This window comes from Scyliorhinus canicula, chromosome 19 (genome assembly GCF_902713615.1).
Source record: "Scyliorhinus canicula chromosome 19, sScyCan1.1, whole genome shotgun sequence".
NCBI lineage: Eukaryota > Metazoa > Chordata > Chondrichthyes > Carcharhiniformes > Scyliorhinidae > Scyliorhinus > Scyliorhinus canicula.
This window is the reverse complement of record NC_052164.1, coordinates 55,237,481-55,381,659: the sequence shown is the minus strand read 5'-3', so window position 1 is coordinate 55,381,659 and position 144,179 is coordinate 55,237,481. Positions and strand designations below refer to the sequence as shown.

General features: G+C 47.4%; 1 protein-coding gene across 1 annotated transcript; it reads left to right on the top strand.

The window, feature by feature from the left end:
- The first annotated feature begins 74,680 nt into the window (after positions 1-74,680).
- On the top strand, positions 74,681-141,688 carry LOC119954365 (aquaporin-5-like). Its single transcript, XM_038779551.1, has 4 exons — positions 74,681-75,167; positions 89,483-89,644; positions 119,328-119,408; positions 141,317-141,688. The coding sequence occupies exons 1-4, from the start codon at positions 74,796-74,798 to the stop codon at positions 141,377-141,379; spliced, it is 678 nt and encodes a 225-aa protein (XP_038635479.1). The 5' UTR covers positions 74,681-74,795; the 3' UTR covers positions 141,380-141,688.
- The last annotated feature ends 2,491 nt before the right edge of the window (positions 141,689-144,179 follow it).

Here is a 144,179-nt window from a genome sequence, read left to right as displayed (position 1 = left end):
CTATGCCATAAAAGAGTGTTTGGCAAGAAATAGTGAATTTTGATGCAAGCAGATTTTCAAAATGCTTAATTCGCAGAGAAAATCACTTTGATGCAATGAAAGACTGTTTAGCAAAAGATAGTGAATTTCGAGGCAAGCAGTTTGTCAAAATGCTTTGTTCGCCATGAAAATAACTTTTATCCCATAAAAGAATGTTCGGTAAAAAATATTGAATTTTGATGCAAGCAGTTTGTCAAAATGCTTTATTCGCCGAGATAATCACTTCTATTCCATAAAAGACTGTTTGGCAAGAAATGGTGAATTTTGAGGCAAGCGGTTTGTCCAAATGATTTATTCGCCGAGAAAATCACTTAGATAGATAGAACATTACAGCACAGAACAGGCCCTTCGGCCCTCGATGTTGTGCCGAGCAATGATCACCCTACTTAAACCCACGTAACCCGTATGCCCGGAACCCAACAATCCCCCCCATTAACCTTACACTACGGGCAATTTCCTTTGGACTGTGGGAGGAAACCGGAGCACCCGGAGGAAATCCACGCACACACGGGGAGGACGTGCAGACTCCACACAGACAGTGACCCAACCGGGAATCGATGTCATAAAAGACTGTTTGGCAAGAAATGGTGAATTTTGAGGCTAGCAGTTTGTCCAAATGCTTTATTCGCCGAGAAAATCACTTCTATGTCATAAAAGACTGTTTGGCAAGAAATGGTGAATTTTGAGGCTAGCAGTTTGACCAAATGCTTTATTCGCCGAGAAAATCACTTCTATTCCATAAAAGACTGTTTGGCAAGAAATGGTGAATTTTGAGGCAAGCAGTTTGTCGAAATGCTTAATTCGCCGAGAAAATCACTTCTATGCGATAAAAGAGTGTTTGGCAAGAAATAGTGAATTTTGAGGCAATCAGTTTGTCGAAATGCTTTATTCGCCGAGAAAATCACTTCTGTGCCAAAAAAGAGTGTTTGGCAAGGAAGAGTGAATTTTGATGCAAGCAGTTTTTCAAAATGCTTAATTCGTCGAGAAAATCACTTCTATGTCATAAAAGAGTGTTTGGCAAGAAATTGTGAATTTTGAGGCAAGCAGTTTGTCAAAATGCTTAATTCGCAGAGAAAATCACTTTGATGCAATAAAAGACTGTTTTGCAAAACATAGTGAATTTTGATGCAAGCAGTTTTTCAAAATGCTGAATTCGCAGAGAAAATCACTTTGACGCAATGAAAGACTGTTTAGCAAAAGATAGTGAATTTTGAGGCAAGCAGTTTTTCAAAATGCTTAATTCGCAGAGAAAATCACTTTGACGCAATGAAAGACTGTTTAGCAAAAGATAGTGAATTTTGAGGCAAGCAGTTTTTCAAAATTCTGAATTCGACGAGAATATCACTTCTCTGCCATAAAAGACTGTTTGGCAAGAAATGGTGAATTTTGAGTCAAGCAGTTTGTCAAAATGCTTAATTCGCAGTTAAAATCACTTTGATGCAATGAAAGACTGTTTAGCAAAAGATAGTGAATTTTGATGCAAGCAGTTTGTCAAAATGCTTTATTCGCTGAGAAAATTATTTTTATACCAAAAAAGAACGTTCGGCAAAAAATAGTGAATTTTGATGCAAGCAGTTTGTCAAAATGATTAATTCGCGAGAAAATCACTTTTATGCAATAAAAGACTGTTTGGCAAGAAATAGTGAATTTTGAGGCAAGCAGTTTTTCAAAATGCTTAATTCGTCGAGAAAATCACTTCTATGCCATAAAAGAGTGTTTGGCAAGAAATAGTGAATTTTGAGGCAAGCAGTTTGTCAAAATGCTTAATTCGCAGAGAAAATCACTTTGATGCAATGAGAGACTGTTTAGCAAAAGATAATGAATTTCGAGGCAAGCAGTTTGTCAAAATGCTTTATTCGCCATGAAAATCACTTTTATCCCATAAAAGAATATTCGGGAAAAAATAATGAATTTTGATGCAATCAGTTTGTCAAAATGCTTTATTCGCCGAGAAAATCACTTCTATGTCATAAAAGACTGTTTGGCAAGAAATGGTGAATTTTGATGCAAGCAGTTTGTCAAAATGCAGTTTGATGCAAGCACATTTTCAAAATCGCCGAGATAATCACTTCTATTCCATAAAAGACTGTTTGGCAAGAAATGGTGAATGTTGAGGCAAGCGGTTTCTCCAAATGCTTTATTCGCCGAGAAAATCACTTCTATGTCATAAAAGACTGTTTGGCAAGAAATGGTGAATTTTGAGGCAAGCAGTTTGTGCAAATGCTTTATTCGCCGATAAAATCACTTCTATGTCATAAAAGACTGTTTGGCAAGAAATGGTGAATTTTGAGGCAAGCAGTTTGTCGAAATGCTTAATTCGCCGAGAAAGTCACTTCTGTGCCATAAAAGAGTGTTTGGCAAGAAATGGTGAATTTTGAGGCAAGCAGTTTGTCCAAATGCTTAATTCACAGTGAAAATCTCTTTGATGCAATAAAAGACTGTTTAGCAAAACATAGTGAATTTTGATGCAAGCAGTTTTTCAAAATGCTTAATTCGACGAGAAAATCACTTCTATGCCATAAAACACTGTTTGGCAAGAAATGGTGAATTTTGAGGCAAGCAGTTTGTCAAAATGCTTAGTTCGACGAGAAAATCACTTCTATGCCATAAAAGACTGTTTGGCAAGAAATAGTGAATTTTGAGGCAAGCAGTTTGTCAAAATGCTTAGTTCGACGAGAAAATCACTTCTATGCCATAAAAGACTGTTTGGCAAGAAATAGTGAATTTTGAGGCAAGCAGTTTGTCCAAATGCTTAATTCACAGAGAAAATCACTTTGATGTAATAAAAGACTGTTTAGCAAAACATAGTGAATTTTGATGCAAGCAGTTTTTCAAAATGCTTAATTCGACGATAAAATCACTTCTATGCCATAAAAGAGTGTTTGGCAAGAAATAGTGAATTTTGAGGCAAGCAGTTTGTCAAAATGCTTAGTTCGACGAGAAAATCACTTCTATGCCATAAAAGACTGTTAGGCAAGAAATGGTGAATTTTGAGGCAAGCAGTTTGTGCACATGCTTTATTCACAGAGAAAATCACTTTGATGCAATAAAAGACTGTTTAGCAAAACATAGTGAATTTTGATGCAAGCAGTTTTTCAAAATGCTTAATTCGACGAGAAAATCACTTCTATGCCATAAAACATTGTTTGGCAAGAAATGGTGAATTTTGAGGCAAGCAGTTTGTCAAAATGCTTTGTTCGACGAGAAAATCACTTCTATGCCATAAAAGACTGTTTGGCAAGAAATAGTGAATTTTGAGGCAAGCAGTTTGTCAAAATGCTTAGTTCGACGAGAAAATCACTTCTATGCCATAAAAGACTGTTTGGCAAGAAATAGTGAATTTTGAGGCAAGCAGTTTGTCCAAATGCTTAATTCACAGAGAAAATCACTTTGATGCAATAAAAGACTGTTTAGCAAAACATAGTGAATTTTGATGCAAGCAGTTTTTCAAAATGCTTAATTCGACGAGAAAATCAGTTCTCTGCCCAAAACACTGTTTGGCAAGAAATTGTGAATATTGATGTAAGCGGTTTGTCAAAATGCTTAATTCGCAGAGAAAATCACTTCTATCCCATAAAAGAGTGTTTGGCAAGAAATAGTGAATTTTGAGGCAAGCAGTTTGTGAAAATGCTTAATTCGACGATAAAATCACTTCTATGCCATAAAAGAGTGTTTGGCAAGAAAGAGTGAATTTTGAGGCAAGCAGTTTTTCAAAATGCTTAATTCACAGAAAAAATCACTTTGATGTAATAAAAGACTGTTTAGCAAAACATAGTGAATTTTGATGCAAGCAGTTCGACGAGAAAATCATTTCTATGCCATAAAAGACTGTTTGGCAAGAAATGGTGAATTTTGAGGCAAGCAGTTTGTCAAAATGCTTAGTTCGACGAGAAAATCACTTCTATGCAATAAAAGACTGTTTGCTAAGAAATGGTGAATATTGAGGCATTAGACGGTGCCTTCCTAGATGACAAGGCCTTCAGCGAAAGTATAGCGCGGGCCATAGCGGAGTACACGGAGAACAACCAAAACGGGGAGGTATCATCCTCCACGTTCTGGGAAGCGCTTAAGGCCGTACTAAGAGGGGAAATCATTGCCTTCAAAGCGCAAAGAGATGGGGAGGAAAGGGTGGCTGGGCAGAAGCTGGTCGACTCCATACTGGAGGTAGACCGTAAATACTCCAAAGCCCCGACCGTAGAGCTCCAGTCGGAGAGAAAAGAACTACAAAGGAACTTTGACCTGCTCTCCACCAGGAAAGCAGTGCACCAACTCCGCCAGGTGCGCGGGACCCTGTACGAACACGGAGACAAAGCCAGCCGCCTGTTGGCACACCAGCTGAGAAAGCAGGCAGCCACCAGAGAAATTGGGCAAATCAGGGGTACCAGAGGCATGTTGGAAACAGTACCAGAGAGGATTAACAAAACCTTCAAGGCCTTCTACCAAGAGCTGTACACCTCAGAGCCCCCAACGGGGAAGGCTGGGATGAACCGGTTCCTTGATGGACTGGTCATACCAGTCGTGGGAGAGGGCAGGAAACGGGACCTGGAAGCACCACTAGCACTGGGAGAGATCATGGACAGTATCAGCTCCATGCAGACGGGGAAGGCGCCGGGACCGGACGGATTCCCGGCGGACTTCTGCAAAACATTTGCGACAGCGCTGGCCCCGCACCTGCGGGAGATGTTCGCAGACTCGCTAGCTAGGGGCACACTGCCACCCACGTTAGCACAGGCCTCAATCTCGCTGATACCTAAGAAAGACAAAGACCCAACGGAATGTGGGTCATACAGACCCATATCTCTGCTGAACGCAGACGCCAAAATACTGGCCAAAATCCTAGCCAAAAGGCTGGACGACTGTGTACCTGAGGTGGTCACAGAGGACCAGACGGGCTTCATCAAAGGTAGACAGCTCACCTCGAACATCAGGCGCCTGCTGAACGTGATAATGACCCCCTCCTGGGAGAGAACACAAGAGGTGATCGTCTCCCTGGACGCAGAAAAGGTCTTCGACAGAGTCGAATGGAAATACCTCATAGAGGTACTGGAGCGGTTCGGGCTTGGAACAGGGTTCACCGCGTGGGTAAAACTCCTATACATGGCGAGTGTACGGACCAACAATACCAACTCCCAATACTTCCAGCTGCACAGGGGCACCAGACAAGGATGCCCACGGTCCCCACTGCTGTTCGCACTAGCAATCGAACCGCTAGCAATTGCGCTCAGGGCAGCAAAAAATTGGAGGGGGATCCGAAGGGGAGGCAGAGAGCACAGAGTCTCACTCTATGCAGACGATCTGCTCCTCTACATCTCGGACCCACAAAGCAGCATGGACGGAATCATCGCGCTCCTGAAAGAGTTTGGAGCCTTCTCGGGCTACAAACTCAACATGAGCAAAAGCGAGATCTTCCCAGTACACCAGCAAGGGGGGGCAGCACTAAAGGGGCTGCCGTTCAAACAAGCCCGACATAAATTCCGCTACCTGGGTATCCAAATAGCCCATGACTGGAAAGGGATCCACAAATGGAACCTCACCAGCCTGGCGGAGGAAGTAAAAAGGACCTGCAAAGATGGAACACACTCCCACTCTCCCTCGCAAGGAAGAGTCCAGATGATCAAAATGAACGTATTGCCCAGGTTCCTCTTCCTGTTTAGATCCATTCCGATCTACATCCCCAAGGCCTTCTTCATAGCGATGGACAAACTTATCATGGCGTTCGTATGGGGGGGGGGGGGGGGGGGGGGGTAAAAATGCTAGGATCCCAAAGAAGGTCCTATAGAAAACAAAATCCAGGGGGGGGGGCTAGCCCTCCCGAATATACAATTCTACCACTGGGCGGCAACAGCCGAGCGAGTAAGGGGATGGATCCAGGAGCCAGAAGCCGAGTGGGTGCGTGCGGAGGAGGCCTCCTGCATGGGGACCTCCCTCCGGGCCCTCGCCACGGCAGCACTCCCATCCCCACCCAAAAAACACTCCAGCAGCCCAGTGGTGACAGCCACCCTCCAATCCTGGAACCAACTGCGGCAGCAATTTGGCCTGAACAAAATGTCGGTCAAGGCTCCCATCTGCAACAACCATAGGTTCAAACCAGCACTGACTGACGCCACCTTCAAAAGGTGGAGACAGGACGGGGGGACACTGACAGTCAGGGACCTATACACGGATGACAGGATCGCAACACTGGACAAACTGACAGAGAAATTTCAGCTAGCTGGGGGGAACGAGCTACGGTATCTGCAGCTCAAAAACTTCCTACGAAAGGAGACAAGGACGTACCCACAACCGCCACGACAGACACTACTGGAAGACCTACTGGACGCAAGTATCCTAGAGAAAGGGAACTGTAGTGACATGTATGGCCGACTGGTAGATAGGGACGACACCATACTGGACACAACAAGAAGGAAATGGGAGGACGACCTGGGGATGGAGATAGGGTGGGGACTCTGGAGCGAAGAACTGCATCGGGTCAACTCCACCTCCACGTGCGCAAGGCTCAGCCTGACGCAACTAAAAGTGGTACATAGAGCCCACTTAACGAGAAACCGTATGAGTAGGTTCTTCCCGGAGGTGGAGGACAGATGTGAGCGGTGCCAAAGAGGCCCGGCCAACCACGCCCACATGTTCTGGTCTTGCCCCAGACTTGTGGAGCACTGGACAGCCTTCTTCGAGGCTCTGTCCAAAGTGGTGGGGGTGAGGGTGGAGCCATGCCCGATAGTGCCGGTCTTCGGGGTTTCAGACCAGCCAGATCTATTCCTGGGGAGGAGGGCGGACGCCCTTGCCTTTGCCTCCCTGATCGCCCGCCGTAGAATCCTGTTTGGCTGGCGCCCAGAGCTGCAGACTGGCTGTCCGAAATCTCAGATTCTCTCCAAATGGAGAAAATCAAATTCGCCATCCGAGGTTCGGACGACGGCTTCCACAGAACGTGGGAGCCATTCATGCAATTGTTCCGGGACCTGTTTGTGGCCAACGTACAAGAGGAAGAATAGTCGGAGGAAGGTAGCCGGTGGGGAGGGGGCGGGTCTACGGGTTCGTTACGGGGGTTTGATGGCTAGCTAAGGCCCAAAACCAAACTAAATAAATGCCAATAAACATGTTGGGGAATGTAAAATATGTATGCCGACGAAAAGGGGGAGGCCACAGTAATTACTACGAAGATGCTCACCTGTAAATATATATGTTAATTTTTGCGTGTTCTTTTTTTTTCTCTCACTCTAACAATTTGTAATTTGTTCAATATAAAACATGAAAACTGAATAAAAAAACATTTATAAAAAAAATTTTGATGCAAGCAGTTTGTCAAAATGCTTAATTCACAGAGAAAATCATTTTGATGCAATGAAAGACTGTTTAGCAAAACATAGTGAATTTTGATGCAAGCAGTTTGTCGAAATGCTTCCAAAAAAGAGTGTTTGGCAAGAATTAGTGAATTTTGAGGCAAGCAGTTTTTCAAAATGCTTAATACGCAGAGAAAATCACTTTGATGCAATAAAAGACTGTTTAGCAAAAGATAGTGAATTTCGAGGCAAGCTGTTTTTCAAAATGCTTAATTCGACGAGAAAATCACTTCTATGCTTTAAAAGACTGTTTGGCAACAAATGGTGAATTTTGAGACAAGCAGTTTGTCAAAATGCTTAATTCACAGAGAAAACCACTTTGATGCAATAAAAGACTGTTTAGCAAAACATAGAGAATTTTGATGCACACAGTTTGTCAAAATGCTTTATTCGACGAGAAAATCACTTTTCTGCCATAAAAGACTGTTTAGCAAAAGATAGTGAATTTCGGGGCAAGCAGTTTGTCAAAATGCTTTATTCGCCATGAAAATCACTTTTATCGCATAAAAGAATGTTCGGCAAAAAATATTTAATTTTGATGCAAGCTTTTTGTCAAAATGCTTTATTCGCGAGAAAATCACTTCTATGTCATAAAAGACTGTTTGGCAAGAAATGGTGAATTTTGAGGCAAGCAGTTTGTCAAAATGCAGTTTGATGCAAGCAGATTTTCAAAATGCTTAATTCACAGAGAAAATCACTTTGATGCAATAAACGAGTGTTTAGCAAAACATAGTGAATTTTGATGCAAGCAGTTTGTCGAAATGCTTAATTCGTCGAGAAAATCACTTCTATGTCATAAAAGAGTGTTTGGCAAAGAAATAGTGAATTTTGAGGCAAGCAGTTTTTCAAAATGCTTAATTCGCAGAGAAAATCACTTTGATGCAATAAAAGACTGTTTAGCAAAAGATAATGAATTTCGAGGCAAGCAGTTTGTCAAAATGCTTTATTCGCCATGAAAATCACTTTTTTCCCATAAAAGAATGTTCGGGGAAAAATATTGAATTTTGATGCAAGCTTTTTGTCAAAATGCTTTATTCGCCGAGAAAATCACTTCTATGTCATAAAAGACTGTTTGGTAAGAAATGGTGAATTTTGAGGCAAGCAGTTTGTCAAAATGCAGTTTGATGCAAGCAGATTTTCAAAATGCTTAATTCACAGAGAAAATCACTTTGATGCAATAAAAGACTGTTTAGCAAAACATAGTGAATGTTGATGCAAGCAGTTTGTCGAAATGCTTAATTCGTCGAGAAAATCACTTCTGTGCCATAAAAGAGTGTTTGGCAAGAAATAGTGAATTTTGAGGCAAGCAGTTTTCAAAATGCTTAATTCGCAGAGAAAATCACTTTGATGCAATGAAAGACTGTTTAGCAAAACATAGTGAATTTTGATGCAAGCAGTTTTTCAAAATGCTTAATTCGCAGAGAAAATCACTTTGATGCAATGGAAGACTGTTTAGCAAAAGATCGTGAATTTCGAGGCAAGCTGTTTGTCAAATGCTTTATTCGCCATGAAAATCACTTTTATCCCATAAAAGAATGTCGGGCAAAAAATATTGAATTTTGATGCAAGCAGTTTGTCAAAATGGTTAATTCACAGAGAAAATCACTTGGATGCAATAAAAGACTGTTTTGCAAAACATAGTGAATTTTGATGCAAGCAGTTTTTCAAAATGCTTAATTCACAGAGAAAATCACTTTGATGCAATGAAAGACTGTTTAGCAAAAGATAGTGAATTTCGAGGCAAGCAGTTTGTCAAAATGCTTTGTTCGCCATGAAAATCACTTTTATCCCATAAAAAAATGTTCGGCAAAAAATATTGCATTTTGATGCAAGCAGTTTGTCGAAATGCTTAATTCGCCGAGAAAATCACTTCTATGGCGTAAAAGAGTGGTTGGAAAGAAATAGTGAATTTTGAGGCAATCAGTTTGTCGAAATGCATAATTCGCCGAGAAAATCACTTCTATGCCAAAAAAGAGTGTTTGGCAAGAAATAGTGAATTTTGAGGCAAGCAGTTTGTCGAAATGCTTAATTCGCCGAGAAAATCACTTCTATGCCATAAAAGAGTGTTTGGCAAAGAAATAGTGAATTTTGAAGCAAGCAGTTTTTCAAAATGCTTAATTCGACGAGAAAATCACTTCTATGCCATAGAAAACTGTTTGGCAAGAAATAGTGAATTTTGAGGCAAGCAGTTTGTCAAAATGCTTTATTCGACGAGAAAATCACTTCTATGCCATAAAAGACTGTTTGGCAAGAAATGGTGAATATTGAGGCAAGCAGTTTGTCAAAATGCTTAATTCGCAGAGAAAATCACTTTGATGCAATGAAAGATAGTGAATGCAAAATTTCGGGACATGCAGTTTGTCAAAATGCTTTATTCGCCATGAAAATCAGTTTTATCCAATAAAAGAAAGATCGGCAAAAAATATTGAATTTTGATGCAAGCAGTTTGTCAAAATGCTTAATTCGCCGAGAAAATCACTTCTATGCCATAAAAGTGTGGTTGGCAAGAAATAGTGAAATTGTGAGGCAATCAGTTTGTCGAAATACTCAATTCGCCGAGACAATCACCTCTATGCCATAAAAGAGTGTTGGCAAGTAATAGTGAATTTTGAGGCAAGCAGTTTGTCGAAATGCTTAATTCGCAGGGAAAATCACTTTGATGCAATGAAACACTGTTTAGCAAAAGATAGTGAATTTCGTGGCAAGCAGGTTGTCAAAATGCTTAATTCGCAGAGAAAATCACTTTGATGCAATGAAACACTGTTTAGCAAAAGATAGTGAATTTTGAGGCAAGCAGTTTGTCAAAATGCTTTATTCGACGAGAAAATCACTTCTATGCCATAAAAGACTGTTTGGCAAGAAATGGTGAATACTGAGGCAAGCAGTTTGTCAAAATGCTTAATTCGCAGAGAAAATCACTTTGATGCAATGAAAGACTGATTAGCAAAAGATAGTGAATTTCGGGGCAAGCAGTTTGTCAAAATGCTTTGTTCGCCATGAAAATCACTTTTATCCCATAAAAGAATGTTCGGTAAAAAATATTGAATTTTGATGCAAGCAGTTTGTCAAAATACTTTATTCGCCGAGAAAATCACTTCTATGTCATAAAAGACTATTTGGCAAGAAATGGTGAATTTTGAGGCAAGCAGTTTGTCAAAATGCAGTTTGATGCAAGCAGATTTTCAAAATGCTTAATTCGCCGAAATAATCACTTCTATTCCATAAAAGACTGTTTGGCTAGAAATGGTGAATTTTGAGGCAAGCAGTTTGTCGAAATGCTTAATTCGCCGAGAAAATCACTTCTTTGCGATAAAAGAGTGTTTGGCAAGAAATAGTGAATTTTGAGGCAAGCAATTTGTCCAAATGCTTAATTCACAGAAAAGAATCACTTTGATGCAATAAAAGACTGTTTAGCAAAAGATAGTGAATTTCAATGCAAGCAGTTTGTCAAAATGCTTAATTCGCCGAGAAAATCACTTCTATTCCATAAAAGACTGTTTGGCAAGAAATGGTGAATTTTGAGGGAAGCAGTTTGTCCAAATGCTTTATTCGCCGAGAAAATCACTTCTATGTCATAAAACACTGTTTGACAAGAAATGGTGAATTTTGAGGCAAGCAGTTTGTCCAAATGCTTTATTCGCCGAGAAAATCACTTCTATGTCATAAAAGACTGTTTGGCAAGAAATGGTGAATTTTGAGGCAAGCAGTTTGTCGAAATGCTTAATTCGTCGAGAAAATCACTTCTATGCCATAAAAGAGTGTTTGGCAAGAAATAGTGAATTTTGAGGCAAGCAGTTTGTCCAAATGCTTAATTCACAGAGAAATTCACTTTGGTGCAATAAAAGACTGTTTAGTAAAACATAGTGAATTTTGATGCAAGCAGTTTTTCAAAATGCTTAATTCGCCGAGAAAATCACTTCTATGCCATAAAAGTGTGGTTGGCAAGAAATAGTGAAATGTTGGGGCAATCAGTTTGTCGAAATACTCAATTCGCCGAGAAAATCACCTCCATGCCATAAAAGAGTGTTTGCAAGTAACAGTGAATTTTGAGGCAAGGAGTTTGTCGAAATGCTTAATTCGCAGGGAAAATCACTTTGATGCAATGCAAGACTGTTTAGCAAAAGATAGTGAATTTCGAGGCAAGCAGGTTGTCAAAATGCTTTATTCGCCATGAAAATCACTTTTATCCCATAAAAAAATGTTCGGCAACAAATATTGCATTTTGATGCAAGCAGTTTGTCGAAATGCTTAATTCGCCGAGAAAATCACTTCTATGGCATAAAAGAGTGGTTGGTAAGAAATAGTGAATTTTGAGGCAATCAGTTTGTCGAAATGCTTAATTCGCCGAGAAAATAACTTCTATGCCAAAAAAGAGTGTTTGGCAAGAAATAGTGAATTTTGAGGCAAGCAGTTTGTCGAAATGCTTAATTCGCCGAGAAAATCACTTCTATGCCATAAAAGAGTGTTTGGCAAAGAAATAGTGAATTTTGAAGCAAGCAGTTTTTCAAAATGCTTAATTCGACGAGAAAATCACTTCTGTGCCATAAAAAACTGGCAAGAAATAGTGAATTTTGAGGCAAGCAGTTTGTCAAAATGCTTTATTCGACGAGAAAATCACTTCTATGCCATAAAAGACTGTTTGGCAAGAAATGGTGAATATTGAGGCAAGCAGTTTGTCAAAATGCTTAATTCGCAGAGAAAATCACTTTGATGCAATGAAAGACTGTTTAGCAAAAGATAGTGAATTTCGGGGCAAGCAGTTTGTCAAAATGCTTTATTCGCCATGAAAATCAGTTTTATCCAATAAAAGAATGATCGGCAAAAAATATTGAATTTTGATGCAAGCAGTTTGTCAAAATGCTTTATTCGCCGAGAAAATCACTTCTATGCCATAAAAGACTGTTTGGCAAGAAATGGTGAATTTTGAGGCAAGCAGTTTGTCAAAATGCTTAGTTCGACGAGAAAATCACTTCTATGCCATAAAAGACTGTTTGCCAAGAAATGGTGAATATTGAGGCATAGGACGGTGCCTTACTAGCTGACAAGGCCTTCAGCAAAAGGATAGCGCGGGCCATAGCGGAGTACACGGAGAACAACCAAAACGGGGAGGTATCATCCTCCACATTCTGGGAAGCGCTTAAGGCCGTACTAAGAGGGGAAATCATTGCCTTCAAAGCGCAAAGAGATAGGGAGGAAAGGGTGGCTGGGCAGAAGCTGGTCGACTCCATACTCCGAGGCCCCGACCGTAGAGCTCCTGGCGGAGAGAAAAGAACTACAAAGGAACTTTGATCTGCTCTCCACCAGGAAAGCAGTGCACCAACTCCGCCAGGCGCGCAGGACCCTGTACGAACACGGAGACAAAGCCAGCCGCCTGTTGGCACACCAGCTGAGAAAGCAGGCAGCCACCAGAGAAATTGGGCAAATCAGGGGTACCAGAGGCATGTTGGAAACAGAACCAGAGAGGATTAACAAAACCTTCAAGGCCTTCTACCAAGAGCTGTACACCTCAGAGCCCCCAACGGGGAAGGCTGGGATGAACCGGTTCCTTGATGGACTGGTCATACCAGTCGTGGGAGAGGGCAGGAAACGGGACCTGGAAGCACCACTAGCACTGGGAGAGATCATGGACAGTATCAGCTCCATGCAGACGGGGAAGGCGCCGGGACCGGACGGATTCCCGGCGGACTTCTACAAAAAATTTGCGACAGCGCTGGCCCCGCACCTGCGGGAGATGTTCGCAGACTCGCTAGCTAGGGGCACACTGCCACCCACGTTAGCACAGGCCTCAATCTCGCTGATACCTAAGAAAGACAAAGACCCAACGGAATGTGGGTCATACAGACCCATATCTCTGCTGAACGCAGACGCCAAAATACTGGCCAAAATCCTAGCCAAAAGGCTGGACGACTGTGTACCTGAGGTGGTCACAGAGGACCAGACGGGCTTCGTCAAAGGTAGACAGCTCACCTCGAACATCAGGCGTCTGCTGAACGTGATAATGACCCCCTCCGGGGAGAGAACACAAGAGGTGATCGTCTCCCTGGATGCAGAAAAGGCCTTCGACAGAGTCGAATGGAAATACCTCATAGAGGAACTGGAGCGGTTCGGGCTTGGAACAGGGTTCACCGCGTGGGTAAAACTCCTATACAACGCCCCCATGGCGAGTGTACGGACCAACAATACCAACTCCCAATACTTCCAGCTGCACAGGGGCACCAGACAAGGATGCCCACTGTCCCCACTGCTGTTCGCACTAGCAATCGAACCGCTAGCAATTGCGCTCAGGGCAGCAAGAAATTGGAGCGGGATCCGAAGGGGAGGCAGAGAGCACAGAGTCTCACTCTATGCAGACGATCTGCTCCTCTACATCTCGGAACCACAAAGCAGCATGGATGGAATCATCGCGCTCCTGAAAGAGTTTGGAGCCTTCTCGGGCTACAAAGTCAACATGAGCAAAAGCGAGATCTTCCCAGTACACCAGCAAGGGGGGGACAGCACTAAAGGGGCTGCCGTTCAAACAAGCCCGACATAAATTCCGCTACCTGGGGATCCAAATAGCCCATGACTGGAAAGGGATCCACAAATGGAACTTCACCAGCCTGGCGGAGGAAGTAAAAAAGGACCTGCAAAGATGGAACACACTCCCACTCTCCCTCGCAGGAAGAGTCCAGACGATCAAAATGAACGTATTGCCCAGGTTCCTCTTCCTGTTTACATCCATTCCGATCTACATCCCCAAGGCCTTCTTCATAGCGCTGGACAAACTTATCATGACGTTCGTATGGGGGGGGGGGTAAAAATGCTAGGATCCCAAAGAAGGTCCTACAGAAAACAAAATCCAGGGTGGGGGGGGGGGGCTAGCCCTCCCGAATCTACAATTCTACCACTGGGCGGCAACAGCCGAGCGAGTAAGGGGATGGATCCAGGAGCCAGAAGCCGAGTGGGTGCGTGCGGAGGAGGCCTCCTGCATGGGGACCTCCCTCCGGGCCCTCGCCACGGCAGCAATCCCATCCCCACCCAAAAAACACTCCAGCAGCCCAGTGGTGACAGCCACCCTCCAATCCTGGAACCAACTGCGGCAGCAATTTGGCCTGAACAAAATGTCGGTCAAGGCTCCCATCTGCAACAACCATAGGTTCAAACCAGCACTGACTGACGCCACCTTCAAAAGGTGGAGACAGGACGGGGGGACACTGACAGTCAGGGACCTATACACGGACGACAGGATCGCAACACTGGACAAACTGACAGAGAAATTTCAGCTAGCTGGGGGGAACGAGCTACGGTATCTGCAGCTCAAAAACTTCCTACGAAAGGAGACCAGGACGTACCCACAACCGCCACGACAGACACTACTGGAAGACCTACTGGACGCAAGTATCCTAGAGAAAGGGAACTGTAGTGACATGTATGGCCGACTGGTAGATAGGGACGACACCGTACTGGACGCAACAAGAAGGAAATGGGAGGACGACCTGGGGATGGAGATAGGGTGGGGACTCTGGAGCGAAGCACTGCATAGGGTCAACTCCACCTCCACGTGCGCAAGGCTCAGCCTGACGCAACTAAAAGTGGTACATAGAGCCCACTTAACGAGAAACCGTATGAGTAGGTTCTTCCCGGAGGTGGAGGACAGATGTGAGCGGTGCCAAAGAGGCCCGGCCAACCACGCCCACATGTTCTGGTCTTGCCCCAGACTTGTGGAGTACTGGACAGCCTTCTTCGAGGCTATGTCCAAAGTGGTGGGGGTGAGGGTGGAGCCATGCCCGATAGTGGCGGTCTTCGGGGTTTCAGACCAGCCAGATCTATTCCTGGGGAGGAGGGCGGACGCCCTTGCCTTTGCCTCCCTGATCGCCCGCCGTAGAATCCTGTTTGGCTGGCAGTCAGCAGCACCGCCCAGAGCTGCAGACTGGCTGTCCGACCTCTCGGATTCTCTCCAAATGGAGAAAATCAAATTCGCCATCCGAGGGTCGGACGACGGCTTCCACAGAACGTGGGAGCCATTCATGCAATTGTTTTGGGACCTGTTTGTGGCCAACGTACAAGAGGAAGAATAGTCGGGGGAAGGTAGCCGGCGGGGAGGGGGGCGGGGGGGGGGGCTACGGGCTCGTTACGGGTGTTTGATGGCTAGCTAAGGCCCAAAACCAAACTAAATAAATGCCAATAAACATGTTGGGGAATGTAAAATATGTATGCCGACGAAAAGGGGGAGGCCGCAGTAATTACTACGAAGATGCTCACCTGTAAATATATATGTTAATTTTTGCGTGTTCTTTTTTTTCTCTCTCTCTCTAACAATTTGTAATTTGTTCAATATAAAACATGAAAACTGAATAAAAATCATTTATAAAAATTTTTTTGATGCAAGCAGTTTGTCAAAATGCTTATTTCACAGAGAAAATCACTTTGATGCAATAAAAGACTGTTTCGCAAAACATAGTGAATTTTGATGCAAGCAGTTTGTCGAAATGCTTAATTCGTAGAGAAAATCACTTTGATGCATTGAAAGACTGTTTAGCAAAAGATAGTGAATTTCGAGGCAAGCTGTTTGTCAAATGCTTTATTCGCCATGAAAATCACTTTTATCCCATAAAAGAATGTCCGGCATAAAATATTGAATTTTGATGCAAGCAGTTTGTCAAAATGCTTAATTCACAGAGAAAATCACTTTGATGCAATAAAAGACTGTTTAGCAAAACATAGTGAATTTTGATGCAAGCAGTTTTTCAAAATGCTTAATTCGCAGAGAAAATCACTTTGATGCAATGAAAGACTGTTTAGCAAAAGATAGTGAATTTGGAGGCAAGCAGTTTGTCAAAATGCTTTGTTCGCCATGAAAATTACTTTTATCCCATAAAAGAATGTTCGGTAAAAAATATTGAATTTTGATGCAAGCAGTTTGTCAAAATGCTTTATTCGCCGAGAAAATCACTTCTATGTCATAAAGACTGTTTGGCAAGAAATGGTGAATTTTGAGGCAAGCAGTTTGTCAAAATGCAGTTTGATGCAAGCAGATTTTCAAAATGCTTAATTCGCCGAGATAATCACTTCTATTCCATAAAAGACTGTTTGGCAAGAAATGGTGAATTTTGAGGCAAGCGGTTTGTCCAAATGATTTATTCGCCGAGAAAATCACTTAGATAGATAGAACATTACAGCACAGAACAGGCCCTTCGGCCCTCGATGTTGTGCCGAGCAATGATCACCCTACTTAAACCCACGTAACCCGTATACCCGGAACCCAACAATCCCCCCCATTAACCTTACACTACGGGCAATTTAGCATAGCCAATCCACCGAACCCGCACACCTTTGGACTGTGGGAGGAAACCGGAGCACCCGGAGGAAACCCACGCACACACGGGGAGGACGTGCAGACTCCACACAGACAGTGACCCAACCGGGAATCGATGTCATAAAAGACTGTTTGGCAAGAAATGGTGAATTTTGAGGCTAGCAGTTTGTCCAAATGCTTTATTCGCCGAGAAAATCACTTCTATGTCATAAAAGAGTGTTTGGCAAGAAATGGTGAATTTTGAGGCAAGCAGTTTGTCAAAATGCTTAATTCGCAGAGAAAATCACTTTGATGCAAGAAAAGACTGTTTTGCAAAACATAGTGAATTTTGATGCAAGCAGTTTTTCAAAATGCTTAATTCGCAGAGAAAATCACTTTGATGCAATGAAAGACTGTTTAGCAAAAGATAGTGAATTTCGGGGCAAGCAGTTTGTCAAAATGCTTTCTTCGCCGAAAAAATCACTTTTCTGTCATAAAAGACTGTTTAGCAAAAGATAGTGTATTTTAATGCAAGCAGTTTGTCAAAATGCTTAATTCGCCGAGAAAATCACTTCTATTCAATAAAAGACTGTTTGGCAAGAAATAGTGAATTTTGAGGCAAGCAGTTTGTCGAAATGCTTAATTCGCCGAGAAAATCACTTCTATGCCATAAAAGAGTGGTTGGCAAGAAAGCCCGACATAAATTCCGCTACCTGGGGATCCAAATAGCCCATGACTGGAAAGGGATGCACAAATGGAACCTCACCAGCCTGGCGGAGGAAGTAAAAAAGGACCTGCAAAGATGGAACACACTCCCACTCTCCCTCGCAGGAAGAGTCCAGACGATCAAAATGAACGTATTGCCCAGGTTCCTCTTCCTGTTTAGATCCATTCCGATCTACATCCCAAGGCCTTCTTCATAGCGCTGGACAAACTTATCATGGCGTTCGTATGGGGGGGGGGGGGGGGTAAAAATGCTAGGATCCCAAAGAAGGTCCTACAGAAAACAAAATCCGGGGGGGGGGGCTTGCCCTCCCGAATCTACAATTCTACCACTGGGCGGCAGCAGCCGAGCGAGTAAGGGGATGGATCCAGGAGCCAGAAGCGAGTGGGTGCGTGCGGAGGAGGCCTCCTGCATGGGGACCTCCCTCCGGGCCCTCGCCACGGCAGCACTCCCATCCCCACCCAAAAAACACTCCAGCAGCCCAGTGGTGACAGCCACCCTCCAATCCTGGAACCAACTGCGGCAGCAATTTGGCCTGAACAAAATGTCGGTCAAGGCTCCCATCTGCAACAACCATAGGTTCAAACCAGCACTGACTGACGCCACCTTCAAAAGGTGGAGACAGGACGGGGGGACACTGACAGTCAGGGACCTATACACGGACGACAGGATCGCAACACTGGACGAACTGACAGGGAAATTTCAGCTAGCTGGGGGGAACGAGCTACGGTACCTGCAGCTCAAAAACTTCCTACGAAAGGAGACAAGGACGTACCCACAACCGCCACGACAGACACTACTGGAAGACCTACTGGACGCAAGTATCCTAGAGAAAGGGAACTGTAGTGACATGTATGGCCGACTGGTAAATAGGGACGACACCGTACTGGACGCAACAAGAAGGAAATGGGAGGACGACCTGGGGATGGAGATAGGGTGGGGACTCTGGAGCGAAGCACTGCATAGGGTCAGCTCCACCTCCACGTGCGCAAGGCTCAGCCTGACGCAACTAAAAGTGGTACATAGAGCCCACTTAACGAGAAACCGTATGAGTAGGTTCTTCCCGGAGGTGGAGGACAGATGTGAGCAGGTGCCAAAGAGGCCCGGCCAACCACGCCCACATGTTCTGGTCTTCCCCAGACTTGTGGAGCACTGGACAGCCTTCTTCGAGGCTATGTCCAAAGTGGTGGGGGTGAGGGTGGAGCCATGCCCGATAGTGGCGGTCTTCGGGGTTTCAGACCAGCCAGATCTATTCCTGGGGAGGAGGGCGGACGCCCTTGCCTTTGCCTCCCTGATCACCCGCCGTAGAATCCTGTTTGGCTGGCGGTCAGCAGCACCGCCCAGAGCTGCAGACTGGCTGTCCGACCTCTCGGATTCTCTCCAAATGGAGAAAATCAAATTCGCCATCCGAGGGCCGGACGACGGCTTCCACAGAACGTGGGAGCCATTCATGCAATTGTTTTGGGACCTGTTTGTGGCCAACGTACAAGAGGAAGAATAGTCGGGGGAAGGTAGCCGGCGGGGAGGGGGGCGGGGGGGGGGGGGGGCTACGGGCTCGTTACGGGGGTTTGATGGCTAGCTAAGGCCCAAAACCAAACTAAATAAATGCCAATAAACATGTTGGGGAATGTAAAATATGTATGCCAACGAAAAGGGGGAGGCCACAGTAATTACTACGAAGATGCTCACCTGTAAAAATATATGTTAATTTTTGCGTGTTCTTTTTTTTCTCTCTCTCTCTAACAATTTGTAATTTGTTCAATATAAAACATGAAAACTGAATAAAAATCATTTATAAAAATTTTTTTGATGCAAGCAGTTTGTCAAAATGCTTATTTCACAGAGAAAATCACTTTGATGCAATAAAAGACTGTTTGGCAAAACATAGTGAATTTTGATGCAAGCAGTTTGTCGAAATGCTTAATTCGTAGAGAAAATCACTTTGATGCATTGAAAGACTGTTTAGCAAAAGATAGTGAATTTCGAGGCAAGCTGTTTGTCAAATGCTTTATTCGCCATGAAAATCACTTTTATCCCATAAAAGAATGTCCGGCATAAAATATTGAATTTTGATGCAAGCAGTTTGTCAAAATGCTTAATTCACAGAGAAAATCACTTTGATGCAATAAAAGACTGTTTTGCAAAACATAGTGAATTTTGATGCAAGCAGTTTTTCAAAATGCTTAATTCGCAGAGAAAATCACTTTGATGCAATGAAAGACTGTTTAGCAAAAGATAGTGAATTTCGAGGCAAGCAGTTTGTCAAAATGCTTTGTTCGCCATGAAAATTACTTTTATCCCATAAAAGAATGTTCGGTAAAAAATATTGAATTTTGATGCAAGCAGTTTGTCAAAATGCTTTATTCGCCGAGAAAATCACTTCTATGTCATAAAGACTGTTTGGCAAGAAATGGTGAATTTTGAGGCAAGCAGTTTGTCAAAATGCAGTTTGATGCAAGCAGATTTTCAAAATGCTTAATTCGCCGAGATAATCACTTCTATTCCATAAAAGACTGTTTGGCAAGAAATGGTGAATTTTGAGGCAAGCGGTTTGTCCAAATGATTTATTCGCCGAGAAAATCACTTAGATAGATAGAACATTACAGCACAGAACAGGCCCTTCGGCCCTCGATGTTGTGCCGAGCAATGATCACCCTACTTAAACCCACGTAACCCGTATACCCGGAACCCAACAATCCCCCCCATTAACCTTACACTACGGGCAATTTAGCATAGCCAATCCACCGAACCCGCACACCTTTGGACTGTGGGAGGAAACCGGAGCACCCGGAGGAAACCCACGCACACACGGGGAGGACGTGCAGACTCCACACAGACAGTGACCCAACCGGGAATCGATGTCATAAAAGACTGTTTGGCAAGAAATGGTGAATTTTGAGGCTAGCAGTTTGTCCAAATGCTTTATTCGCCGAGAAAATCACTTCTGTGTCATAAAAGAGTGTTTGGCAAGAAATGGTGAATTTTGAGGCAAGCAGTTTGTCAAAATGCTTAATTCGCAGAGAAAATCACTTTGATGCAATAAAAGACTGTTTTGCAAAACATAGTGAATTTTGATGCAAGCAGTTTTTCAAAATGCTTAATTCGCAAAGAAAATCACTTTGACGCAATGAAAGACTGTTTAGCAAAAGATAGTGAATTTCGAGGCAAGCAGTTTGTCAAAATGCTTTATTCGCCATGAAAATCACTTTTATCCCATAAAAGAATGTTCGGTAAAAAATTTTGAATTTTGATGCAAGCAGTTTGTCAAACGCCTTATTCGCCGAGAAAATCACTTCTATGTCATAAAAGACTGTTTGGCAGGAAATTGTGAATTTTGAGGCAATCAGTTTGTCGAAATGCTTAATTCGCCGAGAAAATCACTTCTATGCCATAAAAGAGTGTTTGGCAAGAAATAGTGAATTTTGAGGCAAGCAGTTTGTCCAAATGCTTAATTCACAGAGAAAATCACTTTGATGCAATAAAAGACTGTTTAGCAAAACATACTGAATTTTGATGCAAGCAGTTTTTCAAAATGCTTAATTCGACGAGAAAATCACTTCTATGCCATAAAAGACTGTTTGGCAAGAAATGGTAAATTTTGAGGCAAGCAGTTTGTCAAAATGCTTAGTTCGACGAGAAAATCACTTCTATGCCATACAAGACTGTTTGGCAAGAAATGGTGAATATTGAGGTAAGCGGTTTGTCAAAATGCTTAATTCGCACGGAAAATCACTTCTATCCCATAAAAGAGTGTTTGGCAAGAAATAGTGAATTTTGATGCAAGCAGTTTTTCAAAATGCTTAATTCGCAGAGAAAATCACTTTGATGCAATGAAAGACTGTTTAGCAAAAGATAGTGAATTTCGAGGCAAGCAGTTTGTCAAAATGCTTTGTTCGCCATGAAAATAACTTTTATCCCATAAAAGAATGTTCGGTAAAAAATATTGAATTTTGATGCAAGCAGTTTGTCAAAATGCTTTATTCGCCGAGATAATCACTTCTATTCCATAAAAGACTGTTTGGCAAGAAATGGTGAATTTTGAGGCAAGCGGCTTGTCCAAATGATTTATTCGCCGAGAAAATCACTTAGATAGATAGAACATTACAGCACAGAACAGGCCCTTCGGCCCTCGATGTTGTGCCGAGCAATGATCACCCTACTTAAACCCACGTAACCCGTATACCCGGAAACCAACAATCCCCCCCATTAACCTTACACTACGGGCAATTTAGCATAGCCAATCCACCGAACCCGCACACCTTTGGACTGTGGGAGGAAACCGGAGCACCCGGAGGAAACCCACGCACACACGGGGAGGACGTGCAGACTCCACACAGACAGTGACCCAACCGGGAATCGATGTCATAAAAGACTGTTTGGCAAGAAATGGTGAATTTTGAGGCTAGCAGTTTGTCCAAATGCTTTATTCGCCGAGAAAATCACTTCTATGTCATAAAAGAGTGTTTGGCAAGAAATGGTGAATTTTGAGGCAAGCAGTTTGTCAAAATGCTTAATTCGCAGAGAAAATCACTTTGATGCAATAAAAGACTGTTTTGCAAAACATAGTGAATTTTGATGCAAGCAGTTTTTCAAAATGCTTAATTCGCAGAGAAAATCACTTTGATGCAATGAAAGACTGTTTAGCAAAAGATAGTGAATTTCGGGGCAAGCAGTTTTTCATAATGCTTTATTCGCCGAGAAAATCACTGTTATGCCATAAAAGACTGTTCAGCAAAAGATAGTGAATTTTAATGCAAGCAGTTTGTCAAAATGCTTAATTCGCCGAGAAAATCACTTCTATGTCATAAAAGACTGTTTGGCAAGAAATAGTGAATTTTGAGGCAAGCAGTTTGTCGAAATGCTTAATTCGCCGAGAAAATCACTTCTATGCCATAAAAGAGTGGTTGGCAAGAAAGCCCGACATAAATTCCGCTACCTGGGGATCCAAATAGCCCATGACTGGAAAGGGATGCACAAATGGAACCTCACCAGCCTGGCGGAGGAAGTAAAAAAGGACCTGCAAAGATGGAACACACTCCCACTCTCCCTCGCAGGAAGAGTCCAGACGATCAAAATGAACGTATTGCCCAGGTTCCTCTTCCTGTTTAGATCCATTCCGATCTACATCCCAAGGCCTTCTTCATAGCGCTGGACAAACTTATCATGGCGTTCGTATGGGGGGGGGGGGGGTAAAAATGCTAGGATCCCAAAGAAGGTCCTACAGAAAACAAAATCCGGGGGGGGGGGCTTGCCCTCCCGAATCTACAATTCTACCACTGGGCGGCAGCAGCCGAGCGAGTAAGGGGATGGATCCAGGAGCCAGAAGCGAGTGGGTGCGTGCGGAGGAGGCCTCCTGCATGGGGACCTCCCTCCGGGCCCTCGCCACGGCAGCACTCCCATCCCCACCCAAAAAACACTCCAGCAGCCCAGTGGTGACAGCCACCCTCCAATCCTGGAACCAACTGCGGCAGCAATTTGGCCTGAACAAAATGTCGGTCAAGGCTCCCATCTGCAACAACCATAGGTTCAAACCAGCACTGACTGACGCCACCTTCAAAAGGTGGAGACAGGACGGGGGGACACTGACAGTCAGGGACCTATACACGGACGACAGGATCGCAACACTAGACGAACTGACAGGGAAATTTCAGCTAGCTGGGGGGAACGAGCTACGGTACCTGCAGCTCAAAAACTTCCTACGAAAGGAGACAAGGACGTACCCACAACCGCCACGACAGACACTACTGGAAGACCTACTGGACGCAAGTATCCTAGAGAAAGGGAACTGTAGTGACATGTATGGCCGACTGGTAAATAGGGACGACACCGTACTGGACGCAACAAGAAGGAAATGGGAGGACGACCTGGGGATGGAGATAGGGTGGGGACTCTGGAGCGAAGCACTGCATAGGGTCAGCTCCACCTCCACGTGCGCAAGGCTCAGCCTGACGCAACTAAAAGTGGTACATAGAGCCCACTTAACGAGAAACCGTATGAGTAGGTTCTTCCCGGAGGTGGAGGACAGATGTGAGCGGTGCCAAAGAGGCCCGGCCAACCACGCCCACATGTTCTGGTCTTCCCCAGACTTGTGGAGCACTGGACAGCCTTCTTCGAGGCTATGTCCAAAGTGGTGGGGGTGAGGGTGGAGCCATGCCCGATAGTGGCGGTCTTCGGGGTTTCAGACCAGCCAGATCTATTCCTGGGGAGGAGGGCGGACGCCCTTGCCTTTGCCTCCCTGATCACCCGCCGTAGAATCCTGTTTGGCTGGCGGTCAGCAGCACCGCCCAGAGCTGCAGACTGGCTGTCCGACCTCTCGGATTCTCTCCAAATGGAGAAAATCAAATTCGCCATCCGAGGGTCGGACGACGGCTTCCACAGAACGTGGGAGCCATTCATGCAATTGTTTTGGGACCTGTTTGTGGCCAACGTACAAGAGGAAGAATAGTCGGGGGAAGGTAGCCGGCGGGGTGGGGGGCGGGGGGGGGGGGGGGGGCGGCTACGGGCTCGTTACGGGGGTTTGATGGCTAGCTAAGGCCCAAAACCAAACTAAATAAATGCCAATAAACATGTTGGGGAATGTAAAATATGTATGCCGACGAAAAGGGGGAGGCCACAGTAATTACTACGAAGATGCTCACCTGTAAATATATATGTTAATTTTTGCGTGTTCTTTTTTTTCTCTCTCTAACAATTTGTAATTTGTTCAATATAAAACATGAAAACTGAATAAAAATCATTTATAAAAATTTTTTTGATGCAAGCAGTTTGTCAAAATGCTTATTTCACAGAGAAAATCACTTTGATGCAATAAAAGACTGTTTCGCAAAACATAGTGAATTTTGATGCAAGCAGTTTGTCGAAATGCTTAATTCGTCGAGAAAATCACTTTGATGCATTGAAAGACTGTTTAGCAAAAGATAGTGAATTTCGAGGCAAGCTGTTTGTCCAAATGCTTTATTCGCCGAGAAAATCACTTTTATCCCATAAAAGAATGTTCGGCAAAAAGTATTGAATTTTGATGCAAGCAGTTTGTCAAAATGCTTAATTCACAGAGAAAATCACTTTGATGCAATAAAAGACTGTTTAGCAAAACATAGTGAATTTTGATGCAAGCAGTTTTTCAAAATGCTTAATTCGCAGAGAAAATCACTTTGATGCAATGAAAGACTGTTTAGCAAAAGATAGTGAATTTCGAGGCAAGCAGTTTGTCAAAATGCTTTTTTCGCCATGAAAATCACTTTTATCCCATAAAAGAATGTTCGGTAAAAAATATTGAATTTTGATGCAAGCAGTTTGTCAAAATGCTTTATTCGCCGAGAAAATCACTTCTATGTCATAAAGACTGTTTGGCAAGAAATGGTGAATTTTGAGGCAAGCAGTTTGTCCAAATGCTTTATTCGCCGAGAAAATCACTTCGATGTCATAAAAGACTGTTTGGCAAGAAATGGTGAATTTTGAGGCAAGCAGTTTGTCCAAATGCTTAATTCGCCGAGAAAATCACTTCTATGCGAAAAAAGAGTGTTTGGCAAGAAATAGTGAATTTTGAGGCAATCAGTTTGTCGAAATGCTTAATTCGCCGAGAAAATCACTTCTATGCCATAAAAGAGTGTTTGGCAAGAAATAGTGAATTTTGAGGCAAGCAGTTTGTCCAAATGCTTAATTCACAGAGAAAATCACTTTGATGCAATAAAAGACTGTTTAGCAAAACATAGTGAATTTTGATGCAAGCAGTTTTTCAAAATGCTTAATTCGACGAGAAAATCACTTCTATGCCATAAAAGACTGTTTGGCAAGAAATGGTAAATTTTGAGGCAAGCAGTTTGTCAAAATGCTTAGTTCGACGAGAAAATCACTTCTATGCCATACAAGACTGTTTGGCAAGAAATGGTGAATATTGAGGTAAGCGGTTTGTCAAAATGCTTAATTCGCAGAGAAAATCACTTCTATCCCATAAAAGAGTGTTTGGCAAGAAATAGTAAATTTTGATGCAAGCAGTTTTTCAAAATGCTTAATTCGCAGAGAAAATCACTTTGATGCAATGAAAGACTGTTTAGCAAAAGATAGTGAATTTCGAGGCAAGCAGTTTGTCAAAATGCTTTGTTCGCCATGAAAATAACTTTTATCCCATAAAAGAATGTTCGGTAAAAAATATTGAATTTTGATGCAAGCAGTTTGTCAAAATGCTTTATTCGCCGAGATAATCACTTCTATTCCATAAAAGACTGTTTGGCAAGAAATGGTGAATTTTGAGGCAAGCGGTTTTTCCAAATGATTTATTCGCCGAGAAAATCACTTAGATAGATAGAACATTACAGCACAGAACAGGCCCTTCGGCCCTCGATGTTGTGCCGAGCAATGATCACCCTACTTAAACCCACGTAACCCGTATGCCCGGAACCCAACAATCCCCCCCATTAACCTTACACTACGGGCAATTTAGCATAGCCAATCCACCTAACCCGCACACCTTTGGACTGTGGGAGGAAACCGGAGCACCCGGAGGAAATCCACGCACACACGGGGAGGACGTGCAGACTCCACACAGACAGTGACCCAACCGGAAATCGATGTCATAAAAGACTGTTTGGCAAGAAATGGTGAATTTTGAGGCTAGCAGTTTGTCCAAATGCTTTATTCGCCGAGAAAATCACTTCTATGTCATAAAAGACTGTTTGGCAAGAAATGGTGAATTTTGAGGCTAGCAGTTTGACCAAATGCTTTATTCGCCGAGAAAATCACTTCTATGTCATAAAAGACTGTTTGGCAAGAAATGGTGAATTTTGAGGCAAGCAGTTTGTCGAAATGTTTAATTCGCCGAGAAAATCACTTCTATGCGATAAAAGAGTGTTTGGCAAGAAATAGTGAATGAATTTTGAGGCAATCAGTTTGTCGAAATGCTTTATTCGCCGAGAAAATCACTTCTGTGCCAAAAAAGAGTGTTTGGCAAGGAAGAGTGAATTTTGATGCAAGCAGTTTTTCAAAATGCTTAATTCGTCGAGAAAATCACTTCTATGTCATAAAAGAGTGTTTGGCAAGAAATTGTGAATTTTGAGGCAAGCAGTTTGTCAAAATGCTTAATTCGCAGAGAAAATCACTTTGATGCAATAAAAGACTGTTTTGCAAAACATAGTGAATTTTGATGCAAGCAGTTTTTCAAAATGCTTAATTCGCAGAGAAAATCACTTTGACGCAATGAAAGACTGTTTAGCAAAAGATAGTGAATTTTGAGGCAAGCAGTTTTTCAAAATTCTGAATTCGACGAGAATATCACTTCTCTGCCATAAAAGACTGTTTGGCAAGAAATGGTGAATTTTGAGTCAAGCAGTTTGTCAAAATGCTTAATTCGCAGTTAAAATCACTTTGATGCAATGAAAGACTGTTTAGCAAAAGATAGTGAATTTCGGGGCAAGCAGTTTGTCAAAATGCTTTATTCGCTGAGAAAATCACTTTTATACCAAAAAAGAACGTTCGGCAAAAAATAGTGAATTTTGATGCAAGCAGTTTGTCAAAATGCTTTATTCGCCGAGAAAATCACTTCTATGCCATAAAAGAGTGTTTGGCAAGAAATAGTGAATTTTGAGGCAAGCAGTTTTTCAAAATGCTTAATTCGTCGAGAAAATCACTTCTATGTCATAAAAGAGTGTTTGGCAAGAAATAGTGAATTTTGAGGCAAGCAGTTTTTCAAAATGCTTAATTCGCAGAGAAAATCACTTTGATGCAATGAGAGACTGTTTAGCAAAAGATAATGAATTTCGAGGCAAGCAGTTTGTCAAAATGCTTTATTCGCCATGAAAATCACTTTTATCCCATAAAAGAATGTTCGGGAAAAAATATTGTATTTTGATGCAAGCAGATTTTCAAAATGCTTAATTCGCCGAGATAATCACTTCTATTCCATAAAAGACTGTTTGGCAAGAAATGGTGAATTTTGAGGCAAGCAGTTTGTCAAAATGCAGTTTGATGCAAGCACATTTTCAAAATCGCCGAGATAATCACTTCTATTCCATAAAAGACTGTTTGGCAAGAAATGGTGAATGTTGAGGCAAGCGGTTTGTCCAAATGCTTTATTCGCCGAGAAAATCCCTTCTATGTCATAAAAGACTGTTTGGCAAGAAATGGTGAATTTTGAGGCAAGCAGTTTGTGCAAATGCTTTATTCGCAGATAAAATCACTTCTATGTCATAAAAGACTGTTTGGCAAGAAATGGTGAATTTTGAGGCAAGCAGTTTGTCGAAATGCTTAATTCGCCGAGAAAATCACTTCTGTGCCATAAAAGAGTGTTTGGCAAGAAATGGTGAATTTTGAGGCAAGCAGTTTGTCCAAATGCTTAATTCACAGTGAAAATCTCTTTGATGCAATAAAAGACTGTTTAGCAAAACATAGTGAATTTTGATGCAAGCAGTTTTTCAAAATGCTTAATTCGACGAGAAAATCACTTCTATGCCATAAAACACTGTTTGGCAAGAAATGGTGAATTTTGAGGCAAGCAGTTTGTCAAAATGCTTAGTTCGACGAGAAAATCACTTCTATGCCATAAAAGACTGTTTGGCAAGAAATAGTGAATTTTGAGGCAAGCAGTTTGTCAAAATGCTTAGTTCGACGAGAAAATCACTTCTATGCCATAAAAGACTGTTTGGCAAGAAATAGTGAATTTTGAGGCAAGCAGTTTGTCCAAATGCTTAATTCACAGAGAAAATCACTTTGATGCAATAAAAGACTGTTTAGCAAAACATAGTGAATTTTGATGCAAGCAGTTTTTCAAAATGCTTAATTCGACGAGAAAATCAGTTCCCTGCCCAAAACACTGTTTGGCAAGAAATTGTGAATATTGATGTAAGCGGTTTGTCAAAATGCTTAATTCGCAGAGAAAATCACTTCTATCCCATAAAAGAGTGTTTGGCAAGAAATAGTGAATTTTGAGGCAAGCAGTTTGTGAAAATGCTTAATTCGACGATAAAATCACTTCTATGCCATAAAAGAGTGTTTGGCAAGAAAGAGTGAATTTTGAGGCAAGCAGTTTTTCAAAATGCTTAATTCACAGAAAAAATCACTTTGATGTAATAAAAGACTGTTTAGCAAAACATAGTGAATTTTGATGCAAGCAGTTCGACGAGAAAATCATTTCTATGCCATAAAAGACTGTTTGGCAAGAAATGGTGAATTTTGAGGCAAGCAGTTTGTCAAAATGCTTAGTTCGACGAGAAAATCACTTCTATGCCATAAAAGACTGTTTGCTAAGAAATGGTGAATATTGAGGCATAGGACGGTGCCTTCCTAGATGACAAGGCCTTCAGCGAAAGTATAGCGCGGGCAATAGCGGAGTACACGGAGAACAACCAAAACGGGGAGGTATCATCCTCCACGTTCTGGGAAGCGCTTAAGGCCGTACTAAGAGGGGAAATCATTGCCTTCAAAGCGCAAAGAGATGGGGAGGAAAGGGTGGCTGGGCAGAAGCTGGTCGACTCCATACTGGAGGTAGACCGTAAATACTCCAAAGCCCCGACCGTAGAGCTCCAGTCGGAGAGAAAAGAACTACAAAGGAACTTTGACCTGCTCTCCACCAGGAAAGCAGTGCACCAACTCCGCCAGGCGCGCGGGACCCTGTACGAACACGGAGACAAAGCCAGCCGCCTGTTGGCACACCAGCTGAGAAAGCAGGCAGCCACCAGAGAAATTGGGCAAATCAGGGGTACCAGAGGCATGTTGGAAACAGTACCAGAGAGGATTAACAAAACCTTCAAGGCCTTCTACCAAGAGCTGTACACCTCAGAGCCCCCAACGGGGAAGGCTGGGATGAACCAGTTCCTTGATGGACTGGTCATACCAGTCGTGGGAGAGGGCAGGAAACGGGACCTGGAAGCACCACTAGCACTGGGAGAGATCATGGACAGTATCAGCTCCATGCAGACGGGGAAGGCGCCGGGACCGGACGGATTCCCGGCGGACTTCTGCAAAACATTTGCGACAGCGCTGGCCCCGCACCTGCGGGAGATGTTCGCAGACTCGCTAGCTAGGGGCACACTGCCACCCACGTTAGCACAGGCCTCAATCTCGCTGATACCTAAGAAAGACAAAGACCCAACGGAATGTGGGTCATACAGACCCATATCTCTGCTGAACGCAGACGCCAAAATACTGGCCAAAATCCTAGCCAAAAGGCTGGACGACTGTGTACCTGAGGTGGTCACAGAGGACCAGACGGGCTTCGTCAAAGGTAGACAGCTCACCTCGAACATCAGGCGCCTGCTGAACGTGATAATGACCCCCTCCTGGGAGAGAACACAAGAGGTGATCGTCTCCCTGGACGCAGAAAAGGTCTTCGACAGAGTCGAATGGAAATACCTCATAGAGGTACTGGAGCGGTTCGGGCTTGGAACAGGGTTCACCGCGTGGGTAAAACTCCTATACATGGCGAGTGTACGGACCAACAATACCAACTCCCAATACTTCCAGCTGCACAGGGGCACCAGACAAGGATGCCCACGGTCCCCACTGCTGTTCGCACTAGCAATCGAACCGCTAGCAATTGCGCTCAGGGCAGCAAAAAATTGGAGGGGGATCCGAAGGGGAGGCAGAGAGCACAGAGTCTCACTCTATGCAGACGATCTGCTCCTCTACATCTCGGACCCACAAAGCAGCATGGACGGAATCATCGCGCTCCTGAAAGAGTTTGGAGCCTTCTCGGGCTACAAACTCAACATGAGCAAAAGCGAGATCTTCCCAGTACACCAGCAAGGGGGGGCAGCACTAAAGGGGCTGCCGTTCAAACAAGCCCGACATAAATTCCGCTACCTGGGTATCCAAATAGCCCATGACTGGAAAGGGATCCACAAATGGAACCTCACCAGCCTGGCGGAGGAAGTAAAAAAGGACCTGCAAAGATGGAACACACTCCCACTCTCCCTCACAGGAAGAGTCCAGATGATCAAAATGAACGTATTGCCCAGGTTCCTCTTCCTGTTTAGATCCATTCCGATCTACATCCCCAAGGCCTTCTTCATAGCGATGGACAAACTTATCATGGCGTTCGTATGGGGGGGGGGGGGGGGGGGGGGGGCGGGTAAAAATGCTAGGATCCCAAAGAAGGTCCTATAGAAAACAAAATCCAGGGGGGGGGGCTAGCCCTCCCGAATATACAATTCTACCACTGGGCGGCAACAGCCGAGCGAGTAAGGGGATGGATCCAGGAGCCAGAAGCCGAGTGGGTGCATGCGGAGGAGGCCTCCTGCATGGGGACCTCCCTCCGGGCCCTCGCCACGGCAGCACTCCCATCCCCACCCAAAAAACACTCCAGCAGCCCAGTGGTGACAGCCACCCTCCAATCCTGGAACCAACTGCGGCAGCAATTTGGCCTGAACAAAATGTCGGTCAAGGCTCCCATCTGCAACAACCATAGGTTCAAACCAGCACTGACTGACGCCACCTTCAAAAGGTGGAGACAGGACGGGGGGACACTGACAGTCAGGGACCTATACACGGATGACAGGATCGCAACACTGGACAAACTGACAGAGAAATTTCAGGTAGCTGGGGAGAACGAGCTACGGTATCTGCAGCTCAAAAACTTCCTACGAAAGGAGACAAGGACGTACCCACAACCGCCACGACAGACACTACTGGAAGACCTACTGGACGCAAGTATCCTAGAGAAAGGGAACTGTAGTGACATGTATGGCCGACTGGTAGATAGGGACGACACCATACTGGACGCAACAAGAAGGAAATGGGAGGACGACCTGGGGATGGAGATAGGGTGGGGACTCTGGAGCGAAGAACTGCATCGGGTCAACGCCACCTCCACGTGCGCAAGGCTCAGCCTGACGCAACTAAAAGTGGTACATAGAGCCCACTTAACGAGAAACCGTATGAGTAGGTTCTTCCCGGAGGTGGAGGACAGATGTGAGCGGTGCCAAAGAGGCCCGGCCAACCACGCCCACATGTTCTGGTCTTGCCCCAGACTTGTGGAGCACTGGACAGCCTTCTTCGAGGCTCTGTCCAAAGTGGTGGGGGTGAGGGTGGAGCCATGCCCGATAGTGCCGGTCTTCGGGGTTTCAGACCAGCCAGATCTATTCCTGGGGAGGAGGGCGGACACCCTTGCCTTTGCCTCCCTGATCGCCCGCCGTAGAATCCTGTTTGGCTGGCGCCCAGAGCTGCAGACTGGCTGTCCGAAATCTCAGATTCTCTCCAAATGGAGAAAATCAAATTCGCCATCCGAGGTTCGGACGACGGCTTCCACAGAACGTGGGAGCCATTCATGCAATTGTTCCGGGACCTGTTTGTGGCCAACGTACAAGAGGAAGAATAGTCGGAGGAAGGTAGCCGGCGGGGAGGGGGCGGGTCTACGGGTTCGTTACGGGGGTTTGATGGCTAGCTAAGGCCCAAAACCAAACTAAATAAATGCCAATAAACATGTTGGGGAATGTAAAATATGTATGCCGACGAAAAGGGGGAGGCCACAGTAATTACTACGAAGATGCTCACCTGTAAATATATATGTTAATTTTTGCGTGTTCTTTTTTTTTCTGTCACTCTAACAATTTGTAATTTGTTCAATATAAAACATGAAAACTGAATAAAAAAACATTTATAAAAAAAATTTTGATGCAAGCAGTTTGTCAAAATGCTTAATTCACAGAGAAAATCATTTTGATGCAATGAAAGACTGTTTAGCAAAACATAGTGAATTTTGATGCAAGCAGTTTGTCGAAATGCTTATTTCGTCGAGAAAATCACTTCTATACCAAAAAAGAGTGTTCGGCAAGAATTAGTGAATTTTGAGGCAAGCAGTTTTTCAAAATGCTTAATACGCAGAGAAAATCACTTTGATGCAATAAAAGACTGTTTAGCAAAAGATAGTGAATTTCGAGGCAAGCTGTTTTTCAAAATGCTTAATTCGACGAGAAAATCACTTCTATGCTTTAAAAGACTGTTTGGCAACAAATGGTGAATTTTGAGACAAGCAGTTTGTCAAAATGCTTAATTCACAGAGAAAACCACTTTGATGCAATAAAAGACTTTAGCAAAACATAGAGAATTTTGATGCACACAGTTTGTCAAAATGCTTTATTCGACGAGAAAATCACTTTTCTGCCATAAAAGACTGTTTAGCAAAAGATAGTGAATTTCGGGGCAAGCAGTTTGTCAAAATGCTTTATTCGCCATGAAAATTACTTTTATCGCATAAAAGAATGTTCGGCAGAAAATATTAAATTTTGATGCAAGCTTTTTGTCAAAATGCTTTATTCGCGAGAAAATCACTTCTATGTCATAAAAGACTGTTTGGCAAGAAATGGTGAATTTTGAGGCAAGCAGTTTGTCAAAATGCAGTTTGATGCAAGCAGATTTTCAAAATGCTTAATTCGTCGAGAAAATCACTTCTATGTCATAAAAGAGTGTTTGGCAAAGAAATAGTGAATTTTGAGGCAAGCAGTTTTTCAAAATGCTTAATTCGCAGAGAAAATCACTTTGATGCAATAAAAGACTGTTTAGCAAAAGATAATGAATTTCGAGGCAACCAGTTTGTCAAAATGCTTTATTCGCCATGAAAATCACTTTTTTCCCATAAAAGAATGTTCGGGGAAAAATATTGAATTTTGATGCAAGCTTTTTGTCAAAATGCTTTATTCGCCGAGAAAACCACTTCTATGTCATAAAAGACTGTTTGGCAAGAAATGGTGAATTTTGAGGCAAGCAGTATGTCAAAATGCAGTTTGATGCAAGCAGATTTTCAAAATGCTTAATTCACAGAGAAAATCACTTTGATGCAATAAAAGACTGTTTAGCAAAACATAGTGAATGTTGATGCAAGCAGTTTGTCGAAATGCTTAATTCGTCGAGAAAATCACTTCTGTGCCATAAAAGAGTGTTTGGCAAGAAATAGTGAATTTTGAGGCAAGCAGTTTTCAAAATGCTTAATTCGCAGAGAAAATCACTTTGATGCAATGAAAGACTGTTTAGCAAAACATAGTGAATTTTGATGCAAGCAGTTTTTCAAAATGCTTAATTCGCAGAGAAAATCACTTTGATGCAATGGAAGACTGTTTAGCAAAAGATAGTGAATTTCGAGGCAAGCTGTTTGTCAAATGCTTTATTCGCCATGAAAATCACTTTTATCCCATAAAAGAATGTCGGGCAAAAAATATTGAATTTTGATGCAAGCAGTTTGTCAAAATGCTTAATTCACAGAGAAAATCACTTTGATGCAATAAAAGACTGTTTTGCAAAACATAGTGAATTTTGATGCAAGCAGTTTTTCAAAATGCTTAATTCACAGAGAAAATCACTTTGATGCAATGAAAGACTGTTTAGCAAAAGATAGTGAATTTGGAGGCAAGCAGTTTGTCAAAATGCTTTGTTCGCCATGAAAATCACTTTTATCCCATAAAAAAATGTTCGGCAAAAAATATTGCATTTTGATGCAAGCAGTTTGTCGAAATGCTTAATTCGCCGAGAAAATCACTTCTATGGCGTAAAAGAGTGGTTGGTAAGAAATAGTGAATTTTGAGGCAATCAGTTTGTCGAAATGCATAATTCGCCGAGAAAATCACTTCTATGCCAAAAAAGAGTGTTTGGCAAGAAATAGTGAATTTTGAGGCAAGCAGTTTGTCGAAATGCTTAATTCGCCGAGAAAATCACTTCTATGCCATAAAAGAGTGTTTGGCAAAGAAATAGTGAATTTTGAAGCAAGCAGTTTTTCAAAATGCTTAATTCGACGAGAAAATCACTTCTATGCCATAGAAAACTGTTTGGCAAGAAATAGTGAATTTTGAGGCAAGCAGTTTGTCAAAATGCTTTATTCGACGAGAAAATCACTTCTATGCCATAAAAGACTGTTTGGCAAGAAATGGTGAATATTGAGGCAAGCAGTTTGTCAAAATGCTTAATTCGCAGAGAAAATCACTTTGATGCAATGAAAGATAGTGAATGCAAAATTTCGGGACATGCAGTTTGTCAAAATGCTTTATTCGCCATGAAAATCAGTTTTATCCAATAAAAGAATGATCGGCAAAAAATATTGAATTTTGATGCAAGCAGTTTGTCAAAATGCTTAATTCGCCGAGAAAATCACTTCTATGCCATAAAAGTGTGGTTGGCAAGAAATAGTGAAATTGTGAGGCAATCAGTTTGTCGAAATACTCAATTCGCCGAGACAATCACCTCTATGCCATAAAAGAGTGTTGGCAAGTAATAGTGAATTTTGAGGCAAGCAGTTTGTCGAAATGCTTAATGCGCAGGGAAAATCACTTTGATGCAATGAAACACTGTTTAGCAAAAGATAGTGAATTTCGTGGCAAGCAGGTTGTCAAAATGCTTAATTCGCAGAGAAAATCACTTTGATGCAATGAAACACTGTTTAGCAAAAGATAGTGAATTTCGAGGCAAGCAGGTTGTCAAAATGCTTTATTCGCCATGAAAATCACTTTTATCCCATAAAAGAATGTTCGGCAAAAAATATTGCATTTTGATGCAAGCATTTTTTCGAAATGCTTAATTCGCCGAGAAAACCACTTCTATGGCATAAAAGAGTGGTTGGTAAGAAATAGCGAATTTTGCGGCAATCAGTTTGTCGAAATGCTTAATTCGCCGAGAAAATCACATCTATGCCATAAAAGAGTGTTTGGCAAAGAAATAGTGAATTTTGAAGCAAGCAGTTTTTCAAAATGCTTAATTCGACGAGAAAATCACTTCTATGCCATAAAAAACTGTTTGGCAAGAAATAGTGAATTTTGAGGCAAGCAGTTTGTCAAAATGCTTTATTCGACGAGAAAATCACTTCTATGCCATAAAAGACTGTTTGGCAAGAAATGGTGAATACTGAGGCAAGCAGTTTGTCAAAATGCTTAATTCGCAGAGAAAATCACTTTGATGCAATGAAAGACTGATTAGCAAAAGATAGTGAATTTCGGGGCAAGCAGTTTGTCAAAATGCTTTGTTCGCCATGAAAATCACTTTTATCCCATAAAAGAATGTTCGGTAAAAAATATTGAATTTTGATGCAAGCAGTTTGTCAAAATACTTTATTCGCCGAGAAAATCACTTCTATGTCATAAAAGACTATTTGGCAAGAAATGGTGAATTTTGAGGCAAGCAGTTTGTCAAAATGCAGTTTGATGCAAGCAGCTTTTCAAAATGCTTAATTCGCCGAAATAATCACTTCTATTCCATAAAAGACTGTTTGGCTAGAAATGGTGAATTTTGAGGCAAGCAGTTTGTCGAAATGCTTAATTCGCCGAGAAAATCACTTCTTTGCGATAAAAGAGTGTTTGGCAAGAAATAGTGAATTTTGAGGCAAGCAATTTGTCCAAATGCTTAATTCACAGAAAAAAATCACTTTGATGCAATAAAAGACTGTTTAGCAAAAGATAGTGAATTTCAATGCAAGCAGTTTGTCAAAATGCTTAATTCGCCGAGAAAATCACTTCTATTCCATAAAAGACTGTTTGGCAAGAAATGGTGAATTTTGAGGGAAGCAGTTTGTCCAAATGCTTTATTCGCCCAGAAAATCACTTCCATGTCATAAAACACTGTTTGACAAGAAATGGTGAATTTTGAGGCAAGCAGTTTGTCGAAATGCTTAATTCGCCGAGAAAATCACTTCTATGTCATAAAACACTGTTTGGCAAGAAATGGTGAATTTTGAGGCAAGCAGTTTGTCGAAATGCTTAATTCGTCGAGAAAATCACTTCTATGCCATAAAAGAGTGTTTGGCAAGAAATAGTGAATTTTGAGGCAAGCAGTTTGTCCAAATGCTTAATTCACAGAGAAATTCACTTTGATGCAATAAAAGACTGTTTAGTAAAACATAGTGAATTTTGATGCAAGCAGTTTTTCAAAATGCTTAATTCGCCGAGAAAATCACTTCTATGCCATAAAAGTGTGGTTGGCAAGAAATAGTGAAATGTTGGGGCAATCAGTTTGTCGAAATACTCAATTCGCCGAGAAAATCACCTCTATGCCATAAAAGAGTGTTTGCAAGTAACAGTGAATTTTGAGGCAAGGAGTTTGTCGAAATGCTTAATTCGCAGGGAAAATCACTTTGATGCAATGCAAGACTGTTTAGCAAAAGATAGTGAATTTCGAGGCAAGCAGGTTGTCAAAATGCTTTATTCGCCATGAAAATCACTTTTATCCCATAAAAAAATGTTCGGCAACAAATATTGCATTTTGATGCAAGCAGTTTGTCGAAATGCTTAATTCGCCGAGAAAATCACTTCTATGGCATAAAAGAGTGGTTGGAAAGAAATAGTGAATTTTGAGGCAATCAGTTTGTCGAAATGCTTAATTCGCCGAGAAAATAACTTCTATGCCAAAAAAGAGTGTTTGGCAAGAAATTGTGAATTTTGAGGCAAGCAGTTTGTCGAAATGCTTAATTCGCCGAGAAAATCACTTCTATGCCATAAAAGAGTGTTTGGCAAAGAAATAGTGAATTTTGAAGCAAGCAGTTTTTCAAAATGCTTAATTCGACGAGAAAATCACTTCTGTGCCATAAAAAACTGGCAAGAAATAGTGAATTTTGAGGCAAGCAGTTTGTCAAAATGCTTTATTCGACGAGAAAATCACTTCTATGCCATAAAAGAGTGGTTGGCAAGAAATGGTGAATATTGAGGCAAGCAGTTTGTCAAAATGCTTAATTCGCAGAGAAAATCACTTTGATGCAATGAAAGACTGTTTGGCAAAAGATAGTGAATTTCGGGGCAAGCAGTTTGTCAAAATGCTTTGTTCGCCATGAAAATCACTTTTATCCAATAAAAGAATGATCGGCAAAAAATATTGAATTTTGATGCAAGCAGTTTGTCAAAATGCTTTATTCGCCGAGAAAATCACTTCTGTGTCATAAAAGACTGTTTGGCATGAAATGGTGAATTTTGAGGCAAGCAGTTTGTCGAAATGCTTAATTCGTCGAGAAAATCACTTCTATGCCATAATTGGGTGTTTGGCAAGAAATAATGAATTTTGAGGCAAGCAGTTTGTCCAAATGCTTAATTCACAGAGAAATTCACTTTGGTGCAATAAAAGACTGTTTAGTAAAACATAGTGAATTTTGATGCTAGCAGTTTTTCAAAATGCTTAATTCGACGATAAAATCACTTCTATGCCATAAAAGAGTGTTTGGCAAGAAATAGTGAATTTTGAGGCAAGCAGTTTGTCGAAATGCTTAATTCGCCGAGAAAATCACTTCTATGCCATAAAAGTGTGGTTGGCAAGAAATAGTGAAATTTTGAGGCAATCAGTTTGTCGAAATACTCAATTCGCCGAGACAATCACATCTATGCCATAAAAGAGTGTTGGCAAGTAATAGTGAATTTTGAGGCAAGCAGTTTGTCGAAATGCTTAATTCGCAGGGAAAATCACTTTGATGCAATGAAAGACTGATTAGCAAAAGATAGTGAATTTCGGGGCAAGCAGTTTGTCAAAATGCTTTGTTCGCCATGAAAATCACTTTTATCCCATAAAAGAATGTTCGGTAAAAAATATTGAATTTTGATGCAAGCAGTTTGTCAAAATACTTTATTCGCCGAGAAAATCACTTCTATGTCATAAAAGACTATTTGGCAAGAAATGGTGAATTTTGAGGCAAGCAGTTTGTCAAAATGCAGTTTGATGCAAGCAGCTTTTCAAAATGCTTAATTCGCCGAAATAATCACTTCTATTCCATAAAAGACTGTTTGGCTAGAAATGGTGAATTTTGAGGCAAGCAGTTTGTCGAAATGCTTAATTCGCCGAGAAAATCACTTCTTTGCGATAAAAGAGTGTTTGGCAAGAAATAGTGAATTTTGAGGCAAGCAATTTGTCCAAATGCTTAATTCACAGAAAAAAATCACTTTGATGCAATAAAAGACTGTTTAGCAAAAGATAGTGAATTTCAATGCAAGCAGTTTGTCAAAATGCTTAATTCGCCGAGAAAATCACTTCTATTCCATAAAAGACTGTTTGGCAAGAAATGGTGAATTTTGAGGGAAGCAGTTTGTCCAAATGCTTTATTCGCCCAGAAAATCACTTCTATGTCATAAAACACTGTTTGACAAGAAATGGTGAATTTTGAGGCAAGCAGTTTGTCGAAATGCTTAATTCGCCGAGAAAATCACTTCTATGTCATAAAACACTGTTTGGCAAGAAATGGTGAATTTTGAGGCAAGCAGTTTGTCGAAATGCTTAATTCGTCGAGAAAATCACTTCTATGCCATAAAAGAGTGTTTGGCAAGAAATAGTGAATTTTGAGGCAAGCAGTTTGTCCAAATGCTTAATTCACAGAGAAATTCACTTTGATGCAATAAAAGACTGTTTAGTAAAACATAGTGAATTTTGATGCAAGCAGTTTTTCAAAATGCTTAATTCGCCGAGAAAATCACTTCTATGCCATAAAAGAGTGGTTGGCAAGAAATAGTGAAATGTTGGGGCAATCAGTTTGTCGAAATACTCAATTCGCCGAGAAAATCACCTCTATGCCATAAAAGAGTGTTTGCAAGTAACAGTGAATTTTGAGGCAAGCAGTTTGTCCAAATGCTTAATTCGCAGAGAAAATCACTTTGATTCAATGCAAGACTGTTTAGGAAAAGATAGTGAATTTCGAGGCAAGCAGGTTGTCAAAATGCTTTATTCGCCATGAAAATCACTTTTATCCCATAAAAGAATGTTCGGCAAAAAATATTGCATTTTGATGCAAGCAGTTTGTCGAAATGCTTAATTCGCCGAGAAAATCACTTCTATGCCATAAAAGAGTGGTTGGCAAGAAATAGTGAATTTTGAGGCAATCAGTTTGTCGAAATGCTTAATTCGCCGAGAAAATAACTTCTATGCCAAAAAAGAGTGTTTGGCAAGAAATAGTGAATTTTGAGGCAAGCAGTTTGTCGAAATGCTTAATTCGCCGAGAAAATCACTTCTATGCCATAAAAGAGTGTTTGGCAAAGAAATAGTGAATTTTGAAGCAAGCAGTTTTTCAAAATGCTTAATTCGACGAGAAAATCACTTCTGTGCCATAAAAAACTGGCAAGAAATAGTGAATTTTGAGGCAAGCAGTTTGTCGAAATGCTTAATTCGCCGAGAAAATCACTTCTATGCCATAAAAGAGTGGTTGGCAAGAAATGGTGAATATTGAGGCAAGCAGTTTGTCAAAATGCTTAATTCGCAGAGAAAATCACTTTGATGCAATGAAAGACTGTTTAGCAAAAGATAGTGAATTTCGGGGCAAGCAGTTTGTCAAAATGCTTTATTCGCCATGAAAATCACTTTTATCCAATAAAAGAATGTTCGGCAAAAAATATTGAATTTTGATGCAAGCAGTTTGTCAAAATGCTTTATTCGCCGAGAAAATCACTTCTGTGTCATAAAAGACTGTTTGGCATGAAATGGTGAATTTTGAGGCAAGCAGTTTGTCGAAATGCTTAATTCGCCGAGAAAATCACTTCTATGCCATAATTGGGTGTTTGGCAAGAAATAATGAATTTTGAGGCAAGCAGTTTGTCCAAATGCTTAATTCACAGAGAAATTCACTTTGGTGCAATAAAAGACTGTTTAGTAAAACATAGTGAATTTTGATGCTAGCAGTTTTTCAAAATGCTTAATTCGACGATAAAATCACTTCTATGCCATAAAAGAGTGTTTGGCAAGAAATAGTGAATTTTGAGGCAAGCAGTTTGTCGAAATGCTTAATTCGCCGAGAAAATCACTTCTATGCCATAAAAGTGTGGTTGGCAAGAAATAGTGAAATTTTGAGGCAATCAGTTTGTCGAAATACTCAATTCGCCGAGACAATCACATCTATGCCATAAAAGAGTGTTGGCAAGTAATAGTGAATTTTGAGGCAAGCAGTTTGTCGAAATGCTTAATTCGCAGGGAAAATCACTTTGATGCAATGCAAGACTGTTTAGCAAAAGATAGTGAATTTCGAGGCAAGCAGTTTTTCGAAATGCTTAATTCGCCGAGAAAATCACTTCTATGGCATAAAAGAGTGGTTGGTAAGAAATAGCGAATTTTGAGGCAATCAGTTTGTCGAAATGCTTAATTCGCCGAGAAAATCACTTCTATGCCATAAAAGAGTGTTTGGCAAAGAAATAGTGAATTTTGAAGCAAGCAGTTTTTCAAAATGCTTAATTCGACGAGAAAATCACTTCTATGCCATAAAAAACTGTTTGGCAAGAAATAGTGAATTTTGAGGCAAGCAGTTTGTCAAAATGCTTTATTCGACGAGAAAATCACTTCTATGCCATAAAAGACTGTTTGGCAAGAAATGGTGAATACTGAGGCAAGCAGTTTGTCAAAATGCTTAATTCGCAGAGAAAATAACTTTGATGCCATAAAAGACTATAGCAAAAGATAATGAATTTGATGCAAGCAGTTTGTCAAAATGCGACGATAAAATCACTTCTGCGCCATAAAAGAATGTTCGGCAAAAAATAGTTAATTTTGATGCAAGCAGTTTTTCGATGAGAAAATCACTTTTATGTCATAAAAGACTTTTTGGCAAGAAATGGTGAATTGTGAGGTAAGCAGTTTGTCAAAATGCTTAATTCGCATAGAAAATCACTTTGATGCAATAAAAGACTGTGTTGCAAAATATAGTGAATTTTGAGGCAGGAAATTTGTCAAAATGCTGAATTCGCCTTGAAAATCACTTTAATGCCAAAAAAGAACGCTTGGCAAAACATTGTCAATTTTGATGCAAGCAGTTTGTCAAAATGCTTAATTCGACGATAAAATCGCTTATATGCCATAAAAGAGTGTTTGGCAAGATATAGTGAATTTTGAGGCAAGCAGTTTTTCAAAATGCTGAATTAGCCTTGAAAATCAATTTTATGCCAAAAAAGAATGCTTGGCAAAAAATAGTCAATATTGATGCAACCAGTTTGTCAAAATGCTTAATTCGCCGATAAAATCCCTTTTATGCCATAAAAGACTGTTTGGGGAAAAATAGTGAATTTTGGGACAAACAGTTCGTCAAAATACTTAATTCGCAGGGAAAATAACTTTGATGCCATAAAAGACTGTATAGCAAAAGATAATGAATTTGATGCAAGCAGTTTGTCAAAATGCTTTATTCGACGATAAAATCACTTCTATGCCATAAAAGAGTGTTTGGAAAGAAATAGTGAATTTTGATGTAAGCAGTTTGTCAAAATACTTTATTCGCCGAGAAAATCTCTTTTCTCCCAAAAAAGAATGTTTGACAAAGAATAGTGAATTTTGGGGCAAGCAGTTTGTCAAAATGCTTAATTCGCCGAGAAAATCCCTTTGATGCCTTAAAAGACTGTTTGGGGGAAAATAGTGAATTTTGGGGCAAGCAGTTTGTCAAAATGCTTAATTCGACGATAAAATCACTTCTGTGCCATAAAAGAGTGTTTGGAAAGAAATAGTGAATTTTGATGCAGCAGTTTGTCAAAATACTTTAATCGCCGAGAAAATCACTTTTCTCCAAAAAAAAATGTTCGGCAAAAAATAGTTAATTTTGATGCAAGCAGTTTTTCGATGAGAAAATCACTTTTATGTCATAAAAGACTTTTTGGCAAGAAATGGTGAATTGTGAGGTAAGCAGTTTGTCAAAACGCTTAATTCGCCGAGAAAATCACTTTTATGCCATAAAAGAGTGTTTGGCAAGATATAGTGAATTTTGAGGCAAGCAGTTTGTCAAAATACTTAATTCGCCGAGAAAATCGCGTTTATGCCATAAAAGAGTGTTTGGCAAGATATAGTGAATTTTGAGGCAAGCAGTTTGTCAAAATACTTAATTCGCCGTTAAAATCACTTTCATGCCAAAAAAAAATGTTCGGCAAAACATTGTTAATTTTGAGGCAAGCAGTTTGTCAAAATGCTTTATTCGCCGAGAAAATCACTTTTACGCCATAAAAGACTGTTTATCAAAAGATAGTGAATTTTGATGCAAGCAGTTTGTCAAAATGCTTAATTCGACGATAAAATCACTTCTGTGCCATAAAAGAGTGTTTGGCAAGAAAAAGTGAATTTTGAGGCAAGCAGTTTGTCAAAATGCTGAATTCGCTGAGAAAATCCTTTTTATGCCATAAAAGACTGTTTAGTAAAACATAGTGAGTTTTGATGCCAGCAGTTTTTCAAAATGCTGAATTAGCCTTGAAAATCACTTTTATGCCATAAAAGAATGTTTGACAAAGAGTAGTGAATTTTGAGGCAGGCAATTTGTCAAAATGCTGAATTCGCCTTGAACATCACTTTTATGCCAAAAAAAAATGCTTGGCAAAAAATAGTCAATTTTGATCCAAGCAGTTTGTCAAAAGGCTTTCAACGAAAAATCACTTCTATGTCATAAAAGACTGTTTGGCAAGAAATGGTGAATTTTGAGGAAAGCAGTTTGTCAAAATGCTTATTTCGCAGAGAAAATCACTTTGATGCAATAAAAGACTGTTTAGCAAAACATAGTGAATTTTGATGCAAGCAGTTTGTCAAAATGCTTAATTCGACGATAAAATCACTTATATGCCATAAAAGGGTGTTTGGCAAGAAATAGTAAATTTTGAGGCAAGCAGTTTGTCAAAATGCTGAATTCGCCTTGAAAATCAATTTTATGCCAAAAAAGAATGCTTGGCAAAAAATAGTCAATATTGATGCAACCAGTTTGTCGAAATGCTTAATTCGCCGAGAAAATCACTTTTACGCCATAAAAGACTGTTTATCAAAGGATAGTGAATTTTGATGCAAGCAGTTTGTCAAAATGCTTAATTCGACGATAAAATCACTTCTGTGCCATAAAAGAGTGTTTGGCAAGAAAAAGTGAATTTTGAGGCAAGTAGTTTGTCAAAATGCTTAATTCGCCCCGACTGTAGAACTCCTGGCGGAGAGAAAAGAATTACAAAGGAACTTTGACCTGCTCTCCTCCAGGAAAGCAGTACACCAACTCCGCCAGGCACGCGGGGCCCTATACGAACACGGAGACAAAGCCTGTTGGCCCACCAGCTGAGAAAGCAGGCAGCCGGCAGAGAAATTGCGCAAATCAGAGATACCAGAGGCACGTTGGAAACAGAACCAGAGAGGATTAACAAAACCTTCAAGGCCTTCTACCAAGAGCTGTACACCTCAGAGCCCCCAACGGGGAAGGCTGGGATGAACCGGTTTCTTGATGGACTGGACATACCAGTTGTGGGAGAGGGCAGAAAACGGGATCTGGAAGCACCACTAGCACTGGGAGAGATCATGGAGAGCATTAGCTCCATGCAGGCGGGGAAGGCGCCGGGACCGGACGGATTCCCGGCGGACTTCTACAAAAAATTTGCGACAGCGCTGGCCCCGCACCTGCGGGAGATGTTCACAGACTCGCTAGCTAGGGGCACGTTGCCACCCACGTTAGCACAGGCCTCAATCTCGCTGATACCGAAGAAAGACAAAGACCCAACGGAATGTGGGTCATATAGACCCATATCTCTGCTGAATGCAGACGCCAAAATACTGGCCAAAATCCTAGCCAAAAGGCTAGAAGATTGTGTACCTGAGGTGGTCACAGAGGACCAGACGGGCTTTGTCAAAGGTAGACAGCTTACCGCGAACATCAGGCGCCTGCTGAACGTGATAATGACCCCCTCCGGGGAGAGAACACAAGAGGTGATCGTCTCCCTGGACGCAGAAAAGGCCTTCGACAGAGTCGAGTGGAAATACCTCATAGAGGTACTGGAGCGGTTCGGGCTTGGAACAGGGTTCACCGCTTGGGTAATGCTCCTGTACAACGCTCCCATGGCGAGTGTACAGACCAACAATACCAACTCCCAATACTTCCAGCTGCACAGGGGCACCAGACAAGGATGCCCACTGTCCCCGCTGCTGTTCGCACTAGCAATTGAACCTCTAGCAATCGCGCTCATGGCAGCAAAAAATTGGAGGGGGATCCGAAGGGGAGGTAGAGAGGACAGAGTCTCACTCTATGCGGATGATCTGCTCCTCTATATCTCGGACCCACAAAGCAGCATGGACGGAATCATCGCGCTCCTGAAAGAGTTTGGAGCCTTCTCGGGCTACAAACTCAACATGAGCAAAAGTGAATTAAGCATTTTGACAAACTGCTGCATCAAAATTCAGTATTTCTTGCCAAACACTCTTTTATGGCATTGAAGTGATTTTCTCGGCGAATTAAGCATTTCGACAAACTGCTTGCCTCAAAATTCACCATTTTTTGCCAAGCAGTCTTTTATGACATAGAAGTGATTTTCTCGGCGAATAAAGCATGTTGACAAACTGCTTGCATCAAAATTCAATATTTTTTGCCGAACATTCTTTTATGGGATAAAAGTGATTTTAATGGCGAATAAAGCATTTTGACAAACTGCTTGCCTCGAAATCCTGGAATCAACTGCGGCAGCAACTTGGCCTGACCAAAATGTCGAACAGGGCTCCCATCTGCAACAACCATAGGTTCACACCAGCACTGACTGACGCCACCTTCAAAAGGTGGAGGCAGGACGGGGGGACACTGACAGTCAGGGACCTATACACGGACGACAGGATCGCAACACTGGACGAACTGACAGAGAAATTTCAGCTAGCTGGGGGGAACGAGCTTCGGTACCTGCAGCTCAAAAACTTCCTACGAAAGGAGACAAGGACGTACCCACAACCGCCACGACAGACACTACTGGAAGACCTACTGGACGCAAGTATCCTAGAGAAAGGGAACTGTAGTGACATGTATGACCGACTGGTAGATAGGGACGACACCGTACTGGACGCAACAAGGAGGAAATGGGAGGACGACCTGGGGATGGAGATAGGGTGGGGACTCTGGAGCGAAGCACTGCATAGGGTCAACTCCACCTCCACGTGCGCTAGGCTCAGCCTGAAGCAACTAAAAGTGGTACATAGAGCCCACTTAACAAGAACCCGTATGAGTAGGTTCTTCCCGGAGGTGGAAGACAGATGTGAACGGTGCCAAAGAGGCCCGGCCAACCACGCCCACATGTTCTGGTCTTGCCCCAGACTCGTGGAGTACTGGACAGCCTTCTTCGAGGTTATGTCCAAAGTGGTGGGAGTGAGGGTGGAGCCATGCCCGATAGTGGCGGTCTTCGGGGTTTCAGAACAGCCAGATCTATTCCTGGGGAGGAGGCCTTTGCCTCCCTGATCGCCCGCCGTAGAATCCTGTTTGGCTGGCGGTCAGCAGCACCGCCCAGAGCTGCGGACTGGCTGTCCGACCTCTCGGAATCTCTCCAAATGGAGAAAATCAAATTTGCCATCCGAGGGTCGGACGACGGCTTCCACAGAACGTGGGAGCCATTCATGCAACTGTTCCGGGACCTATTTGTGGCCAATGTACAAGAGGAAGAATAGTCGGGGGAAGGTAGCGGGAGGGGGGGGCTACAGGTTCGTTACGGGGGTTCGATGGCTAGCTAAGGCCCAAAACCAAACTAAATAAACATGTTGAGGGGGGGGGGGGGGGCGCAGTTACTACTGCGAAGATGCTTACCTGTAAATATGTATGTTAATTTTTGCGTGTTTGTTTTTTTTTCTCTCCTAACAATTTGTAATTTGTTCAATATAAAATATGAAAACTGAATAAAAACATTTATAAAAAAAAATGCTGAATTCGCCGAGAAAATCCCTTTTATGCCATAAAAGACTGTTTGGGACAAAATAGTGAATTTTGGGGCAAGCAGTTTTTCAAAATGCTTAATTCGCAGAGAAAATAATTTTGATGCCATAAAAGACTGTTTATCAAAAGATAGTGAATTTTGATGCAAGCAGTTTGTCAAAATGCTTAATTCGACGAGAAAATCACTTCTATGCCATAAATGACTGTTTGGCCATGAAATGGTGAATTTTGAGGCTAGCAGTTTGTCAAAACGCTTAATTCGCAGAGAAAATCACTTTGATGCTATAAAAGACTGTTTAGCAAAATATAGTGATTTGTGATGCAAGCAGTTTTTCAAAATGCTTAATTCGACGAGAAAATCACTTCTATGCCATAAAAGACTGTTTGGCATGAAATGGTGAATTTTGAGGCAAGCAGTTTGTCAAAACGCTTAATTCGCAGAGAAAATCACTTAGATGCACTAAAAGACTGTTTAGCAAAATATAGTGAATTTTGAGGCAGGCAGTTTGTCAAAATGCTGAATTTGCCTTGAAAATCACTTTTTGCCAAAAAAGAATGTTTGACAAAGAATAGTGAATTTTGGGGCAAGCACTTTGTCAGAATGCTTAATTCGCAGAGAAAATAACTTTGATGCCATAAAAAAGGGGCAGCACGGAAGCATGGTGGTTAGCATCAATGCTTCACAGCTCCAGGGTCCCAGGTTCGATTCCCGGCTGGGTCACTGTCTGTGCGGAGTCTGCACGTTCTCCCCGTGTGTGCGTGGGTTTCCTCCGGGTGCTCCGGTTTCCTCCCACAGTCCAAAGATGTGCGGGTTAGGTGGATTGGTCAGGCCCTCAGTGTCCTAAAAAAAATATAAGGTTAATGGGGGTTGTTGGGTTACTGGTATAGTAGTGGACACGTGGGCTAGAGTACGTTGATCATTGCTCGGCACAACATCGAGGGCCGAAGGGCCTGTTCTGTGCTGTACTGTTCTAATTCTAAAAAAAAAGACTGTTTGGCAAAGAATAGTGAATTTTGAGGCAAGCAGTTGTTCAAGATTCGGCGAGAAAATCACTCTTCTCCCAAAAAAGAATGTTTGACAAAGAATAGTGAATTTTGGGGCAAGCAGTTTGTCAAAATGCTTAATTCGACGATAAAATCACTTCTGCGCATAAAAGAATGTTCGGCAAAAAATAGTTAATTTTGATGCAAGCAGTTTTTCGATGAGAAAATTACTTTTATGTCATAAAAGACTTTTTGGTAAGAAATGGTGAATTGTGAGATAAGCAGTTTGTCAAAATGCTTAATTCGCCGAGAAAATCACTTTCATGCGAAAAAAGAATGTTCGGCAAAAAATAGTTAAATTTGAGGCAAGAAGTTTGTCAAAATGCTTAATTCGACGAGAATATCACTTCTATGCCACAAAAGATTGTTTGACATGAAATCGTGAATTTTGAGGCAAGCAGTTTGTCAAAGCTTTTTCGCCGAAAAAATCACTTTTATGACATAAAAGTCTGTTTATCAAAACATGATACAAGCAGTTTTTCAAAATGCTTAATTCGACGATAAAATCACTTCTATGCCATAAAAGAGTGTTTGGCAAGAAATGGTAAATTTTGAGGCAAGCAGTTTGTCAAAATGCTTAATTCGCCGAGAAAATCACTTTTATGCCATAAAAGAATGTTTGACAAAGAATAGTGAATATTGATGCAAGCAGGTTGTCAAAATGCCGAGCAAATGACTTTTCTCCCAAAAAAGAATGTTTGACAAAGAATAGAGAATTCTGGGGCAAACAGTTTGTCAAAATGTTTAATTCGACGAGAAAATCCCTTTTATGCCAAAAAAGACTGTTTGGGAAATAATAGTGAATTTTGGGGCAAGCAGTTTGTCAAAATGCTTAATTCGCAGAGAAAATAACTTTGATGCCATAAAAGACTGTTTAGCAAAACATAGTGAATTTTGAGGCAAGCAGTTTGTCAAAATTCTGAAATCGACGAGAAAATCACTTCTATGCCATAAAAGAGTGTTTGGGATTAAATAGTGAATTCTGAGGCAAGCAGTTTGTCAAAATGCTTAATTCGCCGAGAAAATCACTTTTATGACATAAAAGAATGTTTGACAAAGAATTGTGAATTTTGAGGCAAGCAGTTTGTCAAAACGCTTAATTCGACGGGAAAATCCACTTCTATGCCAGAAAAGACTGTTTGGCATGAAATGGTGAATTTTGAGGCAAGCAGTTTGTCAAAACGCTTAATTCGCAGAGAAAATCTCTTTGATGCAATAAAAGACTGTGTTGCAAAATATAGTGAATTTTGAGGCAGGGAATTTGTCAAAATGCTGAATTCGCCTTGAAAATCACTTTAATGTCAAAAAAAAAATGTTCGGCAAAACATTGTTAATTTTGAGGCAAGCAGTTTGTCAAAATACTGAATTCGCCGAGAAAATCACTTTTATGCCATAAAAGTCTGTTTAGTAAAACATAGTGAGTTTTGATGCCAGCTTAATTCGACGAGAAAATCACTTCTGTGCCATAAAAGATTGTTTGGCATGAAATGGTGAATTTTGAGGCAAGCAGTTTGTCAAAACGCTTAATTCGCAGAGAAAATCACTTAGATGCACTAAAAGACTGTTCAGCAAAATATAGTGAATTTTGAGGCAGGCAGTTTGTCAAAATGCTGAATTTCCCTTGAAAATCACTTTTATGCCAAAAAAAGAATGTTTGACAAAGAATAGTGAATTTTGGGGCAAGCACTTTGTCAGAATGCTTAATTCGCAGAGAAAATAACTTTGATGCCATAAAAGACTGTCTGGCAAAGAATAGTGGATTTTGATGCAAGCAGGTTGTCAAAATGCTTAATTCGCCATGAAAATCACTTTTATGCCATAAAAGTCTGTTTATCAAAACATAGTGAATTTTGATGCAAGCAGTTTTTCAAAATGCTTAATTCGACGATAAAATCACTTCTATGCCATAAAAGAGTGTTTGGCAAGAAATGGTAAATTTTGAGGTAAGCAGTTTGTCAAAATGCTTAATTCGCAGGAAAATAACTGATGCAATAAAAGACTGTTTGGCAAAACATAGTGAATTTTGAGGCAAGCAGTTTGTCAAAGTGCTTAATTCGCAGGAAAATAACTGATGCAATAAAAGACTGTTTAGCAAAACATAGTGAATTTTGATGCAAGCAGTTTGTCAAAATGATTAATTCGACGATAAAATCACTTATATGCATAAAAGAGTGTTTGGCAAGAAATAGTAAATTTTGAGGCAAGCAGTTTGTCAAAATGCTGAATTCGCCTTGAAAATCAATTTTATGCCAAAAAAGAATGCTTGGCAAAAAATAGTCAATATTGATGCAACCAGTTTGTCAAAATGCTTAATTCGCCGAGAAAATCACTTTTACGCCGTAAAAGACTGTTTATCAAAAGATAGTGAATTTTGATGCAAGCAGTTTGTCAAAATGCTTAATTCGACGATAAAATCACTTCTGTGCCATAAAAGAGTGTTTGGCAAGAAATAGTGAATTTTGAGGCAAGCAGTTTGACAAAATGCTGAATTCCCCGAGAAAATCCCTTTTATGCCATAAAAGACTGTTTGGGAAAAAATAGTGAATTTTGGGGCAAGCAGTTAGTCAAAATGCTTAATTCGCAGAGAAAATAACTTTGATGCCATAAAAGACTGTTTAGCAAAACATAGTGAATTTTGATGCCAGCTTAATTCGAAGAGAAAATCACTTCTGTGCCATAAAAGATTGTTTGGCATGAAATGGTGAATTTTGAGGCAAGTAGTTTGTCAAAACGCTTAATTCGCAGAGAAAATCACTTAGATGCACTAAAAGACTGTTCAGCAAAATATAGTGAATTTTGAGGCAGGCAGTTTGTCAAAATGCTGAATTTCCCTTGAAAATCACTTTTATGCCAAAAAAAGAATGTTTGACAAAGAATAGTGAATTTTGGGGCAAGCACTTTGTCAGAATGCTTAATTCGCAGAGAAAATAACTTTGATGCCATAAAAGACTGTCTGGCAAAGAATAGTGGATTTTGATGCAAGCAGGTTGTCAAAATGCTTAATTCGCCATGAAAATCACTTTTATGCCATAAAAGTCTGTTTATCAAAACATAGTGAATTTTGATGCAAGCAGTTTTTCAAAATGCTTAATTCGACGATAAAATCACTTCTATGCCATAAAAGAGTGTTTGGCAAGAAATGGTAAATTTTGAGGCAAGCAGTTTGTCAAAATGCTTAATTCGCAGGAAAATAACTGATGCAATAAAAGACTGTTTAGCAAAACATAGTGAATTTTGAGGCAAGCAGTTTGTCAAAATGCTTAATTCGCCGAGAAAATCACTTTTATGCCATAAAAGAATGTTTGACAAAGAATAGTGAATTTTGATGCAAGCAGGTTGTCAAAATGCCGAGCAAATCACTTTTCTCCCAAAAAAGAATGTTTGACAAAGAATAGAGAATTCTGGGGCAAACAGTTTGTGAAAATGTTTAATTCGACGAGAAAATCACATCTATGCCATAAAAGAGTGTTTGGGATGAAATAGTGTGCCGTTGTTTTTCCAGAGCGTCTAGCATTACAAATAACTTTTTTTTGCGAAACATTGATTTTGGAAAAAAAGTGATTATCTCAGTGAATTAAGCATTTTGAGTAATTTGCCATTTGGCTTCAGAGAGAGTTGCATGAAAATTGACTATTTTTTGCGAACCATTGATTTTGGGTGAAAAAGGTGATTTTCTCGGTAAGTTAAGCATTTAAAGTAATTTGCCTTTGGTTTCAAAGCGGATTGCATCTAAATTTACTAATTTTTGCCAAACATTCTTTTTGTGGAAAAAATGATTTTCTTGGCGAGTTAAGCATTTTGAGAACCTTGGCATGTTGTTTCAGAGTGGCTTGCCTCAAACTTAACTATTTTTTGCCAAACATTCTTTATGGAGATAAAGTGATTTTCTCGGCGAGGTAAGCACGTTGAGAGTTTGCAGTTGCTTTTCAGAGCGTCTAGGATCACAAATAAATATTTATTGCCAACCATTCATTTTAGAAAAAAAGTGATTTTCACGGCTAGTTAAGCATTTTCAGTAATTTGCCGTTTGGTGTCAAGCGGATTGCTTCAAAATTTACTATTTTTTGCCAAACATTCTTTTTGGGGAAAAAGTTATTTTCTCGGCGAGCTAACCATTTTGAGAGTTTGCAGTTGCTTTTCAGAGCGTCTAGCATCACAGTGAACTATTTTTTGCCAAACATTCTTTATGGAAAAAATGGATTATCTCAGCGAGTTAAGCATGTTGAGTTGTTTGCCGTTGCTTTTCAGAGCATCTAGCATTACTAATAAATATTTCTTGCAAAACATTATTTCCTCGGCGAGTTAAGCATTTTGAGTACCTTGGCATTTTGTTTCAGAGCGGCCTGCATCAAAATTTACCATTTTTTTCTAAACAATCATTTTGTTCAAAAAAAAAGTGATTAAATCTGCGAATTAAGCATTTTCAGTAATTTGCCGTTTGGTTTCAGAATGGCTTGCGTGAGAATTTACTATTTTTTGCCAACCGTTAATTTTCGAAAAAAGTGATTTTCTCGGCGAGTTAAGCATTTTCAGTAATTTGCCGTTTGGTTTCCAAGCGGATTGCTTCAAAATTTACTATTTTTTGCCAAACATTCTTTTTGGGGAAAAAGTTATTTTCTCGGCGAGTTAAGCATTTTGAGAGTTTGCAGTTGCTTTTCAGAGCGTCTAGCATCACAGTGAACGATTTGTTGTCAGACATTCATTGCGTAAAAAAAGTGGTTATCTCAGCAAGTAAAGCATTTTCAGTAACTTGCCGTTCCGTTTCCAAGCGGATTGTATCAAATTTTACTATTTTTTGGCAAATACTCTTTTTGTGGAAAAAGTGATTATCTCAGCGAGTTAAGCATTTTGAGTAGTTTGCCGTTGTTTTTCAGAGCGTCTAGCTTTACAAATAACTATTTTTTGCGAAACATTGATTTTGGAAAAAAGTGATTATCTCGGTGAATTTTGAATAATTTGCCGTTTGGTTTCTGAGAGAGTTGCATCTAAATTTACAAATTTTTCCAAACATTCTTTTTGGGGGTAAAAGTGATTTTCTCGGCGAGTTCAGCATTTTTGTGTACCGTGGCATTTTGTTTCAGAGTGGCTTGCATAAATATCAACTGTTTTTTGCCAAAAATTCCTTTTGGAAAAAAAGTGATTTTCTCGGCGAGTTGAGCATTTTGACTACCTTGTTGTTACAAATAAACAGCTTTTTGGGCTTCACTTTCAGATCTGGGCCAGGATTCTCGACCCTCCACACCGCAATCACGCTCGGCGCAGGGGACAATGAAAGAGGCCCCCGCAGCGGTTCTCCGCCGGCAACTGGTCGAGTTACCGCCGGCGTGGTTCACTCATGGTTCCACTCAGTGGGAGCTCGGAGTGGCAGTTTCGGACAGAGTCCATGGCTGCCCTGTTGTGGGGGAGAATTTGTCATGGTGGGGCCTCCAGGATGGCCAGGCTCAAGATAGGGGGCCACCGATTGGCGGGTGCGTGTGATCTTTGGGGGGGGTTGGCGTGTTGCGCGGGGCCATGGCCACAGGCAAAGCGCGGACCTCCGGGCGGAAGTGCAAGACCCCATATCGGCAGCCGGAGCTGCGAGGAGCACTCCAGGGTCCAGCTAGCCCCTTGAAAAACAGACAATCACCGTGGACTTACTTAAGGAAAGTCCAGAGTGATTCGCGGCCGTTTTCTCGCGGGATAGACTCATTGTCAAGTAATTCCACCCCTGGTACCTGCAAATCATTGAAGCGGTCAAGGGTCGAAGATCTCAGAAACTATGTACAATTTATTAGTTATTTCACTAATATTGGGACTCGGGGAGCCTGTGGGACTGGACGTGACTGCACATTCGGCCAGGCTGTTATAACACTTAGGGAGACTTCGGGAGTCTCCAGTGAAACTATCCCTCAGATGGTCTCCAGAGAGAGTCTCCAGTGAAATGGTCCCTTCAACAATCTCCAGTGGAACTGTCCCTCAGAAGTCTACAGTGAAACTGTCACTCGAACAATCTCCAGTGGAACTGTCCTCAGAGATCTACAGTGAAACTGTCCCTCAGAGTCTCCAGTGAAACTGTCCCTTGGAGAGCCTCCAGCATAGCCCCTTTGGAGAAGGGCTTGCACGACAGAAGGAATGTTTCCTTTAGACTGACATAGTGCTGCTGGGCTTAGACCCTTGGGTCAGTGCACATTGGAACATAGCAACACTGGGGTCCCAGCAGGTTCCAGAGATCTCCCATCCATCAGCCTACCACTGGTTCTTCACTCACCAACTGCAACAATTGGAGCCTAAAAATTGATTTTGCTTCTATTTGTTTACCAAATAGTCATGGAGCAAATCTTTGAGCAATGATTAATTCAAACACAGATTGATTTACGTCATTTCTCAGGTGAAAAGTTAATAGTTAATCTATGAATATTTAAAGTTGGCTCATGAATATTAATTTGGTTTGTTCATTTACCAGTAAACTTATTATTGAAGTCATTTGGCTACTTATTAAACTTCAATTTATTTCTAGATGATTTCCCAGATAAAATGTGATCAGGACTTCTTTACTAATGCAGGGTAGCATGGTGGTTAGCATAAATGCTTCACAGCTCCAGGGTCCCAGGTTCGATTCCCGGCTGGGCCACTGTCTGTGTGGAGTCTGCATGTCCTCCCCCTGTGTGCGTGGGTTTCCTCCGGGTGCTCCGGTTTCCTCCCACAGTCCAAAGATGTGCGGGTTAGGTGGATTGGCCATGCTAAATTGCCCGTAGTGTCCTACAAAAAGTAAGGTTAAGGGGGGGTTGTTGGGTTACGGGTATAGAGTGGATACGTGGGTTTGAGTAGGGTGATCATGGCTCGGCACAACATTGAGGGCCGAAGGGCTTGTTCTGTGCTGTACTGTTCTATGTTCTATGTTCTATGTTCAACATATGCGCAATTCTGATCACTTCCCTCATTTTGAAACTAAATTATGAACGCTTTGTCCTTTTACTGGTTATAAGAGCCATAACCAAAGATCTGCTGTTAAGTCAGCTTTTTGCATGATAGGAATATATTTATTTTGTAATTTATCCACTGCTGGTCTGCTGACCTATCACTAACTTTTCTGCCCAACTGATTTCTACAAGTTTCATTATCTTACTGTCCACAAGGGCAGCACGGTGGCCTAGTGGTTAGCACAACCGCCTCACGGCGCTGAGGTCCCAGGTTTGATCCCGGCTCTGGGTCACTGTCCGTGTGGAGTTTGCACGTTCTCCCCGTGTCTGCGTGGGTTTCGCCCCCACAACCCAAAAATGTGCAGAGTAGGTGGATTGCCCCTTAATTGGAAAAAATAATTGGCTAATCTAAATTTAAAAAAAAAAAATCTTACTGTCCACATCTTTGATGTTGTATTATCCATTTTTAATCTGACATTGAATTTTGCTCAGTTGTTATTTCTCCAACTTTGGCCCAGTTATTTTCCCCTGTTCCCAGGTCTAAATCAAGCAAAGCCGTTCCCATTCTTGACACGAACCATCAGTTCCAGGTTTAACAAATGGACATTTATTCCCTGCTCCACATCCAAGGAAGGGCAAATAGACAGAGGTCGTTGTACATATTGCTACTAACGACATAGGCAGGAAGGGGAGGGGGGGGGGGCGAGGTCCTGCAGCAGGAGTTCAGGGAGCTAGGCAGAAAGTTAAAAGACAAGACCTCTAGGGTTTGTCATAGAACATAGAACATAGAACTGGACCTTCGGCCAGCGCCGGCCCTAGGGTTGCTGGCGCCCCGGGCAAGCTGAACTTCGGCGCCCTTCGGGGGGGGGGCGGGGCCCGGGGGGGCGGGGCCCGGGGGGGGGGCGAGGCCCGGGGGGGGGCGGGGGGGGGGTGGGGCCGGGGCGGGCGGAGGCGGGGGGGGACAAGCCCGAGGCGGAGGCGGGGGGGGGGCGAGGTGGAGGCGGGGGGGCGAGCCCGAGGCGGAGGCGGGGGGGGGGGGCGGGCCCGAGGTGCAGGGGCGGGCCCGAGGCGCGGGGGCGGGCCCGAGAGCGGCGGACGGAGAGGGGCGGGAGGGGGGGGGGCGGAGGGGGCCGCCCAAGGGGAGGGCGGCCACCGTGCATGCGCTGGTTGGCACCGGCCCAACTGCGCATGCGCGGGACCCGAGTCTCTGGCGCCCCCTAGCACATGGCGCCCCGGGCGACTGCCCAAGTTGCCGGTGCCTTGGGCCGGCCCTGCCTTCGGCCCTCGATGTTGTGCCGAGCCATGATCACCCTACTCAAACCCACGTATCCACCCTATACCCGTAACCCAACAACCCCCCACCCCTTAACCTTACTTTTTTTTAGGACACTACGGGCAATTTAGCATGGCCAATCCACCTAACCCGCACATCTTTGGACTGTGGGAGGAAACCGGAGCACCCGGAGGAAACCCACGCACACACGGGGAGGATGTGCAGACTCCCCACAGACAGTGACCCAGCCGGGAACCGAACCTGGGACCCTGGAGCTGTGAAGCATTTATGCTAACCACCATGCTACCGTGCTGCCCTCGGGATCTCTGTAATCTCGGGATTAGTCCCTATGACTAGCCAGTGAGGCTAGAAATAGGAAGACAGAGCAGCTAAACACGTGGCTAAACGGCTGGTGTAGGAGGGAGAGTTTCAGTTATCTGGACCACTCGACCTTCCGGGGCCGGTATAAGGAGGACGGGTTGCATCTAAACTGGAGAGGCATTCATATCCTGGCCGCGATGTTTGCTAGTGTCACATGGGAAAGTTTAAACTAGTATGGCAGGAGGGTGGGTATCGGAGCAATAGGTCAGAAGGTGAAAAAATTGAGGGAGAACTAGGGAATAGGGCCAGTATGGCTCTGAGGAAGAGCAGACAAGGAGATGTTGCTGAAAACAGCGGGACTGGTGGCCTGAAGTGCATATGTTTTAATGTAAGAAGTATAACAGGTAAGGCAGATGAACTTAGAGCTTGGATTAGTACTTGGAACTATGATGTTGTTGGCATTATGGAGACCTGGTTGAGGGAAGGACAGGATTAGCAGTTCCAGGATACAGATGTTTCAGGCGGGATAGAGGGGGATGTAAAAGGGGTGGCGGAGTTGCCCTACTGGTTAGGGAGAATATCTTAGCTGTACTGCGGGAGGACACCTCAGAGGGTGGCAAGGCTATATGGGTAGAGATCAGGAATAAGAAGGGTGCAGTCATAATGTTGGGGGTTTACTACAGGCCTCCCAACAGCCAGTGGGAGATAGAGGAGCAGATAGGTAGACAGATTTTGGCAAGGAGTAGAAACAACAGGTTTGTTGTAATGGGTGACTTTAACTTCCCAAATATTAAGACCAGAAGACCATAAGACATAGGAGCATAATCAGGCCACTTGGCCCATCCCTTTCAATCATGGCTGATATTTTCTCATCCCCATTCTCCTGCCTTCTCCCCATAAACCCTGATCCCCTTATTAATCAAGAACCTATCTATCTCTGTCTTAAAGACACTCAGTGAATTGGCCTCCACAGCCTTCTGCAGCAAAGAGTTCCAGATTCACCACCCTCTGGCTGAAGATATTCCTCCTCATCTCTGTTTTAAAGGATTGTTCCTTTAATCTGAGATGGTGTCCTCTGGTTCTAGTTTTTCCTACAATGGAAACATTCTCTCCACATCCACTCTATCCAGGCCTCGCAGTATCTTGTATGTTTCAATAAGATCCCCTCTCATCCTTCTAAATTCCAATAAGTACAGTCCCAGTGTCCTCAAGCGCTCCTCATTCAACAAGTTCTTCATTCCAGGGATCATTCTTGTGAACCTCCTCTGGACCGTTTCCAAGGCCAGCACTTCCTTCTTAGATTGGGGCCCAAAACTGCTAACAATACTCCAAATGGGTCTGACCAGAATATTATACAGCCTCACAAGTACATCCCTGGTCTTGTATTCCAGCCCTCTTGACATGAATGCTAACATTGCATTTGCCTTCTTAACTGCCCACTGAACCTGAACGTTAACCTTAAGAGAATCGTGAACAAGGACTCCCAAGTCCCTTTGAGCTTCTGCTTTCCGAAGCATTTCTCCATTTAGAAAATAGTCTATACCTAGATTCCTCCTTCCAAAGTGTATAACCTCATATGTTTCCACATTGTATTTCATTTGCCACTTCAGTGCCCACACTCTTAGCTTATCTAAGTCCTTCTGCAGCCCCTTTGCTTCCTTAATATTACCTGTCTCTCTACAGATCTTTGTATCATCTGCAAACTTAGCAACAGTGCCTTCAGTACCTTTTTCCAGATCATTAATGTATATTGTAAAAAGTTGTGGTCCCAGCACAGACCCCTGAGGCACACCACTGCCATCCTGAAAAATACCCCTTTATCCCCACTCTCTGCCTTCTGCCAGTCAGCCAATCCGCTATCCATGCCAGGATCTTACCCTTAACACCATGGGCTTTTAACTTATTTAACAGTCTCCTATGCGGCACCTTGTCAAAGGCCTTTTGGAAATCTAAATAAATCACGTCCACTGGTTCTCCTTTGTCTATCTTGCTTGTTACCTCCTCAAAGAACTCAAACAGATTTGTCAGACACGACCTCCCTTTGACAAAGCCGTGCTGACTCAGTCCTATTTTACCATGCACTTCCAAGTGCTTCGCGATCTCATCTTTAATAACAGACTCTAAAATCTTACCAATGACCAAAGTCAGGCTAACCGGCTTATAATTTCCCGTCTTCTGCTTCCCTCCCTTCTTAAACAGTGGTGTTACATTCGCTGCCTTCCTCTGGGACCCTCCCTGCCTCCAGTGATTCCTGAAATATCATCACTAATGCCTCCACAATTTCCTCAGCTATCTCTTTTATGACCCTAGGGTGTAGTCCATCCAGGTGATTTATCCACCTTCTGACTTTTCAGTTTCCCCAGAACCTTCTTAGTAATGGTCACTGCACTCACCTCTGCCCCCTGGTTCTCCTAGAGCCCTGGCAACCCACTGGTGTCTTCCACCGTGAAAACTGATGCAAAGTAACTATTTAGTTCCTTTGCCATTTCTTTGTTTCCTATTATTACTTCTCCAGCCACATTTTCCATTGGTCCAATGTCTATTTTTGCCTCTCTCTCACCTTTTAGATGTTGAAAATATCTCTTCCTACTTTCCTTTATATTACTAGCTAGTTTGCACTCATACTTCATCTTCTCCCCCCTTATTGCTTTTTTAGTTGTCCTCTGCTCACTTTTAAAGACTTTCCAATCCTCTGGTTTCCCACTAATTCTCGCCATTTTGTATGCTTTTTGTTTTAGCCTTTATGCTGTCTTTGACATCTCTCATCAGCCATGGATGCCTTGTCCTCCCCTTAGCATGTTTCCTCCTCCTTGGGATGAATTTCTAATGTGCCTCACTAATAACTCCTAAAACCTCCTGCCATTGCTGTTCCACTGTCTTCCCTACCAGACTTCCCTTCCAATCAACTCTGGCCATCTCCTCCCTCATGTATTTGTAGTTACCCTTATTTAATTGTAATACCGTTACAGGGGCAGCGCGGTAGCATGGTGGTTAGCATAAATGCTTCACAGCTCCAGGGTCCCAGGTTCGATTCCCGGCTGGGTCACTGTCTGTGTGGAGTCTGCACGTCCTCCCCATGTGTGCGTGGGTTTCCTCCGGGTGCTCCGGTTTCCTCCCACAGTCCAAAGATGTGCGGGTTAGGTGGATTGGTCATGCTAAATTGCCCGTAGTGTCCCAATAGTAAGGTTAAGGGGGGGGAGTTGTTGGGTTACGGGTATAGGGTGGATACGTGGGTTTGAGTAGGGTGATCATTGCTCGGCACAACATCGAGGGCCGAAGGGCCTGTTCTGTGCTGTACTATCTGACTCCAGCTTCTCCCTCTCTAATTGCAGGGTAAATTTTATCATATTGTGGTCACTGCTCCCTCAGGGTTCCTTCACATGAAATGAAATGAAAATCGCTTATTGTCACGAGTAGGCTTCAATGAAGTTACTGTGAAAAGCCCCTAGTCGCCACATTCCGGCACCTATCCGGGGAGGCTGGTACGGGAATCGAACCGTGCTGCTGGCCTGCTTGGTCTGCTTTAAAAGCCAGCGATTTAGCCTTGTGAGCTAAACCAGCCCCTCAGGGAACATTAAGTTCCCTAATCAAGTCTGCCTCATTACACATCACCAAATCCAGAATTGCCTATTCCCTAGTAGGTTCTGTCACAAGCTGCTCCAAAAATCTATCTCTTAGACATTCCACAAATTCCATTTCTTGGGATCCACTGCCAACTTGATTTTCCCAGTACACCTGCATATTGAAGTCCCCCATGATTATTGTAATATTGTCTTTTTTACATGCCTTTTCTATCTCCTGATTTCTTTTCTGCCCCACATCCTGACTACTGCTAGGAGGCCTGTACATAACTCCCTTTTTACCTTTGCGATTCCTCAACTCTACCTATATCACTCCTTGCTATCAATTTAACTTCATTCCTTACTAACAATGTAACCCCGCCTCCTTTGCCCATCTGCCTGTTCTTTCGATAGGACATATATCCTTGGATATTTAGCCCTGATCCCCTTGCAGCCACGTCTCTGTGATACCCACAACATCGTACCGGCCAATTTCAATGTGCGCAACAAGCTCATTTACCTTGTTCTGTATACTGCGCGCATTTAGGTACAACACCCTCAATCCTGCATTGGCCACCTCCCTTTTCACACTCTCCTCAGTCACTGTCCCCTGTACTGTGGCCCTTTTTGATTTTTGACTGTGGGTTCTCTGACTTACACTTTTCCTCTTACTGTTTTTTGTTTTACTTCCCCCCCCCGACTTCCTACATCGGATCCCATCCCCCTGCCACATTAGTTTAAACCCTCCCCAACAGCTCTAGAAAACACCCCCCAGGACATCGGCTCCAGTCCTGCTCAGGTGCAGACCGTCCGGTTTGTACTGGTCCCACCTCCCCCAGAACTGGTTCCAATTCCCCAGGAATTTGAATCCCTCCCTCTTGCACCATCTCTTGAGCCACGCATTCATCCTATCTATCCTGCTTTCCCACTCTGACTAGCTCATGGCACTGGTAGTAATCCTGAGATTACTCCTTGCGATAGTGACTTTTAAGGGGCATCTTGACAAATACATGAATAGGATGGGAATAGAGGGATACGGACCCCAGAAGTGTTGAAGATTTTAGTTTAGATGGGCAGTATGGTCGGCACAGGCTTGGAGGGCCCAAGGGCCAGTTCCTGTGCTGTACTTTTCTTTATTCTTTGTTTTGTTCTCCTACCTGTGAGGTCCTACTTTTTAGTTTAACTCCTAACTCTCTGAATTCAGCTTGTAGGACCTCATCCTGTTTTTTTAGCTATATCGTTAGTGCCTATGTGCTGGCTGTTCACCCTTCCCCCCCCCCCCCCCCCCCCCCCCCCCCACCCCCAGAATGTCCTGCAGCCGCTCCAAGACATCCTTGACCCTTGCACCAGAGAGGCAACATACCATTCTGGAGTCTCGATTGCGTCCCCTATCACTATAGCCCTGCCATTCTTCTTCCTGCCCTCCTGAGCCAGCCATGGTGCCATGAACCTGGCTGCTGCTGCTTTCCTCTGGTGAGCCTATTACCCTTAACAGTATCCAAAGCGGTATATCTATTTTGCAGTGAGATGACCGCAGGGGACACGTGCACTGCCTTCCTACTTTTGCGCTGTCTTTTGGTCACCCACTTTTTATCTCCCTCAGTAACTTTCACCTGCATGACCAACTCACGAAACGTGCTATCCACGACATCCTCAGCATCGCGGATGCTCCACAGTGAGTCCATCCACAGCTCCAGAGCCGTCAAGCGGTCTAACAGGAGCTGCAACTGGACAAACTCTTTCCACGTGAAGGAGCCAGGGACAGTGGACGTGTTGCTGAGCACCCACATTGCACCCAAGGAGCATGACACGGGTCTGGGATCTCCTGCCATGTCTTAAACCTTCGGTTAACTTAAACAACTAGAATTGCATTACTGGTCAGAGAGGATATCACAGCTGTGCTGAAGGAGGGCACTATGGAGAACTCAAACAGTGAGGCGATATGGGCAGAAATAGGAAGGGTGCGGTAACAATGTTGGGGCTGTACTACAGACCTCCCAACAGCGAGTGTGAGATAGAGGTACAAATATGTAAACAGATTATGGAAAGATGGAAGTGGTGATAGGAGATTTTTAATTTTCCCAACATTCCCAACATTTCCCAACATTGACTAGGATAGACTTAGTGTCAGAGGTCCAGAGGGAGCAGAATTTGTAAGGAGCATCCAGGAGGGTTTTCTAGAGCAGTATGTAACTAGTCCAACTCGGGAAGGGGCCATACTGGACCTGGTGTTGGGGAACGAGCTCGGCCAGGTAGTTGAAGTTTCAGTCGGGGGTTACTTTGGGAATAGTGATCACAATTCCGTAAGTTTTAGAATACTCCTGGACAAAGACGATAGTGGTTCTAAAGGAAGAGTGCGAAATTGGGGGAAGGCCAACAATACCAAAATTCGGCAGGAGCTGGGGAATGTGGAGTGGGAGTAGCTGTTTGAAGGTAAATCCACATTTGACATGTGGGAGGCTTTTAAAGAGAGGTTGATTAGAGTGCAGGACAGACATGTCCCTGTGAAAATGAGGGATAGAAATGGCAAGATTAGGGAACCATGAATGACAGGTGAAATTGTGAGACTAGCTAAGAGGAAAAAGGAAGAATACATAAGGTCTAGGCGACTGAAGACAGACAAAGCTTTGGAAGAATATCGGGAATGTAGGACCAATCTGAAACGACTAGAAAATAATAGCAAAGTTTCCAAAACAAGTATCCCGAATGGGGTGGTGCGTATGCAGGGCAAGAATGGGTGGGATCCCCGGGTAGGGCAGTGATCAGTGCCTTTTCTCCACTACCCGAGATTGGCTAACCAAATGTATAGGGGGTCCCCAGGCAGGGCGGGGATCAGTGCCGTTGCTCCACTACCTGAGTGACCTTCCAAGAGCAGTAAGAATTTGTAACTATATGGGCTCCAGACGAACTTGTTTCACTCACTGCCATGTGGCGTTGAAGAGTAATTATGAGTGCATCAAGAAATTTGGTATGAGACTGAAAGAATAAACTATCAAAACTTTTAGTGAGATTGACACAAATGGTCGCACAAATATCAAAGATTCAACATTTAAAAATACCAAATTAAAGAAAGAAAAGTGGGCAGGTTCCATCAGAGAATCAGACACCATTAATCTCAATCGGTTCCTGACTCTCATCATCTGGACACCTCAAGGTTCCATTCCAAAAAGATTTCCAAAGGGGTTACCATGGTGGGAGTCAGACTCGGATTTGTCACCATCTCCCGGGTGCCAAACTCGTTCACGGAGTTTGCGTGTGAACGCGGCGTGTGCTGATGTGGAGTCCATTTCATCATTCCTCGTCGGGCAACAGGAATTGTCACGGTGCCAGTGTTTCTTGGTCCATAGGGAGGTTGCAAGGGGGCTGCCGCTATCGTCGGGTGGTGGGTCAGGTTCCGGTGTGGGCAAATAAATTGTTTCAAAGAGGCTGAGCATATCGTGGTCGGGGTCTCTGGGCCTGTAGTGACTGGAGCCTGGTTCGTGGGATCTTTGTTTAGGTCTCTCAGGGGCTTCAGTAGTGTTGTTGCTAGCAGCCGAATCAAGCGTCAGGGTGAAATGTGATTCTGGGGGCGGGATCAAAGTCATGTCTGTGGACGTGCTGCCACTGCTGGGGGAGGGTGAATTTGGATTGTCAGGGTCCTCATTGTCTGCCATTGCCAATGAGAGGTGGTGTGAGTGGTTGCACTGCGTTCCATAAACCTTTAGCTGATTTACATGGAACCATCCTGATTTTCCATTTGGATACGTGATTTTATAAACTGAGGGACTTACTTTGTCAGAGATTGATTAAGGTCCTGCAAATTTAGGGGAAAGGAATGAGCTGGGGTTGTATAAGGTGATCATTACTTGCTGTCCGACTGTATACTCTGTCGGGTGTACTGTTTTATCAAAGCAGGCCTTACTCTGCTTTTGTTTAGTGCCCAGTCGAACAGCTGCAGCGAGCTGTGCTACTTTAATATTCTCTACCATGTGCTGGACTGCTTTCTCATGGGTCAGGGTGGTGACTGCGGAGCTGGCCAAATCAAGTCCGAATAAGTATTCGGTAAGCTTCATGGGTCATCCGGTCATGAGGGTATGGGGGTATATCCTGTAGAGCTCGACACTGTGTTCCTAATAAACATCAGTGCGAATGGGAGCACTCTGTCCCAAGTTGTGTTGTGCTGCTGCACCATTTTTCTAAGTGTGGCCTTTACTGTCCGATTCATGCGCTCGACAATGCTGCTGGACTGTGCGTGATAGGCAATGTGGAACTTTTGTTTAATCCCAAATACTGTCATCACATTTTTCATGACCCGTCCCGTAAAGTGGTAACCTTGGTCCGATCCAAGACTATGGGGGAGTCCCCATCTCGTAAAAATTTGCTCTGTTAAGATCTTCGCCGTGGACTTGGCTGTGTTTGTTCTCGAGGGAAACGCCTCAACACATTTCGTAAATGTGTCTATATCCACGAACACATGCTTGTATCCATTCCTGCAGGGCGGGGGGGGGGGGGGGCAACATAATCCAATTGAAGGTTTGTCCACGGGCCAATAACAGGGCGGGTGTGTCGTAGCTGGGTTTTTTTCGCATATCTATCTGGGCGGTTTTGAGCACAAATTAAACAGTTTTCGATGTAATGGGATAAGTCGGTTTTCAAATCAGGCCACCAGCAGAGGGGTCTGAGGTGGGCAAGGGTGGATTCAATCCCTTGGTGTCCATCTCTGTCATGGAACTTACAAATTATCTAATTCCTGTCCTGGGTGGGGACTACATAAATTCCATCTTTTAAAATGATTCCCTCATGGACCATCAAAGAATTCCTAAACTTTTCATGGGGAGCTGGGAAGTTCCCTTTGAAAATTTCCTTTAAAGCTTCGGCTTCCTTTTGTGCCTGGGCTAGGTCTTAGACGTTGGTCTGTGAGACCTGAACTGCGTGTACTGGGGCTCTCTGGGGGTTGCCACAAGTGGCCAAGTCGTTAACCTGTCTTCGCCAGGGCGTCAGCTTTCACATTACCGGGTGGGGAGGAACGATGGTGAGTTCTTACTTTAACTATGCCATATTTCCTGCCTTTAGCTGTCTGAAGGATATGTTTAAGCAGTGGGGCTGAGGGTAGAGGTTTTCCGTCGGTGGAAATAAATCCGTTCGATTCCCACAGGGGTAGGAATTCCGTTAGGCTTTTGCAGACGTATAAACTGTCTGAATATTTGTCTGCAGGGGTCGGGAATGAATCGGGGGGCTGGACAATGTAAGCAATGGCTGCTAGCTCGGCTGCCTGCGAACCTAAGTGTCCAGGCAACTTTAAAGCTATCTCTTCTAAAGCACGTCCCTGCGAGTCTCTACATAAATACCACAGCCTGCTATCCTTTTTCCCTCAAGGACTGTGGAGGAGCCACCTACATAAATTCTCAGTGCTTTGTCTGTGGACTGGGGTCCGATACCTATCTTTCTTGGTACCGACTTGGGAACAAAGGGGCCTGTGTTGTGCATGAGGGCTATGATGTGGAGTTCCTGCATAATTTAAATTATCAGCCAGAGACATGTGTGTTTTTGTCCATTTTACAGTGATGTCACGTCCCTGTACGAGTAGGGTCCATCGCGCTGCTCGAATTTGGCTTATGTGCCGTCCTTTAGTCTGCCGTCTAATAAAAGCTGTGTTGGGATGTGCTCAGTCAAAATGGTTACTGGGTTGAGTCCAGTTATGTACGAGAAGTATTGTACCACCCAGAAAACGGCTATCAGGTGCCTCTTGCAGGCTGAAAATCCTTGTTCGACCGGATCAAAAACTCGTGAGGCATAGGGTACGGGTCCTAGACGATTGTGTGTGGTCGCTACCTCTATCACGTAAGCGGAATATGGATCTGGGGCTTGCAAAGTGGGGGCTGTGCTCAGGGCGCGTTTCAATGCATCCACGGCATCCGTGTGGGGCCTGTTTCTTTCGGAGCTCAGAAAGTGGGGCTGCTTTTGTGGCGAATCCGTCGATATGGTTCCGACAATATTCAACCAGTCCTAAAAATGACTGGAGTGCTGTTTTGGGGCAAGGGCAAATTTACAATGGAGTCAATGCGTTTGAGTTCTATTTCACGTTTCCCATGCGTGATGACCGTACCTAAATATGTGACTTTTTCCTGAAGGATTTGGACTTTCTTGGGGTTAATTTTACATCCAATTGTTGTAAGGAGTTGTAATAATTCAGAAAGGAGTGAGATGTGCTCTTCCTTGGTGTCCGTCTGTAGGAGCAAGTCATCCACATACTGAACAAGGCATTCAGGGTGGGAAAATTTAGATAATCCGTTTGCCAATTGTCTGTGAAAAATGGAGGGGGAGTTGTGGAAGCCTTGTGGAAGGCACGTCCACGTACTGCTGTCCCTGGAAGGTAAACACAAATTTATACTGGCACGCTTTGTCCAGTGGTATGGACTGATATCTAATACCGAAACAACTTTTGACTGGAGTCCCTGTCTCAACATGGTCTCGGGACTTGAGGCAATGGTGGAGGCTGCTAGTGGAGTCTCATGCTAATGAGGGACGCCTCTGATTCTGAACACTATGGAAGTCAATGAGGTGTTCGCACTCCTTGACACGAGACCTCTGGCTGACTCCAGTTGGTCAAGTTTGTATTCCGAACTCTTTATTGCCGTTACTTGTTAATTATTTGCATTCTTGTACCCATCTTGGCAAGGAGGGAGTGGTACAGCTACTCCTAAAAGCTTGGTGGTACCCAGATTTGAATACAGCAGCGCAAACGCGGCTGGATCGATGCGTCATTTGCATGAAACATAATAAGGGTAAAGGTATTAAATGCCCTCCGGGAACCACCCCCTTTCCAGATGATCCTTTTGCTTGTATACAGCTTGATTTTATTGAATTGCCAAAAGCACAGTGTTATAAATATTGTTTAGTAATAATCGATGTGTTTAGTAAATGGATTGAAGCATTCCCCACCACTGTCCCTGTCATATGGCACATACAGTAGTGAAGTTGTTGTTAACGGAAGTCATTCCTCGTTTTGGGGTACCCAAAATGGTGAGCTCAGACAATGGACCACATTTTGTAGCTCGGATCAATACTGAATTGTGCAAAGCACTTGTAATTAAACAGCAACTGCACTGCGCGTATCACCCGCAGGCAGCAGGAATTCTGGAAAGAGCCAACGGGACTTTAAAAGAAAAATTATCTAAATTAACTGAAGAAACTGGGTTAAATTGGCTAAAAGTATAACCCTTGGCACTGTTTCAAGTGACTCCCCATTCGCGGACCGGACTGTCAGCTGCAGAGATAGTCTATGGTCGGCCAATGAGGACTCCCTGGGATGCCCATGAAAAAAACCCCTAGAGGGAGTAGACCTCCATGTGATGGGGGAACAAATGCAGAACTATTTGAATCAATTAACACTTTCTTTGAAGTTTCTCCACTCACAGGTAAAACAGGCACATCTACCAGTAACGACAGGGACAGCCGTCCCTCGATATCCAGTGGTCAAACCCGGAGACCACGTGTTGGTAGAAAAACTGGGACAGAAAGAAACTAGGACAACGCTGGAGCGGACCCTTCCTCGTATTACTGACGACGCCAACTTCGGTCAAACTTGAAGGACGTTCAAGTTGGATACATCTATCCGATTGCAAGAAGATAGTCTCCAACCCAGACGAGAACACAGGATGAAGATCTTCAGTATAATTTTTGGACTTTCTGGACTACTTAGCCTTGATGGCCACCCAGTAGTAAAAAAACGAACTAAACGAGACCTGCCTTCCAATACCTATTTACATATGTCATATCTTTACGCCAAAAAATTGAATATTAGCAAGTGTTGGGTTTGTACCCATATCCCCGTCCATTCAAGGGAAGGAATACCTCTCCAATCCCTCCCCTTTCATACCACAGAAACAGTTGAATGGATTTTACGACAAAATCAAACAGGCATCAGGGGAGATAGGGAGAATATGAAAATATGGAGATCTGCTGGCTATGACATGACTACATTTTCAGCTTCTTATCAACCTACCTATAATCATGCCTTAACTCCACCCTCCCTCACTGTCCACTCATATAATGTTGAAGGTTCCGTATGTTTTAATAAATCAGGGAAAGGAAAGTTAATGGGGCAAAGTAGATGCAACCTACCAATACAATCCCCTGGATGACATCAGCTGATGATTTTACAGCCTACAATGGAACCTATTTCATATGCGGCACTAAAGCATATCCGTGGCTCCCCATTGATTGGACAGGGTCCTGCTTTTTGGGATATGTCATACCCCAAATGCATCACCGACCCATCCTTAAGCACTCCCCCTCACGAGCAAAAAGAACAATTTCTAAAACGGAACGGGCAAGGCATGAACGAACTGATCTACATGGCCTCAGCATTGGAATATCTCGCAAACATAACTGGAACAGAAGCCAGGGACACTGGACAGGCACCGGCCGAGGTCTCAGCTGAGCTAGTGACTGTCCGGACCGTGGCATTGCAAAATCGACTGGCTTTGGATTATCTGTTAGCCTTGCAGGGAGGAACGTGCGCTATCATAGGCCAAGAGTGCTATAGTTAGATTCCAGATGGCTCTGAAAATATCACTAACCTGGCCGACCATATTAAGAAACAGGCTGCTCAAATTCAAGAAATTGGCAGTGAATTTCACGACTATAACCCGCCGGGTTGGCTAGGATGGTTGGGTCATGGATTATTTGACTGGATCTTTAAGGCCTTTATTCTACTTCTACTAATGCTATTAGGGATAGGATTGCTTTCCTGCTTGTGTAAATGCATTTTCAAACGAATCATGGATATACCTATTTAGCTAGTTGTCATGATATGACAAAAGGGGGGAGTGTGGTATTGTGTGAAGCAAATAATGGCATGATGGGAAAACTAGTCAAGTCTTCTTGGTACAAGTGAATTTAAACTGATTTTCATATAACCTAAGGCCCAGAATACAGAGACAGCCGAGGTCAGCATGTCTTGGGAACTGGGTGACTCTGAGAGTCTAGATAAGGCTTGGAGCTAGAAGTAGTCTTTATACATAACAAGCTGAACAACTGTCTCTTTCTGTATGTAAACAACTTCTTCCCTTTCTTAAAACAAAGACAAGATAATGATATGAAACTCAAGTCCCCTAAAGGTCAGAAGGTGACGCCATTGTAACGATTATTACTTATGTTTTACTTTCAATCAAATTCCTGACCAAGCTGTATTCATGTTATCTTGATCCTATAATGTATAAGAATCGCCTTCTTTTCTGTACTATCGCAGACTTGGGACGGACTCCGCAGTTTGTAATTGACTGCCTTCCGATCCAAGTATCAGCCAATTTCTGCTAGCAGTTCTAATTAGTGAATAAAGTTCAGTTTTGCTTATCTAATGAATGCTGTTTGAATTTCTCTATCACAGTCAAGACGCGGGGAAAATATAAAATACAACAACCCACGTGGCATACACTAGAGCATTGTGGCCTGACCTCATGGTGAGAGCGCCGACCCTGGCCACTCTGGATGGACCCCTAGCAAAGGGAAACCCCGAAGCGCAGGGGCGCATCCACCACGTAAGTATGGGTGATCCGCAGGACCGGGGGGTCATAAACCCCCCCCCCACCAGGATTGTTAGCTGGAATGTAAGGGGACTCAACGGCCCAGTGAAAAGATCCAGAGTCTTCGCCCACCTAAGAAGCCTAAAAACAGACTTAATCTACCAACAGGAGATGCACCTGAGAGAAGGACCGACTGCTGGTAAGGAAGGGCTAGGTGGAACAGACGTATCATTCACGCTATGGGATGAGAGCTGGGTGGGGGGGGGGGGGGGGGGGGGGGGAGCAATATTAATCAGCAAAAGAACGAGGTTTACGGAGACCAAGACCGTTACGGACCCAGGGGGACAGTACATTATGGTCAGCGTTGTCATGGAAGGGGCGCCGGTCGTACTGGTAAATGATGTGTACACTCCCAACTGGGATTACACAGAATTCATGAAGAAGACCATTGCAGAAATCCCCGACCTTGACACACACTGACTGATTATGGGGGGGGGGGGGGGGGGGGGGGGACTTTAACTGCGTGCTGGACACAATGACCAGCCACTCAAACCCCAGAACGGAGAAAAGTCTGGCATGGCTCAGGAGCTAGGAGCCTTCATGGAACAGATGGGGGCGATGGACCCATGGAGGTTCCTGCACCCGGGAGAAAAGGAATTCTCGTTCTTCTCGCTGGTGCACCAGGTATACACCCGTGTCGACTGCTTTGCAGTGGGTGTCATAATATCCATCATGTATATAATGAGATGCAGACAGGCAGTGATTAACACATAGGATGGCCAGTAAGCATACAACACAGTGCAGCCAATCACCAGACAGGACACTACCACTATCACGCCAGAGGGCACTAGGTTTCCCGCTCTCTCGGGACCCAGCTACTGAGACAGTCCGAGTCCACGAGCTAGCAAGTGCAAACACCATGCGGTAGCTGGTAACCTTGTAGTAGCCTGACCAGACTTACTAAAGTCTGGTCAGGCTACTACAAGGTCACCAGTCGGATTAGTATAGTGTCGACCCACAGCTGAATATGTATAGCAGTTCTATAGTTGAATAAAACAGTGTTGGATCTTCTCCAGTGTTAGACGTCTGTTTCTAACTTCCCTGCATCGAGTGCAGTCCACATCGAACCAACCTGGCTAACACATCATGGTATCAGAGTGTTACTGATCTTGACAGACATACCTCGAGTGAATCAGCATTGACCAGCAAGCAGCCATCCAACGAAATGGAAAACATCCAGCATCCAGCCTCCTCCGCAACTCCGCATCTCCGGCAACCTCGGCGCCAACTGGAAAATCTTCAAGCAAAAGTTCCTCGAGGCAGCATCGGATGCCAGGAAGATTGCGCTATTTTTCTCCACTGCGGGGAATCACGCCATCCATATCTACAACTCCCTTACGTTCGCCGACGGCGAAGACAAAATGAAATTCAAAACAGCCCTGCTGAAGTTCGACAGCCACTGCGACATTGAGGTCAATGAGAGCTTTGAACGGGACATCTTCCAGCAGAGGCTTCAGAGTAAGGATGAACCTTTTCACTCCTTCATGACCCATCTCCGCATCCTAGCACAGTCATGTAACTATGACTCAACGGCTGATTCCATGATCCGGGATCAGATCATTTTCGGGGTCCACTCCGACCCTCTCTGTCGCTATTGAGATGTGCGTTGTCCATGAGCATGCCAAGAATCGTTACTCCCACATCAGGGCAGCAGAAACTGCAAAGCTGGCCTCCCACGAGGTGGAAAGGGTGCAGGCCATTGCACAGATGCAGGGCCTGAGCATCGAGGAGAGTGGCTGTTTCAGGCGCTTTTCCTGATCACTGCGCATGTGCGCCACGACCGAGTGGACGACGAGACCGACAACCAGACTGTGCAGGTGCGTACGTCAACCAACCGCACTGCGCATGCGCGATGGCGCATGGAACGCGCTGACGTCAGCGTCATGGCGTTTCCGAATTGTGGCTCTGCCCACTTAAAGCGGCAATGTCCGGCAAAAGGACGCTGATGTCTCCAGTGTGGCAAGCTTGGCCACTACCCAGCCCTTTGCAGATCTGCCCCACCGCTCAGCAGCCAGTGATCCCAGCTGCGGCGCAGAAGTGTCCGTTCAATACAGCAAGGCATGCCAGATTCCGATCCCGACAGCCCAACAGACCCTGATGCTGACTGCCTCAAGTCTCCATATCGGGTGTGCATCATAACCACACATGAGCTGGCCTCCACCACACCTGAGCAACGCCTCTCGATCCTCAGTATGGATCCAGACGACGAGTGGGTGCTGTCCTCACAGTTAACAAGGCTCGCATACGATTTAAACTGGACAGGGTCCTGCTTTTTGGGATATGTGATTTGTGAGGGGTAGGTCTTGCCTTACAAGTCTTATTGAATTCTTTGAGGAGGTGACCAAGCACATGGATGAAGGTAAAGCAGTGGATGTAGTGTACATGGATTTTAGTAAGGCATTTGATAAGGTTACCCATGGTAGGCTTATGCAGAAAGTAAGGAGGCATGGGATAGTGGGAAATTTGGCCAGTTGGATAACGAACTGGCTAACCGATAGAAGTCAGAGAGTGGTGGTGGATGGCAAATATTCAGCCTGGAGCCCAGTTACCAGTGGTGTACCGCAGGGATCAGTTCTGCTGTTTGTGATTTTCATTAATGACTTGGACTCCCTCGTTGAAGGGTGGGCCAGTAAATCTGCAGATGATACGAAGATTGGTGGAGTTGTGGATAGTGAGGAGAGCTGTTGTCGGCTGCAAAGTGACAGAGATAGGATGCAGAGCTGGGCTGAGAAGTGGCAGATGGAGTTTAACCCTGAAAAGTGTGAGGTTGTCCATCTTGGAAGGACAAATATGAATGCAGAATACAGGGTTAACGGTAGGGTTCTTGGCAATGTGGAGGAGCAGAGAGATCTTGGGGTCTATGTTCATAGATCTTTGAAAGTTGCCACTCAAGTGGATAGAGCTGTGAAGAAGGCCTAGCGTTCATTAGCAGAGGAATTTAAGAGCCGTGATGTGATGATGCAGCTGTACAAAACCTTGGTCAGGCCACATTTGGAGTAGTGTTTGCAGTTGTGGGCACCTCATTTCAGGAAGGATGTGGAAGCTTTGGAAAAGGTGCAAAGGAGATTTACCAGGATGTTGGCTGGAATGGAGGGTAGGTCTTACGAGGAAATGTTGAGGGTGCTAGGCCTTTTCTCATTAGAACGGAGAAGGATGATGGGCAACTTGATAGAGGTTTATAAGATGATCAGGGGAATAGATAGAGTGGACAGTCAGAGTCTTTTTCCCCGGGTGGCACAAACCATTACAAGGGGACATAAATTTAAGGTAAATGGTGGAAGGTATAGGGGGGATGTCAGAGGGTAGTGGGGGCATGGAATGCACTGCCTGTGGAAGTAGTTGAGTCGGAAACATTAGGGACCTTCAAGCGGCTATTGGATAGGTACATGGATAGGTATGGATTATGGTAGAATAATGGAGTCGCGATTAATTTGTTAAGGACAGCACAGTAGCATTGTGGATAGCACAATTGCTTCACAGCTCCAGGGTCCCAGGTTCGATTTCGGCTTGGGTCACTGTCTTTGTGGAGTCTGCATATCCTCCCCGTGTGTGCGTGGGTTTCCTCCGGGTGCTCCGGTTTCCTCCCACAGTCCAAAGATGTGCAGGTTGGGTGGATTGGCCATGATAAATTGCCCTTAGTGTCCAAAATTCTATGATCTATGGTTAACTTAGGACAAAAGTTCGGCACAACATCGTGGGCCGAAGGGCCTGTTCTGTGCTGTATTTCTCTATGTTAGATGTTATTCCTGATGCTTCTTGCATAGAAATATACACACTTCAACCCATCTCCATGCCTGCAAGTACTCTCCTTTGTCAGTGTTACCTTCCCCACTGCCTCACTACATGCTTTGACGTCCTGAACATCGGCTACCTTAGTTGCTGGACTACAAATCCGGTTCCCATTCCCCTGCCAAATTAGTTTAAGCCCTCCCAAAGACTACTAGAAAGCCTCCCTCCCAGGATATTGGTGCCCCTCTGGTTCAGATGCAACCCGTCCTGCTTGTACAGGTCCCACCTTCCCCAGAATGCGCTTCAATTATCCAAATACCTGAAGCCCTCCCTCCTACACCATTCCTGCAGCCACGTGTTCAACTGCACTCTCTCCCTATTCCTAGCCTCGCTATCACGTGGCACCAGCAACAAACCAGAGATGACAACTCTGTCTGTCCTGGCTTTTAACTTCCAGCCTAACTCCCTAAAGTCGTTTATTACATCCACACCCCTTTTCCTACCTACGTTGTTGGTACCAATGTGAACCACGACTTCTGGCTGCTCACCCTCCTGCACCCTGGCACCTGGGAGGCAATAAACCATCCGAGAGTCTCGCCTGTGCCCACAGAACCACCTGTCTGTATCTCTAACTATTGAGTCCCCTATAACTAGTGCTCTGCTAATCTCCCCCCTTCCCTTCTGAGCCCCAGAGCCAGACCTTGCCCAAAGACCCATTCATTGCAGCCTACCCCTGCTAGGTAATCCCCCCCAACAGTATCCTAAGCGGTATACTTATTGTTGAGAGGAACAACCACAGGGGATCCCTGTACTGACTGCTTCCTCCTCTTCCCACCTCTAACTGTTACCCAGCTACTTTTGTTCTTGGGTGTAATTATGTCCCTGTCGCTTCTATCTATCACCCCCTCAGCTTCCCGAATGATCCTCAGTTCATCCAGCTCCAGCTCCAGTTCTCTAACATGGTCTGTGAGGGTCATAGAATCTACAGCATGGAGACAGACCCTTCGGCCCAAACTGGTCCATGCTAACTAAAAAGCTCATCTAAGCTAACCCCATTTGCCTGCCTTTGGCCTATATCGCTCTAAACCTTTCCGATCCATGTATCTGTCCAAATGCCTTTTAAATGTTATCAATGTCCCTGGGGGCGGCGCCTGTTTTTGGATGCTCCACCCCCTCCAAAACACGTCATCTTGGGGTATGCTGAAAGCCGTTGGGACGGCCTCAGGATGTCACCTGATGGCCCTCCCCCAATACTTCACCCCTGATCGGCTGACTTCCTGACGCTGTGTATCACTTGTGCTCTCAGTTTTCGTGAAACTCGCCAGCGCCACCACAGTCGGAGGGGGGGGGGGGCGGGGGAGTCATGCCGCTGGCCGGGTGGGCTTTAATGAGGACTGGGGGGGGGGGGGGGGGGTGGCGAGGGAGGGGTTCCAGGAGTGCCCTATCAGGCAGGTCGGATCCACGTGTTGTCAGCGCCATGTTGTACGGCGCGCCCACTGCAGGTCATCAATGCGTGGCTATGGACCCGCAATTCTCCATGGACCCAGCTGTTTTTGACGCGGGAGCTTGGTGTTGTACCCAACGCTGCTGCTAGCCCCTCACCGGTTCCAGAATCGGAGAATCCAGTCCCATATATTTAGTTTCTATGCTCCCCATTTTAAATTCCCCGGTTTCTGACCTGTCTTTTTTTCTGCATATACCAATAGAAGCTTTTCTATTACCTCAAGCTTAATTTCATACTCTATTTTCTCCTTCTTAATCAATCCCTTTCTCCTCAGTAACTTTCTCGTTCTATTTATTTGCTCACTTGGTTAACCTGACCATTTATTTTACCCAAATCCGACTGCAATCTCTCATTATTCCGTAGGTGTTTCTCTCGATGGGTTTATATCTGAATATCCCAAGATCACTCATTTTCAGGGAGTAACAATTTGTGCAAGAGCAGCTGACCAGAGTTTGCACTGTGGTTTCAGTCTGTACTCTCCACCATTTAAATCCTTGGCCTGGCCGTTTCTCACTGTTCCTCAAATAATCCAGTTACAATTCCACTTGGGGTGACTGATTTCCACCAGGCTCCTGGCAGCCGGGGCAATAGCATTAACCCCAGTTTTACTGGGGATGTGACAAATTCAGTCAAAGTTCCTGTCTTGGCCAAATATTTACTTTCTGGGAATATCTGAATGCTGTGCTTGTGACCAATCAGTGTTGTGATGCCTCTTTGGTGACGATCTGGAGCCCAGTTAGTGTAGTACAGTGTAGTACAGAATAGCACACAGAATGAATGAAATCAGCAGACAGGCTCATTGCAAAGCTGCATAATTTAGAACAATCCTGTAGAACTGGGAGTCAGAAACTACAAATGGAAAAATACCAGACGATCCTGCTGAAGTCCTTCAAGTATTGACCTCTGGGAGGTGGGTCCTACGTGGGCTGCGAGCTACAAGTACTGGAGCCGAAACTGTTCTCTTTGCAGATGACCCCACAACTCCGAGATGAAGATGCTGAAGGAGGAAATCCAGAGTGAGTCATTCTGGAGAGCTCTGACTGCTGAATTCCTGGGGACAGCAGTCTTTGTGTTCTCCAGTTTGGCCTGTACTTTGTGCTGGGGCGGACACAGCCCCAGCACTCTGCAGGTAGCTCTGGGCTTTGGTCTGGGAGTAACCGCTGTCTCTGTTTTCACCCAAGGAGTGAGCGGGGGGCAGCTGAACCCCGCTGTCAGCCTCGCCCTGCTCTTCAGTAAGCACATCAGTCCGCTCCGAGCTCTGCTCTACATGATCATGCAGACACTGGGGGCCACTGCAGCCTCTGCCCTGCTCTATGTGCTCTCACCTGAGGATGTCCGCGGAGAACTGGGACTCAACAAGGTAAGTGAGCGGGAGAAGACGGACATGTGGGCGGCCAAATTCTGACAGACCTCATCCCGAACGAGTGACAGCACTTAAGCTCGAAATCGTGACAGGTCCCGCTAAACACCAGGCTGCTACTGGCGCAAATAGTGATCACAACCTTAAACCTGGCAGATTATGTTAAAATTGGACCAGGTGTTGGAGGGAGGGAGAGGAGGGGGAGGAGGGTGATAGAGGAGGCAGAGGGAGGAGGAGAATGGGGTGATGTGTGCGAAATAATTAAGTTTCATTAATAATTTGCATGTTTGGAACGTGTGATGTGTTTCTGCCAAAAAACATTAAGGACTAGTATGAAATTAGGCCATTCAGCCCTGTGTGGGCTCTCTGTGTCGTGCAGCTAATCCAATTAGTCCCAATGCCTACCTCTCCATATCCCTGGAATCGTTTTTGCTCTTAAGTATTTAGAACATAGAACATACAGTGCAGAAGGAGGCCATTCGGCCCATCAAGTCTACACCGACCCACTTAAGCCCTCACTTCCACCCTATCCCCGTAACCCAATAAACCCTCTTAAACGTTTTGGACACTAAGGGCAATTTACCTTGGTCAATCCACCCAACCTGCATGTCTTTGGACTGTGGGAGGAAACCGGAGCACCCGGAAAAAACCCACGCGGACATGGGGAGAACAGTTAGTGCCCCAGCAGGGAATCGAACCTGGGACCCTGGTGCTGTGAAGCCACAGTGCTATTCACTTGTGCTACCGTGCTGCATTTATTTATTCATTTGTCTTTTAAATTTCTGAATCTGTTTTAACCCTCATTTTCGGTAGTCTGTTCTTTATAACTCTGAGAAAAAGGATTCCTCAAGTCACTTTTGGCATTTTCACCAATCAATTTAAATCTGTTTCTTCTGGTGACTCATTCTGCTGTCAAGGGGGGCGGGTGGTGGCGGGTGGGGAGGTGGGGAGGAGGTAAATTCTGCATAGTTAGTCAATCAAACCTTGCTTTAACCTAAGGAGAATATCCCATCAAAATAACAGGAGTCAGCCAAAACTTCAACGCCTCGAGTCTGCTCCATCATTCAATAAGACCTTGGCTGATCTGTTTGTGTTTCAAATTCCCATTTTGATTCCCTCAACAAAAATCTATACCTCCACCTTCAAAATATTCACCACCTTCTGAAGTCGAGAGTTCCAAAGTCACACAAGCCTCTTAGAGAAAACATTCTCCTCATCTCTGTCCTAACAAAGCAACCACTGATTTTAAAACAGTGTCCCCAGGTTCTGGACTCACCCACAAGAGTGGATGAGTCCACATCCATCTTGCCAAGACAGTTCAGGGTCTGTTATACTTCAATCAATCACCCCTCACTCTTCTAAACTCCAGTGGGTGCAAACCCACTCTGTCCAACCTTCCTTCAAAAGACAACCCACTCATTCCAGGTATCAATCTAGTAAACCTTTGCACAGTATTTGAGTTGTGGTCTCACCAATGTCTTACATAACTGAAGCCATAATATCCTTACTGTAATTTTCAATTCCTCTCATTACATTCCATTAGCCTTCTTGATTACTTGCTGTACCTGCATACTAACATTTTGTGACTCATGCACTAGAACACCTAGATCCCTCTGCACCTTGGAATTCTGAAACCTTTCACTGCTTAAATAATGCTCTCATTTTTTATTCTTCTAGCCAAAGTGAACAACTTCACATTTTCCCGTATTATGCTCCAAATGAGGGCAACTGGGACTAGCTTAGTGGTAAAAACTGGGCGGCATGGACAGGTTGGCCCATGCTGTACATCGCTGACTCTGTGACTCTATCTGCCAGATATTTGCCCATTCACTTAGACTATCTCTGCCCTAGCTACCAATCAAGTAAATATTCCCTGGTTACCATTCGAATAAATCTCCCCTAGTTGCCAGTCGAGCAAATCTGCCCTGGTTACCAGTCTAGTAAACTGGTTATAGTCTAGTGAATTCCCCTTGGTTACCAGTTCAATGAATCTCCACTGGACACCAGTAGAATAAATCTCCCCCGGTTACTAGTCAAGTTAACCAGTCAAGGAAATCTCCCCTGTTTATCAGTTGAGTAAGACCTGTTTGCCAGTCCAGTTAATCTTCACTGGTTACCAGTCAAGCAAAGCTCCCTCGTTACTAGTCTTGTAAACTGGTTACCTGACTAGTGAATGTCCCCTAGTTATAAGTCTAGAAAACAACCCTTGGTTACCTGTCAAGTAAATCTCCATTAGTTATGTGTCGAATAAATCTCTCTTCTGAGTCCAGGGAATCTCCCTCAATCAGCAGTCTAATAAATTACCCCTAGTTACCAGTCGAGTGAACCTCCCCCGGTTACCAGTCCAGAAAATTTCCTCCGGTTACCAGTTGAATAAAACTCCCCTGGTTGTCAGTGAAGTAAATCTGCCCTGGTTACCAATATAGAAAACCCTCCTGGTTACCAGTCTAGCAAACTGTTGGCCAGTCTAGTAAACCTCCTCTGGTTACCAGTCTGGTAAATTCCCCATGGTTACCAGTCGAATGAATCTCCCCAGGTTACCAATCGAGTGAATCACCCCAGGTTACCAGTCTAGTAAAAGTCCCCTGGTTACCCATCTAGTGATTCTTCCCTGGTTGCCAGTGCAATAAATCTCCCCTGATTACCAGTCTAGTGAATCTTTCAGAAGGTGGTGGGTGGTGGAAAGTGCCATAGACAATAATTTTTGAGACATGTTTACACCCAAGGTGCAGGCAGATCGATGAGTGACATCTAGAAGGGGTAGGCAGTCAGTGCAGGAATCCCCTGTGGCTGTCCCCCTCTCTAACAGGCATACCATCTCGGATACTTTTGGGAGAGTGGGGGGGGGGGGGGGGGGGAGTGGCCTTTCCAGGGAAAACAACAACAGCAGCCAGAGCAGTGTCACCATGACTGGCTCTGTTATTTAGCAGGGAGGATCAAAGTACAGAAGAACAATACTTATCGGGGACTCTTAGATGGTATGGAGTTCTTAAAATGCATACAGGGGAACTTTCCAGCTCAATATGTAGAGGGCCCAAAAAGGGATGGTGTAGAGATAGACCTAATTCTGGAGAAAGAAGCCAAACAGGTGGTTGATGTATTGGTGAGGAGCATTTTGGTGATAGCGACCACAACATGGTGCAATTTAAGTTTGTTACGGACAAGGAAATAGACTGATTGCAAAAACGAGGTTGTGGAATGAGAGGGGGGGGGGGGGGGGGGGAGTGGACTTTGGCCAGGATCCGGCCAAGGAATACGGCAGAGTTATTTGTGGGAGAATCTACAGAAGAGCAATGGGGAGCATTCAAAAAAGAAATAGGGAGGGTACAGGCCCAACATGTTCCCTCTAGATAATAGGAAGGAGTGACGAGCCCAGACAACATTCAGAGATATGTTGAGAAGGAAAATAGGCTATTGGCAAGTACAAGGGAAGCAAATCAACAGAGGCAATAGATGAGTATAGAAAGTGTAGATGGAGTTTAAGAAAGCAATTAGGTGAGCAAAGAAGGGATATGAGAAAGCTCTGGCTATTAAAAGTAGGGAAAATACCAAAATATTCTATAAGTATATTAATGGGAAGAGGATAACCAGGGAAAGAGTTGGGCCCATTAAGGACCAACAAAGAAATATGTGGGTGGTGCCAGAGGACATGTAGGGTATTGAACAAATACTTTGTATCTGTCTTCATCCAAGCAAATGAGGATGTAGATATAGAACTCAGGGAGAGAGACTGTGATGTTCTTGAGTAAATTTTCATCGGGAGTGACAAGGTATTGGTGGTGTCAGCAGGCTTAAAAGTGGACAAAGGTCTTGATGAATTGTGTCCCAGGATCATGAGGGAAGTGAGGGAGGAGATTGCAGGGGCTCTGACCCAAATTTTTAGTTCCCCTTTGGTGGTGCCAGAGGGCTAGTGGTCCCACTATTTAAGAAAAGTTGTGGTGATAAACCAGGGAACTACTGCCCAGTGAGTCTCACGTCAGTGGTCAGGAAACTATTGGGGGAAATTCTGAAGAAGGAGAAAATCTATTTCCACTTGGAGGCAAGGTTTGAATCAGAAATAATCAGCATGGCATTGGCAGAGTGAGATCATGCCTAACAACTTTGATTGAATTTTTTGAGCCTGTGACCAAGTCTGTAGATGAGGGTAGTGCAGTTGATATAATTTATATGGATTTCAGCAAAGCTTTTGACAAGGTCCCATATGAGAGACTTATAAAGAAGGCAATGCACATGAGATACAGGGTAACTTGAGAAGGTGGATTTAAAATTTGTTTAGCTGTAGGAGATAGAGGGTGATGTCAGACAGCTGCTTTAGTGACTGGAAGCCAGTGTCCAGTGGCATACAACAGGGATCTGTGCTGGGTCCCCTATTATTCATCATTTATACAAATTAAATAGATGACTCTATGGGGAGTAGGATCAAAAAGTTTGCGGATGGCACAAACATTGGCCACGGATTTGTGGTTAACAGTGAGGTTGAGTGTCTTGGGTTACAGGAAGATATAGTCAGGATGGTCAAATGGGCAGAGAAGTGGCTAATGGAATTTAACCCTGAAAAGTGTGAGGTGATACACTTTGGAAGGAGTAATGTGACAAGCAAGTATTCAATGAATAGCCTGATACTGAGAAATTCTGAGAAACAAAGGGGCCTTGGAAGGTTTGTCCATTGCTGTCTGAAGGCAGAAGGGCAGATTAATATAGTGGTGAAAAAGGCCTTTATCAATCAAGTAAGAAGTCTTACAACACCAGGTTAAAGTCCAACAGGTTTGTTTCAAACACGAGCTTTCGGAGCACGGCTCCTTCTTCAGGTGAATGGAAAGGCTTGTTCCAGAAATGTTTATATAGACACAGTCAGAGATGCCCCGGAATGCGAGCACCTGCAGGCAATCAAATCATCAAAGATGCAGAGAGAGAGGTAACTCCAGGTTAAAGAGGTGTGAATTGTCCCAAGCCAGTTCAGTCGGTAGGCCTCTGCAAGTCCAGGCTTGTTGGTGGGGGCCGAATGTAATGCGACATGAATCCCAGATCCCGGTTGAGTCCGCATTCATGCGTGCGGAACTTAGCTATAAGTTTTTGCTCAGCAATTTTGCGTTGTCGCGTCTCCTGAAGGCCTCCTTGTAGAATGCTGACCCGGAGATCAGAGGCTGAATGTCCTTGACTGCTGAAGTGTTCCCCAACTGGAAGGGAACAGTCCTGCCTGTTGATAGTCGCACGATGCCCGTTTATTCGTTGTCGCAGTGTCTGCATGGTCTCGCCAATGTACCACGCTTCGGGACATCCTTTCCTGCAGCGTATGAGGTAGACTACATTGGTCGAGTCGCACGAGTATGCGCCGCGTACCTGGTGGGTGGTGTTTCCACGTGTAATGGTGGTGTCCATGTCGATGATCTGGCATGTCTTGCAGAGATTACCCTGGCAGGGTTTTGTGGTGTTGTGGTTGCTGTTCTGAAGGCTGGGTAATTTGCTGCAAACAATGGTTTGTTTGAGGTTGCGCGGTTGTTTGAAGGCCAGTAGTGGGGGTGTGGGGATGACCTTGGCAAGATGTCCATCCTCGCTGATGATGTGTTGGAGGCTGCGAAGAAGATGTCGTAGTTTCTCCGCCCCAGGAAAGTACTGGACGACGAAGGGTACTCTGTCAGTGGTGTCCCGTGTTTGTCTTCTGAGGAGGTCGGTGCGGTTTTTTTGCTGTGGCGCGGTGGAACTGTCGATCAATGAGTCGAGCGCCATATCCCGTTCGTACGAGGGCATCTTTCAGCATCTGTAGGTGTCTGTTGCGCTCCTCCTTGTCTGAGCAGATCCTGTGTATACGGAGGGCTTGTCCATAGGGGATGGCTTCTTTAATGTGTTTCGGGTGAAAGCTGGAGAAGTGGAGCATCGTGAGATTATCTGTGGGCTTGCGGTAAAGCGAGGTGCTGAGGTGACCGTCCTTGATGGAGACGAGTGTGTCCAAGAATGGAACTGAATTTGGAGAATAGTCCATGGTGAGTTTGATGGTGGGATGGAACTTATTGATGTCATCGTGTAGTCGTTTCAGTGATGTCTCGCCGTGGGTCCAAAGGAAAAAAATGTCATCGATGTATCTGGTGTATAGCATCGGTTGAAAGTCCTGTGTGGTGAGGAAGTCCTGTTCAAACTTGTGCATGAAGATGTTGGCATATTGAGGTGCAAATTTGGTCCCCATGGCTGTTCCGTGCGTCTGGATGAAGAATTTGTTGTCGAAGGTGAAGACGTTGTGGTCTAGAATGAAACGGATGAGTTGCAGAATTGCGTCTGGAGATTGGCAGTTGTCGGTGTTGAGGACTGAGGCTGTTGCAGCAATGCCGTCGTCATGGGGGATGCTGGTGTAGAGTGCCGAGACATCCATTGTGACGAGGAATGTTCCTGGTTCAACTGGTCCATGGGTGCTGAGTTTCTGTAGGAAGTCCGTCGTGTCGCGACAGAAGCTGGGTGTACCTTGTACGATGGGTTTCAAGATGCCCTCGATGTGGCCAGAGAGGTTCTCACACAGGGTCCCATTGCCTGAAACGATAGGACGGCCTGGTGTGTTGGCCTTGTGTATTTTCGGGAGGCAGTAGAGATCTCCAATGCGGGGATTACGTGGGATGAGAGCACGTAGGGTGTTCTGAAGGTCTGGATCTAAGGTCTTGATCAGTCTGCTGAGTCGGCGGATGTGTTCCTTGGTTGGATCTGCGGGTAACTGCCTGTAGTGTTCCTGGTTGTTGAGTTGTCGGTATACTTCTTTGCAGTAGTCTGTTCTGTTCAGTATGACGGTGGCCCCTCCTTTGTCTGCTGGTTTGATGACGATGTTGCGGTTGGTCTTGAGAGTGCGGATGGCGTTGCGTTGTGCTTGGGTGACGTTTGAGGCTGCCTTGTGATTGCGAGTGATGAATCTGGCATTGACACGACTTCTGACGGCTTGAGCATACATGTCGAGTCTAGGGCAGCGGCCTTCCGGAGGGGTCCAATTTGACTCTTTCCTTTTCGGTTGCTGCACTGCAGATCTCGCGGTCTGCTGTTCCGGTTCATTGGTCGTGTCCCTGGGTTCGCTGTCGGCCTCTTGGGGTCTGTGGAAGAATTCCCGGAGCCTCATTCGCCTGATGAATTCCTCCGTATCTGCCGCGAGACTGATGGGGTCCATTTTGGTGGTGGTGCAGAAATTGAGCCCTCTGCTGAGGACTTCGATTTCGTCTGGTTGAAGGGTGTAGTCTGACAAGTTGACAATGGATTTCCCTGTATTGTTTTCGACTGTTGTACCGGGAGAAGCTTGATTGCTGCTGGTGGTGATGCCAAGTTTCTCAAGCTTCCTGTTCTTGGTGTGCATGTAGGTGGCATAGTATTGCTGTCTCATCTGTTTGGCGGTGTTCCGCAGCTGGTCTGCTGTGTCCTGAGCGCAAGTTGAGAATATGGCCTCTCTCTTGGTTTCCAGGTTGCGTCGACTGCTGTAGAGTTGGTGTACGAGGTGTTTGAGGAGTGTGACAGAGGTGCGGTGGCAGAGTCTTTCAGCGTAGTCTGTGTTGTAAGTCGACTTGATTGGGTTTTTGATCTGTAGTCCTTTCGGGATCTTGTCTGCTTTTTTGCATCTTTGTAGAAACTGAATGTCAGTGTCTATATGCGCGATCTTCCTGGAGATCCTCTCCACTTTGAGCCGGCAGTTTGCGGTGTCAATGGTAGCCATGATGTGGAGATGCCGGCGTTGGACTGGGGTGAGCACAGTAAGAAGTCTTACAACACCAGGTTAAAGTCCAACAGGTTTGTTTCAAACACGAGCTTTCGGAGCACGGCTCCTTCTTCAGGTGAATGGAAAGGCTTGTTCCAGAAATGTTTATATAGACACAGTCAGAGATGCCCCGGAATGCGAGCACCTGCAGGCAATCAAATCATCAAAGATGCAGAGAGAGAGGTAACTCCAGGTTAAAGAGGTGTGAATTGTCCCAAGCCAGTTCAGTCGGTAGGCCTCTGCAAGCCCAGGCTTGTTGGTGGGGGCCGAATGTAATGCGACATGAATCCCAGATCCCGGTTGAGTCCGCATTCATGCGTGCGGAACTTAGCTATAAGTTTTTGCTCAGCAATTTTGCGTTGTCGCGTCTCCTGAAGGCCTCCTTGTAGAATGCTGACCCGGAGATCAGAGGCTGAATGCCCTTGACTGCTGAAGTGTTCCCCAACTGGAAGGGAACAGTCCTGCCTGTTGATAGTCGCACGATGCCCGTTTATTCGTTGTCGCAGTGTCTGCATGGTCTCGCCAATGTACCACGCTTCGGGACATCCTTTCCTGCAGCGTATGAGGTAGACTACATTGGTCGAGTCGCACGAGTATGCGCCGCGTACCTGGTGGGTGGTGTTTCCACGTGTAATGGTGGTGTCCATGTCGATGATCTGGCATGTCTTGCAGAGATTACCCTGGCAGGGTTTTGTGGTGTTGTGGTTGCTGTTCTGAAGGCTGGGTAATTTGCTGCAAACAATGGTTTGTTTGAGGTTGCGCGGTTGTTTGAAGGCCAGTAGTGGGGGTGTGGGGATGACCTTGGCAAGATGTCCATCCTCGCTGATGATGTGTTGGAGGCTGCGAAGAAGATGTCGTAGTTTCTCCGCCCCAGGAAAGTACTGGACGACGAAGGGTACTCTGTCAGTGGTGTCCCGTGTTTGTCTTCTGAGGAGGTCGGTGCAGTTTTTTGCTGTGGCGCGGTGGAACTGTCGATCAATGAGTCGAGCGCCATATCCCGTTCGTACGAGGGCATCTTTCAGCATCTGTAGGTGTCTGTTGCGCTCCTCCTTGTCTGAGCAGATCCTGTGTATACGGAGGGCTTGTCCATAGGGGATGGCTTCTTTAATGTGTTTCGGGTGAAAGCTGGAGAAGTGGAGCATCGTGAGATTATCTGTGGGCTTGCGGTAAAGCGAGGTGCTGAGGTGACCGTCCTTGATGGAGACGAGTGTGTCCAAGAATGGAACTGAATTTGGAGAATAGTCCATGGTGAGTTTGATGGTGGGATGGAACTTATTGATGTCATCGTGTAGTCGTTTCAGTGATGTCTCGCCGTGGGTCCAAAGGAAAAAAATGTCATCGATGTATCTGGTGTACAGCATCGGTTGAAAGTCCTGTGTGGTGAGGAAGTCCTGTTCAAACTTGTGCATGAAGATGTTGGCATATTGAGGTGCAAATTTGGTCCCCATGACCACAGACCATGCAGACACTGCGACAACGAATAAACGGGCATCGTGCGACTATCAACAGGCAGGACTGTTCCCTTCCAGTTGGGGAACACTTCAGCAGTCAAGGACATTCAGCCTCTGATCTCCGGGTCAGCATTCTACAAGGAGGCCTTCAGGAGACGCGACAACGCAAAATTGCTGAGCAAAAACTTATAGCTAAGTTCCGCACGCATGAATGCGGACTCAACCGGGATCTGGGATTCATGTCGCATTACATTCGGCCCCCACCAACAAGCCTGGACTTGCAGAGGCCTACCGACTGAACTGGCTTGGGACAATTCACACCTCTTTAACCTGGAGTTACCTCTCTCTCTGCATCTTTGATGATTTGATTGCCTGCAGGTGCTCGCATTCCGGGGCATCTCTGACTGTGTCTATATAAACATTTCTGGAACAAGCCTTTCCATTCACCTGAAGAAGGAGCCGTGCTCCGAAAGCTCGTGTTTGAAACAAACCTGTTGGACTTTAACCTGGTGTTGTAAGACTTCTTACTGTGCTCACCCCAGTCCAACGCCGGCATCTCCACATCATGTTTATCAATCAAGGCATGGATTACAAAAACAGGGAGATCATGTTGGAGTTGTACAGAACCTTGGTGGGTTCACAGTTGGAGTACTGTGTGCAATTCCGGTCACCACATTATAGGAAGGATGTGACTACAATGGAGGGGGTGTAGAGGCGATTCACCTGATATGGTGCATTTAAGTTATGAAGAGAGGCTGGATAAGCTTGGGCTGTTTTCCCTGCAACAGAGAAGGCTGAGGGGTGACCTGATCGAGGTGTTACAAGATTCTGAGGGGCATGGACAGGGTGGATAGAGAGCTGCTGTTCCCTTTAGTTGAAGGGTCAGCTACGAGGGGACACAAGTTCAAGCTCAGGGGCAGGAGGTTTAGGGGAAATTTGAGGAAAAACCTTTATACCCAGAGGGTGGTGATGGTCTGGAGTGAACGGCCGGGAGGGTGGAAGAAGCAGGTTGCCTCACATCCTTTAAAAGGTAGCTGGATGAGCACTTGGCGCTTCATAACATTCAAGGCTATGGGCTATGTTCTGGCAAATGGGATGAGGTAGGCAGGTCAGGTGTCTTTCATGCGTCGGTTTGTAGCCATCTGGGATGGCCACTTACAACAAGAAACATGATGTGGAGATGCCGGCGTTGGACTGGGGTGAGCACAGTAAGAAGTCTTACAACACCAGGTTACAACACCATTCACCTGAGGAAGGAGCAGTGCTCCGAAAGCTAGTGTTTGAAACAAACATGTTGGACTTTAATCCTGAACAAGAAACATGGACGTTCACAAAGCCTAAAGGGAAATGTGGTCAATGTAAGATTCAGGCAGGCACAGAGACTGCATATATATTCATGAGCAGAGAATCCAGACAGCATCCGAAACCCCCAACCAATTAGCATTTTAATGGCCCATCTCCATTAGACAAAGGATTGATACTCAGGTAACTGATACAAGTCCAGACATTTTGGCGCCACTCCCTTTATTCAGAAAGCATAAACAGCAGGGTCAATGACCGCTTAGGACACGCCCAGCCATCAAGGCATCCACCCCTTTACTGGCTCCAATTGAAGGCAGTGATCGAGAACTCCCCAATTAATTGGGTCCAAACCTAAGGACCGCCCAAAAGAGCGCAAACCACCCCCCCCCCCCCCCCCCCCCAAGGATAAAGAGAGACACTGCCATGTGCTCGATCTCTGTTGGAAAGTCCATCCAACGTCCATCTCCAATCGCAGCACCATGGCCAGAAGCAAGTTCAAGTTCAACGCTCGTTACCAGACGGATGAGCCCAGCTGAACAGCAGTTACCTTTCCAGACCCAGTAGATCCAGATTCAAACAAAGGCCGTTGTTCCTCTGACCTAAGCCGGGTGCCTGAAGTTATAGTTGTCATAGTTGTTAGGTGTAGCAACTACTAGTTTTATGTTGCATGTGTAAATTAATCTTGTGTGTAAATAAAGTACCACTGATCTTGAACTAACTAACTGGTTGTTGGGTCTTTGATCGATATCCAGTTGAACCTTGTGGTGGTATCATTTGATACCTGGGGACTCTGAAAGCAATATAATATCAATATCTATAAAAGAAGGGCAACCTTATTGACTGCCATATTTATAGCAGGTAAAAAAGGCAACAGGTGCAGACTTGATCGGCCGAAGAGCTTCTTCTGTGCTTTATTATTCTGAGTCTGTGATTGTGTCAGTGCATACTCAATGGTCCAAATGGCCTCCTTCTGCACTGTAGGAATTCTATGGTTCTCTGGATGCTAGTGTTTTGAGATTGTTCATCTGGAGCATGGACAGCATATTTGAATGTTTCTGATACCAAACTATTCGGAAGGACAGAGTGGATGGTAAGGGAGGTGGTGTAGCTCTGTTATTTAAGGATGACATCCGGGCAATAGTAAGGGATGACATCGGTGCTATGGAGGATAAGGTTGAATCCATTTGGGTGGAAATCAGGAATAGTAAGGCGAAAAAGTCACTGATAGGAGTAGTCTATCGGCCACCAAATAGTAACATTATGGTGGGGCAGGCAATAAACAAAGAAATAGCTGATGCATGTAGAAATAGTACAGCATGGGGGATTTTAATTTACATGTCGATTGGTTTAACCAGGTCGGTTAAGGCAACCTTGAGGAGGAGTTTATAAAATGTGTCCGCGATAGTTTCCTAGAACAGTGTGTAATGGAACCTACGAGGGAACAAGCGGTCCTAGATCTTGTCCTGTGTAATGAGACAGGATTGATTCATGATCTCATAGTTAGGGATGCTCTCAGAAGGAGCGATCACAATGTGGTGGAATTTAAAATACAGATGGAGGGTGAAAAAGTAAAATCAAATACTCGTGTTTTGTGTTTAAACAAAGGAGATTACAATAGGATGAGAGAAGAACTAGCTAAGGTAGACTGGGAGCAAAGACTTTATGGTGGAACAGTTGAGGAACAGTGGAGAACCTTCCAAGCGATTTTTCACGGTGCTCAGCAAAGGTTTATACCAACAAAAAGGAAGGACGGTAGAAAGAGGGAAAATCGACCGTGGATATCTAAGGAAATAAGGGAGAGTATCAAATTGAAGGAAAAAGCATATAAAGTGGCAAAGATTGGTGGGAGACTAGAGGACTGGGAAATCTTTAGGGGGCAACAGAAAGCTATAAAGAAGAGTAAGATAGAGTATGAGAGTAAACTTGCTCAGAATATTAAAACAGACAGCAAAAGTTTTTACAAATAAAACATAAAAGAGTGGCTAAGGTAAATATTGGTCCTTTAGAGGATGAGAAGGGAGTTTTAATAATGGGAGATGAGGAAATGGCTGAGGAACTGAACAGGATTTTTGGGTCGGTCTTCACAGTGGAAGACACAAATAAAATGCCAGCGACTGATAGAAATGAGGCTATGGCAGGTGAGGAGCTTGAGAGGATTGTTATCACTAAGGAGGTAGTGATGGGCAAGCTAATGGGGCTAAAGATAGACAAGTCTCCTGGCCCTGATGGAATGCATCCCAGAGTGCTAAAAGAAATGGCTAGGGAAATTGCAGATGCACTAATGATGATTTACCAAAATTCACTAGACTCTGGGGTGGTCCCGGTGGATTGGAAATTAGCAAACGTGACACCACTGTTTAAAAAAGGAGGTAGGCAGAGAGCAGGAAATTATAGGCCAGTGAGCTTAACTTCGGTATAGGGAAGATGCTGGAATCTATCATCAAGGAAGAAATAGCGAGGCATCTGGATAGAAATTGTCCCATTGGGCAGACGCAGCATGGGTTCATAAAGGGCAGGTCGTGCCTAACTAATTTAGTGGAATTTTTTGAGGACATTACCAGTGCAGTAGATAAAGGGGAGCCAATGGATGTGGTATATCTGGATTTCCAGAAAACCTTTGACAAGGTGCCACTCAAAAGGTTGCTGCATAAGATAAAGATGCATGGCATTAAGGGTAAAGTAGTAGCATGGATAGAGGATTGGTTAATTAATAGAAAGCAAAGAGTGGGGATTAATGGGGGTTTCTCTGGTTGGCAATCAGTAGCTAGTGGTGTCCCTCAGGGATCCGTGTTGGGCCCACAGTTGTTCATAATTTACACAGATGATTTGGAGTTGGGGACCAAGGGTAATATGTCCAAGTTTGCAGATGACACTAAGATGAGTGGTAAAGCGAAAAGTGCAGAGGATACTGGAAGTCTGCAGAGGGATTTGGATAGGTTAAGTGAATGGGCTAGGGTCTGGCAGATGGAATACAATGTTGACAAATGTGAGGTTATCCATTTTGGTAGGAATAACAGCAAACGGGATTATTATTTAAACGATAAAATATTAAAGCATGCCGCTGTGCAGAGAGACTTGGGTGTGCTAGTGCATGAGTCACAGAAAGTTGGTTTACAGGTGCAACAGGTGATTAAGAAGGCAAATTGAATTTTGTCCTTCATGGCTAGAGGGATGGAGTTTAAGACTAGGGAGGTTATGTTGCAATTGTATAAGGTGTTAGTGAGGCCACACCTGGAGTATTGTGTTCAGTTTTGGTCTCCTTACTTGAGAAAGGACATACTGGCACTGGAGGGTGTGCAGAGGAGATTCACTAGGTTAATCCCAGAGCTGAAGGGGTTGTATTATGAGGAGAGGTTGAGTAGACTGGGACTGTACTCGTTGGAATTTAGAAGGATGAGGGGGATCTTATAGAAACATTTAAAATTATGAAGGGAATAGATAGGATAGATGCGGGCAGGTTGTTTCCACTGACGGATGAAAGCAGAACTAGGGGACATAGCCTCAAAATAAGGGGAAGTAGATTTAGGACTGAGTTTAGGAGGAACTTCTTCACCCAAAGGGTTGTGAATCTATGGAATTCCTTACCCAGTGAAGCAGTTGAGGCTCCTTCATTACATGTTTTTAAGGTAACGATAGATAGTTTTTTGAAGAATAAAGGGATTAAGGGTTATGGTGTTCAGGCCGGAAAGTGGAGCTGAGTCCACAAAAGATCAGCCATGATCTCATTGAATGGCGGAGCAGGCTTGAGGGGCCAGATGGCCTACTCCTGCTCCTAGTTCTTATGTTGTTATATTCTTATGTTCTTATGAGGAACTCTTGTCTAATCTGTTTAATTTACTCCACAGCCTTCTCCAGGAGTTACGCAGACTCAAGCTCTGGCAGTGGAAATCATTGTCACATTTCAGCTTGTCATGTGTGTATTCGCCATCTCACACAAGGAAAGCAACTTCAAAGGGTCTGCAACCTTGGCTGTTGGAGCATCTGTCACCCTTGGACATTTAGTGGCAGTAAGAATTATACATTTTTTCCTTCTATTTTTGAAATCAATTATTCACTGTCACAGTTGATTATTGTAAACTGTAGTTTTTCAATTCCACAATCATGGTGCAGCAAACCCTGAGCCTAGTATGGCACTGGGTGAAGTATGTCATTGGGCAGAGTACGCTCTGGATAGACGATGGCACGACGTAAAGTTTGGCACCGGGTGAAGTACAGCACAGGGCAGAGTAGGCACTGGGTGAAATATGGCACTGGGCAGAGTAGGCACTGGGTGAAATATGGCACTGGGCAGAGTAGGCACTGGGTGAAATATGGCACTGGGCAGAGTACGGCACTGGGCAGAGTACAGTACTGGGTGAATTGGGGCCCAGTGTCAGCACTGGACAGAGAACGGCACTGGGCTGAGTGATGTAGCCATCTCAGATGGCCACCTGCCAGGGACCATGGGAATTATGGCCAACCCAGGACTCAGACACACTCAGAGCTTGTGTGTGTATTTGCAACCCAGATAGCTAGACGCGATCGAAACCCCCGCTCGTTTGCATTCTAATGGCCCATTTCTCCAGAACAAAAGAACTGTACTCAGGTAACCGATATAGATACAGACTAATCGGTGCCACTCCCTTTACTCAGGGAGCCCAAACAGCCAAGGTCAATGACCACGAAGGACATGCCCAGCCATCAAGGCACCCGCACCTTTATTGGTCAAAATCGAAGGCAGTGATCGAAGCCTGTCGAATTATTGGGTCCAGGTTAAGGATCGCCTCAAAGAGCGTGAAATCCCAGGGGGATAAGAAGAGACACAGCCATGTGCTCGGTCTCTCGTGGATCCGGCCTATGCCAACCCAAGTGCAGCATAACGACCAGACAGACAAGTTCAAGACCAATGATCGCTACCAGACGGATGAGCCCAGCAGAAACAGAGCCACGTCTTCCACCCAGCCATGCAAGATCCGGACAAAGGCCTTGCCTATCTGCATAGAGCTGGTTGGCCTGAAGTTAAGTATAGGTTATTGTAGTTGTTAGGTGTAGTTTAACTGTAGTGTTTTGTGTTGCATGTCGAAGTAATCCTTGTGTGTAAATAAACCATCTTTGAACTTGAAGTGACTAACTGGTTGTGTGGTCCTTTGATCGATATCCGGTAAAGCCTTGTGGTGGTATCATTTGATACCTGGCGACTCTAAAGAGCATCATTATTAATTGGCAACATTATTAATGCCGATTGGCAACTGTAGGCACTGGGTGAAATATAGCACTGAGCAAAGTACAGCACTGGGTGCAGTACGGTACTGGTTGAGGTATGGCACTGAGCAAAGTACGGCACTGGGTGAGGTATGGCACTGGTGGAGTACGGTACTGGGTGAGGTATGGCACTGAGCAAAGTATGGCACTGGGTGGAGTACGGTACTTGGTGAGGTATGGCACTGAGCAAAGTACGGCACTGGGTGAGGTATGGCACTCGGTGGAGTACGGTACTGGGTGAGAAGCGGCCCTGGGTGAAATACAGCACTGGGTGAATCAGGGCTCTGGACAAAATACAGCACTGGGTGAAGTACGGTCCTGGGTGAAGTATGATCCTGGGTGAAGTATGATCCTGATAAAGTATGATCCTGGGTGAAGTATGATCCTGGGTGAAGTATGATCCTGGATAAAGTATGATCCTGGATAAAGTATGATCCTGGGTGAAGTATGATCCTGGGTGAAATATGATCCTGGGTGAAGTATGGCCCTGGGTGAAGTAAGGCCCTGGGTGAAGTAAGGCCCTGGATGAAGTATGGCCCTGGGTGAAGTATGATCCTGGGTGAAGTATGGTCCTGGGTGAAGTATGATCCTGGATAAAGTATGATCCTGGATAAAGTATGATCCTGGGTTAAGTATGATCCTGGGTGAAGTATGATCCTGGGTGAAGTATGATCCTGGGTGAAGTAAGGCCCTGGGTGAAGTAAGGCCCTGGGTGAAGTATGGCCCTGGGTGAAGTATGATCCTGGGTGAAGTATGATCCTGGCGGAAGTATGATCCTGATAAAGTATGATCCTGGGTGAAGTATGATCCTGGGTGAAGTATGATCCTGGGTGAAGTATGATCCTGGATAAAGTATGATCCTGGGTGAAGTATGATCCTGGGTGAAGTATGATCCTGGGTGAAGTATGATCCTGGGTGAAGTATGGTCCTGGGTGAAGTATGATCCTGGGTGAAGTATGATCCTGGGTGAAGTATGATCCTGGGTGAAGTAAGGCCCTGGGTGAAGTATGATCCTGGGTGAAGTAAGGCCCTGGGTGAAGGAAGGCCCTGGGTGGAGTCCAGCCCTGGATAAAGTATGGCCCTGGGTGAAGTATGACCCTGGTTGGAGTGCGGCCCTGGGTTAAGTACGACCCTGGGTGAAGAAAGGCCATGGGTGGAGCATGACCCTGTGTGAAGTACGACATTGGGCAGAGTACAGCAATGGGCAGAGTACGGCAATGGGCAGAGGAGGCACAGGGTGAAGTACAGCACTGGGCGAAATACAGCGTTGGGCAGAATATGGCACTGGGTAGACTACAGCACTACTTGAAGTTTGGCACTGGGTAAAATATGGCACAGGGCAGTGTAGGCACTGGGTAAAATATGGTGTTATGGGCCAGGGTTTAGAGAACCCCAAAGTGTTTCATGGAGTTCACCTGACCCATAACTTTTTTAAAAACATTTTTATTCAGGTTTTTGAAAATGTTTATAATAATAACATTGACAATGATGTCGACGTGGTATAATAAACATCCTCCCCCCCCCAATCCCAATATTCACACACCCCAACCATAAAACAACAATCCGACCCTCTTCTCCCCCCCCCCCCCCCCCCCTCCCCTTGGAATACTACATCTGCTGACATTTTAATTTTTCCCGAGAAAGTCGATGAACGGCTGCCATCTCTGGGTGAACCCTAACATTGACCCTCTTAAGGCGACCCTCTTCTTGAGACTGAGAAACCCAGCCATGCCACTAACCCAGGTCTCTACACTCGGGGGCTTCGAGTCCCTCCACATTAACAAGATCCGTCTCCGGGCTACCAGGGAGGCAAAGGCCAAGATGTCAGCCTCTTTCATCCCCTGAACTCCTGGCGCTTCCGACACTCCAAAGATCGCTACCTCCGGACTCGCCACCGCCCGTGTTTTTAGTACCGTGGACATTGTCATAATATGCATCTATATATATTTATATATATAATGGAGTGCAGACAGGCAGTGATTGACACACAGGATGACCAGTGAGGACACAGAACACAGCAGCCAATCACCAGACAGGACACGACCACTATAAAGCCAGAGGGCACTAGGTTTCCCGTTCTCTCTGGACCCAGCCACTGAGACAGTCAGAGCTCGTGAGCTAGCCAATGCAAACACCATGCGGTAGCTAGTAAGTCTGGTCAGGCTAGTACTAGGTCTCAAGTCAATTCAGTTTAGTGTCAACCCACAGTTGAACATGTATATTAGTTAAGACGTTAAATAAAATTGTGTTGCATCTTATCCAGTGTTAGAGGTCTGTCTCTCGCTACACTGCATCAAGTGCAGTCCATGTCGACCCAGCCAGCCCAACACATCATGGTACCACGGAGTGATACTGAAATTTGACGGACCTACCTCGAGTGAATCAGCGTCGACCAGCAAACAGCCATCCGGTGACATGTAAAACGTCCACCCTCCTCCGCAGCTCCGTATCGCCGGCAACCTCGATGTAAATTGGAAGACCTTCAAACAAAGTTCCTCCTATACATCGAAGCCACCGACCTTGAGGCCGCATTGGATGCCAGGAAGATCGCACTATTCCTCCCCACAGTGGGGGACCACGCCATCCACATCTACAACTCCCTTACATTCGCTGAAGGCGAAGAAAAGACAAAATTTAAAACAGTCCTGCTGAAGTTCGACAGCCACTGCGACATTGAGGTGATGAGACCATCAATTCACTAGACACGGGCTTTGAGATATGAACAGTGGTTTTAATCTACTTACTACAGAGCCAGCTTGTTACACGTTGAACTCTCAATGAACTGGTCGGCTGGCTCTGGGCTTCGATATTTATACAGCAGTCCAGGGGGAGGAGCCATGGGCGGAGCCAAGGGTGGAGCCCTGTACAAACGCCTAAGCATTCCCAGAGCTACTCCCCCTAGTGGTCGGGCAACACAACTGCGCTTATAATCGTACGATCTCATATATATATATCACAGTGTGAATTACAGAGTTACATTCACCACATTCACCCCCTACAAAAAAAATCAAGTCCGGCGGGGGTGGTGGTTCATAAATTGAGTCTGCCCGGTGGTCGAGTCGTCCGCTGCGATATGCGGAGCACCGGGGTTGCAGCCTCTTGCGGCGGCTGTTGTGGGTTGGGGTACGATGGCGGACTCCGGGGGTGGTTCCGTCCGAGCTCCATACCCGTCTGGTTCGACTGGGGACTGGGGGCGCTGGGGGTTAGCTGGTGTGGGTGCGCAAAACAAATGTAGAGAGCTAGTGGGCTCAGGAGCGCGAGGGGGCGGCTTGGTGGGGTGTAGAGTGAGGAGTGCCTCTGCAGTGATAGTGGGGATGCTGGATCCAGTGGGTGCAGGTCCCGGAGGGATACGGTGTCCTGACGGCCGTCAGGGAACTCTACGAAGGCGTACTGGGGGTTTGAGTGAAGCAGGCTACAAGGGGGTCAGTTTTGTGTGTCCTGACGTGCTTCTTCAGGAGTACAGGGCCCGGTGTCTTCAGCCATGCTGGGAGTGAGACCCCCATGGTAGCGTCCCTGGAAAAGATAAAGAGCCTCTCATGAGGGGTCTGGTTGGTCGCTGTGCATAAGAGTGACCTAATAGCGTGGAGCGCGTCTGGGAGGACATCCTGCCAATGGGAGACTGGGAGATTCCTGGACCGGAGGGTCAGTAGGACGGTCTTCCAGACCGTCGCATTCTCCCTCTCCACCTGCCCGTTCCCCCTGGGGTTGTAGCTGGTAGTCCTGCTCGAAGCGATGCCCTTGTCGAGCAGGTACTGACGCAGCTCGTCGCTCATGAAGGACGAACCCCGGTCACTGTGTACATAGCTGGGGAAACCAAACAGGTTGAAGATACTATGCAGGGCCCTAATGACTGTGTGGGAGGTCATATTGGAGCACGGGATAGCAAAGGGGAAGCGGGAGAACTCATCTATGACGTTTAGGAAGTAAACGTTCCTGTTAGTTGAGGGGAGCGGCCCTTTGAAATCGACCGTGAGGTGTTCAAAGGGCCTAGAAGCCTTGACCAGGTGGGCCCTGTCTGGTCTATAGAAGTGCGGTTTGCACGCCGCGCGGATCGGGCAATCCCTGGTGACGGCTTTTATCTCCTCAGTGGAGAAAGGCAGATTTCGGGCCCTGATGTAGTGGGTGCGCCGGGTGACCCCCGAGTGACAGAGGTCGTTGTGGATGACTTTCAGGCGGTCGTTCTGCGCGCTGGCGCACGTCCCGCGGGATAGGGCATCTGGGGGCTCGTTAAGCTTCCCCGGTCGATACTTAATATCGTAGCTATAGGTGGAGAGTTCGATCTTCCACCGCAGAATTTTGTCGTTTTTAATTTTGCCCCTTTGCGAGTTGTCAAACATGAAGGCAACCAATCTTTGGTCGGTGATGAGGGTGAACCTCCTACCTGCGAGGTAGTGCCTCCAGTGATGAATAGCCTCCACAATGGCTTGTGCTTCTTTTTCGACTGCCGAGTGTCGGAGTTCCGAAGCGGAGAGGGTACGGGAGAAGAATGCGACTGGTCTCCCTGCCTGATTTAAAGTGGCTGCAAGAGCGACCTCTGAGGCGTCGCTCTCAACCTGAAAGGGGGTGGATTCATCCACCGCCCGCATGGCCGCTTTGGCGATGTCCTCCTTGATGCAGTTGAAGGCCTAGCGCACCTCAGCTGACAGGGGAAATAGTGAGGCCTTAAAGAGTGGGCGGGCTTTGTCCGCATATTGAGGGACCCACTGGGCGTAATACGAAAAGAATCCCAAGCACCGTTTGAGGCCCTTGGGACAATGAGGGAGAGGGAGTTCTAAGAGTTCTAAGCATACGGCCCGGGTCGGGACCCAGGACTCCGTTTTCCACGACATAGCCGAGGATGGCTAGTCTGGTCGTGCGGAAAACGCATTCCTCCTTGTTTTTGGTGAGGTTTAGTTTCTGAGCCGTCTGGAGAAAACGGTAGAGGTTGGCGTCGTGGTCCTGCTGGTAACGTTATCCAAATACGGGAACGTGGCCCGCAGCCCGTACTGGTCCACCATTCAGTCCATTGCTCGTTGGAACACCGAAACCCCATTAGTGACGCCGAAGGGAACCTGGAGGAAATGGAAGAGGCGGCCATCGGCCTCGAATGCCGTGTAGTGGCGGTCCTCCGGGCTGATTGGGAGCTGGTGGTATGCAGACTTCAGATCCACCGTGGAAAAGAGCCGATACTGGGCGATCTGATTTACCATGTCTGCAATCCTGGGGAGGGGGTACGCGTCGAGGAGCGTAAACCTATCAATGGTCTGCCTATAGTCTATGACCATGCGGAATTTTACCGCGGTCTTGATGACCACCACCTGAGCTCTCCAGGGGCTGTTGCTGGCCTCTATGATCCCCTCACTGAGAAGCCTTCGGACCTCTGATCTGATGAACACCCTATCCTGCAGGCTGTACTGCCTGCTGCAAGTGGCTACAGGTTTACAGTCCTGGGTGAGATTGGCAAAGAGAGGAGGGGGGGAGATTCGCAGCGTGGCTAGGCTGCAGGTAGTGAGTGGGGGTAGGGGCCCGCCGAAAATGAGGGTGAAACTCTTGAGGTTACACTGAAAATCTAAGCCCAATAAGAGTGGGGCGCAGAGTTCGGGCAGGACGTAGAGATGGAATTTGGCATAGCTAGCGCCTTGGATTGTGAGCGTCGCGGCGGTGGGCCCTTGGATCTGGACAGAGTGGGAGCCCGAAGCGAGGGCGATAGTTTGCCGCGCGGGGAAAACGGGGAGCGAACAGCGTCTTACCAGATCTGGGTGTACGAAGCTCACAGTGCTCCTGGAGTCGAAAAGGCACGGCGTGCTGTACCCGTTAATTTGGACCGTCGCCATCGAGTTTCGCAGATGCTTCGGGCGCGATTGGTCCAGAGTGACTGCGCTGAGTTGCGGGTAGTCGGTGGCTCGATCAGCTGTGCTGGAGTGGCCCCGTGATGACTGCCCTCTGAGTTCGTAGTCGTTGAGGTGAGTTTCAGAGTTTGAAGGGGATGGATCCCAAGATGGCCGCCCCACGAGTCGCACATGGCCGGCCGCATGGAGGAGGATTCCCAAGATGGCCGCCCCCATGTGTCGCACATGCCGTGTGGCGGCAGAGTCGGCATACAGGCTGCAGCATTTCGGGGCCTCCGGGCCTGTGAATTCAGGGAACGAGTGCTTTGAGCCGTGGGAGGGTTAGAGGCTGGGGCTTTCTTTGCCAGACACACTCTGGCATAGTGTCCTTTTCGCCCGCAGCTGCTGCAGTCGCGTTGCGGGCCGGGCAGTGCTGCCGCGAGTGCTGATTCTGGCCGCAAAAGTGGCAGGCTGGGGCAGCGTTGTGGCTGGGCGGCCGCGCGGCACAGGCCTGGGGGAGTCGCTGGTCGGGGGCCCATGACGGGGTCGCGGTGTCCGCGGGGAACGAGGTGAGGCTGCGGAAGGAGACCTCCATAGTGGTTCAACAGTCGCTTCAAGATTTAGGGCCCCCTTTTCCAGCAGTCGCTGGCGCACGTAATTTGACCTAAGGCCCGCAACAAAGGCATTGCGTACAGCAAGTTCTCTATGTTCTGCCGCGGTAACCGCCTGGAAATTACAGTCACTAGATAAAGTTTTAAGCTCTCTCAGGAATTCTGCGAGCGATTCCGTAAGCCACTGGCGGCGAGTAGTGAAAGCGTGTCGTGCATAGACTTCATTAACAGGCCTCACATACATTTTGTCGAGTAGCGCTAGGGCTTCAGTATACAAACCGGCACAGTTTAGTTGAGTAGAGATTCTGTGGCTCACCCTCGCGTGCAGTAGGATCCGTTTCTGCTCCTCCGTTGTTTCGGCTGTGCTTGCTTCCGCCAGGTAGGCTTTAAAACACCGGAGCCAATGAGAAATAAATTATTTTGCCTCTGCATCCTGTGGGTCGAGTTCCAGTCGCTCAGGCTTGAGGGCTGATTCCATGATTGATTCTGACTGTTTCTTAAGTAGATTAAATTGATGAGACCATCAATTCACTAGACACGTGCTTTGAGATATGAACAGTGGTTTTAATCTACTTACTACAGAGCCAGCCTGTTACACGTTGAACTCTCGATGAACTGGTCGGCTGGCTATGGACATCGATATTTATACAGCAGTCCAGGGGGATGAGCCATGGGCGGAGCCAAGGGTGGAGCCCTGTACAAACTCCTAAGCAGTCCCAGAGCTACTCCCCCTAGTGGCCAGGCAACGCAACTGTGCTTACAATCGTACGGTCTCATATATATATCAGTGTGAATTACAGAGTTACATTCACCACATGAGGTGAATGAGAGCTTTGAACGGTACGTTTTCCAGCAGAGGCTTCAGGGTAAGGATGAACCTTTTCAGTCCTTTTTGACCCATCTCTGCATCCTCGCGCAGTCATGTAACTATGACTCGACAGCTGATTCCATGATCTGGGATCAGATCGTTTTCGGGGTCCACTCCGAATCCCTTCGCCAGCAGCTCCTGAAAGTCAAGCAGCTCACCCTCGTCATCGCCATCGAACCGTGCGTTGTCCACGAACATGCTAACAATCGGTACTCCCACATTCAGGAGGCAGAGAATGCAAAGCTAGCCTCCCACGAGGCAGAACAGGTGCAAGCTATCGCACAAATGCAGGGCCTAAGCATCGACGAGAGTGGCCATTTTGCGCGCTTTTCCTGGGCCCCTGCGAATGCACGCCATGACCGAGGGGACGGTAAAACCGATGATCAGACTGCGCAGGTGCGTACTTCATTCAACTGCACTATGGTGCACGGAACGCGCTGACGTTGGCGTCATGACGTGTCCGAATTGTGGCTCCGCCCATTTAAAGAAGCAATGTCCGGCAAAAGGACGCCGGTGTTTACAGTGTGGCAAGCTTGGTCACTACGCAGCCCTTTGCAGATCTGCTCCACCGCCCAGCAGCCAGCGATCCCAGGCACGGCGCAGAAGTGTCTGCTCAATACAACAAGGCATGCCAGATTCCGATCCCGACAGGCCAACGGACCCTGATGCTAAGTGCCTCAAATCCCCATACCGGGTGGGCATCATTACGAAGCATGCGCTGCCTTCCTCCAGTAGTGAAGCACCTCCTGATCCTCAGTGTGGATCCCGACGACGAGTGGTGTGCTGTCCTCACAGTTAACAAGGCTCGCATCCGGTTCAAACTGGACACCGGCACATCGGCGAACCTCATCTCGAAATCCGATCTCGACACCATCCGCGTCAGACCAAGTATTCTTCCACCGGCCTGCCAGATCCTTGACTACAATGGCAATACCGTAGCTGCCAGTGGCTCATGCCAACTCAGAGTGTCCAATAAGTCGATTAAAGCGACGCTGCGGTTTGAGATCGTCGGACCTGACAGAGCATCCCTGCTCGGTGCTCGGGCCTGCAAGCTCCTGAACCTGGCTCAGCGAGTCCACACCATGTCATCGTCACAGGCGACGGCCTCACCTGATGAAAACTTCCAGGCTGATATTGATGACATCATCACGCAGTACCACAGCGTGTTTGACGGAATGGGCACGCTCCCATACCGATACAAAATCCTGCTCAAACCAAACGCCACCCCTGTAATTCACACACCACGTCGGGTGCCGGCACCCCTCAAGGACCGCCTCAGGCAGCAATTACAGGACCTCCAGGACCAGGGCATCATATCAAAGGTCACAGAACCCACCGACTGGATCAGCTCCATGGTCTGCGTCAAGAAGCTGTCAGGGGAGCTTCGAATCTGCATCGACCCCAAAGATCTAAACCGCAACATCATGCGGGAGTATTACCCGATACCAAAACGTGAAGAGTTGACCAGTGAGATGGCTCATACCAAATTCTTTACGAAGCTGGACGCCTCCAAGGGGTTCTGGCAAATACAGCTGGACGCATCCAGTCGCAAGCTGTGCACGTTCACTACCCCATTCGGTCGCTACTGCTACAACCGGATGCCCTTTGGCATGATCTCTGCCTCAGAGGTATTTCATCGCATCATGGAACAGATGATGGAGGGTATCGAAGGGGTGCGGGTGTACGTTGATGATGTCATCATCTGGTCCACAACTCCCCAAGAACACATCGCTCACCTCAAGCAGGTATTCCAGATAATCCATGAGCATAGTCTCCAGCTCAACAGGGCCAAGTGCCCGTTCGGTCAATCAGACATCAAATTCCTTGGTGACCTCATCTTGCAGCAAGGCGTGCGGCCAGATGCTGACAAGGTTTCAGCGATCAATGCCATGAAGACCCCGGAGGACAAGAAGGCGGTCCTCCGCTTTCTTGGGATTGTCAACTTCCTTGGGAAATTCATTCCCAACATGGCGTCCCACACCACAGCCCTCCGCCATCTCGTCAAAAAGTCGACGGAATTCCAGTGGCTGCCCATTCATGAGAAAGAATGGCGTGAGCTGAGGGTGAAGCTCACCACAGCCCCAGTTCTAGTGTTCTTCAACCCAACCAAGGAAACCAAGATATCCACTGACGCGAGCCAGGATGGCATTGGGGCAGTGCTCCTCCAACGGGATGACTCCTCGTCCTGGGCTCCAGTGGCATATGCCTCCAGAGCCATGATGCCCACTGAGCAACGGTACGCTCAGATTGAGAAGGAATGCCTGGGTCTCCTAATGGGAATCGACAAGTTTCACGACTATGTCTATGGCCTGCCAAAATTCACGGCAGAGACGGAATTACCACACCTTGTGAACAAACTGACTTCATCTGCTACATTGACGCGCAGGTGCAATTGTGTGCCACCAATCTTCCGGCCTCTGATGAGAGGGTGGTCCAAATTTGTGAGGAAACGGCCAAGGATCCTCTGCTACAGCGAGTGATGCAGCACCTTACAAATGGCTGGCAGAGGGACAAAGTCCCCAGTTCTACAATGTCAAGGATTACCTGATGGTGGTGGATGGCATCCTCATGAAGCTTGACAGGATCGTGATTCCTCAGAGCGTGTGAGCTATGGTGCTCGGCCAACTCCATGAGGGTCACCTTGGGGTCGAGAAATGCCGATGCAGAGCTTGGGAGGCAGTCTATTGGCCGGGCATCAGGGTCCTCAATTGCCAACAGGGTCATCAACTGCCCTACATGTCAGAGATTTCTGCCAGCTCAACCCAAAGAAACTTTGCAGCAACATGAGATAGTGACCTCCCCATGGCCCAAAGTCGGTGTCGACCTTTTCCACACCAAGGGGCGTGACTATGTCCTCCTGATCGGCTACTTCTCCAGTTACCCAGAGGTGGTGAAACTGTCCAACCTCACGTCGAAGGCGGTAATCAAAGCCTGCAAAGAAACGTTCGCCAGGCATGGGATACCGTCACGGTGATGAGTGACAATGGTCCCTGTTTTTACAGCCAGGAATGGTCTGATTTTGCATGGCTATGCAACTTCCGTCATGTAACCTCCAGTCCCCACTACCCGCAGTCAAACGGGAAGGTGGAAAAAGGGGTCCATATTGTTAAGAGGTTGCTATGCAAAGCGGCAGACTCAGGCTCCAGACTCAACCTGGCACGGCTGGCATTCAGGGCAACCCCGCTGTCCACTGGGTTGTCTCCAGCGCAGATGCTCATGAATCACACTCTGACCACCTTACGGTCGTACAAAAAATGCAGCTGTCTCGGGCCCAACAGAAATCTGCATATGATGCTCATGCCAGGATTTACCTGAGCTGGTCCCAACTGATCGTGTTCGTGTACAGTTGCCTGACGACGGCTGGTCAGCCACAGTCAGTATAGTGTCAACCCACAGTTGAACATGTTAAGTTGAGACGTTAAATAAAATCGTGTTGCATCTTATCCAGTGTTAGAGGTCTGTCTCTCGCTACACTGCATCAAGTGCAGTCCACGTCGACCCAGCCTGCCTAACACATCAGACATTGCCTTAGCAAAGCCCTGCCAGAACTCTCTAAGCTTCGGGCATGCCCAAAACATATGGACATGATTTGCTGGGCTTCCCGCCAGAGGACAGGCACACCTATCCTCTACCCCGAAAACCTTACTCATCCCAGCCACTGTCATGTGTGCCCGGTGGACTATCTTAAATTGTATCAGGCTAAGCCTGGCACATGATGAAGAGTTATTAACCCTGCTTATGGCAAATGCCCATACACCCGCCTCTATCTCTCCTCCTAGCTCGTCCTCCCACTTGCCGTTAAGCTCCTCCACCGGAGTTCCCTCCACCTCCAAAAGCTCCTGGTAAATATCTGATACCTTCCCCTCTCCCACTCAGGTACTGGAGACTAGTCTGTACTGTATCCCCCGTGGCGGCAGCAGCGGGAAGGCCGGAACCTGCCTTCTCAAGAAGTCTCACACCTGCAAATACCTAAACCCATTCACTGCTGGCAATTCAAATTTATCCTCCAAGGCTTTCAAGCTGGGGAAGCTCCCATCTATAAATAGATCCCCCATCCTCCTAATTCCTGCCCCTTGCCATCTCCGGAACCCACCATCCAGCCTACCCGGTACAAACCGATGATTATAAATCGGGGTCCAAACCAAATGCTCTCTCCAATCTTTTATATCTCCTCCATTGCCCCCAGATTCTCAGAACCGCCACCACCACTGGACTTGTGGAGTATCGGGCCGGTGAGAACAGAAGAGGTGCCGTTATCAGTGCTCCCAAACTGGTGTCTTTGCATTGCGCTGCTTCCATCTGCTCCCACACACAATTTTTATTTTTAAGAAACAATCCACGCAGCGCTCACCCGCAGGTACGAGCAGGAAGAAAAAAGCCGCAAGGGTCCGGACGGTAAGCTGAGGCCTGTGGGAGAAATAAGTGTGCAAGAGGAGCGGGAGTATTTAAAAAAAAGGTGCGGGAGGAACCGGAGCTGGAGGCTCAGAAGCGGCCGAGGAGAGTCGCGTCCCCGAACAGAACTAACTAGTGCCTGCGAGCCTGCCCGACCGAGCCCCCCCCCCCCCCTCCCCTGCCCCCACCCACACAGCAGAGTGGCAGAAGAGAAGTGGCAGCCCAGACCGCGAAGCCAGAGACACAAGCGCTCGGGAGCGGAGTCAGCGGGGCCAAATACCAGGAGACAGAGAGAGAGAGAGAGAGGCCCCCCACCCTCACCAATGGGACCGGCGCCGACTACGTGGTGAGCGGCGAGACAAAGAGGGACTCCCGTCTGCACCAGGAAACTCCTCCCTGGAACCCTCCTGACCCAGTGAGAAGGAAGGGGAAAAAAAAGAGGAAGAATAAAAGTTAATAAATAAATAATTAAATAAATAAAGAAACAAGGAAGGGAAAGAGGGAGGGAGGGAACCAACCCCCCCCCCCCCAACAAAAAAAAGGAAACTCGAAGCCCGAGGCAGACCCAGTGTGAGAAGAGGAGCGGGGGAATTGAGAGCAACCCCAGGGTGAGGAACAGCAGCGGGGAAAGAAAGAGAGACAGACAGATGGCTGGAGGAAAGAAAAACACCAAAGCGAAGGGACAGCGAGACACAAGCAGCAGCAGCAGCAGCGAGGGGAAGGCGCATGAGCAGCGGCCGCGCAGGCAGGCGGCCCCACAAGACGAGACGGAGGTACAGGCGAGCCTGAAAGGGAAAACAATGGCGGACCAAACAGCGGAACGTGAGCAGGACGCAGCGACCAGCATAAAGGAGGCGCTCTGGTCAGAGCTGCGAGCAATGATGATGGAGATGACGCACTAAATGCAGCAGACCATCGAAGGCCTGGAAAGGGAAGTGAAGGCGCAGAAAAAAACTACTCTGGAGTTGGAGAGGGCCACCTCGGACCAGAGTGAGAGGGTGATAACCCTAGAAACCGAGGTGAAGTGGTTAGTCACGGCCCAGGGGAGCCTAAGAGGGAAAGTGGAGGATCAGGAATATAGGTCCAGATGGCAGAACATTAAAATAGTGGATCTGCCAGAGGGGATAGAGGGCAGAGACCCAACAGACTACATCACCCAAATGATGGGCAAGCTAGTGGGAAAGGAGGTATTCCCAAACCCACTGGAAATAGACAGGGTGCACAGGTTGCTCCGACCCAGGCCCAAAGCCGGGGACCAGCCCAGAGCAATTATTGCGAAGCTGCACCGGTTCCAAGACCGGGAGAGAATCCAAAAGTGGGCCCGGCAAACAAAACAAAGCACCTGGGAAGGGAAAACCATGAGGGTGTATCGGGACATTGGGGCGGACCTCGTCAAAAAAAGGGAAATGAGGGTGAGGAAAGCAGACAGGAGGGCGAGACAAGGGCCAGTAGGAGAAAGGTTAAACAGGGCCAGAACTGGGCGAATAATGGGAGGGGGGCCACCGTACTAGCGAGGAAGGCCAGCACGGGAGGGCAGGAAGGAAGGAGGGCCGTAGAGCACCTCTCAGGGAAGGGAGAGCGCCTGGCACAAGGAGGGGGGGGGGGCAGAAGTGGGGGGAGAACACGGGGGGGGGGAACAAAGGTACAGGGGCTGGGGGGGAGAGGAGTCTAGGGGAGAACGCAGAACAAAAGAGAAGCAAAGAGAAGGGTGAGATAGTGAAGCAGTACAGACATCGGCCTTGGCGGGCATGGAGCAGGGCGAGGAACCAAGAGGGCGCCGCAAACAGCCACTCGAGCGGGCATCAGGACAGAGGGAGACCTCGGAGCTCAGGAGCGCACCCGTGTGGCATACACACAGCTGGTGGCCACGTTGGATGCCCCCTGGGCAAAGAAAAACTCCGGCGTGCAGGGGGACGTCCACCAGGTAAGTATGGGTGATCCCACAGGACCGGGGGGGAGGGGTGGGTCAGAATCCCCCCACCAGGATTGTTACCTGGAATGTAAGAGGACTCAACGGCCCTGTGAAAAGATCACCTAGGGTTCGCCTAAAAGCCGACATAACCTACCGACAAGACACGCACCTAAGGGAGAAGGACCGACTGCTGGTAAGGAAGGGCTGGGTGGGACAGACATATCACTCATGCTACAGGACAAGGGCTAGGGGGGTAGCAATATTAATTAGCAAAAGGACGAGGTTTACGGGAACCAAGACTGATACGGACCCAGGGGGAAGGTACGTCATGGTCAGCGGTGTCCTGGAAGGGGTGCCGGTGGTACTGGTAAATGATGTGTACGCTCCCAACTGGGACGACTCAGAATTCATAAAGAAGACCATGGCGGAAATCCCCGACCTTGACAAATTAGGGTTAGGGTTAGGGTTGGGCACTTTAACTGCGTACTGGACCCACTGACCGACCGATCAAACCCCAGAACGGGGGAAACATGTGGCATGGCTAGGGGCCTTCATGGAACAGATGGGGGCGGTGGACCATGGAGGTTCCTGCACCCGGGAGAAAAGGAATTCTCGTTCTTTTCGCAAGTGCACAAGGTATAGTCGACATGTATCGACTTTGCAGTGGAGAAATCGGTGCTTCCAGGGATCACGGGAACGGACTACTCCACGATCATTATCTCCAACCACGCTCCACAGTATTTGGATGTGAGGTTGGAGACAGGCCGGGCCCAGTGCCCCACATGGAGGCTGGACACGGACCTCCTGGCCGACAAGGCTTTCTGTCAAAAAATATCGCAGGCGATTACGTTCGTCACAACCAAAACGGGGAGGTCTCACCCTCCACGTTTTGGGAGGCACTAAAAGCCATGAACTTTAACCTGCTATCCATCAGGAAAGCAGTGTACCAACTCCGGCAGGCACGGGGGGGACCTTCTACCAACACGGAGACAAGGCTGGCCGCCTTTTGGCTCATCAGCTGAGAAAGCAGCAGCCACGAGAGAAATAGCGCAGGTTAAGGATAGCAAAGGCAGACTGGTAACAGAGCCAAAGGAGGTTAATCGGGCATTAGAGACCTTCTACCGGGGACTGTGCACCTCCGAGCCTCCCGACGGGGATGCGGGAATGAAACAGTTCCTAGACAAACTTGAACTGCCAGTGGTGGGGGAAGACAGACGAGGGGAGCTGGAAGCACCAATAGACCTGGGAGAAATCATGGAGACCATCAGCTCCATGCAGGCGGGGAAGGCACCGGGACCCGACGGGTTCCCGGCGGACTTCCACAAAAAGTTCGCACCAATCCTGGTCCCACACCTAATGGACATGTTCGCGGACTCACTAGCAGGGGGCACCCTGACCCCATGCTAGCGCAGGCCACAATCTCACTAATACCCAAAAAAGATAAAGACCTGACGGAATGTGGATCATACAGACCTATTTCACTACTGAACGTGGATGTGAAAATACTCGCAAAGGTCCTGGCCAAAAGGCTGGAGGGCTGCATACCAGAGGTGGTCGCAGAGGACCAAACGGGCCTTTGTTAAGGGTAGGCAGCTCACAGTGAACATCAGGCAGCTGCTGAATGTGATTAAGGCCCCCACCCCCCGGGGAGAGAACACCAGGGGTGATCATCTTCCTGGACGCAGAAAAGGCCTTTGACAGAGTCGAATGGAGCTACCTCCTCGAGGTACTGGAATGGTTTGGGCTCGGAGCGGGATTCACCGCCTGGGTAAGGCTCCTGTACAACGCTCCCAAAGCGAGTGTCTGAACTAACACAACCAACTCTGAATACTTCCAGCTACAGAGAGGAACAAGACAGGGCTGCCCCCTGTCCCCACTCTTGTTCGCGCTAGCGATCGAACCCCTGGCGATAGCCCTGCGGGACGCGAAAAGCTGGAAGGGAATCTGGAGAGGAGACAGGGAGCACAGAGTCTCACTCCATGCAGATCACCTGCTCCTCTATGTCTCAAAACCACAGGAAGGACTGAAGGCAATACTGCAAATACTGAAAGAGTTTGGAACCTTCTTGGGCTACAAACCTAACCTGGGCAAAGGTGAGGCATTCCCAGTGAACCCAAACCGGGTAGGGACAGAGCTGGAGGGGCTGCTGTTTAAAACGGCCCAGAAAGGTCTGGTTTAGCTCACTGGGCTAAATCACTGGCTTTTAAAGCAGACCAAGCAGGCCAGCAGCACGGTTCAATTCCCGTACCAGCCTCCCCGGACAGGCGCCGGAATATGGCGACTAGGGGCTCTTCACAGTAACTTCATTGAAGCCTACACGTGACAATAAGCGATTTTCATTTCATTTTCAACAGATTCCGTTACCTGGGGATCCAGATCGCCAGAGACTGGACACAGATCCACAAGTGGAACCTGACCAGTCTGGTGGAGGAAGTAAGAAAAGACCTTCAATGGTGGGGCTCACTCCCACTCTCCCTGGCGGGAAGAGTGCAGGCGATCAAGATGAACGTACTGCCAAGGATCCTCTTCCTGTTTAGATCCATCCCGATCTTCATCCCCAAGGCCTTTTTCCAAAACATAGACAGGCTAATCATGGCATTTGTGTGTGCGTGTGTGTGTGTGTGGTGTGGGGGGGGGGGGGGGACAGGAACCCGAGAATTCCCAAGCCGACACTGCTCTACCGAACCTACAATACTACCACTGGGCAGCAACGGCAGAAAAAGTGAGGGGACGGGTACAATAGCCCGACACAGTTTGGGTACAGATGGAGGAAGCATCCTGTAAAGGAACAACCCTCCGGACCCTGGCCATAGCAGCACTCCCATCCTCCTCAACAACGTGCCCAGTGGTAGCGGCCACACTGAGAACGTGGACCCAGTTGAGACAGCACTTCGTGACAACCAAAATATCCCTTATGGCCCCCATCTGCGGCAATCACAGATTCCCCCCCCAGCCTTGCTGGATACAACCTTCAAAAGATGGAGGCGGGGCGGGGGCACACTGACGGTCGGGGCCTTCTACGTAGGGCACAGACTGGTGACACTGGATGAACTGACGAGGAAGTGGAAACTAGCAAGAGGACAGGAATTGAGACACCTCCAAATAAAACACTTCCTCTGCAAAGAGACAGTGGGGTACCCCGGGGCCCCAGAAAACACACTATTAGAGGACCTGATAGGCACAAGCAATGAGAAGGGGGGGCTATGTGGGAAAATATACGGACAGCTGCTAGACTGAGCTCGAACACCACTGGATGGGACCAGACAAAAATGGGAGGAAATGGGGACAGAGGTGGGATGGGGACGCTGGAGCAAAGCACTGAGCAGGGCGAACTCCACCTCCTTCTGCGCTAGGCTCAGCCGAATGCAGCTGAAAGTGGTGCACAGAGCACACCTGACCAGAACCCAAATGATCAGGTTCTTCCCGTAGGTGGAGGACAAATCTGAGAGGTGCCAGAGGGGCCCAGCCAACCACACCCACATGTTTTTGGCTTGTCCCAAACTTGCTGGGTTCTGGGAAGCCTTTTCTGAGGCAATGTCCAAGGTTGTGGGGGTGAGGGTGAAGCCATGCCCAATAGTGGAAATCTTCAGGGTATCGGAGCAGCCAGAGTTACACATGGGGAAGGGGGCCAACGCCCTTGCTTTCGCTTCCCTAATTGCACGCCGGAAAATCCTGCTTTTTTTTTGTTGGGGGGGGGAGGGGGGGGTTGTGGTGGTTCCCTCCCTCCCTTCCTCTCTCCCTCCCTCAATTCCTCCCCTTCTCATTGCTTGTGCCTATCAGGTCCTCTAGTAGTGTGTTTTCTGGGGCCCTGGGGTACCCTATTGTCTGTTTGTGGAGGAAGTGTTTTATTTGGAGGTGTCTCAATTCCTGTCCTCTTGCTAGTTTCCACTTCCTCGTCAGTTCATCCAGTGTCGCCAGTCTGTGCCCTACGTAGAAGGCACCACCCACAGCTGAAGACTGGCTCGCTGACCTCTCGGACTTTCTCCACCTGGAGAAGATTAAGTACGCCAACCGAGGGTCAGAGGAAGGGTTCCTGGATACTTGGAGGCAATTCCTCCGCCTGTTCCATAACCTGTTCGAGACCAGCAACGAGGAGTAAGCCAGGGAAAGGAAAAGATGAAGAACCAAAGGACTGCCCAACCCGGGGGTGGGGAATGGGAAAATCACGAGAGAAGAGGAAGGGTGCTGAAACCAATGGGGGGGGGGGGGGGGGGGGGGTGTGGGAGGAGGAAGGGGGGATATCATAGATCCAGAGGGCAGCAAAATGTACGTTCAGTTATTCAAATGAAGGACAAAACAAACATCTGTAAAATAAAGCAAATTAGCGCAGGCAGGAAATTTGTACTGTATATAAGTATGTTTATAAATATTAGAAAAGCCAATAAAAAGATTTTTAAAAAAAACTTTTTCCACAGTCTGTACCCTCCCCGCTAGTGATAGCGGGAGCAGGTCCCATCTCTTAAAGTCCCCTTCCATTTGTTCTACCAACCGGGATAGGTTTAACTTGTGCAGTACATCCCATTCCCGGGCCACCTGGATTCCCAGATATCGAAAGCTCTTCCCTACCATTCTAAGCGGCCGCTCTCCCTGTCTCTTCTGTCCTCTTGCCTGGATCGCGAACATCTTGCTTTTCCCCATGTTCAATTTATATCCCGAAAAATTGCCAAATTCCCCCAAGATTCGCATTACTTCCTCCATCTCCTCCAATGGGACGGAAATATACAAGAACAGGTCATCTGCGTAAAGCGAGAACCGGTGCTCCACCCTCCCACCGAACCAGCCCTTTCCAGTTTCTAGAGGCTCTTCATGCCATGGCCAATGGCTCTATGGCCAGAGGAACAGTCCCTTGGTGTAGTTTAAAATACCCCGACCTCAGCCGGTTTGTACTCACACTTGCCTGATAGAGCAACCAGTCAATAAAGCTCTCACCAAACCAAAACCTTCCCAGCACCGCCCACAGGTAATTCCACTCCACCCGATCAAACGCCTTCTCCACATCCATCGCTACCACCACCTCCATCTCCCCTCCTTCTGAGGGCATCATAATAACATTCAAAAGCCTTCAAACATTGGCCTTGAGTTGCCTGCCCTTTACAAATCCCATCTGGTCTTCCCCCATCACCCCCAGGAGACAGTCCTCTATCCTTGTGGCCAATATCTTAGCCAGCAGTTTGGCAGCCACATTCAGCAGAGAAATTTGCCTGTATGACCCGCTCTTCTCCCATTTCAGGATCATTGAAATTGAGGCCTGCGACATTGTTTGGGGGGGGGGTGGAGAAACTCCCTTCTCTTGCTTCATTAAATGTCTTCATCAGCAGTGGGCTCAATATCTCTGAAAACGTCTTATAGAATTCCACCGGGTAGCCGTCAGGCCCCGGGGCCTTGCCCGACTCCATGCCCTCCAGCGCCTTGATTATTCCTCAATCTCAATTGGGGCTTCCAGCCCTTCCACCAGATCCTCATCTACCCTCGGGAACCTTAACTGATCCAGAAATTGCCTCATCCCCTCCACCCCAGCCGGGGGTGCCGACTTATATAATTAACTATAGAAGTCCTTAAACACCTCGTTCACCCCCGCTGGGTCCAGGACAGTATTCCCGCCTCTACTCTTTACTTTACCTATCTCCCTGGCCGCCTCCCTTTTCCTGAGCTGGTGTGACAACATTCTGCTTGCCTTTTCCCTGTTGCCCCCCCCCCCCCCCCCCCTAGCCTTCCTCCACTGTTCCACCGTTTTCCCTGTGGTCAACAGCCCAAACTCCGCCTGTAACCTCCACCGCTCCCTCAGTAGCCCCGCGTCCGGGGCCTCCAAGTATCTCCTGTCCACCTGGTTTATCTCCTCCACTACCATGTCCCTCTCAGCCCGTTCCACCTTTTCTCTGACCACTGCCTTTAAAGCTTCCCAGACCGTCGCTGCAGAGACCTCCCCCGTATCATTTATTTCCAGGTAGTTCTGGATGGATTTGTTAACCCGCCCACAGATCGCTTTGTCTGTTAGCAACCCCACATCCAGTCTCCACAGCGGGCATTGCCCTCTCTCCACACTAACCCTTAGATGCAGGGCATGATCAGACACTGCAATTGCCGAGTACTCTGTCTGCACCATCTCCAGTATTAGCGCCCTGCCCAGAACAAAAAAGTCAATGCGAGAGTATACCTTGTGGACATGTGAGAAAAATGAAAACTCCTTCGCCCTTGGCCGTGCAAACCTCCATGGGTCTACTCTCCCCATCTGTTCCATAAACCCCTTCAATTCCTTTGCCACAGCCGGCCTCCTTCTTGTCCTGTATTTTGACCGGTCCAATTCCGGATCAATGACTGTGTTAAAGTCTCCTCCCGTGATCAGATTATGTGACTCCAAGTCTGGGATCTTACCTAACACCCGCCTCATAAATTCCACATTGTCCCAATTCAGAGCCTATACGTTCACGAGTACCACCCGCACCCCCTCCAAATTCCCACTCACCATTATGCACCTACGCCCCTTGTCTGGCACTATTCTCCCTGCCTCGAATGCCACTTGTTTGTTGATCAAGATCGCTACCCCCTTGTTCTTTGAGTCCAGCCCTGAGTGGAATACCTGGCTGACCCACCCCTTTCTCAATCTGGTCTGGTCTGTAACCTTTAGGTGTGTCTCCTGTAGCATTGCCACGTCCACCTTCAGGCCCCTCAAATACGCAAACACGCGAGTCCTCTTGACCGGCCTATTCAGCTTTCTGACGTTCCATGTAATCAGCCTGGTCTGACCCACGACTTTTAATAGATTGTGGTATGGGGAGCACATGGCCCACAGGTGTGGTGCAGCAGACACCTAACAGTAATTTCTAAAGCAAAACAATGTTTATTCTATGAACTCACGTTAACCTTTTTAAAACATATAGTGAACATCTTAGCAACCATCAATTTAAATACAACCTCCAAAGAATACAACACTAAGTATTCCTTAAACTTTCCTTTTAACATCCATAAGACATGAAAAAAAACCTTTTAACATCAGGTTTATATTCACTACTGAGAACAGTTATCACTCTGAATTCACCAAATGATCAAAAGATAGTCTTTTCATGGAGGAGAGAACAACATTACATCTTCTCTGGCTGGCTGCAGCTCCAACACTGAAACGAAACCAAAAAACACAGACACACCCAAGCATTTCTCAACGCAAAACTAAAAAGCAGAGCCAGAGCTCAGCTCCACCCACACTCTGACATCACTGCAGTAACTTGAGCAGACAAACGTTTCTTAAAGTGACATTCTCATGACAATGGCACTGGGCAGAGTAGGCACTGGGTGAAATATGGCACTGGGCAGTGTACAGCACTGGATGGTGTATGGCACTGGGTAAAGTGCGGCCCAGTGTCAGCACTGGACAGAGTACGGCACTGAGCAAAGTACAGCACTGGGTGAAGTATGGCACTGGGTGAATCACGGCTCTAGATGAAGTACAGCACTGGGTGAAGTATGACCCTGGGTGAAGTACGGTCCTGGCTGGAATGCGGCCCTGGGTGGAGTGCAGCCCTGGGTGGAGTATGACTCTGGGTAAAGTAGGACAGTGGGCACAGTATGGCACTGGGCAGAATAGGCACTGGGTGAAGTATGGCACTGGGCAGAGTACAGCATTGGGCAGAGTACGACACTGGGTAGACTACGGCACTACATGAAGTTGGCACCAGGTGAAGTACGGCACAGGGCAAAGTAGGTACTGGGTGAAATGTGGCACTGGGTGAATCACAGCTCTGGACGAAGTACAGCACTGGATGAAGTATGATCTTGGGTGAAGTGCGGCCCTGGGTGGAGTATGATCATGGGTGAAGTACTGTTAAGGGTGAAGTATAATCCTGGGTGAAGTACTGTTAAGGGTGAAGTAGGAGCCTGTTGTAGTACTGGCATGTGTGAAGTAAGCCCTGGGTGAAGTAAGGCCCTGGGTGAAGTGGGGCCCTGGGTGAATAGGGTCCTGGGTGAAGTGGGGCCCTGGGTGAAGAAGAGCCCTGGGTGAAGTAGGACCCTGTTGTAGTACGGCCCTGGGTGAAGTAAGGCCCTGGGTGAAGTGGGGCCCTGGGTGAAGTGGGGCCCTGGGTGAAGTGGGGCCCTGGATGAAGTAGGGCCCTGGGTGAAGTAGGGCCCTGGGTGAAGTAGGGCCCTGGTTGAATAGGGCCCTGGGTGAAGTGGGGCCCTGGGTGAAGTGGGGCCCTGGGTGAAGTAGGGCCCTGGGTGAAGTAGGGCCCTGGGTGAAGTAAGGCCCTGGGTGAATAGGGCCCTGGGTGAGGAAGGGCCCTGGGTGAAGAAGGACCCTGTTGTAGTACGGCCCTGGGTGAAGTAAGGCCCTGGGTGAAGTAGGGCCCTGGGTGAAGTAGGGTCCTGTTGTAGTACGGCCCTGGGTGAAGTAAGGCCCTGGGTGAAGTAGGGCCCTGGGTGAAGTAGGGCACTGGGTGAAGTAGGACCCTGTGTGAAGTAGGGCCCTGGGTGAAGTAGGGCCTGGGTGAAGTAGGGCCCTGGGTGACGTAGGGCCCTGGATGACGTAGGGCCCTGGGTGACGTAGGGCCCTGGGTGAAGTAGGGCCCTGGGTGAAGTAGGGCCCTGGGTGAAGTAGGGCCCTGGGTGACGTAGGACCCTGGGTGACGTAGGACCCTGGGTGACGTAGGGCCCTGGGTGAAGTAGGGCCTTGGGTGACGTGCAACCTTGGATAAAGTACGGCCCTGGGTGAAGTGGGGCCCTGGGTGAAGAAGGGCCCTGTTGTAGTACGGCCCTGGGTGAAGTAGGGCCCTGGGTGAAGTAGGGCCCTGGGTGAAGTAGGGCCCTGGGTGAAGTAGGGCCCTGGGTGAAGTAAGGCCCTGGGTGAAGTAAGGCCCTGGGTGAATAGGGCCCTGGGTGAAGAAGGACCCTGTTGTAGTACGGCCCTGGGTGAAGTAAGGCCCTGGGTGAAGTAGGGCCCTGGGTGAAGTAGGGTCCTGTTGTAGTACGGCCCTGGGTGAAGTAAGGCCCTGGGTAAAGTAGGGCCCTGGGTGAAGTAGGGCCCTGGGTGAAGTAGGGCCCTGGGTGAAGTAGGGCCCTGGGTGAAGTAGGGCCCTGGGTGAAGTAGGACCCTGTGTGAAGTAGGGCCCTGGGTGAAGTAGGGCCTGGGTGAAGTAGGGCCCTGGGTGACGTAGGGCCCTGGGTGACGTAGGGCCCTGGGTGACGTAGGGCCCTGGGTGAAGTAGGGCCCTGGGTGAAGTAGGGCCCTGGGTGAAGTAGTGCCCTGGGTGAAGTAGGGCCCTGGGTGAAGTAGGGCCCTGGGTGACGTAGGACCCTGGGTGACGTAGGACCCTGGGTGACGTAGGACCCTGGGTGACGTAGGGCCCTGGGTGAAGTAGGGCCTTGGGTGACGTGCAACCTTGGATAAAGTACGGCCCTGGGTGAAGTGGGGCCCTGGGTGAAGAAGGGCCCTGTTGTGGTACGGCCCTGGGTGAAGTAGGGCCCTGGGTGAAGTAGGGCCCTGGGTGAAGTAGGGCCCTGGGTGAAGTAAGGCCCTGGGTGAAGTAAGGCCCTGGGTGAATAGGGCCCTGGGTGAAGAAGGACCCTGTTGTAGTACGGCCCTGGGTGAAGTAAGGCCCTGGGTGAAGTAGGGCCCTGGGTGAAGTAGGGTCCTGTTGTAGTACGGCCCTGGGTGAAGTAAGGCCCTGGGTAAAGTAGGGCCCTGGGTGAAGTAGGGCCCTGGGTGAAGTAGGGCCCTGGGTGAAGTAGGGCCCTGGGTGACGTAGGGCCCTGGGTGACGTAGGGCCCTGGGTGACGTAGGGCCCTGGGTGAAGTAGGGCCCTGGTTGAATAGGGCCCTGGGTGAAGTGGGGCCCTGGGTGAAGTGGGGCCCTGGGTGAAGTAAGGCCCTGGGTGAATAGGGCCCTGGGTGAGGAAGGGCCCTGGGTGAAGAAGGACCCTGTTGTAGTACGGCCCTGGGTGAAGTAAGGCCCTGGGTGAAGTAGGGCCCTGGGTGAAGTAGGGCCCTGGGTGAAGTAGGGTCCTGTTGTAGTACGGCCCTGGGTGAAGTAAGGCCCTGGGTGAAGTAGGGCCCTGGGTGAAGTAGGGCCCTGGGTGAAGTAGGACCCTGTGTGAAGTAGGGCCCTGGGTGAAGTAGGGCCTGGGTGAAGTAGGGCCCTGGGTGACGTAGGGCCCTGGGTGACGTAGGGCCCTGGGTGACGTCGGGCCCTGGGTGACGTAGGGCCCTGGGTGAAGTAGGGCCCTGGGTGAAGTAGGGCCCTGGGTGAAGTAGGGCCCTGGGTGAAGTAGGGCCCTGGGTGAAGTAGGGCCCTGGGTGACGTAGGACCCTGGGTGACGTAGGACCCTGGGTGACGTAGGGCCCTGGGTGAAGTAGGGCCTTGGGTGACGTGCAACCTTGGATAAAGTACGGCCCTGGGTGAAGTGGGGCCCTGGGTGAAGAAGGGCCCTGTTGTAGTACGGCCCTGGGTGAAGTAGGGCCCTGGGTGAAGTAGGGCCCTGGGTGAAGTAGGGCCCTGGGTGAAGTAAGGCCCTGGGTGAATAGGGCCCTGGGTGAATAGGGTCCTGGGTGAAGAAGGACCCTGTTGTAGTACGGCCCTGGGTGAAGTAAGGCCCTGGGTGAAGTAGGGCCCTGGGTGAAGTAGGGTCCTGTTGTAGTACGGCCCTGGGTGAAGTAAGGCCCTGGGTAAAGTAGGGCCCTGGGTGAAGTAGGGCCCTGGGTGAAGTAGGGCCCTGTGTGAAGTAGGGCCCTGGGTGAAGTAGGGCCCTGGGTGACGTAGGGCCCTGGGTGACGTAGGGCCCTGGGTGACGTAGGGCCCTGGGTGAAGTAGGGCCTTGGGTGACGTGCAGCCTTGGATAAAGTACGGCCCTGGGTGAAGTCGGGCCCTGGGTGAAGTCGGCCCTGGGTGTAGTCGGGCCCTGGGTGAAGTCGGGCCCTGGGTGAAGTCGGGCCCTGGGTGAAGAAGGGCCCTGGGTGAAGTATGACCATGGGTGAAGGATGGCCCTGGGTCAAGTACGGCCCTGGGTGACCTGTGGCCCTGGGTGAAATATGGAGCAGGAGGTGAAAAGGAGATTCCGCATGAGGCCTTGCGTGTACCGGCAGTGCCTGTCATTCAAGGACGTGCTGGAACGGGCATGCTGTCGAAGATTCTGGATGGGAGCTTCCACTTGATGATCGGGAAGCTGGTGTGTGACCATCGGATGCGCATCATGTATGTCTGTGCCCGATACCTGAGCTGTGTGCACGACGTTTTCATCCTGGCACACTTAACGGTTCCTGGCCTCTTCGAGGTGCACCACGGGGGGTGGGGGGTTCAGCTCTTAGGTGACAGGAGGTTTCCGCTGTGGTCGTGGATGATGACACCTATCCGGAGGCCACAGACCGCTGCAGAGGCCCACGACAACGATGCCCATGCCACGACCAGAGGCGTGATTGAGCAATAGTTCAGCATCCTGAAGATACGGTTTAGGTGCCCGGAATGCTCTGGAGAGGCTAGGAGAGTCTCCAACATGGTGATGGTCTGTTGAGTCATCCAGATAATCATGCAGCAGAGGGGCGATGTGCTGGAGGAGGAGGATGAACATCAGCCTTTGTCCAACAAGGAGGATGCGGGGGAGGGCGAGGATTGGCAGGAGATGTGACACGAACATGCACGGGAGGCCGCACAATGTGTGTGCCTGGGCCAGACACACGGGATGCTATGATCACCTCCAGGTTTACTGACTAAGGGGGTCTAGCCAGGGGCACAGACATTGCATCCTATCTCCACAGCAGCCAGCCTCCCCCCCCCCCCCCCCCCCCCCCCACTCTGCTTACAACCCACTCCGTGATTCCAACTTGCCTCACTACGGGGTGCGGGCCCTGGGTTGGCAGCAAATGCTGCTCTGGCCCATGGTATGGAGGATGACGACAATCCGCTCTGAAATGAGCTCTGGTGCTCTGCATCGTTTGACAATGTCTGACTCCTGCCCAGGGTAGCACTTACCACCGTCCACCTGGGTGATCCCTGCATGCGAGCTGACCGTGCCATCACACGGTCCCATCGAATCCCTGAGGTGGCAGAGGTGGATGACCCAAAGTCCTTAGGCTAATCACATCCACAAAGTCCGTCCATTCCCCTCCCCCCACACCCACGCCTCCTTTGCGGTCAGCCCAGACCAGCCTACCCCTCACACCCTTCTGACAGAGCACCGAGGCAGGTTGTAAAGTTGTGCATAGGTGTTTAATGTGAAATCATATGTACAGTTTGTGCCCTAACTTCTAACGCTGTACTGCCAACCTAACTGGTGTCTTAATTTTCTGGCCTTACGGATGCAAACAGTACATTAGGACTGGAGGCAGTCTGCTGCGATTCCTGCCTGGTGACTTGGATCTCCTTTGGAGGCCATCTTAGAACATAGAACATACAGTGCAGAAGGAGGCCATTCGGCCCATTGAGTCTGCACCAACCCACTTAAGCTCTCACTTCCACCCCATCCCCGTAACCCAATAACCACTCCTAACCTTTTTTACTCAGTAAGGGCAATTTAATCCACCTAACCTGCACGTCTTTGGACTGTGGGAGGAAACTGAAGCACCCGGAGGAAACCCACGCAGACACGGGGAGAGCATACAGACTCCACACAGACAATGACCCAGCCGGGAATCGAACCTGCGCCCCTGGAGCTGTGAAGCCATAGTGCTAATCATTGTGCTACCGTGCTACCAAATCTTCTGGGGCAACCAGGCCTGATGCACCCGGCGGCTGTTCGGGGGTCCCTGGTGTGTGTGTTGCCACCCTGTTCTGCCCACTGCCCACCAGATGAGCCAAGTACAGGAGGGGTGTGGGTGTTTGATGCGCTGGGTTGTTTCGGCACCTGACCTGCGGGAGTCACCAGCAAGGGCCACATCACCTCCTCCTCCAGGAGGGTGCCCTGTGTCCCCAGGGCTACTCCATGGGACGTGGATGCGAGCGGAGCTAACCCCTGAGCCACCCCGTCACCTGCCGCTGCCTGTCCTGGAGACCAGCACACATCACGACCAGGATCTGCATGCTCACGGCCATGAATCACAGGGAGTGCGCCGCCTGAATCTGGTACTGTACCACATCACATTGTGACTGTGCCATCACCTTCTGAGTGTGTGCCACATCAGCCAGTGCCTGGGCAATGCTGCCGACACTCTTCGCCATGGCCTGCTGTGACTGGGCCACACTCAGGAGCATTGCTGCAATGTCTATAATAATAATCTTTTATTGTCACAACTATGAAGTTACTGTGCAAAGCCTCTAGTCGCCACATTCCGGCGCCTGTTCGGGTAAGCTGGTACAGGAATTGAACCCGCACTGCTGGCTTTGTTCTGAATTAGAAACCATCGGTCCAGCCCACTGAGCTAAACCAGCCCCAGTGACTCTGGGACATGGCTGCCTGTGATAGGGCACCCCTGCCCTGAGGCTCAGCCACTACCTGCACAGTATAGCCCAGGCCTTGGACGTGGTGACCCATGGCCGCAACCTTCACCCCGAAGGCCTCCACTGCAGACTCCACCCTTGCGGTGTTGGCCTGTGTGACACGCATGATCACCACCACCACCTCCTGCCCCAATGGCATGCCATTAGACTCCTCAAACTGCACCTGCAAGTGCTAGACGCTCGCCGACAACCCCTCATGCAGTCCCTGCCTCTGCGACTGCATCCCCACAATTGATGCGACTGTCCGTTCCAGGTGCCTGAAACCCACCTGGATGACAGCTAGTTCTTGGGGTTGGCCTGCCCTCCAAGCGTCCGCCCCCTCGGGAGTTCCTACTTCCACTTGCTGTACCGAAGTATGTGTGATGCACACCAGATAGTGCCCCAGGTCCACTTCACTAAAGTGCCCAACCGAGGTGAGTGTCTTTGGGATGGAGGGTCATGGAGATGGAGGGTGGATGGAGGGTGGTGGAGACGCTGTGATGGGAAGTCAGTGTCATCCCGGACTCAAGATCTGGGATGCGTGGCGAGGGTTCCCGTCCGTGTCAGTCTCATCCTTGACGCTGGTCAACATTTGATTGTGGTTGGGGTCGGGGACGGGGGACACCAGAAAGGCCCACCCCATCAACAGCAGCTTCTGCAAGATACAAGACAAGACATATAGAATCATAGAATCCACAATGCCGAGGCCATTCAGCCCATCGAGTCTGCACCGGCTCCTGAGAAGAGCACCCCACTTAAGCTCACACCTCCACCCCATTCCCGGAACCTCACCCAACCTTTTAGGCCACTAAGCGCAATTTATCATGGCCAATCCAACTAACCTGCACATCACTGGACTATGGGAGGAAACCGGAGCACCCGGAGGAAACCCACACACACACGGAGAGAATGTGCAGACTCTGCACAGACATGATTGCATTGAAGGTCGGGGGTGGGGCGGTGGGGGGTGGTGTTGGAGGGGTGGGAGGGGTGAGGTGGTGTGGGGATGCAGGGAGGGAGTGGTTGGGGACAGGGGAGTGTTTTGGGGATGGGGAGGGAGTGTAGGGGTGGTGCTGGTGGAGAGGGAGTGTGGGGTGGTGTGACAAACCTTTCCCCTCCCCATTGTAAAATGGCAAACCGATCTCTCACCACACTCAGGAGTTCCGGCAAGCAGAACTCCTCGGTGCACAAAACGGTGCTATATGCATCGTCGGACACGCATTCCCTGTTGTGGCCCCCTATCTAACCTGGGTGCCCTTTTACAACACTGTTTCTCAGCACTACCAGCACCAGGAAACATGCGGCTTAAAGTGCTCGCTATGCGACTTTCTTCCGATTTAGATAAATCCCACCAAAGGTTTGACCTTCTTCCCACAGCAATCCAAGTGTTACAAATTTGTCTTAAAACCACTGTGTTTCTCAGTTTACATCAAAGAAGTCTGTCATGTTGTTGAAACTGTTTGCAGATTGGATTTACTGGATGCAGCATGAACCCTGCTCGATCTTTGGGGCCAGCTATCATTACAACAAATTTCAGCCATCATTGGGTAAGTGAATTGTCCTCGCTCAATCTGGGGCTAAATTTATCTCCTTTATTTTTAAGCAGCTGACACTAACATGAGCACACATCAACTTAGGTGGTGAAAAAACATCCTGCCCATTATTGGAGTGTGTCAGAGGCCAATTACTGGGAATTTGAGCACTGATCTCTGGGGATTTGGGGTTCTGATCGCTGGGGATTTGGGGTTTGGATCTCTGGGGCCGGATCCCCCCGTGCCCCCCGAGAACCGCACCAGCCAGCCTACCAGCCTGGTCCCACCGTGTGAGACCATGTCCATTTCACGCCAGCGGGACAGGCCAGAAACCGATGACCGCTCAGCCCATCGGGGCTCGGAGAATTGCCGGGGCCTCCGACCGGTGTGATCCCTGCCCGCGACTGAAAACCGGCGCCGGAGAATACAGCAGCCGGCATTGGAGCGGCAGGGTGGGATTCACGCCACCCCTCGGGGATTCTCCGACCCAGCGGGGGTCTGGAGAATCCTGCACCTGATCTCTGGGGATTTTGGGTTCTGATCTCTCTTGATTTGAGATCTGATCTCTGTCGATTCGAGATTTGATCTCTGGGGATTCGGATTCTCATATTTAGGGATTGGGTTCTGATCTCTGGAGTCTGGTTTCTGATCTCTGAGGGTTTGTCTACTGATATCTGTGTTCGGGTTCTGGTCTGGGAAATTTGGGTTCTTATTACTGGGACCTTTGAAGCTTGTTCATGACATTCCTTCATTGACTTGTCTGCATATATATGGGCAATAAAAATAGAGATGTTGATTTTGTGTTACTAATAAAAGTTCTAGTTCAGGTCATGCCCCTAGACAGAGACCAATTCACATGGACAGAGTTGATCATTAATGAAAAGAAACCAACATCAAAGTAGAGTTGTGAGTCAAAGGGCAGAGTCCAACATAAAATGTCAACGGACAATGGAAAATTCCCTGCTCTGCAAATCTGAACTTTAAATATGATTGCCCAGATGTCAGAGGACTGGAGAATAAGTAATGTTGTTCCTTTGTTTAAGAAGGGTAGCAATGATAATCGAGGAAATTACAGGCCGGTGAGCCTTGTTGTGTTATGCTGCTTCGTGTAGCATAATCTGCTTCCTTGATGTATGCTTTGACAAAGGAAGATCCAGACTATGAAATTAGTTCAACTTTTTTATTGAACTATTAACTGCTAATCTAACTGTAGTAACTCAGTCTATCTTTACCAGCCTGCACTAAGCCACATGCTGGGTGTGATGCTGCTGATCAACCCTGATGTACCCTCTAGATGTCTGACTGTGGAAAGAGGCAGAGCATGTGTGCCTGTCCTTTTATATGGGTTGTGAAGTGCCCCTTGTGGTAATGCCACCTCTGGGTGTCCTGATTACCCATTGGTTGTGTCCTGTTGTAATGACCCATTGGCTGTATGTCTGCATGTCATGACATCTCTGGTGCTCCCTCTAGTGGTTACTTAGTTGTAGTGTATTTACATTAACCCCTTGTGTATATACAGTGATGCATATCACCACATCCTCCCTTTTTTGGTGTTACATATTTTCTGTACTTGGTTAAAGAAAATTGAACTAAATAGTAGATAAGTGATGACATGTACAAGTCATTTTGACAGTGGTGATTATACAATATGTAGGATTTGACGGTGCTAGTTGAGGGATTTTGAAAAACCATTCAGGTTACCAGCTGCACTTGCGATTACTGGAACTCAGTAGAAATTTAAGTTAAAACTTCTCAGGTGCAAATAAGAATTGTTTTATTTGTCTTCTATTGATTACAATTTGAAAGTCATTTAAAAAGGCAATTCCTAGACAATTTGAAGCTTTCAAAGAATCACAGAAATGATCTTCTTGCTTAGGCAAAACTTTAAAAGTCAAAGTCTGAAAATGAAATATGAACAGTGAATAGTTCAGATCAAAGTATAGATGATTCTAACCTACCAACAAAACCTACCAAAAAACTAACTGAAGCTACCTACCCCACCTAACCTAAAAGCTAACCGCCCAGAAGCTACCTACCCCACCTAACCTAAAAACTAACCGCCCAAAAACTATCCCAAAACCTATTCACCACAAAAGCTAAAACTAACCCAAAAAATGGCGGAACAAAACTCTTCAGTTATACTGTTTCATACCTGTCTTAAATCATCTAATCACACCCCAATATAATCCTAATTGGTTTGAGTTAGACTCAAACACATTTGATTTGACGGCAAGCCGTCCATCTTCAATATGTAATATTACTTCTAATTGTTGCGTATTTGCATACTTGTGTATGTTAAAGAATGCAATATTGTGCTTTTATCTTTACCAGCAAAAACTGGTTTTCTGCTGACTTGGGTATTGTAATAATGGAGACTTCATATTATCTTGTCATGCCATGCTGGACAATGACTTGAAAAATGTAAATCAAACTGTCTGTTTTAATCCAGTAAAGTGAATTATGCTGCTTCTATGAAATTGTTATGTTTTGAGGATGTTTTATAAACTCTCCATTTTTAAAATCCAGCAATGTTTATTGTTTCTAAAATGTTTCAGCCTGTATAAGTTATGGAATGTGATTCAGGCTGTAATCACTAATGGTCTGAAATGAGAACAATGGAGCCTTTACTCCTGCCACCTCGTTGCCATGGATTCAGCCCTTGTCCTTGGAGAAATGTATCAGGCTTCTCGGTTTCTTTCAAACTATGTATTTAGAAAATGATTAAATGAATTTGCAGAATGTGTTTTTTAATCCTTAATTTAAAACTGGGGCTTAATATTTACGCTTAAACAGCTATCTTTTTTTTTATAAATGTTTTTTATTGAGTTTTCATATTTTATATATGACAAATTACAAATTATTAGAGAGAAAAAAAAAGAAAACACAAAAATTTAACATGAATATTTACAGGTAAGCATCTTCATAACAACAATTGTGGCCGCCCCCTTTAGCCAGCATACATATTTTACATTCCCCAATATGGCTGAGGCACATGTTTATAGGCATTTATTTATAGTTTGGTTTTGGGCCTTGGCTTGCCATCAAACCCCCATAACGAGCCCGTAACCCCCCCCCCCTCCCCCCGGCTACCTTCCCCCGATTCCCGTCCATTTTCCCCTGATTCTTGGCCACCCGACTATTCTTCCTCTTGTACGTTGGCCACAAACAGGTCCCGGAACAGTTGCATGAATGGCTCCCACGTTCTGTGGAAGCCGTCGTCCGACCCTCGGATGGCGAATTTGATTTTCTCCATTTGGAGAGATTCCGAGAGGTCGGACAGCCAGTCTGCAGCTCTGGGCGGTGCTGCTGACCGCCAGCCAAACAGGATTCTACGGCGGGCGATCAGAGAGGCAAAGGCAAGGGCGTCCGCCCTCCTCCTCAGGAATAGATCTGGATGGTCTGAAACCCCGAAGACCGCCACTATTGGGCATGGCTCCACCCTCACCCCCACCACTTTGGACATAGCCTCGAAGAAGGCTGTCCAGTACTCCACAAGTCTGGGGCAAGACCAGAACATGTGGGCGTGGTTGGCCGGGCCTCTTTGGCACCGCTCACATCTGTCCTCCACCTCCGGGAAGAACCTACTCATACTGTTTCTCGTTAAGTGGGCTCTATGTACCACTTTTAGTTGCGTCAGGCTGAGCCTTGGCGCACGTGGAGGTGAAGTTGACCCTATGCAGTGCTTCGCTCCAGAGTCCCCACCCTATCTCCATCCCCAGGTCATCCTCCCATTTCCTTCTTGTTGCGTCCAGTACGGTGTCGTCCCTATCTACCAGTCGGTCATACATGTCACTACAGTTCCCTTTCTCTAGGATACTTGCGTCCAGTAGGTCTTCCAGTAGTGTCTGTCGTGGCGGTTGTGGGTACGTCCTTGTCTCCTTTCGTAGGAAGTTTTTGAGCTGCAGGTACCGTAGCTCGTTCCCCCCAGCTACCTGAAATTTCTCTGTCAGTTCGTCCAGTGTTGCGATCCTGTCGTCCGTGTATAGGTCCCTGACTGTCAGTGTCCCCCCGTCCTGCCTCCACCTTTTGAAGGTGGCGTCAGTCAGTGCTGGTTTGAACCTATGGTTGTTGCAGATGGGAGCCTTGTCCGACATTTTGTACAGGCCAAATTGCTGCCGCAGTTGGTTCCAGGATTGGAGGGTGGCTGTCACCACTGGGCTGCTGGAGTGTTTTTTGGGTGGGGATGGGAGTGCTGCCATGGCAAGGGCCCGGAGGGAGGTTCCCATGCAGGAAGCCTCCTCCGCACGCACCCACTCGGCTTCTGGCTCCTGGATCCATCCCCTTACTCGCTCGGCTGTTGCCGCCCAGTGGTAGAATTGTAGATTCGGATTGGATTTTGTTTTTTGTAGGACCTTCTTTGGGATCCTAGCATTTTTACCCCCCCATACGAACGCCATGATAAGTTTGTCCAGCGCTTTGAAAAAGGCCTTGGGGATGTAGATCGGAATGGATCTAAACAGGAAGAGGAACCTGGGCAGTACGTTCATTTTGATCGTCTGGACTCTCCCCGCGAGGGAGAGCGGGAGTGTGTTCCATCTTTGCAGGTCCTTTTTAACTTCCTCCGTCAGGCTGGTGAGGTTCCATTTGTGGATCCCTTTCCAGTCATGGGCTATTTGGATCCCCAGGTAGCAGAATTTATGTCGGGCTTGTTTGAACGGCAGCCCCTTTAGTGCTGCCCCCCCCGCCTTGCGGGTGTACTGGGAAGATCTCACTTTTGCTCATGTTGAGTTTGTAGCCCGAGAAGGCTCCAAACTCTTTCAGGAGCGCGATGATTCCGTCCATGCTGCTTTGTGGGTCCGAGATATAGAGGAGCAGATCATCCGCATAGAGTGAGACTCTGTGCTCTCTACCTCCCCTTCGGATCCCCCTCCAAATTTTTGCTGCCCTGAGCGCGATTGCTAGCGGTTCGATTGCTAGTGCGAACAGCAGCGGGGACAGTAGGCATCCTTGTCTGGTGCCCCTGTGCAGCTGGAAGTATTGGGAGTTGGTATTGTTGGTCCGTACGCTCGCCATGGGAGCGTTGTATAGGAGCTTTACCCAAGCGGTGAACCCTGTTCCAAGCCCGAACCGCTCCAGTACCTCTATGAGGTATTTCCATTCGACTCTGTCGAAGGCCTTTTCTGCGTCCAGGGAGACGATCACCTCTTGTGTTCTCTCCCCGGAGGGGGTCATTATCACGTTCAGCAGGCGCCTGATGTTCGCGGTAAGCTGTCTACCTTTGATGAAGCCCGTCTGGTCCTCTGTGACCACCTCAGGTACACAGTCTTCTAGCCTTTTGGCTAGGATTTTGGCCAGTATTTTGGCGTCTGCGTTCAGCAGAGATATTGGTCTGTATGACCCACATTCCGTTGGGTCTTTGTCTTTCTTAGGTATCAGCGAGATTGAGGCCTGTGCTAACGTGGGTGGCAGTGTGCCCCTAGCTAGCGAGTCTGTGAACATCTCCCGCAGGTGCGGGGCCAGCGCTGTCGCAAATTTTTTGTAGAAGTCCGCCGGGAATCCGTCCGGTCCCGGCGCCTTCCCCGTCTGCATGGAGCTAATGCTCTCCATGATCTCTCCCAGTGCTAGTGGTGCTTCCAGATCCCGTTTTCTGCCCTCTCCCACGACTAGTATGTCCAGTCCATCAAGAAACTGGTTCATCCCAGCCTTCCCCGTTGGGGGCTCTGAGGTGTACAGCTCTTGGTAGAAGGCCTTGAAGGTTTCGTTAATCCTCTCTGGTTCTGTTTCCAACATGCCTCTGGTACCCCTGATTTGCGCAATTTCTCTGCTGGCTGCCTGCTTTCTCAGCTGGTGTGCCAACAGGCGGCTGGCTTTGTCTCCGTGTTCGTACAGGGACGAACAACGTGCCTGGCGGAGTTGGTGTACTGCTTTCCTGGTGGAGAGCAGGTCAAAGTTCCTTTGTAATTCTTTTCTCTCCGCCAGGAGCTCTACGGTCGGGGCCTCGGAGTATTTACGGTCTACCTCCAGTATGGAGTCGACCAGCTTCTGCCTAGCCACCCTTTCCTCCCTATCTCTTTGCGCTTTGTAGGCAATGATTTCCCCTCTTAGTACGACCTTAAGCGCTTCCCAGAACGTGGAGGATGAGATCTCCCCGTTTTGGTTGTTCTCCGTGTATTCCGCTATGGCCTGCGCTATCCTTTCGCTGAAGGCCTTGTCAGCTAGTAAGGCACCGTCCAACCTCCATGTGGGGCGCTGGGCCCTTCCCGTCTCCAGCCGCACGTCCATGTAGTGTGGAGCGTGGTCTGATATCACAATTGCGGAGTATTCCACCTTGTCTATCCCTGGAAGCACCGTTTTCCCCACCACAAAGAAGTCAATTCTGGTGTACACGTTGTGTACTGGGGAGAAGAAAGAGAATTCTTTCTCCCCCGGGTGGGCGAATCTCCAGAGGTCCACTGCTCCCATCTGCTCCATATAGTGACGGAGTTCCCTTGCCATGTTTGAGGTTTTCCCCATTCTGGGGTTTGATCTGTCCGTCTTTGGATCCTGTGCACAGTTGAAGTCCCCCCCCATGATTAGTCGGTGCGCCGCTATGTCTGGGATTTCTGCCATGGTCTTTTGGATGAAGCTCGTGTCGTCCCAGTTGGGCGCGTACACGTTGACTAGAACTACCGGCGCCCCATCCAGGGCCCCGCTGACCATGACATACTGCCCCCCTGGGTCTGTAACCGTCTTTGTCGCCCTAAACATTGTCCTCTTGCCAATCAGGATCACCACCCCCCTGGCCCTTGTCCCAAAACAGGAATGATAGGTTTGTCCCACCCAGCCCTTTCTTACCCGCAGTTGGTCCTGCTCCCTCAGGTGCGTCTCTTGGAGGAAGACTATGTCGGCCCTCATGTTTCTGAGGTGGGTGAGGACTCTAGATCTCTTCACTGGGCCGTTAAGTCCCCTTACGTTCCAGGTGACTATCCTGGTGGGGGGCTTCTGCCCCCTCGCTCCTGTGGGATTAACCATATTTGTCCGGTGGACGCGCCCCTGCCCTCTGGGGTTTCCCTTTGTTAGGGGGCCGTCCAGGATGGCCACTATCACTGCTCTTCCCATTCGGTCGGGTCTCTGCGCTCCGGGGTTTCCCCTTGTCTCGGGGGCACCCGCCATGGCCGTCCACTGTGTGTCCGCCACGCGGGTAGTCCCCTGCACTCCGGGGGGCCCCTTCGCTCACAGACCATACTGGGTGGGTGCTTGCAGCGGTTCCCTGTTTCGAGCCCTTGGTTGTGGCACTTTGTGGTCCTGTTCCTTTTCTGGCCTCTTTTATCCCTTTGACCCTGCATTTCCCCTCCCTGGTCTCTCGCACCCCGAGTGCCCCCCCCCCCGTTCTCTCCCTTTTCCCCCCTCCCCTGTATACCCCTCCTTTGCCCCTCTATCCCCTATTCCTGTCCCCATTTGCTCTCCCGACTTTGATGGGTGATCCCCCCCTCCCCTGCCTGGCGCCTTCCCCCCTGTTGGGGGTGCGCTGCGGCCCTGCTTTGTTGCGTCCCCCCCGTCGCTAGCTTTCCTGCTAGCACAGTGGCTCCCCTCTCGGAGGTTGCTGTCCCGCTTCTCCTCTCCCTTCTCCAATACTCCCGTTCCCTCGTGCTGGGGCCTGGCCTCCCACCTGGAGCGGTCCCTTGGGCAGTGGGTTGTTTTTTGTTCTGGGTGTTCCTGCCGGGGGGGAGGGGGCTGGCTTTGCCTCGCCCCTCCCCACCCCCCCGTCGGCATGTCGTTTCTCCTTGCCATGGGCCCCTCGTCCCTACCTCCCCAGGCGTTTTTCCAGCCCGTGCTCCTCGACGAACCTATTCGGCTGTAAAGAAATATTCCTTGTTTTGGTATGTGACCCAGAGTTTTGCTGGGTACAGCATACCAAAACGCACTTTGCTCTTGTAGAGAGCTGCTTTCGCTCTGTTGAACTCAGCCCGTCTCTTAGTTATGTCCGCTCCAAGATCCTCGTAGACTCGGATGGCGTGCCCGTCCCATTTGTAGGCTCTATTTTCCTTGGCCCAGCGCAGGATTGTCTCCCTATCCCGGTACCGGTGCAGTTTGGCTATGACTGCTCTCGGTTGTTCCCCTGCCTTGGGCTTCGGGCGCAGTGACCGATGAGCTCTGTCCATTTCCGGTGGGGTGGGAAAAGTGTCCCCCCCCCCCCCCCACTAAGGAGCCCAGCATCGCAGCCACGAATGTTGTGGGGTTTCTGCCCTCGATCCCCTCTGGCAGGCCCACTATCCTAACATTTTGCCTTCTCGAGCTGTTCTCCTGTTCGTCTACCCTGCCCTTCAGGCTCCCCAGTGTTGCACCCAGTCTCGCCACTTCCCTCTCCAGGGGCGTGACCCGGTCGCTCACATCGGTCGCTGCTTTCTCCAGCTCTTTAATGGTTGCCTCATGGGCTTCCAGTTTCTCCCCTTGGGCATCCACTTTCTCCTCCAATCTGGTCAGAGCCTGCTGCACCCCTGACATGGCCCTGGCCACTGCTGTCTGTACTGCGGCCTCTCCGTCCGCTTTCAACTCTGCCTTGATTGCCTGCAGCTGCTCCCTCACCACCTCGGCAAAGGCTGCCTTCCAATTCACGCCCCCCTCTAACCCCAGGGGAGAGGGTACCTGTCTGCCCAGCTCTTTTTGATGCGGCGATACATCCTTCCCGCCGCTTCGTGTGCTGATTCGTTCACCCGAGCTGGCTTGCCCTTTGCCCCGTCTACTTCTGGTGCCCCCTTTCTCTTGGCTCCCTTCTGGCATTTTTTTCTCCCCCTTCCCTTTCATCTTTTCTTCTCCCCTTGTTTTTCTTTTCCCCCCTTTTCCGCACCCTATTTTTATTTTATTTTATTTATTATTATTTTTTAAAATTTATTTTGCCCCTCCCCCTTCTTTCCTTTACCCCTTTATTTTATTTATTTATTTATTAAATGGTATGGGCAAGGGATCATGCGAGAGGACATGTAGTAAATCAAAAGGAAGCAACGAGGTAATTTATTTAATGATAACCAGAGTGAGAACAGGAAGAGATAGAGAGTTCACACTTAAAACTGTGGCAGATTAAGTGTTACAAAAATGGTAAAAAGTTAAAGGCTGTATTTCTGAATGCGTGCAAAATTTGTGGCAAAATGGATGCATTGTCAGTACAAATAGAAATAAATACATATGACCGGATATATATTTTTAAAATTAATTTACTGGATGCGGACATTGCTGGCTAAATCAGCATTTATTGCCCACCCTTGATTGTCTTTGAGAAGCTGGTGGTAAGCTACCTTTCTAAACAGCCACAAAAATTGACTGTCATGCACTGTAAATTTTATGATTCTTTGATTCTACTGGAATTCTTTGAGGATGTAATGAGTAGAGTTGCTCCAGGGGAGCCAGTGAATGTGACATATTTGGACTTTCAGAAGGCTTTTGACAAAGTCCACGTCAGAGATTAGCATGTAAAATTAAAGCAAATGGGATTAGGGATATTGAGATGGATAGAAAACTGGTCGGCAGAAAGGAAACAAAGAATTTACAGTTCAGAAGGAGGCTATTCGGCCCATTGATTCTACACCGGCCCCCGAAAGAGCACCCTACTTAAGCCCACACCTCCACCCTATCCCCATAACCTAGTAACCCCACCTAGCCTTTGGACACTAAGGGGCAATTTAGCATGGCCAATCCAGTTATGTTTATGGTGATAAATAATGTGTGGTGAGAATGTTCCTAACTACGTGTAGAGTGCAAAGACATATTTACAGGACTATGTACATAAGAACTAAGCTATGTACATGGGAGGTGTCTGGTGCAGATAAACAGTATGCAACAAAATAGTAACGAGAGCAACATTATATACAAACCAGGGAATCGAACAAACAAAGCAACAAAACAATTCAGAGAGTCCATAAATTCGAAAAGTTCATAAATTTAGTCTCTGAGGTGGGCGACGAATTCTGGTTGACTGCCTCAAGGGTGGGTTGAGAGCCCCCGGTTCAGGAGCGGGCTGGACTGCGTCAGAGTCAGGGGGTGGCAGAGCGACAGGGAGCTCTGCATAGTCCATGGCAGGGTCGCCATGACGGCGAGGCGGGACCTGAAGATCACGTGGCGAGCGTGAAACGAGACAAAGGGAACGTCGATTGCGGTGCAGAAGAGAACCATCCGGTAGACAAACCAGGAACGAGCGGAGGGCCACTTGCCGGAGGACGGGTTGCAGACCAGCCACCATCCGGAAGATGGACACGGACATTGTCATCGGGAGCCAGAGCAGGGAGATCGGTTGCTCGGGAGTCATAAGCCGCCTTGTGCTGTGCACGAGACAGTTGCATCCGGCGAAAGACCGGAATGTGGTCGAGGTCTGGGACATGGATGGACGGCACCGTCATCTCAACGTGCGATTCATGAGTAGTTGGGCTGGCGACAGGCCAGTGGACAGTGGGGCGGAGCAATAGGCCAGCAAGGCAAGGTAGAAATCAGACCCAGCATCGGCAGCCTTGCATAGGAGCCTTTTGACGATATGCACTCCCATCTCTGCTTTGCCGTTGGATTGGGGGTACAGGGGACTGGACGTTAAATGGACAAAATTGTACTGCCTGGCAAAGTTGGACCATTCTTGGCTGGTGAAGCAAGGGCCATTGTCTGACATAACCGTGAGCGGGATGCTGTGTCGAGCAAAGGTTTCTTTACATGCACGAATGACTGCAGACGAGGTGAGGTTGTGTAACTATCACCTCCGGGTAATTCGAGAAGTAGTCCACGATCAGGAGATAGTCTCTACCCAGCGCGTGGAACAGGTCGATGCCCACCTGGGTCCAGGGAGACGTGACCAACTCATGGGGCTGGAGGGTCTCACGTGGTTGGGCCGGCTGGAAGCACTGACAAGTGGGGCAGTTGAGCACTGTGTTGGCTATGTCCTCATTAATGCCGGGCCAGTACACTGTCTCTCAGGCCCATCGGCTGCACTTCTCCACTCCAAGGTGGCCCTCGTGTAGCTGTTCCAGGACAAGCTGGCGCATGCTATGCGGGATGACAATGTTTTAGAAGAACCCCATCTACTACCGCCAGATCATCTCTGACATTATAGAATTGAGGGCATTGGCCCTTGAGCCACCCGTCCGTTAGGTGGTGCATGACACGCTGGAGCAAGGGGTCGGCAGCCATCTCACGACGAATTTGGACGAGGCGTTCATCTGAGGCAGGTAGATTGGAGGCAGCGAATGCCACATGGGCGTCAACCTGGTAGACAAATCCCGCTGGGTCACATGGAGTGGTGACTGACTGGGAGAGAGCGTCAGCAACGATGTGTTCCTTGCCTGGGCTGCATACCAGCTGGAAGCCGGATCGCCGGAGCTTGAGAAGAATACGCTGGAGGCAAGGCGTCATGTCGTTCAGGTCTTTTTGTATGATATTGACCAGGCGTCGATGGTCTGTCTCGACGGTGAACTGAGGGAGGCCGTAGACATGAGCATGGAATTTAACGACCCCGGTCAGCAGGCCCAGGCACTCCTTTCCTATCTGCGCATAGCGCTGTTCGGTGGGGGTCATCGCATGCAGCGTGTATGCAACAGGGGCCCATGACATGGCCTCATCACGTTGAAGGAGCACTGCTTCAATGCCAGATTGGCTGGCATCGGTAGAAATTTTGGTCTCCTTGGCGGGATCAAAAAAAGCTAAGCCGTGGTCAGTTTTGCCTCGAGTTCCCTCCATTAGTGCTCGTGGGCAGGGAGCCATTGGAAGTCTGTCGTCTTCCTGACCTGGTTCCTGAGAGCCGTGGTATGAGAGGCGAGGTTAGATAGATAGATAGAGAAATACAGCACAGAACAGGCCCTTCGGCCCACAATGTTGCGCCGAACTTTTGTCCTAGGTTAATCATAGAATTTTGGACACTAAGGGCAATTTTTCATGGCCAATCCACCCAACCTGCACATCTTTGGACTGTGGGAGGAAACCGGAGTACCCGGAGGAAACCCACGCACACACGTGGAGGATGTGCAGACTCCACACAGACAGTGACCCAAGTCGAAATCGAACTTGGGACCCTGGAGCTGTGAAACAATTGTGCTATCCACAATGCTACCGTGCTGCCCTTAAGAAGTTAACCTACATCCATATAATGGATTTCCTCATATGACCTACTCTCCATTCCAGGCAACATCCTGGTAAATCTCCTTTGCACCTTTTCCAAAGCTTCCACATCCTTCCTAAAATGAGGCGACCAGAACTGCACACACTACTCCAAATGTGGCCTGACCAAGGTTTTGTACAGCTGCATCATCACCTCACGGCTCTTAAATTCAATCCCTCTGCTAATGAACGCTAGCACACCATAGACCTTCTTCACAGCTCTATTGACTTGAGTGGCAACTTTCAAAGATCTATGAACATAGACAACAAGATCTCTCTGCTCCTCCACATTGCCAAGAACCGTACCGTTAACCCTGTATTCCGCATTCATATTTGTCCTTCCAAAATGGACAACCTCAAACTTGTCAGGGTTAAACTCCATCTGCCACTTCTCAGCCCAGCTCTGCATCCTATCTATGTCTCTTTGAAGTCGACAACAGCCCCCCTCACTATCCACAACTCCACCAATCTTCGTATCATCTGCAAATTTACTGACCCATCCTTCAACTCCCTCATCCAAGTCGTTAATGAAAATCACAAACAGCAGAGGACCCAGAACTGATCCCTGCGGTACGCCACTGATAACTGGGCTCCAGGCTGAATATTTGCCATCCACCACCACTCTCTGTCTTCTACTGGTTAGCCAGTTTGTTATCCAACTGGCCAAATTTCCCACTATCCCATGCCTCCTTACTTTCTGCACAAGCCTACAATGGGCAATCTTATCAAATGCCTTACTAAAATCCATGTACACTACATCCACTGCTTTACCTTCATCCACATGCTTGGTCACCTCCTCAAAGAAGTCAATAAGACTTGTAAGGGAAGACCTACCCCTCACAAATCCGTGCTGACTATCCCTAATCAAGCAGTGCCTTTCCAGATGCTCAGAAATCCTATCCCTCAGTACCCTTTCCATTACTTTGCCTACCACCGAAGTAAGACTAACTGGCCTGTAATTCCCAGGGTTATCCCGATACCCTTTTTTGAACAGGGGCACGACATTCGCCACTCTCCAATCCTCTGGTACCACCCCTGTTGACAGCGAGGACGAAAAGATAATTGCCAACGGCTCTGCAATTTCATTTCTTGCTTCCCATAGAATCCTTGGATATATCCCGTCAGGCCCGGGGGACTTGTCTATCCTCAAGTTTTTCAAAACGCGCAACACATCTTCCTTCCTGACAAGTATCTCCTCGGGCTTATCAGTCTGTTTCACACTGTCCTCTCCAACAATATGGCCCCTCTCGTTTGTAAATACTGAAGAAAAATACTTGTTCAAGACCTCTCCTATCTCTTCAGACTCAATACACAATCTCCCGCTACTGTCCTTGATCGGACCTACCCTCGCTCTAGTCATTCTCATGATGTTAGGGATGAATTTCCCTAAGAAGTTGACCATGCCCAGAAAGCGGAGGACCGCCTTCTTGTCCTCCGGTGTCTTCATAGCTGTGATGGCAGCTACCTTGTCCGCATCCGGCTGCACACCCAATTGGGAGATGTGGTCTCCGAGGAATTTAATTTCTGTCTGACCAAAGGAGCATTTGGCCCTGTTGAGGCGGAGGCCATGCTCATGTATCCGTCTGAAGACGCGCTGGAGGCGATTAATGTGCTCCTGCGGGGTGGTAGACCACATGATTATGTCATCGACAAGACGCGAACACCTTCAATACCTTCCATCATCTGTTCCATAATCCTATGGAACACTTCTGATGCAGAGATAATCCCAAACGCCATCCTGTTGTAGCAATATCTTCCAAAGGGGGTATTAAACGTGCAGAGTTTCCTGCTGGATTCATCGAGCTGGATTTGCCAGAATCCTTTTGAGGTGTCGAGTTTGGTAAAGAGCTTGGCGCGAGCCATCTCACATGTGAGCTCTTCGCGCTTGGGAATGGGATAGTGCTCTCTCATAATATTGCGGTTGAGATCCTTGGGATCAATGCATATTCTCAGTTCGCCGGAAGGTTTTGTACACATACCATGGAACAGACCCAGTCGGTCGGTTCCGTGACTCTGGAAATCACTCCTTGGTCCTGGAGGTCCTGCAGCTGCTGCTTGAGGCGGTCCTTAAGGGGTGCTGGGACCCTGCGAGGTGCGTGCACCACAGGCGTGGCATTCGGTTTTAATAAAGTCTTGTAGGTGTACGGGAGCGTGCCCATGCCCTCGAAGACATCGTGGTATTGGTTAATAATGGCGTCGAGCTGCACCCTAAAATCAGTGTCCTGAAAGGCAGACGCGTCAGCAGGAGAGAGAGAGAACTCTCTGGACCAGGTTCAACAGCTTGCATGCCTGCGTGCCAAGCAGGGAGGCTTTCGAGGAGCCCACAATTTCAAAGGGAAGGATGGCTTTGCGTGACCTGTGCATCACTTCAAGTTGGCATGAGCCACTGGCATTGCCATTGTAATCTAATAGCTGGCAGGCTGATGGCAGGATGGCTGGCGCAATGAGATTGGCGGAGGCACAGGTGTCCAGGTGGAATCGGATTTGGGACTGGTTGACCGTAAGGGTGGGACACCACTCGTCATCCGGATCAATGCTGTATACCGGTAGAGGCTGGACTTTTTGCTTCGGGGACACCCTGTTTTTTGTAATGATACCGACTCTAAAAGGTGTCTTTGGGTCCTCGGTGTCAATATCGGGCAGCAGGTCAGAATCGGGTTCGGTGACAGTGGGTTGAATGGCACAGACATCCCTGCGAGGCTGGCTGGAGCAACGAGAGTTGGCAGGCTGAGCAGACCTGCATAAAGCAGCATAGTGGCCAAGTTTGCCCCATTGTAGGCAGCGTTGGGATTTGGAAGGACATTGCCACTTTAAATGGGCGGAGCCACAGTTGCCGCACGTTGTAGTGTCAGTACGCTCGCTGCACCACTGCGCATGCACGGTGTGGTCGTAAGTGGTGCGCGCCTGCGCAGTGCGATCGTCGACGTCGCCCACCCTCGTTCAGTGCGCGCATGCGCAGGAGGCCGCGAAAAGTGGGTGAAATGGCTGCGCTCATCCAGGCTGAGGCCCTGGAGTTGCTTGATTGTTTGGACCCGTTCTGCCTCGTGGGGACCTTGCTGCGCCGTTTCAGCCACTTGGATGTGTGAATACCGACTAGTGGCATGTTCATGTAGCACGCAGGTCTCGATGGCAATCGCTAGGGTGGGCTGCTTAACGTTGAGGAGCTGCTGGCGTAGGGGGTCCGACTGAACACCGAAACGATCTGGTCGCGTATCATGGAGTCGGAGGTGGACCCGTAATTACAGGACTGCTCAAGGATGCGGAGGTGGGTGAGAAAGGATTGGAAAGGTTCATCCTTACCCTGCAAACGCTGTTGGAAGACTCAAAACTTTCATTCACCTCAATGTCGCAGTGACTGTCAAATTTGAGGAGGACCGTCTTGAATTTAGATTTGTCTTCACCATCAGCAAAGGTGAGAGAGTTGAAAATGTGGATGGCGTGGTCCCCAGCCGTGGAGAGGAAGAGAGCGATCTTCCTGGTGTCTGGAGCAGTTTCCAGGTCTGTGGCTTCAAGGTAGAGCTGGAAGTGTTGTTTGAAGATCTTCCAGTTGGCCCCTAGGTTACCGGTGATGCGGAGCGGCGGCGGCGGGCGGATGCTGTCCATTTTGCAGGATGGCTGAGTGCTGGTGGAAGGCAGATCACTTGCAGGTAGGTCTAAGAAGTTCTAACATCGGCTCCTGGTACCATGATGTGTTGGGTACTCTGGATCCGTGGAGAATGCATTTACCCCAGCAGTAACACATACAGGCTACCAACACTTGAAATAATACAACACTATTTTATTAAGCTAGAAACTGTTGAATATACTTTCACTGTGGGTCGACACTATGTTAGATTAAACTAAATACCTATGCCTATCCTAACCAGTCTATGCACTCAGCACATGGTGAAGATCTGTGCTGTAAGCTGTGAGTTCTGTCCTTCTAAGAGGCTGCATCCCGAATGAGCAGAAAAAGTGATGCCCTCTGTCTTTATAGCGAGTGTGCTCTAACTGGTGATTGGCTGCAGTGTTGTGTGTGTTGATTGGTCTTGCTGTGCGTCAATCAGTGTGTGTCTGCACCATGATATACTGGTGTGTATATTATGACAGACCTTATCTTTTGAAGGCATGGAGTTTAGAAGAATGAGAGGTGATCTTATTTTTAAACATCCAAGATCCTGAGCTGAATGGACTGGATACTGAGAGGATGTTTCCACTTGTGCAGAGACTAGAAGCAGTGGCACAGTTTAAGAATAAGGCTTAGATGAGGAGAAATGAGGAGGAGTGTGAAATATTAGATACAATGAACATAGTGAGGGGGGAAATACTGGAGGAACTGCCATCTTTGAAGATTGATAAATCACTAAAGCCAGATGGATTATATCCCTGGGTGCTGAAAGAAGCCAGGGAGGAAATAATGGATACTCTGAGGATCATTTTCCAATCCTTACTCGATACAGGTGTGGTAACATTGGACTGGAGGGTTGTGAACGATGTCCCATTATTTAAAAATGCATAAGCGTTAGGCCATAAAACCAAAACCCACTTTGATTTCTGTGGTGGGCAAATTGTTGGAATCAATTCGGAGAGCCCTGATAAATGTCACTGAGAAAGGCATTGGATTGATCAGGGATAGTCAGTATGAATTTGTTTGGGGGAGACTATTTCTTGCTAACGTAGTAAACTTTTTGAGGAATTAACAAGGAAAATTGATGGTAATGTTGTAGATGTTATCTCTCTATGGGCTTGAGCGAGGCAATTGACAAGGTCCCACGTGTCAGACTAGTCAGTGAGATCTCAGCTGATACAGGAAAGAAATGAGTGCTCGATTCATGTTTTTGCGAATGGAAAAACATTCCTAATGGTGTTCCACAGGGCTGTGTCATGGGGCCCTTGCTGTTTGTTATATATTAATGATTTAGACTTGAATGAGGTCGGCATGATTGATAAATTTGCAGATGACACAAAAATTGGCCATGTAGTTGACAGTGAAGAGAATAGCTGTTGACTCCAGAACTATATCAACAATTTGGCTGAGTGGCAGAAAAGTGGCAAATGGATTTCATTCCAGTGCGCACTCAGGTTTTGCATTTTGGGGAGGGCAAACAAAGCAAGAGAATACTCAATAAACGGGAGGATATTGAGAGGGGTAGAGGAAGAGACCTTGGAGTCCATGTCCAGGAGTCCCTGAAGGTGGTAGGACAGGTGGACAAGGTGATCAAGAAAGCATCTGGGAGAATTTATTTTATTGGGCAAGGCATTGAATGGAAAAGCAGGATATAATGGTGGAACTGTATAAAACACTGGTGTGGCCACAACTGGAATATTGTGGGCAGTTCTGGTCACCACATTTCAGGAAGGACATAATTGCCCTGGAGAGGGTGCAGAGGAAACTTAAAAGAATGTTGCTGGGGATTTAAAATTGTAGCTGTGAGGATAGACTGGGGTTTTCCTTAGAACAGTGGAGGTTAAGGTGTGACCTAATTGGGTATACAAAATTATGAGGAGTCTAAACTAGGTAGACAGGAAACTTGTTTTGCACAGCAGAGGGGCCGATTACCAGGGGCATAGATTTAAGTTGAAACATAGATGAATTAGAAGAAACCAGTGGGGAGGGTGAGTGGTTGAGGATAAAAGGTTGAGCGTGAGGGATTGGGAGGTCGAGGATGAAGGTATGATGGGATCAGGGTGTGGTGGTGATGGTGAGGGGTTGACAGCAGGGTTGAAGAGGTAAGAAGTTGAGGCAGTCTTGGTGAGCGATTGAGGGTGAAGTATCGAGGTTGGGGGGTTGAGGGTGAAGTATCGAGGTTGGGGGGTCGAGGGTGAAGTATCGAGGTTGGGGGGTCGAGGGTGAAGTATCGGGGTTAGGGGGCCGAGGGTGAAGTGTCGAAGTGAGGGGTTCGAGGGGCGAGGGTGAAGTGTCGGGGTTAGGGGGTCGAGGTTAGGGGGACGAGGGTGAAGTGTCGGGGTTAGGGGGTCGAGGTTAGGGGGACGAGGGTGAAGTGTCGGGGTTAGGGGGTCGAGGTTAGGGGGACGAGGGTGAAGTGTCGAGGTTAGGGGGTCGAGGGTGAAGTGTCGAGGTTAGGGGGTCGAGGGTGAAGTGTCGAGGTTAGGGGGTCGAGGGTGAAGTGTCGAGGTTAGGGGGTCGAGGGTGAAGTGTCGAGGTTAGGGGGTCGAGGGTGAAGTGTCGAGGTTAGGGGGTCGAGGGTGAAGTGTCGAGGTTAGGGGGTCGAGGGTGAAGTGTCGAGGTGCTATGGGCAGCACGGTAGCATGGTGGTTAGCATAAATGCTTCACAGCTCCAGGGTCCCAGGTTCGCTCCCGGCTGGGTCACTGTCTGTGCGGAGTCTGCACGTACTCCCAGTGTGTGCGTGGGTTTCCTCCGGGTGCTCCGGTTTCCTCCCACAGTCCAAAGATGTGCGGGTTAGGTGGATTGACCATGCTAAATTGCCCGTAGTGTCCTAAAAAGTAAGGTTGGGGGGGGGGGGTTGTTGGGATACGTGGGTTTGAGTAGGGTGATCATTGCTCGGCACAACATCGAGGGCCGAAGGGCCTGTTCTGTGCTGTACTGTTCTATGTTAGGGGGTCAAGGGTCGAGGGTGAAGTGTCGAGGTTAGGGGGTCGAGGGTGAAGTGTCGAGGTTAGGGGGTCGAGGGTGAAGTGTCGAGGTTAGGGGGTCGAGGGTGAAGTGTCGAGGTTAGGGGGTCGAGGGTGAAGTGTCGAGGTTAGGGGGTCGAGGGTGAAGTATCGAGGTTAGAGGTCGAGGGTGAAGTGTCGAGGTTAGGGGGTCGAGGGTGAAGTGTCGAGGTTAGGGGTCGAGGGTGAAGTGTCGAGGTTAGGGGTCGAGGGTGAAGAGTCGAGGTTAGGGGGTCGAGGGTGAAGTGCCGAGGTTAGGGGGTCGAGGGTGAAGTGCCGAGGTTAGGGGGTCGAGGGTCAAGGATGAAGTGTCGAGGTTAGGGGGTCGAGGGTCGAGGGTCGAGGGTGAAGTGTCGAGGTTAGGGGGTCGAGGGTCAAGGGTGAAGTGTCGAGGTTAGGGGTCGAGGGTGAAGTGTCGAGGTTAGGGGTCGAGGGTGAAGAGTCGAGGTTAGGGGGTCGAGGGTGAAGTGCCGAGGTTAGGGGGTCGAGGGTGAAGTGCCGAGGTTAGGGGGTCGAGGGTCAAGGATGAAGTGTCGAGGTTAGGGGGTCGAGGGTCGAGGGTGAAGGGTCAAGGTCAGGGTGTCGACGGTCGAGGGGCCGAGGGCGAGGGGGTGCAGGAGTCAGGGCGAGGGGGTGCAGGAGTGAGGGCGAGGGGGTGCAGGAGTGAGGGCGAGGGGGTGCAGGAGTGAGGGCGAGGGGGTGCAGGAGTGAGGGCGAGGGGGCGAAGGAGTGAGGGCGAGGGGGCGAAGGAGTGAGGGCGAGGGGGCGAAGGAGTGAGGGCGAGGGCGAGCAGGAGTGAGGGCGAGGGGGCGCAGGAGTGAGGGCGAGGGGGCGCAGGAGTGAGGGCGAGGGGGCGCAGGAGTGAGGGCGAGGGGGCGCAGGAGTGAGGGCGAGGGGGCGCAGGAGTGAGGGCGAGGGGGCGCAGGAGTGAGGGCGAGGGGGCGCAGGAGTGAGGGCGAGGGGGGCGCAGGAGTGAGGGCGAGGGGGCGCAGGAGTGAGGGCGAGGGGGCGCAGGAGTGAGGGCGAGGGGGCGCAGGAGTGAGGGCGAGGATGCGCAGGAGTGAGGGCGAGGGGGCGCAGGAGTGAGGGCGAGGATGCGCAGGAGTGAGGGCGAGGGTGCGCAGGAGTGAGGGCGAGGATGCGCAGGAGTGAGGGCGAGGGGGCGGAGTGAGGGCGAGGGGGCGGAGTGAGGGCGAGGGGGCGGAGTGAGGGCGAGGGGGCGGAGTGAGGGCGAGGGGGCGGAGTGAGGGCGAGGGGGGCGGAGTGAGGGCGGAGTGGGGGCGGAGTGAGGGCGAGGGGGCGGAGTGAGGGCGAGGGGGCGGAGTGAGGGCGAGGGGGCGGAGTGAGGGCGAGGGGGCGGAGTGAGGGCGAGGGGGCGGAGTGAGGGCGAGGGGGCGGAGTGAGGGCGAGGGGCGGAGTGAGGGAGAGCGAGGGGCGGAGTGAGGGAGAGGGGGCGGAGTGAGGGCGAGGGGGCGGAGTGAGGGCGAGGGGGCGGAGTGAGGGGCGAGGGGGCGGAGTGAGGGCGAGGGGGCGGAGTGAGGGCGAGGGGGCGGAGTGAGGGCGAGGGGGCGCAGGAGTGAGGGCGAGGGGGCGCAGGAGTGAGGGCGAGGGGGCGCAGGAGGGAGGGCGAGGGGGCGCAGGAGTGAGGGCGAGGGGGCGCAGGAGTGAGGGCGAGGGGGGCGCAGGAGTGAGGGCGAGGGGGCGCAGGAGTGAGGGCGAGGGGGGCGCAGGAGTGAGGGCGAGGGGGCGCAGGAGTGAGGGCGAGGGGGCGCAGGAGTGAGGGCGAGGGGGCGCAGGAGTGAGGGCGAGGGGGAGCAGGAGTGAGGGCGAGGGGGCGCAGGAGTGAGGGCGAGGGGGGCGCAGGAGTGAGGGCGAGGGGGCGCAGGAGTGAGGGCGAGGGGGCGCAGGAGTGAGGGCGAGGGGGCGCAGGAGTGAGGGCGAGGGGGGCGCAGGAGTGAGGGCGAGGGGGCGCAGGAGTGAGGGCGAGGGGGCGCAGGAGTGAGGGCGAGGGGGCGCAGGAGTGAGGGCGAGGGGGCGCAGGAGTGAGGGCGAGGGGGCGCAGGAGTGAGGGCGAGGGGGCGCAGGAGTGAGGGCGAGGGGGCGCAGGAGTGAGGGCGAGGGGGGCGCAGGAGTGAGGGCGAGGGGGCGAAGGAGTGAGGGCGAGGGGGCGAAGGAGTGAGGGCGAGGGGGCGAAGGAGTGAGGGCGAGGGGGCGAAGGAGTGAGGGCGAGGGGGCGAAGGAGTGAGGGCGAGGGGGCGCAGGAGTGAGGGCGAGGGGGCGAAGGAGTGAGGGCGAGGGGGCGAAGGAGTGAGGGCGAAGGAGTGAGGGCGAGGGGGTGAAGGAGTGAGGGCGAGGGGGTGAAGGAGTGAGGGCGAGGGGGTGAAGGAGTGAGGGCGAGGGGGTGAAGGAGTGAGGGCGAGGGGGTGAAGGAGTGAGGGCGAGGGGGTGAAGGAGTGCGGGTGTATGGAGGGGGTGATGATGAGGGTGTGATTGTGAGGAATGAGGGTGAGGTGGGGTTTAAACTGTTCATAAGGTTCAACTGTCTGCAGAAGAGCCATTGAGGACTTGGAGGTTCCTGGTCATTTTTGGAATGATTATTTGCAGACACCTGGTCAGCTCTCAACAGAGGTTATGGATCAGATGCCATAACTTTTTAAGGGGTCAAGGGTGAAGGATTGTTAATGAGGTGTTGAGGCCGAGGTGTTGTGGGAGAGGGTGTGAGTGTGGGGAGTGAGGGTGAGGGGTGATGGAGTGAGGGTGACGGGGTGAGGGGTAAGACTAAGGGTGTGAGGGGGTAAGACTAAGGGTGTGAGGGGGTGAAGACTAAGGGTGTGAGGGGGTGAAGGAGCAAGGTTGATTTTTTCCATAAGTGATAATAGATAAAATAGGACTTGGTTATTTTATAAACAAACTTTATTAAAACAAAAGAAAATAAAATAATATTTAAACCTTTACTTCAGTTCTGACACTAACAGATTGCATACAGTTTGTTAACACATTAGTTCCCATTGAAGTAACTATTTTGTTTCCACTGGACTAAAAGCAAGACAACACTGTCCTCGATTTCTTCAGTTTCTCATTGGTGGGTTAGTTTAAAATTATCCCTATGAGACTTGATAGTGATGATAGACGCCTTCTGAATAATAAAATAGCTACAGCTCTGAATACAGGTAAATAGAGATGTTTCATTTTATCTTTGACCATCTACTGTCTCAGGGCTCAAACTGCAGCTTTGGAGTTTAAATTGCATTTGTTGTTGCAGATTTTCTGGGTAGGGCCCCTGCTCGGAGCAGTCTTGGCTGCAATTGTGTACAATTATTGTTGAGGACAAAGACTATTGGGTGCAGAGACTGTCTCAACTCATTGAAGACTGATCAGAAAGTGGAAATCAACATGGAATCACATCCCTCGACTTAAATGTTTTTCCTGTAGTTGCTGGCTGGCGGATCAATCATGTGGCCATGAATAAGTCAGTGTCATGTATAAACCTTTTTATATCATTATGTTGCTAAAATTTGTCAACTTTGTAAATTAAAATTGAGTCTTTGATTTTGTATATGAAACACCTTGTTTAAATTGTATTCGAGTAAATAACATTTCTGCTCGTGTTTAGCAAGTGCAGAGGGACAGGGCTACACTGATAACTAACATTCTGATATTTTACTGTATCATGTAATAAAATAATATCTACATCACAGGAGTCCAATTTTGTCAATAATTGAATTGATATTTGATCAAAGCAGTTTGCTAATAAATATAACCAAATAAAGGAACAAAGATTATCCCAGAGGTTAACAACTTCGCTCAGAACCCACAATACAACAATGACATTGAATATTCAGCCCAATAAATCCATACCAACATTTCTGCTTGACTCAAGCCTTTTCCCAGCCTTCCTTTTTTGCCAGTTTAATCTTCTATTCCATTATCTCTCAGATGCTAATCTAATTTCCCCTTAAATGTATCTACACCTTTCATTCCAAATACTTCCTGTGGTCATGGGTTCTACGTTCTCACTACTCTTTGGGGCAGCACGATAGCACAGTGGTTAGCACTGTCGTTTCACAGTTCCAGGATCCCAGGTTCGATTCCCTGCTTGGGTCACTGTCTGTGTGGAGTCTGCATGTTCTTCCTGCGTCTGCGTGAGTTTCCTCTGGGTGCTCCAGTTTCCTCCGACAGTCCGTGCAGGTTAGGTGGATTGGCTATGCTAAAATGTTCTTGGTGTCCAAAATGGTTAGGAGGGTTACAGGGTTGTGGGGATAGGGTGAGAGTGTGGGCTTAAGTGGGGTGGTCTTTCCAAGAGTCGGTGCAGACACGATGGGCCAAATATCCTCCTTCTGCATTATAAATGTTATGTTCTATGTCCAGAAGTTTCTTTTGAATTTCCTATTGGATTTTTTGGTGATTATCTTATATTGATGGCATTTGGTTATGCTCTTCCCCACTGTAGCCACCGAAGCTGGCCACTTCTCGACATAAAATGGAAAATTGAAACACATGCAGGGAAAATTGGAAAATGTCAGAAAGGCAAGCAGGTTGCAGAACCTCTCTGTGTATTCTGTCTGTGAAGAAACCAGACAGCATAGAAACTAGCAAGTTTGCATACTAATTGAGCGATTCCCGGTGATTCCCGGGCACAATGGACACAACAATTAGCTGCAATAGAAACATTCTATAGCAGGTCAGACTTCCCGGCGCCAACGGAGCCTGAAACAAAAGGACACAAACAAGTTAGAAAGATCTGCCCCGTGATCGAGGAACAGCCTCAGTATTGGGGGATTTGTATCAATCGATTGGGATGAGACCCAATCGATTACCAGTGAGTTAGGTGTCCGCTCAAAGGGAACGAAGCCCCTGGGACCTATAAAAGTTAGGTCCCAAGACGAATTCCATCTCTAAGCTGGCCCTCCCAGCAGAACACCTTTGCAGCAGCTCTCTAAGAACTTGAACGTGAGAAGGAGAGGCCTGGCCAATTGCTACACCGACAAGTAAGTGTCATACAACGCACGCTACAAGAGTAGACACTCCTGACCCCTTTAGTCCACACCAACAGGAAGCCTGGGGATCCAGGACAAAGCAAGAGGCCATTGTTCCCTGATCCGGCAGTTCCCTTATTCCAGATAAGTATTGGCCTAGTAGTGGTAGGAACAGTTTAGTCTTAGTATTATATGCATGAGTAGCAAATAACTGTGTAATAATAAACGTGTCTTGTTTGAACTTACTAACTGGTGTATTGAGTCATTGATCTGAACTTGAACTTGAACCTCGTGGCGGTATCATAAAGATACCTGGCGACTCTAGAGTTTAGGAATAAAACAGAGCCAACTGAGGGTAAAGCACACTCACCCAGAACAAGCAACATTTAGTGGCGACTCTGGTGGGACTCGACTAGAAGTGGCCCCCCCACTCTGAGAGAACCCAGCAATTTGAATCAGAAATCCAATTGGGAAAAGGAAAAAAACCACAAGTGTTCAAGTAGTTCACATCAATCCTCATAATTCGGAAGTGTGTTTTTGCATGCGTAACTAACAGGGTTATAAGGTAAAGCCGAGAGATTTTTGTTGCGACAAACTGTCGGGAGTTTATACTTCGGAAAATAGCGAAAGCCGTACCCTTATTGTATAACACCGCCTTAGCATCCCTTGTTCTAAATTTAAGCGAGAGCATTGAGAAAGAGATGGCCATGCAGGCAATGGAACGCCTCATGCACCCCCAAGAGTTTGTGGTCGCAGCGACCAGCAGAGTAGGTCAGTGACCCGTTTGGGAACAAGAGATCAGGAAGTGCCTCAAAGGGAAAGGATGGCCCCTTTGGAGCGAATTCTGTTCGAATGAGGAAACAGTATAGGACATACTTGGTGGGAGGACCTGAGCGCAATTCACAAAAGGAATCTAGGTAAAGCACGTAAGCAGATGGCAATTGTGTCCTGCTTGGCACAATTGCGAGGCACAGAGGAGGTCGTCAGGACGCTCCGAGCAGAATTAGAGGAAAGGCATTGCATGAGTAAGGTGGATGTCAGTGATATAGAAAGGGAAAATCTAGAGTTAAGAAAGAAGTTGGCAGATAAGGATAGAGAGGTGGATGATGCCAAGAGGGCACACCAGTCTTGTCTAGCCCATCTGAGCAT

Excerpts from the sequence above, each read along its gene's own strand:
- LOC119954365 (XM_038779551.1), top strand. The coding sequence starts at position 74,796 with ATGAAGATGCTGAAGGAGGAAATCCAGAGTGAGTCATTCTGGAGAGCT. Across the intron at positions 89,645-119,327 it reads CCCTTGGACATTTAGTGGCA|ATTGGATTTACTGGATGCAG; the intron begins GTAAGAATTATA and ends AACTGTTTGCAG. Across the intron at positions 119,409-141,316 it reads CAAATTTCAGCCATCATTGG|ATTTTCTGGGTAGGGCCCCT; the intron begins GTAAGTGAATTG and ends TTGTTGTTGCAG.